Source organism: Poecilia reticulata, chromosome 3, assembly GCF_904066995.2.
Source record: "Poecilia reticulata chromosome 3, P_reticulata-male-v2, whole genome shotgun sequence".
In the NCBI taxonomy this organism is placed as follows: Eukaryota; Metazoa; Chordata; class Actinopteri; order Cyprinodontiformes; family Poeciliidae; genus Poecilia; species Poecilia reticulata.
The window spans coordinates 21,952,979-22,097,157 of record NC_088832.1 but is presented as its reverse complement, the minus strand read 5'-3'; the positions used below and the strand labels follow the sequence as shown (position 1 = coordinate 22,097,157).

The 144,179-nt window shown below is 37.9% G+C and overlaps 4 protein-coding genes across 5 annotated transcripts in view; 3 read left to right on the top strand and 1 right to left on the bottom strand.

Annotated features, from left to right (window-relative positions):
- csmd1b (CUB and Sushi multiple domains 1b) overlaps positions 1 to 45,346 on the top strand; it is a 433,675-nt gene extending 388,329 nt beyond the window's left edge. The window contains exons 58-75 of one of the 2 annotated variants that reach the window (XM_081605247.1): positions 193 to 381; positions 4,727 to 4,903; positions 8,338 to 8,523; positions 12,702 to 12,878; positions 13,821 to 14,000; positions 18,718 to 18,891; positions 19,022 to 19,088; positions 19,364 to 19,470; positions 19,936 to 20,009; positions 22,279 to 22,390; positions 22,498 to 22,677; positions 23,442 to 23,504; positions 24,074 to 24,235; positions 26,143 to 26,255; positions 30,477 to 30,564; positions 30,783 to 30,909; positions 32,391 to 32,453; positions 37,452 to 45,346. In XM_081605247.1, coding sequence (XP_081461373.1) covers positions 193 to 381; positions 4,727 to 4,903; positions 8,338 to 8,523; positions 12,702 to 12,878; positions 13,821 to 14,000; positions 18,718 to 18,891; positions 19,022 to 19,088; positions 19,364 to 19,470; positions 19,936 to 20,009; positions 22,279 to 22,390; positions 22,498 to 22,677; positions 23,442 to 23,504; positions 24,074 to 24,235; positions 26,143 to 26,255; positions 30,477 to 30,564; positions 30,783 to 30,909; positions 32,391 to 32,453; positions 37,452 to 37,611 — 2,399 coding nt within the window. In that variant the 3' untranslated portion in view covers positions 37,612 to 45,346. The remainder of the gene's footprint in view (positions 1 to 192; positions 382 to 4,726; positions 4,904 to 8,337; positions 8,524 to 12,701; positions 12,879 to 13,820; positions 14,001 to 18,717; positions 18,892 to 19,021; positions 19,089 to 19,363; positions 19,471 to 19,935; positions 20,010 to 22,278; positions 22,391 to 22,497; positions 22,678 to 23,441; positions 23,505 to 24,073; positions 24,236 to 26,142; positions 26,256 to 30,476; positions 30,565 to 30,782; positions 30,910 to 32,390; positions 32,454 to 37,451) is intronic. The other variant, XM_081605248.1, reaches the window with a different exon arrangement.
- A 27,379-nt stretch (positions 45,347 to 72,725) lies between these two features.
- Positions 72,726 to 101,654, bottom strand: myom2b (myomesin 2b). Its single transcript, XM_008405863.2, has 39 exons — positions 101,522 to 101,654; positions 98,705 to 98,805; positions 97,365 to 97,422; positions 96,999 to 97,153; positions 96,767 to 96,853; positions 94,633 to 94,721; positions 93,990 to 94,040; positions 93,661 to 93,825; positions 93,167 to 93,328; positions 92,901 to 93,042; positions 92,462 to 92,661; positions 92,003 to 92,056; positions 91,784 to 91,911; positions 91,307 to 91,490; positions 91,037 to 91,211; positions 90,647 to 90,768; positions 90,342 to 90,529; positions 89,789 to 89,915; positions 89,477 to 89,655; positions 88,152 to 88,266; positions 87,587 to 87,749; positions 87,366 to 87,472; positions 86,458 to 86,502; positions 86,031 to 86,167; positions 85,661 to 85,805; positions 84,600 to 84,662; positions 84,284 to 84,351; positions 82,624 to 82,737; positions 81,662 to 81,749; positions 81,026 to 81,064; positions 80,108 to 80,213; positions 79,468 to 79,534; positions 78,428 to 78,524; positions 77,809 to 77,845; positions 75,960 to 75,982; positions 75,806 to 75,861; positions 75,645 to 75,734; positions 73,521 to 73,646; positions 72,726 to 73,266 (listed from the first exon to the last, which is right to left on the bottom strand). The coding sequence occupies exons 2-39, from the start codon at positions 98,782 to 98,784 to the stop codon at positions 73,057 to 73,059; spliced, it is 4,242 nt and encodes a 1,413-aa protein (XP_008404085.1). The 5' UTR covers positions 98,785 to 98,805; positions 101,522 to 101,654; the 3' UTR covers positions 72,726 to 73,056.
- Positions 101,655 to 103,211: 1,557 nt separating this feature from the next.
- rnaset2 (ribonuclease T2) lies at positions 103,212 to 110,873 on the top strand. Its single transcript, XM_008405864.3, has 10 exons — positions 103,212 to 103,367; positions 105,009 to 105,086; positions 105,247 to 105,301; positions 106,540 to 106,589; positions 106,890 to 106,947; positions 107,166 to 107,230; positions 108,800 to 108,913; positions 109,140 to 109,185; positions 109,263 to 109,337; positions 109,460 to 110,873. The coding sequence occupies exons 1-10, from the start codon at positions 103,354 to 103,356 to the stop codon at positions 109,640 to 109,642; spliced, it is 738 nt and encodes a 245-aa protein (XP_008404086.1). The 5' UTR covers positions 103,212 to 103,353; the 3' UTR covers positions 109,643 to 110,873.
- Positions 110,874 to 111,846: 973 nt separating this feature from the next.
- LOC103462855 (ribosomal protein S6 kinase alpha-2) lies at positions 111,847 to 130,629 on the top strand. Its single transcript, XM_008405865.3, has 22 exons — positions 111,847 to 112,487; positions 116,616 to 116,732; positions 117,713 to 117,794; positions 118,988 to 119,068; positions 119,770 to 119,849; positions 120,235 to 120,341; positions 120,425 to 120,462; positions 120,563 to 120,705; positions 122,204 to 122,274; positions 122,553 to 122,641; positions 122,767 to 122,831; positions 125,151 to 125,253; positions 125,424 to 125,566; positions 125,698 to 125,820; positions 126,195 to 126,284; positions 126,425 to 126,583; positions 126,968 to 127,129; positions 127,231 to 127,307; positions 127,686 to 127,803; positions 127,923 to 127,979; positions 128,214 to 128,294; positions 128,732 to 130,629. Exons 1-22 carry the CDS (start codon positions 112,245 to 112,247, stop codon positions 128,879 to 128,881), a joined length of 2,379 nt encoding a protein of 792 aa, XP_008404087.2. The 5' UTR covers positions 111,847 to 112,244; the 3' UTR covers positions 128,882 to 130,629.
- Positions 130,630 to 144,179: the final 13,550 nt, after the last annotated feature.

Below are 144,179 nucleotides of genomic sequence, written 5' to 3'. Positions count from 1 at the left end.
GTTTCAAACCAATTTAAATATTAGTCAAAGCCAAGACAAGTAAACATAAATGCATTTTTTAAACGGAACTGCTTCTTAGGAAGCGAGAAACAAATTCAAACCTACATTGCCCTTTGAAAAAGTGATGACTCCCTAGTTTCAGGTATTAACATGTAATTGTGATCTGAATGAGAACCGTTTTGTCTCGTGCAGTGGTGAACTGTTCGGACCCTGGCCACGTGGAGAACGGCGTGCGCCAGTCCGGTCTGCGTTACCCAGAAGTTTTCAGCTATGGTGTAACCGTGGCGATCCACTGCAAGAGAGGCTATTACCTTCTGGGCTCTGCGATCCTCACGTGTCAACACAACGGGCTGTGGGACAGACCAACACCTCGTTGCTTAGGTATGACCAAAAAAAAAAACTGGTGACTGCTGAATCAGTTGGAAGTTGTAAAAAGTGTTGATTATGTGACCAAATGAGATGGTGTAATTTTTTGAATCTGTAGATAATGTTTCACTTTTAAAAGTGAATACAAGTTTCATAAACATTGTGTTTAGACCACAATACATATTAAATTTGACCATATATCTGTTGCGCTGTGTGAGCTACAACATGAGATCATAAACTGAATATAAAAGTGTAGCATTTTAACTGTGGGTGCAAATAAAGTTGAAATGGTAGCTTTGGGGTAAGTTGAGCCACTGACACGCTACAGAGTCTCAGCTTGCAAAGGACTCAGTTTTACTACTTCCTTTCCAAATGTTAGCTTCCCAAGCCCACTAAAAAGTGAGTTTTTTTGTTTTACTAAGCAGTTGCTTAATTGTAGCAACAACAAAGTTATTGTGTCTTGTAAGGACACTCAGAGGGGGCCCGGAAATTCAACCACACACAGGAGTATACGAAAGAAAAAAAAAAGTTATTTTCAGATGCTGGTTTCTGCTCAGGGAGAGGTCATCAAACGCAGCACTGAGGAGAGAGGGGAGAAGACTGGTGATGCACAGATAGAGGGGTACCTTAGAAATGTTCAGCTTAACTGACCTGTAGAGCAGTGGACGGGTGGAGCAGAGGGTCTGACAGGGTGATGCAGGAAACCAGTGGAACAGGCTTCTGTGGAAGCAATGAAGATCCAAAACAACACCACCCAGGGACTTTGCCAATAATCAGGCAGAGGTCATACACAGGAGGACAGAGAAAGCAAACTTAGCGTTGAGGGGCAGGCGGTAACTGGTGGTCGTGAGGCAGAGCTTGGGTCAGGGTCCAGAAATCCAGAATAGAAGGGATCCGTGAAGGGCTTGGCAGGAGGGGTAAATCCGTAGACAGAAAGTGGTCATAGAAACACTGAAGACTTGGAAGGAAACACTGGCTCTCTACTGGCTCGTGGCAGTCGATAATCTGGCAAGGAAGCAGAGGCTGAGGGGTGTTTAAGTAGGGCAAGGCCCAGGTGGAACAGGTAAGCAATCAGGCGTGGCAGGTGAGCTGAATGAGTGCTTAACACAGCATGGGCAGGACATGAATCATAACAGTGTCTGATGAATTGTGGATAGCAAATAGAGTGAACTGGATGGGAAAAAATGACTTTCATTTAGGGTAGGAAGAGGTGAGAGAGGGATAGGGTTAAAGGGATGGGACAGAGCGTGGGTGAGTATTTTTCTGTGATTTGTTTCTGTTTGGTAACTCATTGAATTCAGACGTTTACAGATATTTGGCTTTTAAACAGTTTGACTTGGGTCAAATTTTTGGGGGGTTTGTAAATATAAAATATTTTCAAAAGCTAGTCTGAATTTTCTTTTGACAGGTTTAATCACAATTTTCACTGATGTTTTTTTTTTTTTTTACTTTGGGAACTAGGTTATTTAGGTAAATATTGTTTTTAAAGTTATTTTCATTAATGGAATTTAAAAAATGGCTATAACAGATGTAAAAGTAATTGCAATATATACACACATGAAGCACTGTGGTGTCTGGTCAGCTTGGTTTTGATTTTGTGCGTTAATATAATCTGTTTTGTTTGAGATAAACATCGGACAGTTGTTTATGCCAAAACGCTTCCATCTTCACAAAAGATGTGCCTAATTGCTGCAGTTTTCTGGGCTTGTATGAACGTATTGAGACATTCAGTCCTGGGTTGACTGAACCAAAATATGCTTTCTTCTAGTTAATATTTTTGCATGTTGTTAAATGATCTGGTCATGAAAACATTACAAGTTTTCCTCCTGGTGTTTTTGCTCACATCTTTTAGTCTATATGTGTAAAGCTGTTCTAACCTGTCTCTTTTAATTTATATTACATATATGGGCATTCGTATTTATGTTTCAAAATATCCAAGTAATACAGGATTCCTAGATTATGCCTTGCTCACATATATATTAGAATAAGAGTTCTGCAAAGTTATAACCATTTTTTTATTTATTTTTTTGCTGATATTGGTAGGGTCAGCAAACGGCATGTAAAAGTAGTGCATTATGGCAAAGTATGGCCATTCTGGATACCATAAACACCCACATAGCTACAAATGGAAAAGTTGTATTAAGGCTGCTACAAATAGTTCAGTCACACTAAGAAGTGGATAGTTTGTGCTGTGCTTTGCTGATTCAGCAAAACCTTCTTCCAGATGTAGGAAGCAAAAGTAAAGCATTTTTAAGATGCAAAAAATTTTCCCTAATGGCTTCAATGAATGAGTTCTCAATACAATCTCTTCAAAATACTTATTCTTAATGTAGATTTAGGAAAAGGTTGAAGTCACAAAATGTTCAAAAACTTCATATTCTGGTGGGTAATTAAGGTTGCGTGTATAAAATGCCTCAGTCCTAGTTTTTAATTAGCTTTTGTTTGTCTTTTTGTTTTGCTTTGAATACTGTGTTGTATAATTAAGTCCTTTGGTTCACAAAATTAGAGGTTTTTTTTAATCTTCTTATAGATATATAAATTTCTTACTACAGTCAAACACATTTGTGACAGAAACTTAAACAAAACAACTTTTCCCCCCCTGAATCTCGAGAGAAATGCCTTTTTGTAAACCAGGACTGGTGTCTTTTCTTCTTCTTCTCGGGTGGATCAGTGACACATGTGACTATAACAAGCCTCAATGTGATTGTCTGTACAATACCTTAGCCTGAAACGCCCCAACAGTCCATTTGAACTGAAAAGGGTTTCAGAAAGGAGATAAAACAAATAAAGAATCAAAGAAAAAAGCCAAGTTGCCTTGCTTTCAAGCACTTCAATCATCTGCACTATTGCATTTGAGGAGCACTTACTTCTTTCAGTGGAAGCAATAAGATCATGGTGTGTTAGAGCTTTTCACACACTGTTTCTCTGCCTTGCTTAGCACTTTAGATTTTTACTTGCATAAATCATGGCATGACACATCAGACCAGTCCATAAAAAAAACACACACAGTGCATAAAATGCATTGTTGCACATTAAAGCCGTGTCATTTATAATTACATCTTTATGAAGTAAATATGAGAGGAAAATATTAAGGAATTCTTCGAAAACATGTTTTAAAAATACCATCACAGCCAGGTGAATCTTTTATTATATATATATATATATATATATATATATAGTGTGTGTGTGTGTCAAAAAAGTAATACAAGGAGAGAAATGGCTTGAAGAGTCACCAAGATGACTTCAAGGAGCGAATGAGAAACCGAGAGGAAAAAAGAAGGTTCAAGTGAGAAAGGGAAGCAATCATAAAAAGGCAATAGAAGAAAAAGGCTTAAAGGTTTTTGCATAACTGTGTGTATGAGTGTGTATGTGTGTACATAAAAAAAACTGAGCATGTTTCTCTTAAGGCAATAGATGTTCTTGTTAGGAACCTACTCTGGCTGATAGAAACATCAAGATTAAACCAGAGAGGGATAGCAGCAGACTGATTCAAAGATGAAGGGAGAAGCACAAAGAGGTGAGCAGAAGCACAGGAGAAGACGACGTCAACAGAGAGGTAGAGATGAGGAATCTGGCAGAAATGGGAAAAAAGTTGGGGACGTATCTGTGAATCGAGCATCACATTTGAGAAAGGAGGTCTTATCGGAAAATTACTGGCCGATTGGAGATCAGCGGGGGCCGAGAAAAAGAGACGAGTAGAGAAGGGCGAGAAATGTTCTTAAGTTCTTGTGTCTGTCTGTATGCTCAAAGATTTCTTTAAAAAATTTGCAAAAGTATATTTATAGATTAGGAAATATCTGATCATTTAAAACTGTGAGCTAAATTCTATTGGGTTTTACCATTGAGGGGATGGAAAATAGTTTTCATTTAATTTGAGAGGACGAGGTGGTTTTTACTTTTTTGAACTATTAATATGAGCTCCTCACTGTGACTCAAACACCAGTGACTTTGCCAGTAATGGGAGGTTTTCTATCCATCACATCACAATGTATCGTGTCATCTCAAGGAGGCTTTTTGAGCACAAACCTACCTGTGGGGAGACACACTGCAGACTTACCTCGTCACTGCACTCTTTCTAGCCGATTTTCGTTTCGTATCAGTTTTCAGCTCAAGACAAATGTCTGCCTTTCTGTTGCCGTCTGTATGCTTTCACACATAAACACATACATTATCAACAAACACCTGAGGTAATGCTTCACTTTTTCTTCCTGTCACCCTCTCTCCTTCGCCGTCTGCAGAACCCCAGCTGCACTGCCTATTGTAGTTATGTATCTGGAATCTACAACTGGATTTACTCACAAACTCTAACCCCACCCCTGGTCTGTCTCCTTTCTCCTCCGATGTCTCGTTGTCTCTGTAGCTATTTCCTGTGGCGATCCCGGCGTGCCACCTAATGCAGCAGTCTCGGGAAGCCACAGTTGGACATACGGTTCTGTTCTGCAGTACTCCTGTCTGCCTGGCGGAGTTCTAGTGGGCAATTCTACTCGCAACTGCCAAGAAGATGGCACATGGAGCGGGGCGCCGCCCTACTGCACAGGTAGGCAAACTAATGTTTAAGGCTGTAAACTGTCACAGCTTAAAATGTACACATTTGCACAACTTAACGTTTGGAAATTGTTCACTGAAATCAGATATGCGAGTTAAAATGGTCAACAATAAATGTGCTGTATCTAATTAAAGTATTCTACGTAAGAATGTAGTTTCTTTTCTTACAGATGCCAAAACCTACATAGATGGTTAATTAAACACTACATGTGCTGCACCTTCAATAGCTTTTTGCATTTCTGGTGAAAATGTACAAAAACATAAAATGAAGTTGTAGTTTTAATGTAAATAAGTAGGAAACAATGCAACATTAAGGATTTAAAAAAAAAGATTGCCATACTTATTAGTACCCCTTACAGATGCAAATTGAATGCATACAACTACAGCTTTTATTATTTTTAATTTATTTGTTTTAGATTAGACCTAACTTTTTTAGGTTAATAAAAAAAAAGTTAGGGTCAGGATCTTTTAATTTAATTATACCTTTCTACAATTTATTTTTTTTTCTTAAATTTAAATATGATGTTACAAAGATGTATATTTATTTTTGGTTAACTTGGGCAAGAGAACATGCCATTCAAGTAAAGTACGTATATGTTGTTCTTCATTATCCAGAAGATGGCAACACTAGGACAAAAGCTACTCAGCTAAACTTTCCATATCTGGAATCAGAGAAATATTTTTAAGAAGTAAAGCAACTTGAAATGTGATAAATGTGTGGTTGGTGTTGGGCATAGACATGCAGATTTTGCTAAATGTCTAATCATTTTCTTTGTTTTGTTTTAGATCACGCAACAGCAGTACAGATTTCATATAGAGTTTATTTTTACCAGGGTTCTTAGTCACCTTAGATCTAAACCAGTCCAAATAGTATTAACGGAGCAGAGTCACGCTGGTTTTCTTTCATTTCAGAAACGGTCCCCTTTCAGGTGCAAGCAGGGGCTGTGGTTAAACCGGCAGAGTGGAAATAATGGCAGAATCACATGCAAAGTGGTTTGCACTTCATTTTGAACAGTAGATATTAAAGAAACTTAGTTAAATTTTTGTTTGCTTCTGCAAAGAGAGAGAGAGTCACTGAGGAGGGATTTGCGGCTTCCAGCCAACTATCATGAGAGACCCTTTTTCCCCCCCCATAATCATGAAAATGTCTGCAGTTATCTTGCTCAGTTGTGTGGTAGTCATCAGATATTTCTACTTGTACTGAAGTGGGACTTCACTTGTTAGGGAGTGCTTTTAAACTGCAGTGTTGTCACTTTTTTGACTGAGCTAAAGAGCCGTAAATCCTTCTACCACAGGTTGGCTCGCTTTATCAAAAGCGATGATGATGAAATTAGATTACCTTTACTTCTACACTAATCACTGCTCATTATGGCTAAACATTAGTCTTTCCCCTGCAGATTAATAGCAGTGAGCACTAACTCGAAGCGCATGAGTGTGTCCCAGGAGAAGATTTAGAATTTTCCACAATTTGGGACATAAATTGCACACCTGAGGAGACATCATAATTTGAAATCAGTTAATCAGTTTAATAGCTGAAAAACTGCATCAAGCTGTTTATAACCTTGATTATAATTACCTACCCCTTGCTTATCAAAAACAAACCACCCCATGACCACACTGCCCTTTCTCGCACATATTTACTTCCCAACTGTATAAAACAGACTCAAAGTGAAGTCATTATTCAAGATCTTTGCTAAATAACATTATTCCAGTCATTTTGAGGTGACGTGTGGAATCCATCTTAAGAAGGTGGTTTACGCTGAACATTCACTTTAGCTCAGTTGCTGGAGCTACAGGATACTGTGACTACAACAGCCGTAGTCTCACCTCAAATGTTTGATACCTTGATATTTTATTTTAATATGTAACACAGAATCAAGGCAGTTCTGAAGAGAAAATGGGGTCTAACCGAGTACTTACAAGGTCTACATAATAGACTTAAAGTGGTTGCTGAGTGTGTCCGCAAAATGTGACCTTGCACTGAGCAGCTGTCTCTGTGACAGTCTGCTTGTGTCTTCTAAAAATTCTCCCCACTTGTGATGAGATTCTCGCTGGTTAGAAAAGACAGCAGCATGAACTCTGAGAGTCTTCTTTTTCTCCGGGTGACTGTCTCTGGTGCTATTCTTGACTGGGTGCTGCTTGGCTAATATTGCGCATCTGAGAATAAGTCTGTGAAGTTATCCTTGTCTCCTGTGCAGGATGTAAGTGATGCTTTGCGGTAGGCTTCCACAGATCCCCACGTTAACGCAAAATGATCGTTTTGAAACTCTGCTATTGTCTCAGTAGTTGAAATGCAACGAGCCTCCTGTGATGGCCTCAAAGCAGAGCACTAAGCAGGGAAGATTTCAACCTGCAGCTAAAATGTTTATTGAGATTCAAGACTCTGCATTCAGAGGTGCACACTGTTAAATGCACAATTCCTACCGAGTTTGAGCTGCTGAAGTCGTGACGCGTTAAACGGATCTTTAGAAACGTTTATGATGGCATAAAAACAGTTGCAGTTGTTTGCATGTCTGGGTACATATGCATGCATTTGTGTGTCCTTACATCAAACATAGAAGAAAACTGTTTAGGAACTAAACAGGCTAACAAACGTGAACATTTTTGATACATAATGGGTTTTAAGTGAAAAGCATTTTGTCTTCATATTCAAACTGTTTTCATAGTTTGGCTGGTCTTGTGACTCGTACTCAGGTGTGACATATGTTTTTTTCATCTTCATGAATTTTAATTCATACTACAATCATGAACCAAGAATTGAGTATTGGCGTTTGCCTTGGAATTTGCTTCTAGGAGAGGCAGGATTACGTTTCCATGCCCTGGTAGTTGCCAAAAAAATGAATGAAAATGACTTTGGAGGCGGGCTTTCTTTTCGTTACCGCTTCATGCAATGCAACCGCTTCCATCACCCAATATTTGCACTGCATGCGTCTCCGCTCCTCTCCACCGGCGAAGTACAGATGCGGATACGAGTCGTTCCCAACTTTGATTTAGAGCAGGGACATCGGTGTGTCAGAAACTGCCAGCAGACTTCCAACCCATGGTGGTCAGTTTCTGTGAGTTTGTTGTAAAGCAGGAAACTGAACATGTGTCACCGGATCATATTATTAACATGGACAAGATTCCCCAGACTTTAGATAATCTCTAAATAAATGCTAGTTATACTCTGGTGAGACTTACAGTCAGGAATATACAGCATTAAGCTTTTTAAAATTTCTAATTCCATCAAACAATGTACATCATGTTACTCTTGGTCTTTCCTCACATGAAATGTATTAAGTAAATTTAAATTGTGTAAGTGAACTGATAGTGTTTTGTTGGTTGTATCTTATAGTTCCACTGCAAAGGAGGGCTACATTTCTTCACCTAAACGTAAACATTGCTATGCTTTCTAAATGTAATTGACCATTTCTCACTTCCCTATAGGAGCTAGTCCTGGATTGTGCGGAGACCCTGGGATCCCGCCACATGGCACCAGACTGGGAGGGGAAGAATTTAAGACCAAGAGCCTTCTGCGTTTTAGCTGCGAGGCCGGGTATAATCTGATTGGCTCAGCTGAGAGGACCTGTCTTCACAACAGCAGCTGGAGCGGAACGCAGCCTGTGTGTCAAGGTAGGAAGTGGAGCACTGACCATTTGTTTGAATTCTGTTATCTAATAATCTGGTTCTGTAACGATCAGGAAGCCGTCATGAAGCTGCACTGCACCTCAAAGATCATACAGCTTACAGAATACCTGCATGATTCTGGGTTTTATTTCTACTGAAAATCGAAGAAGTGATTCTTCTGTGGAACAAATCAGATATTTATGTACCTTTTGTAAACAATAATCTACATGTGCAAAGCCTTTTTAAGTTTGTTTTATTGTAAAATCCAGCTGCCTGATTTATGCCAGGCCCTGTGATGTGACAACATAGCATATTGAGAACTGTCTGTCTTGTTGAGACATTTCGATAGCAACCTATTCCTGGCTCATTACCTTTGGGTCCCAACCCAGTTTCTTTAAAACATTACAGCTGAAATGAAATATGCTATAAAATGAGTCTTTCCACATTTTTGCGAAAACCTATAATGCATTTGTGGATGTGGACTTTTCACCATGCACTGGAAAAATATAAATCAGCTGAGGCCCAGGAGTTGATGAGCATAGGCTCTTTTTCTGCACATAAAGCAGCATCAGGCACACAACTGACAGTAAGAAACTGATCCTTTATCAAACAAACAGGTTTTGCGCTATACATACTATACATTTTCTATAATGTGAAGAAGCTTGCTCATTGTTCATTTCTGCAAGCCGTGACAGAGATGGAGTATTCATGAAATGAAGCCCAGTAGACATGAGTTATGAATGGGTTGAATCTGAGCTTCTCCAATTTTCTCCCCAGTTCAGGATCACATTTTCTCTGCAGATACATATCACTAAATTAGAATAACATTGAAAAGTAAATCTATCTGAATGATTAAATTCAAAAAGTGAAAATGATATAGATTCATTACACAGAGAGTGATGTATTTAAAGGTTTTTATATAGTTAATTTTAATAATTATGACTTGCAGCTAATTCAAATATTACATTTCTCACTGGTTTGAAATACAGAAGAGATATGTCTATGTACTGCACAGTATGTACAGTCGATACTTGGCCCCCGGCTCCTTTTACATGTATTACCATCCACTTTATAGAGTCAAACATGGAGAACCAACATCTAGTTTTATCAGATCATGAATCCAGACAAACCCCAACTAGGCTATAAATTCATGTTCTTACTCAACATTTTGAACCAATATGTATTTCTGTACTTTTACCTTTTTGTAAACTGTTTATGCTTTTATTTTTCTCTTGCTTTTCTTTTGTTTGTATTTCCTCTGATTGGTGTAAAGCAGTTTGAATTGTCTTGTTGCTGAAAATGTGCTATATAAATTACCTTACCTTATCAGTGCATGATAAGCAATTAACTTGGCCTTCGGGTCGCCTGCATTGTTGTCTCTCATCTTCCTCTTGACAGTATCCCACAGAGTCAAAAATTGATAGCCAGCTCTCTCTCTCTGTGTTTTTTATTGTGGGCGATGCTGTTCACAATAAAAAAGAAAGTGCTGAAAGATTAACAGGAAGTGCTGGTTATAAAATTGTGAATATTCCCCAAAACCTGGCACCCATTAAGTCTCATTGACTTTGGAGTTGTGTGCACTGAAATATTTCTTTGAATGTCTCATAGATTCTCGTTTGGGTTTAGTTCAGGGGAATTTGGTAGCTAATCTAACACAGTGATACAAGCTGGGTGTTTGGACTCTTGGCAGTGTGGGTAGGTGCCAAGTCAGAGTGGAAAATAAAGGTTTTGTCTGTAAAGGAAAGGATAAAATGCCTTGGTAAATGACTGCAGTGACATTGGACTTGATAAAACACAATTGACTAATACCAGCAGATGACGGATGTTAGCTGTGTTTCACATCATAATCCCCAAATCATCACCGACTGTGGAAATTTCACACTGCACTTCATGCCACTTGGCTTCTGTGCCTTCTCACTCTTTTTCCAAACCACAGGACAAGTCTTTCTTCTTCGTTGTCATATATCTTCTTTTCTTGATCTTATTTGTTTCCAATTGTCCAAGTAACACACAGTTAAGTCTTTCTGTTGTTCAGGAGAGATTTAAGATGAGTAATGCAACAGTTGTATATCCCAAACACATCTGTGTGTTGTAGCACGTTAAGCACTGACTCCTGCTGCAGTCGATGTCCTCTGATTCTCTCTTTTGAGTGGGATTTGCTTCACAGGCTTTACAAGACTACAAGTGCTCCTCTTTGTCTGCTGTTGATCATGATGCACTTGGAAATATAGTCAAAGAAGCTGTTAAACATTTTCCCTAAATAAATTGTATTTATAAATTTAAAGTCAAAGTAGCTTCTACAAAGCGGAAGGAAAAATAAAAAAAAATGTTGATGTGGCATGGTGTTCTCGAAAGCTCAACAAACAGAACTGAGTGGAAGAATTCATTAAGTTTGTGAAATTTGATACAATATTGAGATATAAAATCTATTATATCAGTCTCTCTGAAATGAATCTTGTGCGTCATTCTTCTAATAAAGCTCAGAGTCTTTATAGTAGTAGTTTTTGAAGGCACTCTGTGGGCAGATGGGAATTTACGGGAAATTAAAGAAGCTCTCTGTAAGCACTATAGACTCACTGGAAACCTCACACCGTTCCCCAAAATACTTCAGCTGAACGAAGCACATAATCTCCAGTGTGTCTGAGTGCTGGTGTTAGATTATGGGGGGTTTTTGGAAGGGTGAGTCATACAGGATCAGTGTCCACTTGAGCATTGTTAAAGGTCTGTAAAAAAATAATTACCAGAATGCTAAAAGTCGGCTTTAACAACTTAAAGGAAAAATACTGATATAACTGAGCAAACACAACAATTTGCTCTGATATAAACATCAGTTTAGTTTAGAAAGTAGTAGCTTTTGTCTACTGTGTTTATCACAATGCTTGACTTCATAAAGGTCAATATTGTTCACCTGTTGATTAATTGCCCTCCAAAAAGAGTCTTGTCAACCCTGAAATTATTGCTGCTTTGAAAATCCAAACTTTAATGCAGAAATGTAATGTAATTTTTCTTCATGTCAGAAATCAATATGTTTGGGTTGTAGTTTCTTATGGCAAGGAAAAAAGCTATAAGGCACAAACTGTGCATGCAACTCTTGTTTTTTTCTTTTTTTGTCAGAAAGTCAGAACTCTCTATTAAATTGATTACACATACTAAAAACCCAACAGAAACATGCACACACCCCGGAGATGCACGTCTGTTTGCCTTTGCCAGGCCCGTGTTTGCTTAAGGCTAATTATTTATGTCTGTCTACATTTGTTTTTCATTAGGCTAATAGTGGTTAAAAGTTGATTCAGAAAGGGTGAGATTTCCATCACCGGGACACGAGTAAACAAAAATCCATGGACACAAATGCGTACACATCCACAGACTGCTGCTACGGCACACAGTCTTCACACTCCTAGCTGAAAACAGCAAAAATGTACTATTGGACCAAGCTTTTAAAAGGGTCCTAACAAATGAATCCAATCAATAGGTGCCTGATTGTTAAGGGCTGTCAGCTGTCATGATCTTATTAGTGAAATGCGCTGTGGGTGGTTGCTAATTCCTCCTGGCTCAGTTAATGTGCTTTGCCAGCAAACTAAAGTTCAATGAATCAGTAGTTCAGACCTTTCCTGTCTGCTTTTAGTGCCCTTCCTGACAGTTTTGTAATGCAATCCGTAGACCAGTTGTGATCAAAAATTAAAAAGGCCCTTGCCATATCCCCCTCTGTCCACAAGTTCTAAATAATGAACCAACTCTACAACCCGGCAGCGTGAGCAACGCTTCCTTTTGTTTTTTTATTTGTGTATCGTGAATCTTTTACCCGACAGAGTCTGATTTTCTTCAAGCAGACGGAACCAGGCAACACTTGGCCTTGGTGTTTTTTAATGCTTTAAGCAGCAGCCCTTTGGTAGATGATGCTGATTTATTCGAAGCTTCCAGTTAGTCTTAAGTGCACAAATGTAACCCAGCGCATCTGCCACTCAGTGTTGGGAATTAGGCCAACGACCTTTATTCATCAATCAGCCTCACTAACTAAAGGATGCATTTTAGGTTATTTCCAGCTGTCTCCAGTGATAATCTCATTATTGCAGCCCAGAGCTGATCAGCACTGATTGACAGGAAGACGCTAACAGCTCGCTTTGCAGTTATTTCCTCCATTAATCAGCGCTGACGGCTATGTTTTTTTTCTCATCAATCCTCAGCTGTTTCTTGCGGTAACCCTGGCACCCCTGCCCATGGAAGAATCGTGTTCAGCGACGGCATCACCTTTGGCAGCTCAGTGGCTTACGCGTGTTGGGAAGGGTTTAAAACATCTGGACTGACCACCAGACACTGCACAACAAATGGCACATGGACTGGTCAGCCCCCAGATTGCACTGGTAGGAAAGCTTTTGCATGATTACCATCTATGCAGTTTGTATTTTGAACACTGTTAGTGTAGCAGGGTTGCAGTCATAATAGGATAAGAAATTTAGTTTAGACTGGTATCCATCACCAGTTCAGGATGCTATATGTAGGTAAGTCTAAGTATGTTGCATCAAAATACTTTAATTTGGCTAGCTTAACAGAAAACAGACAAACATTTAGGAAACGGGAGTAAAAATGTAAGTTTAAAAAAAAAAAAGCAGGATTTCTGCACCAGGGAACTAAAGGATTCTGCATGGTCGGGCCAAATTGCTGAAGTCTGTTTTCACTGTCGCAGTTGTGTGACAAAATACATGTCCACCTCATGTCATCTTCCCGTTCTTATTACAGCCCCTCTGAGGAACTTTTTGCCTCACTCTGTATGCAAAACTGTTATGTGATTATGTGATCTGTTATGTGACTACTCAACTTCCAGAGGTTGGTTTTTCAGGTAGAAGGATGGATAGTCTTGAGGAGCTGTTGTCCGAGGCTAAGAGGAAGTACATATTGTATGTACTTTTTCTCCTCTGAACTTGTAAGTTGTCATGATTGCTGTGTTTACTATATTGTTGCAAACCACACCTATGTCAAAACAACATGATGCATACTGCAGTGGGAGGGATTTCACTGGACGTTGGTTCGGTGTGTCTTGTGGACCTTGAAGGTTGTGTGAAAACGATTCGACTTCGGTCTGACCATGCTGGGCCCTTTAAAGAACGGTGACTAAGAAACCTTTGTTTTTTTTTAACTGTGACAGAGAGCTCTGTAAATAAACCTGTACCTCTTTTAAAGAGAATTGAATAAATCAACATGTCTAAAAAAAAAAAAACAGATAAAACTCCTTCCACATTGCTGTAGCTCAGAATATATATTTTTTCTGGCTTGAGGATAACTTTTTCTCTTATTCTCCTTTTCAGTGATCAGTTGTGGCGACCCTGGGCCCATCGCCAACGGCATCTATTTGGGAAGAGAATTTACCTTCAACCATACTGTGGCCTACCGCTGTAACCCTGGCCACCTGATGGAACCAGCTGGATGCAATGTTCTGAGCTGCACTAAAGATGGAACCTGGAACAAAACCAAGCCCAGTTGCAAAGGTATCAGAAAGCAACATAAGTGGCAGATTTACTATCCGTAGGCAGTTCACCATCTGGTCGTGGTTCAGAAATGGCACCTCTGGGAGTGTCCAGCTTTTTGCATGAGACACCGCAACTGTTCTGATCTGCAAGTGCAAGCATAATTGGCTCATTTCAAGAATGAGTCAAAAGTCTATGAGGGGCAGCACAGATTAGTGCAGTCGCAAACAGGTAGGCCTGTTGATCCCCACAATCCAGTCATTTGCACTACATTAGTTAGACAGCAAAGCTGCATCTCCTGGAGCACAAGACGGGCACAGCAAAAACTTTAGGACCTCAAAGTTTTTCCATCACACAGCAAGATTGCATATATAGTGAGATTAGGATTGAATAACTAAATAAAAGAATGTTTTTATAAATTTAAAAATAATAATCTCTACGATCACCACTGAGATGACACGGCTGCTTTTAAGTACTTTGTACATCACAAAGTATAAAAATGAAAAATTGCAATAAATGTGTTGCATAAGTGCAAACTCTTAAGCAGATCCTTTGTTGAAGCACTTTTTGACTTTTTAAACCTGCATTGAAGTATAGCAAACTATATTCTATATTATCCTGACATAAATTTTTGTTGTTCTGGTAGGAATTTACTCACATTCTCATTTTTAATTATACAGCTAAATACATAGTCTATAGAGAAGCTACACAGGATCCATATTGCCTTTTATGCACACTAGTATAAATACATTTTGGCTCAATGAAGACAGCCGTCCATCATCTAAACCCGCTTGTCAAACCCGCTTGGCCTAGCAGTGTTGTGTGTGTGTGTGTGCGTGCGCGCGTGTGTGTGTGTCGCGTGTGTGTGTGTGTCTTGTATTCTCCAAATTATTTTCTTTCAAAGTACTGGCCAACATCTTACAGACATTACGGTAGAATGTGTAATGGTTTGATAAAACCACTTGAAATTACGATGTTCTTAATTTTTACTAATTTAACGACACTTATGATAGTGGGTTAATGTTGCCGAATCGGAGTGTGCGACAGAGACGCATGCCTTCCTCAGAAGACTGGCTGCTCAAATCACATTAAAACGTGGTTTCACAAAGTCTTAGTCTAATTGGATGTATTTGTTAAATATGTAATATTTGTCAACATTTCTCAAACATTTTAGAGCGTTATAAAAACTGAAACAGTATCAGATAACATGTTTTTTGCTCCTTTCAATTCCATCAGTTTATTTGCTACATTAAAGCTCTGCTGGCTTAATAAAAAATTACACAGTATTTTCTACTAACATGCATTGTGGATCATAAAGAGGAGTGTGGGAAGATAACATGGCTCTGCTATTGAAGCTAGTATAAAAAAGTTCTGGTTTCACAAATAAATGATATTTAAATCTGAGTTGATTTGCCAAAATAAAAGACTGGGGATGAACAACACTTCTGCCGGAAAATCGGGACACAAGAACATTACCTGTCAAAACAACATTGTGAGTTTTTAAGGCAAAAAATACCCCTTCTGTTCTCTAAAACATGCAAAAGAAAAGTTAAAAGAAAGCATACAGTGTTTGAGAGTGGTACAGTAAAACAACCTAGTTTAGACTATTATGCTCAACAAATCTAACAGGGAAATGATTCCTGCGATCCTCTCTACCACCTCTTCCCATAAACAGAAAATATCCTGCAGGCTTTCTCAGTAGCTGAGGCTTTGAACTAGGATGGAAAAAAAAGAGAAAACTGGGAGAGAGGATGCTGAAAAAGAACCAAGCAAAGGAATTGGAGAGGTTGAACAGAACAGAAAAGAAAAAAAAACGATACTGCTGGTGATGGAGGTTGACGAGGAAATTGAAAAGTGGAAATTATAGGTGTTAGGGATGAATAAGAACTGGGGATGGGAATGGGCTTCAAGCTCTCTCCCATTTGTTTGTCCACTTTCTTTTCATCTTCTGTTCCCTTTAGTGCTCACCTTTCTCCTGCTCTTTAGAGTCTTCCTCTCATATCATGAGTTGTGTTTACTCCTCCCATTTCCATCACCTTTGTGTAGATCCAATCCCATTTTGATGCAAAACCATTTATTTTTCTTAAATATGTAAACAAATAAATAGAACTTGGGAGAATTCAAGGCTGTAGTTTGACAGATTTTGTAATCACAGTAATAACAAAGGGTGATGGGTATGGGGTGGAAGGTAAAGAGGCCTAGCAGTGACGAGGGAGGAGAGAGAATCAAAGCGGTAAAGAGGTGCATTTGGAAAAAAATGGGATTAGAACGGAGGGTGGTGCAAACAAAACCAACAATGGCACACATTGAGCAACAGAGAGATTAAGTGAATAAGCATTGGGATGTCAAGAAAAAGAGATTTAAGAAAGTGAATGGAAATGGAAAAGGGAGGTGTTTTGATGAGGCATCACAGTGGCGGCAAAGAGGAAGCAAAAGAGAAACAAGTGAGAGAGGAAAGGAGCGATGAGAAAACCGAGAAGCAAATCAATAGCTGCCCCCGAACCTGTAAACACACCGTGAGAAAAGGAATTAGGCTCATAAAATGTGTTGGCTGGCTGAATTGTGCCAAGAGAGAAATGCCTAAAAGGAAAATAAAGGCAGAGGGGAAGTGGTCCAAAAAGGCGTGAGAGGGGAGACGATGGGGTTGAGGGGTGAGGAATGAGAGAGAGCTGGAGCTGGGGACTAAGAGAGGTGAGGAAAGGGGAGATTTGCAAGGAAAGAAGGTGGGTAGGTGGAAGGAGTCAGCAATACTAATTAGGTAATAAAGAGTTGAGATACATGAGCAAGTTTATGCCTCTTCCTCCAGGTTTTGACGTCACCGCAGTCTATACAGAATAGGACGCAAAGAGGAAGTGAAAGAATTCAAAATCCTTCATTTCCAAACACAAGTTTCCTTTAGGCACTGGAGACTTGTGGAAATACAAGCCTTGAATATTAAGAAAACCAAAGTCAATAAAAGTGTTTTCTTTCATTATTAGACAGCTGGAGTCTCTTGGATAATAACAAAGTTGTTTATATGAAGGAGAAAACACTCATACGGTGATTAATTTGGATCCCCGTTAGCTTCTGGCCAGCCACCAGCTATTGTTCCTGGAGTCACAAAGCAATAAAATGATGAACTGCATGCTGAACAAAACTGGCAGTGACTTGTGTGCAGGTGTATAGATTATTCCTTTGGATGGGGGGGCGGACCAGCCAAACGCATTGTAGGAATATGAAATGAGCAATACTGAATGATGAGACACTTTCTGTTTTTTGTCTCGGAGAGTGACTTTGGGGACATGGGAGGCTTCTTCAGGACGCCCGCGACTCTCAAAGACAGAAATGTGTCGCTTAAGATGCTGCAATCAGACGTAGTTGGCTCAAACTCATTGCATAAACACTGACATGATAGAAAAAGCCAAATAGCTATAATTTCATACTTAGAGAAATGTATAGCTATATTTTCCACATACTCCTCTCAGTACTTCATCTAGACCTTTGATGGGTTCATGCATCTACATTTTTTAAACTTTTTTTTTTTTGGTTTCCAGGCAACCACATCTGCTTGCAACAAGCTAATCAACTTACTAATTTTGGCTTTGAATGTCACAAGCATTCTGGGGGAAAAAAAAAACAGCCTTGTGTTTGGATCCATGTGTGCACCCTGTATCACCAGAGCAGTGCGAATGGAGCATGACACCATCTGTCTCCTAGTTAGACAGAAATTACACTGACTTTATGAGACGTTTGAAGCCTTGCAGATGGTTATCATTATCTCAGGGAGTTGGTTACATGCACACACAGAGATGTTTATCGTGTCATGAAGTTATCCGCACGCACATCAGTGCACGTGAACAGCTCCGCAAGTGTGCGCGCGTCATCTTTAATAACTTTGTCATGCATAAACAGCGCATTGCCTAATGATCAAATGATAACGGATTCCTCCTTTAATGCACAATAATCTTCAGACAGCCGCAGACAATCTGATATCATCGGCGAACACTGGCAGTTTCAAAATTAAGCTTTAAAATAGTCATGGGTTTTTGTGAATCATTACCAGAAATAGCACTGCCGCTCGAAATGTGTATCAGAGGGAAGAATTAGGGGATATCATCTAAATCTTCATTCAAAACACATTTGAAAGAAAACCCAATTTTTTGCTGAATAAAAGTAGACAGATTACGGCCTTATTCAACGCTGATGGTTTGGTTTGAGTCATGAAGCCTGACGTCTAGATTAAAAGTAGTAAAAGCTTCTTGGGGTAAAGGGTCATTGCAGGAATGTTTGACACATTGCACTCACAAATCCTTCAAACAAATGGTTGTTATGGTGACTTGGTGGTGCCAAGAAGCAACATTTCTTGTTGTTTTCTGTCTACCAGTGAAATTTGCTCACAGTCCTCTTAGCTGTGCATAGTGGCAACACATACCCAGGTCCTTTAACAGGTTTTTCACAGTTGTAGTGTTTTTAAAACTTTTAATTATTCTCTGACTGTAAATATGGGAAAGATTTAGTGAAAATTTATTGCCTTATCTGCAATTTCCTACTTAAGAGGATCGACATACATCTCTTACAAGAATGAAAGGCTCTCTTGTCTTTTCATTTTAAAAGAGGCACTAAGTGAAACAGGTCTCTGTGTTAAATTAAGGATGAAATATTGTGTATATCCTCCTGGAGCTGCATGCACAAAGTTTCATAGAATAAGCAGAGATCCTGACAATTTTTCTGGACTTTGATTTGTGTGCGTTTGCCTCAGTTATCCAGTGTGGACATCCCCCCCAAGTGCTCAATGGAAAGGTCGAAGGTACTGATCATTCCTGGGGAGCCAGTGTGAGCTACAGTTGTTTTCAGGGTTACCAGATGTCCATCCCTGCCGTCTTAACCTGCGAGGGAAATGGGACTTGGACTGGAGACATTCCACAGTGTTTGCGTGAGTTCATATTCTCCTTTATATCCGGCAAACTGCAGCACACTCCGTTTGAGCCGAAGCAAAGGATTGTCAGCGATGCTAAAAGTTCAGAGCAGTCGAAGTGTTGACTGTCACTATTTTGTCTTTCAAGCTGTCCTGTGTGGGGATCCTGGCTCTCCTGGAGAAGGATTCAGAGAGGGGAACATCTTCTCATACGGGTCAGCTGATAAACCCGAGACATTTCTACATGAGACAAAATGCGTTGTCATTAGGGGTGCAACGACTGCAGTGTTCTGGCCGGTCGCCGATTACAGACTTTTTTTTCCTTTTGCCTGAATTGTTGCTAAATATAGAAAGAAAGTTTGAGATGACTATTGTTAACTGTCATAGTATTTGCTGTGTGGCACGTTTATATGTCCAGATATCGTCCTGATTTTAAACACTGGGGCTCCTGTCATGTTTGTGTGATTTGATGTTTATTTTTCCATTACAGGTCAGAGGTCAGGTTTTACTGCCATTCCCCCTATCTGCTGGTGGGCTCTGCCACCAGACTCTGTCAAGCCGATGGGATTTGGAGTGGGCATCAACCAACCTGTATAGGTAACTAAAAGAAACAAAACATGGTTGCTTTCTGATTAGTTAGGATGCATCCGAAAGTAAATTTTTTGACGAATCACTACTTGAACATACCTGATTAAATTTAATGAGTACAGCAATTGGCAGGTTGGAACATAAAGATGTGTTGAAGAGAAAATTCAACTGTTTGATTTTGATGTGTTGAAGCAAGGGGTGCATCTTTAACAAGCAGGACAAGCTGCTCCTACTTAACACCATCTCCTACCCCATCTCATAATTTAATAGGTTTACTTTATTACCAGTTTTGTAGATGTTCATTCATTTTTTTTATTTTGGCCTGATTACCTGTATTTTTATGTCCTTGTAGAATAAATGAAAAAAAAAATCTTCATAAAATTGTTTTTATTATTTGGAAGGCACGGTTGGTAATGTGATCATAGGAGCATAATGAAATACAATGTTTACTTTTTTTAATGTTTGTGTATGTAGACCCAGCCTTCAACAGCTGTCGTGATCCAGGAACTCCAGCCTACGGTATTCCGATCTTGGCCCAGGGCTTTCAGGTGAGCACTTGATGGCGGGGAAGTTAAAAAAAATAATAAAATAAAATAAAAATAAAAAAATATATATATATATATATATATATATATATATATATATATATATATATATATATATATATATATATATTTTCACAGCTTTTATGCAACTGGAATTAGAGATAAGCACACGTATGAAATCTGCTTATTATTATTGGATTGCAGGACAGCAGTCAGCAATGTTGACCATGGTATATTACTGTAAACCAAACCATGATCTGATGGTTTTACTAAGATCAGTAAAACCAAAACTATACCTTATTGCAAGAACTATGTTAAAGTTATTGTGACTCTTTATGTACAAATCAAATATGCATTTCTGGTGAGAAGTTTATATACTGTATATCAGCACAGACATGAATATCATTATTGAATATCATTAAATCTGATAAAAATAATTACAAAACAAATAAATGCAAGGATTTTTAAAACAATAATTGTATGCATAAGGTTACCCAAGATAGGCTCAAATATGTACTTGCAGCCTTCATAATGTGGATTTAAGTAACCCTACGCACTTATTGGAGATTTGACCACTATTCTTGGTAAATGTGGTAGACATAGCTTAACTTAAATATTTCACAAACTTTAATTTGTGTTGAGACTTTCCAGAAACTTGATGCTAACCCTATTTTATGGTTTCAAAACTTTTTTATATACATTTAGAATCAATGACTTGTTGAGACACACAACAGTCATCTTTCTTCATTATTCCACCTACTTTGTGTACAGTTACTCCAACAGCCACAAAACTAACACGTGACGCTGCACTCGTGTTTTACGGTTTATACAGCATAGTTATGTGTGAAAGCCTAATTTCAACTCTTCCAAACGAATATTTTGTTACTGTGGCCAAGAAATGTAATCTTTGTCTATTCTGGTCATAAAACGTTTCTCCAGGAGCCGTTTTGTTTGTCACTGTAAGAACATTTTAGTTGCACTTGAAGGGTCTTCTTCTTGATTAAAATATATTTGCAACGTAAAGTGGTCTTTATCTTAGATATTGACACTCGCGTTCCTCGAGTTTTAACTTTTTAAATTAGTTAAGATTTTATAAACATTTCACTACACTTACAAAAACACTTGAAAGCAAGTAGTTTAAACCGGAGACAGACGAGCAACAAAAATATACAAACGTCCATGAATTATGTAGGAAAATGTTCTATTCAAAGAAAGAGATAATTGTAAATGATTATACTAATTAGTAACTGTAAAAAAGATTCTTTAAAGAAAATCATCCAAAGTCATTTCTGTCTAACTCAACTGTAGAAATAATCTGATATGCACTTCATTTAATGCTTCTTCAGCTGTAGCTTTCTTCCGTGCAGTTAATGCGTTTTAAAATATTAAAAAGCCACCACGAATCAAAATGTCACCTGCAGTCACTCCGCTCGTGTTGGTGGCGGAGCAGCCGGGTTAACAGATGGCTGCCGGAGACTTTAACCAAGGCTCTGAAGGCAACTGGGATGAGCTGGGGGTGAAAAGCAGAGGAGCTTCTGACAATCTGAACGGCAGAATTGTAGACTAGCAATGTATTCTTAAGAAAGGGGATTAGGCGCTGATTGGTTCTGGAAGTCCGAGTTAAAAGATCAGTGAGCAGTTAACAAACCCAGTTGAGTTTGAGGTGACAGCGTGAGAACCGCAAGAACAGCACACACCCGCTAGAACGAAGGCGGCAGCGTCCATAAATAAACCAGTAGAAAACTTTGAGATGGTACATAAATAGTACGACTGTGGCATGGGTTTGAATATTAATAACTCTAATGTAAATCTAAAGGCTAGAACTCAGATAAGTTCTAGCAGGTAATAAAGAGATTATTTTCAGTCGTCTTTCAAGTCTGTGTAGCTGAATTCTGAAGTAGAGAAGAGTTCTGTTTTTGACACCAGAGTTCAAGTTTATATTGATTGTCGATGCAATTCTTCATCTTCAGTCCCCCAACAAGATTAAAACACTCCTTTAAGAAAGTCATCGCAGTGAATTTCAGTCATGTGATGTACATATTCATCGGAGATGAGTCAGAAAACTGAAGGGCTTTTTTTTTTTTTTCATTCGCACAGTCATGATTTCTTTTCAAATGTGCCTTAAAAGCTTTTTCTCAGCACCCCCTCAACTTGTTTACCTGCCGAGTGCGTTGTGAATTGAAGGTTATTTTCTGTTGAATGTGACGTGGTTTTCGAATAGAACAGGCTAACCTGAATAGTCTTTCTGTCATTATATTTCAACGATACGTAGGTGGGCAGTAAGATTTCTTTCAAGTGCCGCAAAAACTATCACATTCTCGGTTCGACAACAAGAACATGCCTGGAAAACCTAACGTGGAGCGGAACTCAACCTGAATGCATAGGTAAGGATTAACTCGGGATATATAACTATTACTTGTTCATATCAGGCTGTTAAGAAATTACTTGTCAGATTTTAGTGTCACACATGTTTCTGCTTCTCATCACTCAGCTCATTCATGCCGACAGCCAGAAACCCCCAGTAACGTGGATGTTCGAGCTATGGACCTGCCGACTTTAGGATACACGCTGATATACACGTGTCAAGAAGGTTTTTATCTGTCTGGTGGATCAGAGCACAGAACCTGCAGAAGTGATGGGAGATGGACAGGGAAACCGCCGCTCTGTAAAGGTATTCAGACATTCTCTGCTTTTAAAATGGTTTTATCCTGGGTTTAAAATCAGATCTATAGATGGAGCCTAAGTGGTGCACCCTTTTTCGACAGGATAATGAAAAGGAATGATGAAACTCAAGATGGTTTTAATTTGTGACTAATGTCAAAGCTTGATTTGATGGTAACATCGTATGTGCCAATTATTTTATCAATCAAATCACAGAAGTTTTATTTGTGTTCTGCCAAATTACATCAAGGTGAAAATATGCTTCATATTTATTTTCACGAAGTCCTCATTGAGACAGCTGTTTAGCAGCACATTTCACTCAACCAACCCTTTAAAGACCTTCTGGATCTTAATGTGACCAAAAAAGAAGATGATTCGAACACCAACATTTCCGCACGAAAAAAAATTTATTTGATAAAACATGAAAAAAAAGAATTTTTCATATCACTGTGGTTTCAAGCCACAGTGATTGAGGAAACATTTATAAATACAGCACTATAGTATGTAATGGATCTGTATAATATGAGTCTGACTTTGTGAATTGAATTACTGAAATAAATGATCATCAATTATATTTTAAGATATTGAGAGATACACTTACCCACTCTTATCAGATTGTTTCCTGTTATAACACAAAATGATTTTCTTTGCTCACAGCAACAAGCAACTTTCTATGTTTCTTCTATTTTTTTTCCTTTCTCTTTACATGTAATTTGTATAATATTTTGAACGCAATTCAAGCCGAACTGAATTTTAAACTGTCTTTCATTTCAGTTGGAGTGAAAGTAAATCCCAAAGGCAGAGGGGAGTCAGACATACAGAAGAATAAGATCCGTGGTATGCAGAACGGACTACAAACAGCACATTAATATTAATTGAAGAGTTTTTGCTCCATTGCTGATTGTTTTTTTTTTTTCAACTTTTTTTGTTGTTGAATTAATTACATTATTTCTCAGTAAGCATGAGTGTTTCAAAAAGAATTTCCCACGGAGGAGAAGATGCTGACACTGTAGCGATGAACGTTACTTATATGGGTCACAGATCAGTAGAAGCCGTCTTTACCGAACAGTTCTTCAAAGTGCAAGAGTGTAAGAGTTAAATACATCAGTTCACATATGATGAAACACATTTTAAATTAAATAAATTATTTCAGAGTCAATCTGTAGTTTGAAGGAGACGGTAAGAAGAGAAAAACACCACAGGAAAAGACCCTGTTTTGAGATTCTTGCAAGGAATTCAGCAGCATCTTTGTTTGACGTGAGTCATGTCTGAGGCATAGACTGACCCCTCAGTCGTGATGGAAGAAGAGGCTCAATATATTGTGTCAGGATATTTTAGCAGCTGTCAAAGATTGCTTCTCCTGTTCTGTTAAGCTTTTGTTATTTGTCCATGTATTTCTTTCCAAGTTCCAGCAGATGTCTTCTCTCCAAACTCTGAGTGGAGCGGTTTCTACGAGTATTTAGGGAAGAGGCAGACCACCACCTTTGCAGTTACTGGGTTCAACGCTACCAGCAGCCGAGTGAACGTCACATTACTGGAGACCAGCGGCGTGTCGATCAGACTGTCAGGTAAAAGAGTAGCATTTTGGGTTTTCAGATTATATTATTTAAGTCTATGCTTTTAATTTCACTCTTAAAATTCTTGGTAGGAGGACAGAAACTGAGCTAAAAGACTAATTAGCATGAGCTAGATGGCTATGCTTAGAGTTATAGAACCCTATTGCAAGCATTATATCTCATAATGTATAAATGAAAATAACGTTACCGTAATCCCAAAGAACCAAGTAAAATATTCAAAGATGGTCAGTGTGTGGAAAAATTATTTTAATGCAGTGACACCTATTTTATTATTGGTGAGTTAAAATGAGTTAGACCCCAGAAGTTAAACATGTAAGGACTTTAAATCTAGTTCAAACATGTGAGCATTTCCATGAAGGTGAAGAAAAGTAAGTAAATAAAAATCCATGTTCAATACTTTATGTTCTTAAACTTTTACAACCTCCTTTATTGTACCAAACATTTACAGTTTCACTGGTATTTAGTTATTTATTTTACAATGTGTGCGAGTAAAAAAAACAATAGAAAGTATGGCTATATATTTTTAAAGGCAGAAACTAGAGTTGAAACACAGACAAAACTAGAGCAAAGATGAAACTAAACCTCTAACTTAATAATTTTAGGTGTATAGAAATCAAATTTTGATGATTGCAAATGACAATGTAGATGATGAGTAGTAACCCAGGAGTTAAGTCTGTTGAAATGTGGTGTATCCCTAAATATACTTTTTTTTTGTTGAAAAGTTAAAACAAAGCCGTTGCTTTGATGCGAATGTATTTTGGCTTTTTAAAGAGTCTTTTCTATGGTTTTTTTTGTTTTACTCATTTCCTGTTCTGCACTTGAACATTTTCAGGGTTTTTTTTAACTATAAATCCTTCAAACTAACTTCATGGGATTAACCAATGTTTTGTCAACAAGTAACAAAGAACTTCTTTAAATTTAGGGAAACTGTTTTAGTTGCATCCTCCCACAGAGAGGCTGAACAGATTTGAATTTTCAGTCGGAAATTGGCAAAGAAAAAAAGAGCAGCTGTGGGTCACATTTACCGGCTGTGTGAAGGTACCTATGTGATGCTATTGATGGTTTTAGCCCTGACAACTTTTTTTTTTTTTTAAAGATTACAAGACAGTCTGAAAGGAAAACACAAAGAAATCAATGGCGGTTTTACACTTTTTCAGTGTAGAGTGTTAATGTAGGCCAACAAAGACATGAAAAGTAACAAGACAAAATAAATAGGTCAAAAGCAAACAAACTGTAGGAATCTGTTCGATTAATAAATCCCAACCCTTTTCACATTACTATCCAACCTTGGAATGCAGCTCACAACAAAATTAGCTAAAATTTCACTTGTGATGAATGTTGGTACATAAATAGTGTCCTTGGGTTTGAGACTTTTCGCTGAAATGATATGAAAGAGGTTCTAATTCAGTTTATAGCCAACGAGAACTCGCCGTCTGATAAAATAAATAAATGCATAATGTAACAAGCCCATAAAAGAAATCAAAAGAGAAAATTATCTTTTGGGTGTTTGTTTGCAAGTCTTTTCTTAGAAATTGCTTGCGTGTCTGCTGTCATATTGACAATCAGCTGCTTTTGTGTTTGCACTGTATTTACACAGAGGCATGTTGCTAAAGGCTAAATGTCATGTTTTCCTCCCATATCGTGTTATATGCTTTTTGAAAGAAAGAGAGGATGATCATTCGAAATGTCAAGGTGGCTCCTTTTCTCTGCCTGTCACAAACAAATCTGTTTGCTTACCACCTGCCTGCCTAGCCGTGTTTGTCTCTTCTGGCAAAGTCCTCGACTTTGACAAGTTCCAACACAAATCAGGAGATAATGTGCCATTGATTTATGCAAGATTTAAGCACTAGTCAAACTGTTTGCATATGCAGACTGAATCTCTGCCTCCGTCTTTCTAGGTACCTACAAGTCGGAGGAAAACCAGCTGCTGTTGAAGGTGTACCAAGTGAAGGGGCCGACAGAGTACTACTACAGCAAGTTTAAAAACGACAACTGGGCTATGGATGGATATGTAAGCAAAAGCTTCTTTAATTAAAGGCACTTGCAATCAAATATGGCGAAATAATATATGTTTTAAAAGTAAGCACTTGTTTCAAAAGCGAGACCCCTTTGGTAAAGATGGACCCAAATTTCCAGCTTTCAGTTTGTTGCAGGGGTTTCGAGATTCAGAGATTGGTTAAAGTTATATGTCATCCAGGGGGTTGTTCTGTTTGTTGTGACTTTTTACTTAATAACTCTTACCAAAGCTAATGCTGCATTGCATATCTGGGTATAAGTGTTTGAGTTTGCTTATTCTGCTTGACGTTGATGCTCCTAATTGCCCCATGCTTTGCATTTCCATCACAGGAAGACTTTGCAGGTACAATGTTGCTGTCTGAGGGCGTCCTTTGACCCCTGTTACTTACACTCCAGGAACCAGGACCAAAGAAGAACACCCAGAAAATGGCTCCATTAAGGAGCAATTACTTGCTCACCTAGACAGTGCTACATTGTAGTGTGAATGAAGTTTTCTGATGGGATGTTGCTTTCTCTGTGGAGGAGTATTTACAGTATTTTGATTTGCTCATCTCTTCCTTTAAACTCCACTACGACTCATATTTGCTGTAACTTGTAAATTTCACAGCTGAAGTTTAAGTATTTGTTTACAAACGACACCTAAACCCAGTTACTTATGTCAATTGTTGTGCATTGCAGTAATAAAATCTGCTTACCTTTGTGGGAAATAATGAAATAAAATATGGATTTCTTCTTTTAGGCGTTTTTGGAAGACAGGAAAAACTCACATCAAAGCATGTTATTGAAGGATTTGTCTGGACATATTAAAACAATGTAATCCCTCAGGATTGTTCAACATTAACAAATTATTAGTTTAAAACAAACAAGGCACATGCTGTTTGGTACGTGACTGTGGAAACACATCCAGCAGACACCATTAAAACATCACATTGTGCATAGTGGAAACATGCCTATAGATGATCAATCCTTCACTTCTTACTCTGTCAAACAATATTGCACAATAATGTCTTTTCCCAGAGAATCCATGACCTGAGGAGATGCTGCTCTGCATTTCATTCAGTTGTTGTTCACTTTCTTCCTTTAATAACCTCTCACGCCTTCTCTCCTCACACTGCAGTGTGTAGTGTGTCTGGATGGATTGTTCTTAAGGTGAACCTGAACCTAGATGAAGGTATTTTTAGATGTGATATCTGTCGGCATGAGTGATTCTGATTCGGCTTCTCTCACCAGTTGGAAAACGATAACATATTGGGTTCTGCTCATGCTCTTGTTCACCTCTTTGCGACTGTGACGTGACCTTAAACGCTTCTGCCATCAGCTGTGATTACTGTGAGCTAGCCAACGTCAAAGTGGGAAAGCGAATCAGTCCTGCATGACTACAGAACCCAACACATGAACCTTAAAGCAATCAGTGTGTTCTAGTTAGGTGATCCTGTGAAGAAAGCGAATTAAACACATTCCAGTTCAATTCAGATCTCCTAGATTGAGATTAATTTCTCCCTGTGTGTCCGGACACATTGCTTGGCTCCGTCTCAGAACTGTTCACTACCGTATTACCCATAGTGCCACTTTGGAAAGGAGGTAAAGCTTATCTGGTAATAAAATTGTACCATAAATTGATTGTTTTTCATTTAAATTTACTTCATAGGACACCCACTTACCCATGACAGACTTTAAAAAGGGCTCTGGCTTTAAAGTATCTTTAGCTCTCTAAAAATGTTTTTAGAGTTCCTGTCAAACAAATGCAACAAGTATTTTCAACCAATTCTGATAATCTTATTAGTTTGATGATACATAAATTGATTTTACTTGATAGTATGATAAGTAATCATACTTATCATACTATAAGTATGATGAGTCTTGGACAACCACACAACTCTAACACCATCCTCCATTTTTTTCCAAACATGGCAGCTTTAAGGGGCTTCTGCATGGTTATGCCTAACCAAGGAGTGATAGCAAAGTTTTACGTAATCTGTGGTGCCGTTTATGCATTTCGATCACATTTACGAGTTTGTTTGTACATGATCACAGCGCTTTCAACCGACTTTGTGTTTATTCAATGCATCCGTAAGAGGGGACTTAACGAGGGAAAAATGGATTAACTTTGGTGCTAGCAATTAGATGCCTGTTTTTAAATAACTGTGTGGCACCTAAAGTTAAGGGCTTTGATCAGCTCATCGTACCATGCACAGTCCTTTTTTAGTTTGCTTGAGTGTTGCAGCGCTAAAAATTTAATTAGGAGCTACGCATGATAGGTTACTAAAAAAATAAACAAAAACTCCACCATCAGAATAAAAAAGCGTGCGCTTTCATTTTATTCAGACAATGCATTACATTTCTTGATGTAATATAACTACTGAGTTGTGTTGCAGCTCTTTGTAATGACAAAAATGGGGGTGATTCTGAATTCTCACTTTACTGGTTGCTGTAGAGTGAGCAATTGCCTTTCTGTCATTGAGGCCCCAGTTAATGGCTGACTGTACCTTTTTTGTCACCATGAGTGGCCCAGGCATGCAGCTGGGACTTCCAGGAACTTCATCTTCTCACCAAGCAATTGTTGCAGCATGTAACGCTCTGCAGGGCTCAGGCGTGGGACTCGGTCCTTATTGAGCTATTGTGACATTTAACTTTTGTGCCTTCATAAATTTCCTGTGGCATGGATAGATTATATTTTCTGTATTTACACTTTGGATATTATCAGTCATTTAAATTAACTTTCTATTTAGGGGATGCCAAGGAGAGAAAGTCAGGCAGTCGGTTACATTTTTTTGGGGTGATATTTGAAGCTGAGTAAAAATCCTGGATGCTTCAGAGACCCTGTAAGGGGTGAAAGAGCAGGAACGTTTAAGAGAATAGCTAAGTGACGTTGAAAGCATACTATGACTGCATTTTCTGGATAACAACAGTTTTTAATGTATGATATTAATGCATTTGTTTTTTTCAGTTTTTATTTAAAACGATGGAAAGACGGGACTCATAAGCAGTTTTTAAGTTCAAGCAAAAAAAAAAAATCAGCAGCTCAATCTAATTCATAATTTATAACATACAAAAAATAGATTTCTTCTTTTAGGTCACTTGGGATTAACAACATTTACATTTGCTATACACTAGAATGAGGGTCAGGGCTGGTCAGAATTTCACATGCATCTTTTGCATTTGGTAAATTTGCTTTTTTGTGACCGAGATTAAACATTCTGGCTTTTCTTCAACAGTAACTGTTGGATTTTTCCTGATTATTTAGCTTTCAGAGTAAAACCTTCTTCCTATCTCAGTATCCTTACTATGTCCTTATCCGCCCTCATAGGTGCAGCCCTTGTTTCGCTGTAAATAATGACACTTTCCCTCCAGCTCCGCCAGCATCTTAGAAGATCCTTTGCTTTTGTTCACTGCACACCACAACGCGATCATCTGGGGAGCACAGAATCCGTCTCTTTCCAGAACAGTATAATGGCCGGACAGACCCGTATTGTTTGTAATTCTTTCAACAGATCAACATGGCACCTTCAGGCATCTGGAAATTATAACTAAGAATAGGTCATAATTTCCCTACCTGAAATCTGTCTGATGTTTTTACGTTTTTTGATCCTGTCACAGAAGAAGGCAGTATGCATGATTTGTGCCTTAGAATGCATCCAAAGCTCAAAAATGGTGAATTAATTTATCAGAAGTTTACATCCTCATTACTCAACCTAAAGGTACAGCATTGTTAGCTTATGTAAATTTCTGAATTTGAAGAAAGCCATAAGAATTTACCTCATTCCATCTCCGAAGCAGGTAATTTAGTTGGTTATCCTAAATTACCTATAATGGGAAAAGTTTAGTTAGTTTAGGATAAGATGCAGAGTGAAAATATGTGTATTTGTTCTTTAGTGGGTTTTAATTTCTGGCTGCAACTTCAGTAAAATAGAAAAACAAAACCCCCCACAGATATTTCATGCAAATTTGGTCTATAGACTGCATTAAGACACTGATGGTTTTTAATACTTTCTTGTACAAATATTTTCAAATTAATTTAAACAATATCTACCCTATATGTTTCTTTAAAACAAATCCCTCGAGGTGCATTCCTGTAAAACTGAACACACGTGGAGTTTTGTCAAGTTAGAAAAAAGAAATATTCAACTATTCTAATCTAAAAACAAACTAAGCTCGTACTTGTTTACACATGTTTTTTTTCTTTTTCTAAAACGTGAAACCCTCTCTTGTGTTTCAGGTCACTGCGGAGTCCGACCAGAAGACTTTCGTTTACCAGGGACATATTCACAGTAAAGACTTTGGCAAGTTTTCTCTGACGAGACAAGGTGGGTCCGCTGGGCGGCACCAACACGCTGCTTTCACAACGTCATGCAACTAACGTAGCATTTAAAATGATGCATTTCAAATGTATCGCTTGGGATTACTTTATTTCAGAACAAACCCTCCAAGGGTACGCTGAATAGAAATGTGAAGCAAACTGGATCAAGTGTTTGAGTTCAAGAGTTTGTGTGCACATGTTTGGTTTATCTCTCCGTGACTCCAGGTCCTGTAACCACGGCGATGAATCCGTCAAACCCATACACGAACAGCAGCTCGGTGGCAGCAGCCATTTTAGTTCCCTTCTTTGCTCTCATCCTCTCTGGGTTTGCCTTCTACCTCTACAAGCACAGGTAAGCTATAGTCTCAATGGCAATCCTTCAGAAACAGAAACAGCAGAGCAGAATACAAAACAGCTGTTTGTCCTCCGTTTCTGTAAACACGCTACCAGAAGGTGCTGGATGTGATACCTGAGCCTGTTTCTATCAAAATATCTTAGTTTTAGTTTGTAATTCATTCTTGGGATCAGTCTTCATTTTATGTACAGCTACACTTTGCTTTTCTTTTCTACACATTAGTTTTGGGTTTTTATTTATTTATTTCATAGTTCAGAACATTTAAAACACAAAGACTGAATATAGTAAAAATTCCTTTTAAGGTCTCCTGCAAAGTTCGAGAGCAGGAAGGCTTCTAGAGCGACGTATAAAGTCTTTTTCAGAAGAAGCATTCAATCTAAAAGATAATTGATTACTAAACTAAACGGTCTATACATGTACAGGAATGTTTAAGCGATTCTTTGTTTAGGTAGAAACTATACCATTATTTACATAACCATCAACAGAGAGGTGCAGTTGACACAAATTAAAACATAATCAAACATTTCATCTATTTTAGTTATTCAATTCCAGAAGTGAAACTTAGATTAATTCCAAACAGCAAAATGTTTCAATTTGATCTTTTCAATGAAGTTTTGGTGAAATCAGTTCATAAAATCTGAACAGGAAGTCTCCCTACACCATCCTTTTCAAAAACAGCTCTTGGAGAGAAACTCGGGGCAGTGTTCCTGCTGTTGCCAAATGCATCAGATTTAAATGATCTATCTCACCTCCCAACCGTTGTTGTCTGAATTGATTGCCGAGTCTTGTTCATGCCTTTAGATCCCTGCGGCCGGCCGGTCGCACAAACCAAATGTCACCCCGACGTCGTTCTCTCAACCTGACAAGATCACATGCGCTTATGTACATCAGCCGAAGCAGTAATGAGACGGGCTGACTTTTACCCCCCCTTGCCACACCTGTCCTTTTACAAAACACATGTAGACAGTTAAATGGGCCTTTTATCTGCCACGAGGTGTTTTGTGAAAGGCTCTTTTGACTCGTTAATCTCTCCCAAAGTCTTTAATGAGCGCTGCCTCATTGTTCTCCCACGGCTGTTGTTATACCTGGTCTTAAGCATCTTTTTCAAATACAATTTCCTTCCTCTTAACTCTTCGTAAAATCCTAGTGTGCAGCACTTTGAGCAAACGACTTTTTTAGGGATGTCCTTTTTATGGCTCACATTCTTTGTGGGAAACGTCAGCAACTGTGCTGGACAACATAGTCATGACATTTCTGCTTCGAATATATTTTTTTTAATTTGTTTTAAGTAATATTCTAATTAAAATATAGGAGTTTCACTTTTTTAATTGAAATGCTGAAATAAGTTAAATCTTTGACGATATATCTCAGTTGCACATTCACACACGATTGAAACTACCAGGTCTTGTTTAACAACCGTTGCAAGTTGCAGTCTGCGGTTCGAATCGATGTGCATTAAAGCTGCTGGTTGTATGCAGGACATTGTCTGCTGACACAGATGACAATGAGAGACCAAAAAACACCTGGGGGCCTGGCGGCAGGTAAGACTGGCACCTGTCATCCACCTGGTTCTAACAACCAGACCTCCGCCCGCCGCCACATCCTCCGTCAAATTTCCCATCTCTTGTTTTTAGTTTGCAAACTGTTTATTCATGCTGTTTAGTAAGGCTGCACAATATTACGTGGACCTAAATTAAAGCTTAAAACACAATTTTGGGACAACTTGCATCGGCAAAGAGCAATTGGGGTGATGTTTGTACTCAGAAGAGAACAAATAGCATGAAGTTTTTTCTGAAGCAGTGCAGCCCTACTGTGTCCAAACAGCAATCATTAAAAGCTTTATGAGGGCATTTTACTTTGTCTTTGATCTCATTGTCATCTCCCTGTCAGCATGATGTCATGAAGACCAATCTTTAAATTGTAAATGAGTGAAGTTACTCACTTGCTTTGATACACTATTGCATTAATAAGTTTGTTCACACTGTATCCAGTATGAGGCCTTGCATTCATTATACTCTATATAGTTAAATCTCTGCAGGCATGCTTCAACATCGACACCACTACAATGGCAGGCCGGCGGAAATATAAATTAATTCCTCACATGTTGATGTAAAGTAGTTGCTTAATGAGAAACTGAAGGGTTTGCATGCATGCGTGTGTGTGTGTGTGTGTGTGCGCGTGTGTGTGCTCTGCAGTTTTTTTTTGTCTGCTGTGACCCATTTGTCTATATAGTATCTACAATACTGTCAGAGCAATTGTGTGCTGTTTTTCATTTTCCTGATAGAAGGAAAGTTTTGCACCTACCAGCCATGGCCGGTCCCATGATTTAAGCTTCTTCCATGCAGGGAGGTCCACACCATGTGTTGGTGTGCGCAGTTTTGTAAAGTAATGGCTTGAACATGTAGGGTAGGCTTAGTGGCTCCCCAGGGTTGAATTTCCACCATTGCTCACACACGCACGCACACACTCACACTCGCACGCACTCTTAATGAGGTCAGAATCAAACAGCGGCAGCTCTCCTCGCTGCAAATAGTTCCACAGGGTGTAGAAGTAAGTGATTAAATCTAACAGGATTAAAGGAACTGATTATCTAAAATGTAATCTGCAACAAACAGACAAATTAGGAAAGTGTATTTGTCAGTCTTAAGTGTTCGGTTAGACCACTGTTTAAAATCTTAATAAAAAAAAAAGCATGCTGTGAACATGTATGTGTATTAAAAATACATGTGTATGCAACCATGGGAATTCCAGCTTATTTAAAATGTTTGGATACTCTATATTTTGTCACTGCTTTTACAATTTTCCCCCCTGCCATCTTTTTCATTTTTACTTATAACTTCCTCACTTTAAAACTGTTCAGTCATCGCCGCAAATCAGCTCGTTTAAAAATAGACCTAAAGGGAATAATGTTAATTAAATTTAACTTTCCATTTGTGAGATCCATAGATTTGGTTTTGAGGGACAAAGTTATGAGTCATACCTATAAACTTCTTAAATTACTCCTCCCGTTTGTGAGCGGATATGAGGCGTTAAACTGTCTAGTTATTCCTGAACTAATGTATCTCCCTGTGAACTCCTGTGAAATTAAAGGAGCTCAAGGGATCATGCATTGCAAATCAACACAGTAAAGCATGGAAATGTTACTACAACCCTGGCTAATGTGAGCTAATGACTAAAACATGACCTGGTTTCTTATACAGGTCCTTCTCAAAAAATTAGCATATTGTGATAAAGTTCATTATTTTCCATAATGTATGATACAAATTAAACTGTCATATATTTTAGATAAGTGGTTCTTAACCTTTTTTGAGGTACCGAACCCTCCAGTTTCATATGCGCATTCACCGAACCCTTCTTATTCCTACCCCCCCCCCCCCCCCCCATCCACCCCCACCGACACACAGAAAACTTTGCGGTATTCTGATTAATTATTTGCTGTTACCACCCCCACGCCACTAGAGGCAGTAGCAACCCCGAAAAGATGCGACTAAGGAGCAGATTTTGACTATAGAATTTGGTAAAAACAGTGAGTTTTGCTGAAGTAATTAAAGACACAAGTTCAAATCCATGCTGAGTGGAACTCCTTCAATCAGTGCTCCTCCGCAGCACTGATTAGTTAAGCAATGTAACGTGATCCTCTGCAGCAAGTGATGGCAAAGCAGGGCGTCATCACGACTTTACACAAGTGTGTCTATCTCCGCGGCAGAGGCTCCGCTGAACCCCGGAGACTGACTCACCGAACCCCTGGGGTTCGATCGAACCTAGGTTAAGAACCACTGTTTTAGATTCATTGCACACCATCTGAAATATTTCTGGTCTTTTACTGTTTTAATACTGATGATTTTGGCAAACAGCTCATGAAAACCCAAAATCCCTGTCTCAAAAAATTAGCATATCATGAAAAGGTTCTCTGAACGAGCAGTTAACCTCATCATCTGAATCAACAAAGAAACTTTAAACACCTGCAAAAGATTCCTGAGGCTTTTAAAAACTCCCAGCCTGGTTCATTACTCAAAACCGCAATCATGGGTCAGACTGCTGACCTGACTGCTGTCCAGAAGGCCATCATTGACGCCCTCAAGCAAGAGGGTAAGACACAGAAAGAAATTTCTGAATGAATAGGCTGTTCCCAGAGTGCTGCATCAAGGCACCTCAGTGGGAAGGAAAAAGTGTGGCAGAAAACACTGCACAATGAGAAGAGGTGACCGGAACCTGAGGAAGATGGTGGAGAAGAGCCGATTCCAGACCTTGGGGGACCTGCAGAAGCCGAGGTCTGAGTCTGGAGTAGAAACATCCAGAGCCACCGTGCACAGGCGTGTGCAGGAAATGGGCTACAGGTGCTGCATTCCCCAGGTCAAAGGTCAAGCCACTTTTGAACCAGAAACAGTGGCAGAAGCGCCTGACCTGGGCTACAGAGAAGCAGCACTGGACTGTTGCTCAGTGGTCCAAAGTACTTTTTTCGAATGAAAGCAAATTGTGCATGACATTCAGAAATCAAGCTGCCAGAGTCTGGAGGAAGACTGGGGAGAAGGAAATGCCAAAAGGTCAGAAGTCCAGTGTCAAGTACCCACAGTCAGTGATGGTCTGAGGAGCTGCTGGTGTTGGTCCACTGTGTTTTGTCAAGGGCAGGGTCAATGCAGCAGCTATCAGGAGATTTTGGAGCACTTCATGCTCCATCTGCTGAAAAGCTTTATAGAGATGAAGATTTCATTTTTCAGCACGACCTGACACCTGCTCACAGTGCCAAAACCACTGGTATTACTGACCATGGTATTACTGTGCTCAATTGGCCTGCCAACACTCCTGACCTGAACCCCATACAGAATCTGTGGAATATTGTGAAGAGAAAGTTGAGAGACGCAAGACCCAAAACTCTGGATGAGCTTAAGGCCATCGAAGCATCCTGGGCTCCATAACACCTCAGCAGAGCCACAGGCTGATTGCCTCATTGAAGGCTGAAAAAGGATTCCTGACCAAGTATTAAGTGCATAACTGAACATAATTATTTGAAGGTTGACTTTGTTGGTATTAAAACACTTTTCTTTTATTGGTCGGATGAAATATGCAAATATTTTGAGACGGGGATTTTGGGTTTTCATGAGCTGTATGCCAAAATCATCCGTATTAAAACAATAAAAGACCTGAAATATATCAGTTGGTGTGCAATGAATCTAAAATATGACAGTTTAATTTTTATCATTACATTATGGAAAATAATGAACTTTATCACAATATGCTAATTTTTTGAGAAGGACCTGTAGATTATTAGCAGTAGAACTCCCCCGCCCCATTTGTTTACACTTTACTGCCAAAGATTAGAGTAAAAAGTATCACTATTAACATCACAAAAATACTGATTCTTTTATCCAACTGAAGTCTCTTTTGATTTTTAAAGTAAAAATTATCTAAGCCTTGCTTTGAAAATTGCTCACATACCTAGTGGGCAATGGACTTAATTTCAATGTCAAGACTCCTTGTGGAGCTCGTTTAGATAGAAGTCAATGTTACTTCTATCTATGGCCCTGGTTTAGGCCAACTGTAATATCTGCAAGTATTAGTTACACATAAAGATAATTATCCAAAAATGTCAAAGTAAAAAAAAAATACAAATTTTACAGATTGTGTCATTTGATTCAGTCCTTTTTGTCAGTTGTGATATTGTCGTTGTAATTTGCAGACAAATAATCTTTATTTACACTCATTTGAAAACCAAACATTGTGGTATAATGGTAAATATTACGGGATATCTACTATACCAAGTATGGTTTTCACAATACAGAAATGTCAAACTCAATGCGTTTACTAAGAAAACGCTCAATAGCAAATGCAACATTTTTTAAGAGACAATATTCTTGTTAGGAGTAAAAAAAATACTATTAATCATGGCACGACAGATTAACAGTCACTGGTGTCCATGAAGCTAATATGTTATCCAGCATTAGCACAACTAGCATGTGAGATTGTTCAGCATTTCTAAAGAGGGTTGCATATGTTTTGTTTTTTTTGTAGTTTTTTTTATGTGCCTGCCTGTTGATCAGGTGATCAGAGGGGAGGGCTGAGTGTTTCTGACTGAGTGCAACAATGTAGGCAAATGATTGGGATTCTTCATATTGATTTTGATGTAAATTTGTATTTTTGAAAAAATCTTCTTTAGCACTGATTATATCAAAATATTGTTTTGACAACTCGACCACTGACAAGTTGAAGCAACACATTTCAATCTAAAATGTTGGAACAATTATGATAACACTAAATACAGACACATACTTACCTTGACATCTATGAACCATTTAGAAATTGTTTTGAAGCATTTCCTGCCACTAAGCCTTTAAAAGTAGGCTTTATAAAAAGGAATCAAAACAGCAAAGCAATTCCTCATCATTAAAACTCTTCACATGACCGATTGTGTGGTTTGTTTAGGATTTTGCGTTTGAAATGCTTGTTAAAACTGGCTTTGCTTTTATATATATTTTACATGGTTTACGTTAGCAGATAAAGTTGTACTGGTTATGAAGTGTTGCTTCTCTGTTTTTTTTCAGGACCCGTCCAAAGGTCCAATTCAACGGCTATGTCGGACATGAGAGCTCCAATGGGCAGGCGTCGTTTGAAAATCCAATGTATGACACCAACATGAAGCCCACGGAGGCTAAGGCGGTTCGATTTGATACCACCCTGAACACAGTCTGCACTGTGGTATAGTTGGGCAAACCTGTCTCTGCCCATAAGGTGGTTCAGACCACCTTCATGCGGCGGTCTGCTGAGTGGTGTAACCAAAATAGAAAGAAAACAAACCTAATATCTGGACTTGTCACCATGAGCAGCCTTTGTGTAACATGCTGGTGCCCTGCCAGCAAAATCTTCACAATAATGCAGCTCTGCTCCACTTCCTTCCACTCTGACGGCATTTTTTCGCTCTGGTTTGAGGGAGAAAGACAGAAAAGATGGTTGATACTGACAAAAAAACACAAAGGTAGTAAATCACGACCTCATCAAATATCACAAAGTCTGATTTCAGGAGATTACTCCTTCAGCTACAGTTGTTTTAATTTTTTTTTTGTTTTGACACTGTTGATTTTCAAGCATGTATACAGACGGTGTAGCTAGTTGAACTGCTGCTAAGAGCATGCTCATCAAGTTTGAAGAAGTCTCCCTTACTTCTCTTGGATAAAAGCTCTGCAGTAAGAGTCACATAACTAAATCAGCAGCCGTTAATTCCAACATCATCCCACACTCCCATGCCAAGTTTGCACAGTGGCACAGGCTTATGAACTTCCCCGCTGCAGGCCAGATATGGGTTTGACCAACACGAGGTTTTACCCTCAGGGGAAGCACATACACCTAGTCTACCTTTCATACAGATATAAGATGGACCCCGTATAAAACCTTAGATAATAACTGGTGCCGGACCAAAATCATCCCACTGACTTTCCATCCTTCTGGATTTGACAGAACCGAACTATCGGACACTATGAACCTTTTACAGTCTTTCTTGTGTTAGAGCCTCTTGTGGGTTCCACAGATATGCGTACGTTTAAAAACCAAATGCAGTGATATGATTAGTTTAATGGGTTAATTTAGGATTAACCTGGCTGACATTTGGTGAACAAAAATCAGGGTTAGATGGGAGTTGAGTCAAGTTTGAAAATGTTTTAGCCTATTTAGAGAGCTGAGCGACAAGCAGGACAATCACAGAGTTAGGTACGTTTAGTGGACAGATATTACAACAATTTGTTTCATGGATTCTTGTAATTTTCATTAATTTATGCCACTTTTATGCCTTTTATGACAGCACCGTAGTAAACTGCAGCTAAATAGGTTAAAACATAGCAAATCAAGCCTCTCTAAACTATGTTTTCCAAAGGGTTTTGCGCCAAAACCAAGAGTCATCCCAGGCTAGGTGTAGTTTTCAACACGTTCAAACATTACAAGATGATGGTAAACACCAATAAGTCCTGCACAGAATCCAGTTGTCGAAACATAAAACCAGTCGATTGCGTCGTAATGCCTTTGCAGACTATGGACTGGTTTCCAGAAGCTTGTCAAACACAATCAAACATTTGTTTTTCCTGGACTCGCCACAATTCTGCGCTCGGTGGCTTAACAAGTGGAAACCTGGAGGCAATAAGCTGTCAGGATTGTCAACTGCTGCAATCAACTGTGCCCAAATCCAGGAAATGATTTGTTCTCTTGTAACTCTGGTCTGGACTATCAGCCGCAAGATGACTGATTCCTTTTCTACACTGTACTCTCCAGCCACAAAATCCGAAGTAAGATAAACTGATTTGCTGACAGACCGGCTGACTGACAGCAACTGGACAAATGGACGCAGACAAAAGAAAAAAAAAAAGTGCAGTTAGTCACTGTTGTCAGTCACACTAACTGTAAAAAGAGACATGGACATGTTAGTGGAAACAGAGACATCAAGATGTCTCTATGTGTCTCTTCTGGTATTTTTCTTCAGTGAAGATATCGATGAACAGACTCGTATGTTCAAAAGCCCAGCGGCTCATTGGGACTTCCCAAACTACGGCTGCTGGGGACTCTAAAATATAAAGTTTATATAAATCGCACAAATTTTGCACTAGTGTTATTATGTTATTATTTTTTTGTTTAGTTTTGTTTTTGTTCTTTTTTTTTTTTTGACCCAATTGGGACGAGGGAACGAAGAGAAGATTTGGGAACAGAAATGGGTTTTCTAAAGGAGTCATTCAAAAACTAATTTTAATTCAAAAGCTTCTGTCTTTAAAAAGACAACATGACTAAATACAGGGTTACAGTGTGTTTGTATATACACATTTCTATTTCTCGCTCCCTGTTAGCGGTTGTTTTTGTTGCCATACATGCTAGCTAATCAGAAGTGTGGGAGTTCCCATGTGAAAGAGACAGACAGGAAATGTCAGTTTCTTGCTCTTTCTGAAAGCTTTTACTTGGTAGAAGAAACAAAAGGAGAACATCGCGTTCATTAAAAACTACTTACAATAACTTGCAAAATGCTTATCCAAAAAAAAAATAGTAATTTGCACAGAATAAATTAGCAGCTTTTTTTATTTGAAAATGGGACGATTTCAAGTATTAGCTTTCAGAAAAGCCCCGCAACCATTTCTCTAACCATCTTTAAAAGGCACATGTTCCTTTCCACCACTGTTATTGTGCATCCTTTCATCACATCGCATACCTGATGCACACAGACTTGTTACAACAGCCTTTTCAAAGAGCACAGAGAGTTTGCGATTGGTTTGAGAAGCGGTCAGCAGTCAAACAAGTTCATAAGGAAGGCAACATGCACATTTAGGGTTGTCGGCAATTACATCCCCGTATTATTTAAGAAATACCTCATCAGCAGAAAGTGTGTCAAATCCTTTGTTATGAATGCTGGATCATCGCTGCAGCAAATGTACAAGCTTACAGGACAAACTTATCCCGCTGATTTCCTGGAAATTTAAAAAAATGTTGCTCTGACATCCACAAATCTGTAGGACTTGAGAAAATCCACTAGTTTCAAACACTAAGCTTGTTATTTTCCGCAGTGTTTTCTCAAAATGCTGTTATTTTTTTTCAAAAGTTGCTGCACTTGGTTTATGTAACAGATTTAATTGCTTTCACTGTGTCTCCTTTGTTGTGTCCAGGGTCTGTTTCATGCTTCACACACACAACATTCTGAGAATATTTTTATACATCCGGCATTTGCGTTCAGCCTCATGTTTTTTTTGTATGTTTTCCATGTCTTGTTTTTTTTTTTTTTTTTTGTATGTTTTCCATGTCTTGTTTTGTTTTTTGTTTTGTTTTTTTCTCATCCGCCCCAACCACAAAACCATTCTCTAAAATTTAATTCATGCGCTAGTAGATTAGGGACATGTAAAGAGAAGAGCTTTCAACAGACAAAACAATGACATCTTCTAAATAATGTGTCGTATTAAAAGTAGATGATTATTCTGAAGAACTCAAAAAGTGTGCATGAGAAGATTGTCAAAACTCTGCGGCTTTCACCTCGTTTACTGGGAAACGACTTCGCCCCAGATCTCAGTTCCGCAAACGAAATGCCGTTAAACAATCCTGATTGAGTCTGGATGGTCATTGTTTTGTGTAAAACAACCGTTGTGATGCAAAGAAAGAGAAAATCGATGAACAGAGCAGCTCTTGAAAAATATTTCAGCAAAGACGGATAACATATTCAGTATCTCCGTATAGGAATAAACAAGACATCTGTAAACAACAGTGGAGCGTCTGCTCACAGTCACGAGCCACATCTCTTCCGCCTTTCTTTTTTTTTAATTGCGAGAGAGCTTTCTGTGCTTCTGGTTTTTAATTGATTTGATTAATTCAGCGTAGATTTCCTATGGAGTCAGGAGTGCATAATAGAGCCTGAAAATTAGAGGCTGGTTTCCAAAACCGTATTAAAAGGTCTAGTTTCATAATTTCTGAGCGATATCTGATCTCCTAGTGTGCCTGAAAGAGAGAATTTGGACCGTTTTGTTTGTTCAGGCATGCCACAATGTGACTGCGCTGCCGCGGTTCGATCTGACATCCTCCAGGCCCCATGAAAATACGGCATAATGCAGAAAGTCATTTTGTGCAGATACAGAGTCTCCTGCACAACTGTCAAGTCTTTGTAAAAATTTCTATAAGCACACTTCAACGCACGCTGAGCTCAGAACAGGATTTTCCACCCACTAATGTTTCAATATTTCCCCTGATAACCAGGTCTGTAGTGACAGATGTCAGGCGCTATTTGACTTCATTTTGGTATAAAAACAGATATCCCTCACAGATTGTTCTGTGGAAGGTGGGCCCAGTCGCATCTCTAAAATGTGCTGTAGAAATATAAGCCCATGGCAGGAAATGCTGAATTAGTAACCTATTCTTAGGTAATTGTTACATGTGAGGAACTGTCTGTGTAACATGACAGAAACCACTATCCATTTATGTTATTTATATGGTCCGTAATCATGTCTATTTTTACGTCTGATCCTGACAGTCGGTGTATTTTTAACCTGCTAGCCTTATCCGAGTGAGAGGGAGAAATGTCGAGGGCGATGCGAGTGAGACCAGCACAGACGTGAAGAGGTTGTGGAAACCCATCTGTGGGGATAACGTTAAGAATCATTTTGATACTTTTCATCTTTACAGAAATGTGGGCTCAAAATTATCATCCAACTGCCTGATGGGCTCAGAGTTCAAGTTATTTTTCATTTAATCAAGAAGTTTATTTCTGACTGGAACTAAAACTGGTGTTACCGAAAATGCAACAAAAAATAAAGTACAAAAGGTACATTCTATTATTTTTATATTGCTTGTGGAAAATAAACATTTACACCCTTTTCCATCATTTATAAGAATGCCTTTTTTCCATTATATCAGTGAAACCATTCTCACTTCTAATACTGAAAATATTTGTGGATGCTTCCATAGATTTAAGTCAAAACTGGCTGGGCCAAACTGAGCTATTAACATTACTTCCAAGCAGAAGAAACATAAAATTAAGAGGTTACCTCACATCCTAAATGGCTCGAGTTGACCCAGTGTGAGCTTGTTACCCTGCATGTTTTTTTTTTTTTTACAAGTGTTTAATTGTTTTATCAATTTTGGAAACTGATAAGTGTCAAATTAGGACTGTGGGAGGCTTAAGTCTTATTGTATGTAAGTCAACAAGTCATCTGCCTACAGATTTAACTGGTAAAACTGATTTAGACCCTGGAAAGATTTATGTTTTCCACAATTTTGAGGCAATTTTTACTGTTGTTCATATAAATTACCTAATATATACTCAAATGTTTAAAATACACAGTTTTAATTGTTAAAGTGAATAAAACTTTAATCTTCCAAAATATGGATACGAATGCAACATAGAGTTGACGGTTCTGATGCCATATGGACTAAAATATCATACAGTGCCTTGGCAAAATATTCACATCCCTTATTTCTGTTACATTACAGCCACAAATACCAACTTATTTAATTTGGTTTTATGTCGTAGAGTACAAAGTGGAGCATACAGCAATTACAAAGTGGAAGAAAACTGATAGAACATTTAAACATTCATGCATTCAGTTCCTCTGAGATGGAAAAAAAAATAATCATTTTCCTGCTATTACAGTCTTTTAAGGTACGTTTCTTTCAGCTCTCCACGTTCAGGCAGATTTTGGCCCATTCTCCTTTGCAGAGCAGCTCAGGCTCTTTGAAAAAGGATGGAGAGAATCCTTGGACCGTGATTCTCAAGTCTTGCCACAGATTCTCAATGGGATTCAGGTCTACACTTTCAGTTTGCCATTTTAGCACATGAATATGCTTTGATCTGACCGTTTGATCTAATCATTATGGCTCTGACTGTATATTCAGAGCCACTGACCTGCTGGAAAATGAACCTCACTCCCATTCTGCAATCCAACAGGTTTTCTTTCAGAAAAGCCTGTTTTTAGTCCCATACAGCTTCCTGTGAACTCTGACCAGCTTTCTGCCAGGTTCAGGGTCACTTCTAGTGCTACAAAATTTAACATTAATTTTTTTTTATATTATGTATTTAATTAAAATATTTCCATGTTTTCTGAGTTCCTTGCATTTCTGGTGAAAAGTATTACCCATTACCTTGAAATAGTTTTTGCAAGACAAACTATTCCACCGCCTTTTTTTTTTTTTTTTTTTTTTTGCATTTGTTCATTTAATGTTGAAATGTTATTTTAACATTAGTGAACTAACAAAGGCCTTCCTGGAGCAGCTTTTTCAATTAACTTTTCATAGTTTGGCTCTGAAAGCAAAGGCTTGTGCTGAATTTTATTTACCAAGGGAGTCCGATTAAAGTGGACAGAATGCATGCCATTCCTTTCAGATACATTTGTAAAAGATTATGAAAACCACATCATTTCCCTTCCACTTTGTAGCTGCACACTGCTTTGATTTTGATTTTTTATTATTTTATTTTTTTTTGTAAAAAAGACAAAATGTGAAATGAATTTATGGGTTTAAAATACATTTGCAAGGCACTCGCACTTGTAGGAACTCTGGTTCTGTTTGCATAATTTCATCCCCAACATTTTGAGTTGGACAGTGTTACTATGGAAACTAAACTTTATTATTTCAGGATTGAGAATCTTATCTGCGGTCCCGTTTTCTTCATTAGAAACACGAATAACTATCATTTGAGCACATGACTGCTTTTCAATTGAGATGCAAAACAAAATTATTTAGTTAAACTGAAGAGATGTGTTCTCATTAACTCGTTAACATGCAGGAAGTGGCTGGTGCTTTTAAAAATATGCTGAAATATATATATATATATATATATTTGTTTTTGTTTGATTATTTTGACGTCCCCTGTGGCACAGAGATGAGTTGGGAAGCGATGCGTCTTTAACCGACAGTCGCCGTCATCTAAAATGTTTGTTTCTAGCTTTGTGATGCCTCCATTTTCACCGCTGTCATCTCTCACCACCATTATCATGTGCTGCTGAACTTGAAGTAGGTGCAAAAGAAGAAGAAAAAAAAACAAAAAAACATTTTTGTACAAAAATCTATTTTTTATGAAGAGATTTGTAAAAAAGAAAAAATATCAAAACAAATTATTAAACATGCTGTAATTTTTATGAATAACAATGTAGGTTCAAATAAAATCTTGTTCATTGAAATCAATGTTTTTACTGTTATACACCATGTAAAAGATCTATGGTTGAGACTGAGTATCGAATATGATCTTATTTGCCCGTCATGGCTGCTTTTACACAGGAACACGGAGCTTGAGAGCCGAAGCTAAATTAAACTTTTCTCCAGGTAATAAATGTGAAAGAAAATGTCGAGTCAAAAACGGTTTCTGCAGCAAGGTGGGATTAGTTTCATGTTTCATTTTTTTTAACCTTAAAGCTTTTATGATGTAGTTTGAATTTCTGATTTTTTTTGTGCTCATTGATGCTTGAGTCATTTTTAAAATCTTTGAGATATTAACATTACATGTACATGTGTAGTACGTCAAATGGGTTGAAAATCATTCCAACTTTAAAATGCATTGTTCCTGTGTAACAGCAGCTCTGTATGGCTACTCCTCACACTTATATCTTAGAGAGAATGGCTTTTAGAGGCAGAAATAAAAATTAATTTGGATGAATTCTTTTTTTTTTTTACATTTCAAATTTGTTTAAATTAAAAAAAGAGCAAACTCTCACTTTTAGCTTAATAGATCTGTTTGGATCATTGAGCTGTGATACAAATTTTGATGTAGCATCATGAATATTTGGCAGCAAATTTGAAGGTATAAAACTACAGTGGTACTTGAGGCGAATGACCCAGTCCTCCTCCTCCGACGTGATCACGAGGGAAACGCGCAGTGGAGTGTTACCAAGACTTGCATAACAGTTTGTGCATTCAGCCTCACGGCCTGCAAGACTCGCCGTTTATCTATCAGATATTTTGGAGATATTATTTGAGAATAAAGTTTTTTATACCATAACCCAAGTTGTCTTCTGTAGTTTTCTTTGTCGATGAGTCCGAATTCCTAACTGTTAGTAATCCAGTTAGAGTAATCCATTCTCTAACTGGATTACTAATGAGATCAAAGTTGATCAATATATTGATCAAGGCGTTGCCCCCTGGAAGACCAGTTAAATTATCCATGTTCACAGGACTGATGTTACGTCATGAACAGACTGGCGATTACTGCTTACAGCTGCTTCTGGTATAAGATGTGCGCAATACATGAAAACTACAAAGACTACAAAATTGTGAAACTTTTTGTACCTTGCTGGTCTTTTTATTTAGGGGCAAAGTAAAAAGCTGTCATCAGTGTTACTTTATTACGGAGCCAGTTTGGTGACAAGGGGAAAAATGTGTGGGATCGACTTGCCTCAGAACAACTTGCTTAATTCAGGGGGATTACCTGTTTGCGTTGGAGCCGCTAGTTTTTGAGCAGTGTGTGAATTACTCTGTGCCCAACCGCAGTTGACTGAAGAATATGATCACAGCGAATTAATTCTCAGATAAAAATAAAACAAAAGGAGATCAGATTTGTTTGTAAACGGCTGATGCTGCAGCTCCCAGCCAATGAACAGAATCTCATTTTTGGAATCAGTTTTACTCCCATGTCACCAGGCTTTCTTTTGCTTTCTGTATATTTTATGGCGGTATGCACTATAAATTTCATCTTTACAAAAATGTGCAACCAACAAATTCTACCCAAGAAATTATTATTCACAAAAGCCTGCATAAAAACTACTGAACAAGATAATGACTTTTAGCTGTAACTGGCCAACATCATAAAATACAAGGTCACAAACTAAGCTACTGGAAAACTCCTGAGTAAACAACAAACACAAATACTAAACAGGATTTAAAGCTGGGAAAATTAATTTTAAAAAGCTACTTGAAACAAACTCATAAATACAAATAAGACGAATGCTATAAGTTAAGTTTTTGGGGGGTGTTTCTAAACTTACCCACAGAAATCTGTTTCTCCATTTCTAGCATGGAATCTCAAAAAAAAAAAAAAACTATTACAAATAAAAACTGAGTATTTAATGAAAGAGAAAAGTGGCTGGATGCTTCGTATTTACTGACAAGATAACAGGAATCAAGTTTTCAGAACCATGCAATCTTTTTTTTTTTTACTTTGTAATAAGTCCTAACTTTGTTACTGACATCTAAAAAAATATTTCTCGAAGAAAACCGAAAGGCATAAATTACTATTATTTTAAAGCTGGAAACGTGAACCATGCAGCAATATTTTCACTGCCGTATCTGACATAAAAAGGAGAAAAGAAAAGCGAAAATCTGTCAACTAGCACTCTATAAAACTACAATAGGATTTTATTTGGTTCTTGACCCAACAATCCTTCTCGGGTTGATAAAATGTTAGCATGAGAAGAATACTGGCAGAGCATAAAATGTCCAAAAACAAACATTATTTTGATCCCTGCCACTCCCAAAATAAATAAACGAATAAACCTTTTTGTAAGAGGATCTCTGGCTCTGATTTGCAGACTTTGGAAGGCATTGAGTCGACTTTGCATTTTATTTTGTAAGAAATAAAACCTTCCCGTATTTTCAACACTGACATTTCAATCCTGACTGATGCACAAGCGCCGTCTGTAGTCACAGAAATTCTTATTTGTTAATGTATCCCATAACCAGATTACCAAAGAAATCCTAAACCATTTCATCAGGCAAATCTGGTTAAAATATGTTTGAAATTTTTTGTGTTATTAATCATCTAGAGAAGAAGAGTGTATAGAAACGTTAAACTAGATACAGCAATCATCCCAAAACGGAGCCTCTTGGAGCTTCACATCAATTTTAGAAATAAAAAAAGGTAATTATTATAAACCATCATTTATAAGAAGTCATCAGAATAATTACCAGCAGCTATTAATATCATATGAAACATTAGAGATAGATCATACTCAGATTAAATGAAATGAAAGAACTGTATTGGCAGAACTAGTAGAGAAAACCAAAGAACACAAAAATGACAAAACCCAAAACCGAACTCAAACAATCCCAGATCCTAACACTGTCAAAACAAACAAACAAAAAATATATATACATGCATATTTATGTGCTGCAGTGCATAGAAGTGTACATGCACTAAGACATCAACACATGATATTCCAAAATATATAATCTTCATAAATCTAAGCTTTTTTTTATTTAATCAGAGGGATAAATTCTGAAACTTGCACGTCTTTCTTTACTACCACGTTGTACTCAACGCTGTTGTCATTCCTGTCTATTTTGCATACATAATACAAGATTCCTGCCTTTGAAATGCTGATGGGAGAGGCTCTGCAGTTACATCAGTGCATCTGCCTGAATTTATGGGTCACACTGCAGCTTTATCAAGGCTTCATGTTGAAAATACACGACTGGGTAGTTGAATTGGTTTTTCTATCACACTGTGGAAAGCGGTGAGAGCAGTAGAACACTTGTTCCTTTTTTTTTGTCAATTTAGGAGATTACTTTTGTGAAAAATGTATTTTTGCCATGTCAGCAGGTGATTTCTTATCTAATGCTCATCAAAAGCTAATGATTGTTGAGCTCCACAGGAGCCCAAATCTCTAATCTTTACTTTGAAGCAATAGTTCAAAGATTCCAGCAAGAAAGAAAGTAATAAATAGACATGGATGTATGAATTGTCTTTCAGAACTGAATACTGTTACAAAGCCTGGAATGACTACATGATGTCTGAGAAAACTATAGTGAAATTAGCAATTTTAATAGAATCTGGGACCAGAGAAACATGTTTGTAGTTTTTTTTTCTTTTTTTCTTACAGTTCCATAATTTTCATTTATTTTCTTGTCTCTCTGTGAATCTTCTGACTTGTGAAGACATATTTTTTCCAATCTATTGCGTTATTTAACTGGCAATTAAACATTACCTTAGATAATAAAATAGACAAAAACATTTAAAAAATGGTCATATTCGCATTTTTTCTTGGTGGTTCAAATGTGTGCAGTAAGCAGAACTATTGATTGCATGTCTGTTTGCAAAATATGCCCTTAAAGCTAACAAACTGCTTCAGATGTTAAACATCTTCAGTAATAATTTTACTTCAGTTACTATAAATGTCTCTCATTCACCAACTCCTGCTTTTTATACATGTACTTTCACTAATTAAAGTTCAGGTTTAAGTGATCGTCAACACTTTTCACCAACGTACCAACTTAAAACCTTGATAGGAAATAAATTACATTGCAAGAAATACATGACCTTGTAGAAAACCAAACATGATTTTAACATATTGGCAAATGTAAACAAAGGTAGCACAGAAATCAATCCTAATGTTTCCCCTAAATTGGTAAGAGTTGAACTATGTTCTTTGACTTCAGGGATTCTTTAGTTGTTTAACAGACTCTGAACAAAGTATTGTATATTTCACAGTAAAAGTGGTCACATATTTCCAATCAAACAAGGAAGAAAGGATTTGTTGCACTTAAGATACACTATGTCATCCCTACAAATACACAAATTCAGGGGTCCCAACCATTCTGCTGTCTACATGTGTTTGAAATCCACTGTCTATGTAATTTACTTCTACAAATGTTTGTCAAGGAATGAGTTTCTCACAGAAGTTCAGTAAATGTCAGTATGATAAAATGCCATCCATGCAATAAATCCTTACAATGTCTTCAGTACTGGACATATTCCATAGCAAAAAAAAAAAAAAAGAAGCAACTGAATGACATTAAGATTTGTCAAAATATAACAATCATGTATGATATGTTATGATTTCTCTCGCTATGGTGCAGAGATCTTTAGAAGGACAGGAGGTTCCTCTAGCAAAGAAACTTTAATTTGAAACAAGTGTTATGAAACAGCAAGCTGTGGTAATTTGGTGTAAAACCACTGAAAAGGGCAAGAAAATAACATTGAAATGTTAAGTGGGCAAGAGATTTCAACACATATGTTTTTTTGGTTTTTTTGTTTTGTTTCTTTTTCCAGGTACTTCTTCGATATCATTTTGTGACGGTTGTCCATCACACAACATGACAGATGGTTCTTTCAATTCCCAGCTAAGAGTGAACCAGAAATAGCTGCCCGGTTTAAAAACACGCTCTGCAGCTGATTTCCCTGGTGGTTCTTGGAAACAAACCATCTGCTAAGACAGTTGTGTCATCGTGGTCTCTAATTTAAACTGTACCATCAACATCTAACGGGGCATTAAACGTTCCTTTTTGCAGGTGAAACGTTGTCATTGGACGTCTTCAGTGATTGACATTGATGTTTCAAACACATATATACATATATATTTGTATCTATTTATTTTTTTCCTGTATAATTTGATTTTTTATATATTCTTGGCAGTGGCGTTTTTAATGTTCCCGCGGTTTGTCCCCCTCTAATTGGCAGGCTGGGAATTTTTTTTCACATGGAGCATTAATTCTCTGTAGAAATGACTTTCTGTTAAGATTTAAAGACTGAGATTTAAAGAAGGTATGCCATGGCAGCTGTCAGCAATATTTCCTGCTTATGCCCTTTAACAGAACCCTACGTTCAATAAATGAAGAAAATAAAAATCCCCATTACATTAAACCCTAGTTACAAGCTTTTTACGCCTTATTTTCAACATGTGCATCTCAACTGAACACGATTTTGTTCAGCTATCGTCATAATGTAGATTACATCATTTTAGTAAGTAGATCAGTAACTGGAAAGGTGGGGAAGATGTTGACTGAGGACAATGAGTCAGGAATTACAACGTTCATCATCAACCTGTCCAGTATTTTCTCAGTTTCCAGCTGTGAGATCAAAAATAGCTGGAAAAATAAGAAAATTGCTTTACCTCGATAAATAATGTGACTCAAACTAAATAAGCTAAACTTCTTTTTTATAAAATATTGTCTCTTAAGTACTACACAAACAATTACAATTTAATGATTGTTGAGGAAAACCAAAAAAAGGCAACATAAAACCATAAATCCATTGTGGGTGCAGGATCAGAAATAAATAAAACACTAAGAAAACAATAAAACACCTTTCCTAAACGGAGTCAGAGTCTCAGACTTTCAACACGGACCTGCTGATCCTCATACGTATCCCGCAGGCAGTTTTGGCAGTCCACTAATAACATGGAATAAGTGGAAGTCATCAGCCATGACGCTCATGCTCCCTCAGGTCTATCAGCTCAGGCCATTATCAGGATAATATCATGTGGTCTTGGGAGGCTTTAAGTGACTGTGAAAAACCATAAACAAGACTGAACCAGTCTGTAACTCATTATCAGGAAAGAGGCTCCAGCATCTGTCCCCTGATAGTATCACAGATTAGAGCCCTCGCTGCTCTGGGTTTAATCTTTGGCAGAAAGTTGTTGATTTAGCAGGAGAACCGTGTCCCTGTGCGGTTTGCTGTCACTGAATTTCATTATTATTGGTTTCAGCGGGAAGCTTTTTCGTATCGCGTCTAAATGCAGTTTCAAGTGGGCCTTTTTTTTTTCTTTTTTTTTTTTACATTGCCAAAATTATATATCTTGGGAGAACTCTGAAATGCTATTATGTACTTATTGTATTGGCCAAATGCCGAAAATGGGAAATGGCTATGGATTTTGGCACCTTTGCAGAAGTTCAGTCATGATGATCAGTTGGCAACATCACCGGTTGGCAGCAGGAGTGAAATATTTTCCCTCCTTTGCACCTCTTTCCCTTCCTGCATGTACTTGTGTACAGTGTGTGGATTAGTGGTAAGAAACAAACAAATGTCATGGATTCTGGGTAAATGCCTTCCTACTTCACTTCACTCCAACTTACATGCTAGTCTCTTTTTTTTGCCAATATTTCTGCACCTTTCTGGTGCGTTCTTCTTTCACTGGTACATGCTTAACAGACATTCATCCAGCATAATACTAAGATTGATATGTGCACTATAACTGGGCGTAACCAATGACAATTCTCCAACTATGAGAGAGCTATAATATAGTACTTGTCTAAAGAATCTGACCATACAGACCCCGTTGCTCCCCCTGTGCAACAATGAGCCTCATCTCGCCGTAACGCAGACACCAGTTCCTACTGGTGAATCTCCCGCTCCTTTAATTAATCACAAAGTTAAATAATGTAGTACTGTGAATGTAGACCAGGTTATTTTTATTTATTGGTTGCCATGCCACCTGTTGACAGAAGATACAGTTTATTTTTATGATTATTCAAAGACATTTTAGTTTTTAATGATGTTGCTTCCATTTACAGAAAAGTATCCAGCTGAAGCTCGTGTCAAATACACACATTAGGTCATTTGTAAAAAATCTTTACATGATAGGTTTAGTCAACACAAAACATCCAAAATCCATAAAATAATATTCACATGAAATGTAGTTTCAGTATTTTACTCTATGTTGTGACAATATTTAGGAATTCAAACTGAAATTTCTAAAAATTGGAAGTTTCAGGTATGATTAAACTGAATATTTTAAACTCAAAATAAAATCATGTTCCAGGCCTGAGTCATTGGAGGGTTTTTGAGGCCAAACACACAGTTTACTTACTGTGGAACCAACTCTACATGAAAGGTTTATGTTCACAAAGGTAGCGGTTCCTTACTGGTCGGGGTTTGGGACGCAGAGTTCAGGTCCTAAACTTGTATTTACAAATGATGGAGGAAACTGAGCTCATTAGGACCTTCAAAGCAGTAGATTTTTTTCTTTATCCTTCCCCAGACTCGTGGCCAATCCGGTCTCGGGAAATCTACAGACGATTCCTTTGATTTCATGCTTCGTGTTTGCGCTCGGACACACACAGGTCACCTAAATAGACAGATGTGTGTCTGTCCCAATCAACTCCAATCAGCTGAGTTTACGACAGGTGGAGCCCATTTAAGCTGCAGAAACATCCATCTATTCATTATCTTACATCTCAGGGATAATCAGTGGAAACAGCACAATTTTGAGCTATAAGGCAAAGGCTGAGTAAATGTGATTTGTTGGTTTTCTATTTTTAATAATTGTTCAAAACACTCAGACATTTCATATTGTCATAGTGGGGTATTTGTGTGTAGTATTTTGATTAAAGAGGATAATTTGGAGTAAGGCTGTAGCATAACAAAGTGTGGAAAGTGAAGAATGCACTGTGCGAACTTATGCTGAAACAAAGGCATTTACATCATTGATAATTCACAAGTTGTTGGCAACTTTTGCTGTGCACCTTGTAAATATTGGAGCCAAACATCTAATCCAGCTGAGAAGAAACCGTTTAGAGAAACACTGTCTGGATGAAGTAAAATCTAAGAAAAATAACTTCTGAAATGTATTGATGAATACATTTACAAGGAACTTGCGGGGCAGAGCCACGCGGAAGTGATGCGGAAACTGAGCACCGACTTTGCCTCGAAGACCAAACTCGGTGAAAGCTGAATGAGCGGACCTCCTGAAAACGCTTTACCTCATTCGATGTAAAGCATTCATCAATACAAATGTATTGATGAATGCAGTAGCACAGACCTGAGCTGTCACAACCATGTACAGCTAGACTGACGCGTTCTAGAGCGAAGGGGAGAATATCGTCAGTGAGTTTAGAATTATTTTTGAATGGCACTTGAATTTGTGAAGCAAATTCCTTGGTACGCTATATTTCGAAGACATGAAACTATATTACGTCAATAGATTAATAGTCAGGAGCATGAACAATAAAACATGCATCCTAATTTTTTTGTGAAAAATCTCAGACTTTTGTATTTATCTGCTTATTAGGTTGTCTCTGTGGTTGCCTGACAGAAATGATATTATGTAAAGGAGGATGATAGAATAACAAAGTTAGAGAAGGGAGAGAGAGAGGGGTGGGAGACGTATTAATAAGAAAAGAGACGGTAAAGGAACAATGAAGCAAAAGTCGAATCTGAGCTGACTGGAGCGCAGAAACACACACAGACTTCTCAGCCAGGTGAGCAGGGCATTAGAAGCTGGCAGCTCTAATAAGTAACTCTGGATTGCAGTGTTCTGTGTAAAATAGATTCCTTTCAGAAATGTGTGTGGGTGTGTGTGCGTGCGTGTGCGTGTGTGTGTGTGTGCGTGCGTGTGCGTGTGTGTGTGTGTGTGTGTGTGTGTGTGTGTGTGTGTGCGTGTGTGTGTGTGTGTGTGTGTGTGTGTGTGTCTGTGTGTGTGCATGACTGCGTGAGCACACCATGAGGGTGTCAGGTGTTATACTCAGGAATCTGCTTCAGAGGTTACATTGACCTACACACACACACTCACACACAAAAGTTCAGCTATCGTGGATTTTCTGATTGTGTGTAAGTCCGCTGTAATAGAATCTGAAGATACACAGACATACAGAGATTTATAAGCATATATCCTGTTCCTGACATTTTTGTTTTGGTGCTTTATAGCATCAAACAACTATATGTTTGGAATTACATTGTACTTCAAGGCAGAGCTATTAAAAAAAAAAAAAAGTTAACTATGTCACAGACTCTTCTTTAGCTTGTTAAGTTCTGTTTTAAACCCCAGTGGTAATTAGCAGCACTATAGCCTTAGCACCTATCTGCCCCATATGTGCTCCTTGTTGCTGGCATCAAGGATATTTTTGTGCTAATTATCTGCCCAGTTACCACTTTACAAAACAGAGCCTCTGAAACTGTTTTTACCCCCTTTGGATTTTATTCTGTTTTCCAGTTGGACTTTCTGGAAAGTATTAGTGTAGTGTAGGGAGTGGGAGGATCAATTGATCAGTGTAACACTCCTGCCACTTTAGAGAGCAAACTTAAACACTGAAACACGACAAAAAAAAAGGCTGTAAACCTATGTGTACATATATTTTTTTTTCAATCCTTGAGCCCAAGGTCAATACATAGTGGAGAACCATTTTGCTGCAATTACAAGTGCAGGTCTCTTGAGATACAGGGCTGCAAGATTGGCAATTTGATTATCGTCCATTACCCAAGGCTGAGCTGCTGCAGCTGTAAGCCTGAGTAGTTAAACTTGAGTACAGCAGGAATAAAGTAAACGCATTCTAAGATGGATTCATGTCGAGATTTTTCTAAGCTGTTGAAAGAAACCTTAAAGCAGGGGTGTTATGGGTTTTTTTTAAAGCTTAAAATCATGTTATATTTTATTACCTCATCACCCAGACTAAGAGCATTGCTTTGATTCTTTCATGCATGTTTGCAAATCTTCAAATTTCCCACTGCAGCCATTCAGAGAGGCCTTAAACCACAGCCGAGCTTCAGCACCTCCCTCACTCAGCTACATCAGACTAGTGGCAGCAGCAATTAGTGAACACCTGGTAGAACTTGTGAGCTAATCATACAAACTGTTTCTCAGTCCGGCGCTGTTAAGAACGACCGTAAAGAACGACCGTAAAGAACCCACCGAAACATTGTTGTGATGATGTGTGTCTGAAAGAGAGCTTCTTAAAGAGACAGAGGCCATTTTAAAATCATTAAATTTTAAAGCCAAATTTCTTTTAGGTTTGAAATTTACAGTGTTGTTTATTTTTTTTTTATAACAACTGAACTTGATTGTGCCATGAAATGGCTCCATGTGCCTGGAAAACACATGATGCAACCTCTTTAACATACCTTTTTATACCACCGGTTCAGCATGCTGGGGGTCAATTTCACCCTAACAGAGAAAACACCATGCCTGTCTAATTTGTTCTTCTAAGAATGAGATTTATTCTAACCAATATTTTAAACCTGTGCAACACAAAACAGCTGTTTGAATTCAGAAACAGGTGTAATTGGAAATAGGGTTTTTGTAAAGTTTTATTTTTACAAATTACCAGAGTAATTTTTTCAGTATTTCTAAGCAGCTAGTTGAGATTAAAGCAAAAGGGTAAAATAAAAGGAAATGAAAAAAAGATAACATAATTGCCTTCATTCTGCAAGACATGTGTTTATTTTATGGATTTTAATCAACCTGTTCATGGTAAACTTGGACCAATCGAACTTTCCTGTCAATGATTGTTTTTTTTAAATATTATTGTGTAATAATGCTACATAAATAAATGTAAATAAATGGAACAGAACTGTAAGTAATTGTGTAATTATAAGCTATATCGATGGTGACACACAATATCAAAAATTTGAATTTGTAATTTTACATAAGAAAATGATCTTAAACAGAACAAGCATTTGAAATTGAAACAAAAAACCCACAGATTTATGTAGAAGTTCATACCTGTGTACAGCGGTGTGTTGATGATTCTGCTTTTGATTTGAAGGCTACAAAATGTCACCTATAATAACTAAGCACAAAATGTTAATTGTATCTGCTACGGAAAAGTGATTTTGGTTTAGGACCATTCCTCTGTTGCTGTTATCCAAAAATATCACGCATGAACATTGGTGTCCTTTTATCACAAAGAAACAAAAGTTAAGCTCTTGTGAAATTACAGCCTACATCCTGGTACTGTGCAGATTGTTGCTCTTTCATAGTTTTCTGCTCTCTACTGATGCAAGGTTTTCAGATACAAAAAAAAACCCCATTATGCTTACAGAAATATATGTGCCTATTGTGCCATGGACCAGCAGATTGCATTTCTTTTCTAATGCATGCTGCAATACACTTTGCAGCCCAGCAACAAAAAGCACTGGGGGGTGGAAAATAAATAGATGGATTTACTGAGACCAGAGCTGCTTTAATCTATCCTGCATCTGTTTGACAGTGATGAGATAGGGAGAGGGGGGGTGTATCGTGATTCTGAAGTGTTTTTTCATTTGATCCCTTTCTGCTCCGTTTGACAGCAGGACAGTTTTGGCACTTATGGTTGTGAATCGTGAACCTGACAGCTGGAGGTGGGTGGAAAAGGATGAATTATTATCTTATGTGGTTCACGGACTTATATTCACCTTTGCAGGAGTCCGGGAGCTTCGCAGAGCATTGCGATTTCAGGGGGCAAACCCTTGATCAAAGATGTATTGTAACATAAAAGTACCTATGCTTTGTAGAAAAAAAATTGTGATCTTAAGTATATATGTTTTAAAAATGGATATTAGTTTTAAATTGTGTAGAAATCATGTAATATCAAATTTGATGCTGGACGCTTGTCTGGATTGTGGATGCTGCTGCACAAAATGATTTAAAAAGTCCACACACACAAAAAAAAAACACACTGAAGACATTCACAATATTTGATAATTTTGTTAATTAGAAAAGTGATGCATTTTTGTGCACACTAAATCCTCTTTGAAGATAAGAAACTTCAGGCATGTGAACAGTGGGAATAAAGGTAGAACTGAGATCTACTGTCACACATTTAAATTACACTTTAAGGATTAGGACTATTGCTTTTAATCCCTCAATAAATCCAAATAACGTTATTCCTGTTTCCACTGTTGTGATTTGTTTTTCAAAAGGCAGTAGTGTGGCCGCCACATTAAGTAGGTTGTTTTCTTCATTGCTTTAAATATTATCTTCTTTAATTCTTCTCAGCTGTTGCAGCGTATTGTGCAGATTAAATCTTCACAGCATCCAAAATCCCAGGACACCAGCAGCAGAACATCCAAATAGCTTCACAAGACTAATAACACAACAGGATCAAAGCAAATATTTAATTATTATTACAGCTTAATATAATCTGTGCAGAACTCTTTGTTTCCCTAAACTGCTTCTTCACCTATTTCCATATAATGTTTCAAAAATAGACGACATAGACAATGTGGCTGCATCACTGTAGCACTGGACCTGGATAACAGATATCCCCTCCATGGGTTTTTGAGTAGTGGCTAAAGAACCGAATGCCTTCTCAGTCTAGATGTAGGAATCAAAAAATTTCAAATGTTGAGTGGAAAAGAGCTTAAGCAAGTACAAACAGCCCAAAAAGCTCCATGTAGCTCCTGAAACCATAGTGGAAATTCCAGCTGATCTTCCTGATGCTCACCCTCTGCATAGAGAGTCTGCTCTGACCCTTCCTGTGAAGAGCATCTGTGTCGGTGGCTCACACCTGTAATTGGACAGGGATGGCGTGGTTCAGGCTGGTCGGTCTCTCCAGTACTACCCAGTTCAGCACACAGATTTCAGAGCTGTGCTGTAGGGATTGTAAATTGGCTGATGATTCAGTCGTCATCATGGGCTGGAAGGTCTTGGTGATCCTTGAAAACAGGTTTCCTCCTGATTTCCCCAACATCTTCCATCAGCACCAATGATTTTAGATGTTGACAAGATTGCAGCATACGGCCACATGCTAACAGCTGTCAGTTCAGTGTCTTTTTGATGGTTAAATGTCCAGAGTTACTCCGTCTACCATCCACAAGCACAGCCACCTCTTACTGCTCTCGATTCTGTTGGCACAGAGTAAATGAAAACCGTTTGTGTTAATATGTGCGCTGGCACAGTTAGCACTGTCTCAATCAGGCAGATGAGGCTGGTTTTCTGGTAGCTCTTTTGATGGCCTTTGTTGGGAAAAGATCCCACATGTCCCATGACGATGGACAGGATGGTGGGACGGCATCTTCCTCTCCAACTGCGGCGCCTGACTCTCAGTTCACTGGGTTGCTCCATGGGAGCTGGAGCAGCAGCGATACCGACAGATAGTCGCTGGTCCAGGGAGCCAACAAAAGGAGTGTTTTCACTCAAGCACTGTGCAAATATAAAAATGATAAATAAAGAAAATGAAAACAAAGCTGTATACAGAAATGTCAACTTCACGGTATGTGGAAAAGAGTAGGACACAGAAACACACACACCATGTTTAAAACAATGAATAAAAAAAGGGTCACAGCTTTCTTTCCAGTCTTACAAGTTTTTCGTTGTCTTTTAATCATAATGTTGTAAACACCAGTCATGAATCCTGCAAGCCGTCCAGTCAGCCAATCTCTTCTGCTTATTCAGAACTTGGGCTAATGGGCAAACAGATTCATACTTCCCTCCAGTGATGCTGTCCAGCTCTTTCCTTGGGGATCACAAGATGTTCCATGGTCAGACAGTAGAAAAACTGTTGACAAGGTTTTGGATCTGCATCGGGTTTACAAACGTGAAACTTGAACCAATCATGTTTATCTTTTTAAATCAAGAACGTTACTACAAAAAATTCTTCTTTTTTTTAAATCTTCATTTATTACTTTTACCATCTTTACATTTTGCTTATGTTTAATATGATACTTATGCAAAAATCTTGAAAGTTTATGAAGCTTCAAAAAAGCCCCACAATTCTCTGTTGCAACAGGACATGAGGAAGCAGTTTCCTGAATTATGTTATTATATTTTATGTGTCCAGCTTGATTATGCTAATAAAATATAATTATGTTGAGTTATTGACCATACCGTCACTCTGCTCTGAACTGCTGCTGCCAAACTGCAGCCGCTGCAGTCCCTTCAAATATATAGATTTTGTATTGAAAGTAAAGCCCTTTTCCAGTTTCTCTCTGTCCTGTTTCACAACTCGTTCTACACAAAAAAAGTGCGACAAGAGTCCTTAACTTCCAAGCGTACAATGCAGCATTTTCAGCTGCTAATCTAGCTTGAAAATAGGAGAGAAAATATGTTTTTTACTGAAGCGTAAATTCAGTTCATGCTCTTGAACATATTCAAATTATGTTCAGGACCTGTGAGCTTGCAGCTTTTTCTCCCGAGGGTGGAATAACCAAACATAGCTGAAGATTTTTAGTATATGATTTTACTCCACCTTGTCTGTGTTGCCCATTCTGTGTTTACTGGGAAGCAAAGAGAGAAGCAAGCATGGATGACTGCATAGCTGACCCCTATGTTATCAGAGTAAGTAAAACCACGCATGTGTGTGTGCGTGCATGCGTGCGTGTGTGTGTGTGTGTGCGTGCGTGCGTGCGTGCGTGTTTGTGTGTGTGTGTGTGTGTGTGCGTGCATGCGTGCGTGTGTGTGTGTGTGTGTGTGCGCGTGTGTGGAAGCCCTGGTCTGCTTGAAAATGATTGGTTGTGACAGGAGAAGTGTACGGACCTGATGCCAGAAGCAAAAGTTACCTGCAAACATACACAGAAAGACCAGATGCACACAAATGTAAGCATAACGTCTTTTTTTTCCCCCGATTCATTAACTGACTGAAGTTTTAATTTTAATGCTTTCAAAATAAATTTCTCATTCTTTTTATCTAATCATAATATTGTCAAAAAAAAATGTCCAGTTTAATTGCAATACTCTACACTAATGTTTCCAGATTGAAAATGTTCAGAATTTTAACAATTCTTGAATGACTTCTGGTAAATATATTATCTAGTATGAAATGGTATCCTGCTTTGATCGTCATGAAAAAAAAATGAATGAATTTTTTGAACCAACAAAATGTGGTTCAACATAAAAAAAAAAACTACATCACAAGCAGTAGCAAAAATAATAATAATAATAATAAAAAATATATATTCCTAAAAAGAATCCTGGCAAAAAGTCACAGAGACATTTTTGCTCATTACAGAAGTGTTCCTGCTCCTTCATTGTTTTTTATTTCCATTTAGTTTGTCAAGCATCTGCAATAGTTTCCCTGAGGATGTTGGTAACTGCTGTGGTAAGCCAACAACATCCTGACACCTGACATCTCGTGATTAATTAATGGAGCGCACTAAGAGAATTACAGCAGTTCATAAATGTTCTATGTTTTTTATTATCCTGGCTGAGGAGGTTTTTGTTTCACACAATGTGGCTTGGCTCGCAATAAAATAGCCCGGGGAACGCTTCTTTCCTCCACAGCAAAAGTGCTTTGTGTAGTATTTTAATTAATAGGGAGCACAAATTAGGTTGCCAGTGGAGATTACTATCCTTTATACTTTTATATTTGTGGCAAAGATACATAATATCCAGAGGTCATTTATTTGACAATAATGGCTTGTGTGCTTACAGTCTGATGGATATAGGTTCATCAAAGTATATATATATATATATATATATATATATATATATATATATATATATATATATAATTTTTTTTTTATTTTAAAAGAAAAAAATGTGGCTCTTGACTTTAATTATTGAGTAGGATTTGGTAAATTGTGCTACATTCTATATAAAGAAAAGTAAATAATGGGATTGAAAAGTACACTCACTTATATAAATTTGAAGCATTCCATCATAATCTTTATATAGTGATTCTTATCAGACTCTGCTAATGGTGTTTAGACCTGAAGGTGTGTACAATAAGATTGATGGACTGTATGCAGAATCCAATGTCTGGGGGACAAGAGATTAAATCTACAACTATAAAATGCGGCAAAGCAAATGGCACCCAAAATGATTTTCACGTCAAAGTAAGTCAATGATGATCCACAGTTTCTAAATTAAATATGACACCTTATAAAGTAACCTAAACATCGGTGAAAATCCATTTTGCTATTACCAAAACATAAAAAAAAGCGTGTGATCATTGAAACGTTTCTGCAAAGGCCTTCTGTAATGAATCAAGAATGTAGCTCTCTCCTAATTATGCATGATAGAGTGTGAGGGTCCCCTGAATGAGAAGGCAAAAAGAAAAACAAGAAAAAGCGCTTGTTGAAAGGCCATGTTAGTTTATTTTATGGTGGTAGTTTGTGGAGGACTGTGGTTGCAGCAGTGGCTTGTCATGACATGTGGTCATCATGCAACAGTTCAGCTTTGCTGTCAGAGAAATGCATCGTCCTATTCCCAGTGGAAAAATCTCATTTCACTCACAGCATTACAATGTCACTAGGTGACAATGAGCACATTCAAGCACTGATTAGATGCATAGAACAAATCAGTGCATTCATGTGCACTATATTTTTTCAGCAGAATACAAGCAAAACTTTAGAAATTGCTTTTGGACCTAAAGAGGAACGATGATGTGTCGGCATCAACCTTCAGTTATTACAGACAGAGACTAGTGATCAGACCCAAAACGTGGGCACAGTGATGAGCTCAGACCTGAACCAAAGACACATGAAGAAAATTAGAAAGTTTGCATTTTATCATCTGAAGAACATTTCCAGGATTAAGTGACCAATGTCCCAGCAAGATATTGAGACCCTCATCCATGTTTTTTTTTTTTTTTTGGTGTCCTCACAGGTCTTCCTAAGATGTCAATCCGACAGCTGCATTTGATCCAGTTCACTTTTGGTCATTTGTTTTTTACATGAAGTACCTTCAGTTGCCTTTTGCTGAAATGCGCTATAAACCTGCTTTGACCTTAACACCTAGCATTACTCTGAAGATCTAATCAACTCACATATTTAGATGGAAAAGACCGTCTATAAAAGGTGCCCTTCATCAGTTCAGATATTTCTGAAGGACTTGGACCTCATAAGCACACCATCTACTTTTAATGCCATCTTGAAGCAAATTAGATTCAGATCAGTGAAGAAATTGTGCTCAGCAACCCTTTGATATGTAGAAACCCTTTTTCAGTTGCTACAAACCAACATTCAACACTCTTTACCGTTTTCAGTCTTAGCCAAACATAGACACTTCCTTCTCAGGAGTACAACAAATTCAAAGAAATTCACAGAAGCATTGCTATATCGCTACATGTGTCTTCCTATATGCAATGTCGGATGGTTTTAATAGCAAAAAGTACAAAACCATGTGGAGCTGAGCTCTAGATATTCATACACACGAGTGTAGGTAAAAAAAAAAATGTAGAAAAATGTAACAAAAATATATAGATCTGTAAAGATGTCTTCAAAGAAAATAATTTTTTCTAATTCAGGTAGGAAAAGCAGATCAAAGAGGGAAAAAAAAGACAGTATGATATCATAATTTCTTTTCTCTTTGTGTGTGTAATGTGCTGCAAGATCTCAAAAAGGACTTGATTAGCTTTGAGAATAAAGCAGCCGTTACCTTGGTTAGCATGTTTTGTTTGTTATGATGTGCATGCTATCGATAGGACATATATTGTGCTCAGTTAAAATGGCATTGAGCACAGCAGCCTTACATTATAATGCATGCACTGACAGTTTTGAATGTTTCTCATTAGATTGCAGAGGGTGAATTTGAGCCTCGTGACCTTGGAAGTCAGAGTTGTCTCCTCTGATTGTCGGGTCGCGACCGATGCACTCATGTTCATGAATGCAAAACAACCGCACTTTTTCCTAGCAGCAATACGCATTTGCTGAACTTGAGGAGGTTGTTTGGTTCTTTTGAAGTTGGTCCGCATCGGGGACAGTAAGTAAATTCTCATTTAGGGGTAAACACTGCAGGATTCAAGAGCATGCAGATTTTCCCATTTCTATTCATTTGACATAGTTTAGACAATATAGAAAACGACTTACTTCCTGTAAACTATTTCATAGGTCAAACTCGTTGGACATTTTGAGTTTGATTTGTTAAGATTTATGGAAATCTATTTTTGAATTGGACCTACTCAGCATTTTTATTACTTTTATTACTAAGTGAGAAATCTTTTGTAATGAGCCCAAAAAAAGTTTTGAAAATGTGCTCACAGTCAAAGAAAAATATGTAAAAAAAAACTCATTTTCAACAGTAACACCTTTGATTTAGAGTTTTATGAAACAGCATAAAACACTTGAGATAAATATTGGGTGAAAAGTAAAAAAATTAACTACTTTGAGTTGTGGATTGCTCTTAGAGCAGCTTTTATTCAGTTTTTGTCAATATGAAAACCTGATATTTTTCATTAAAAAAATATGTTTTTTTTGTCACACTGCAAAGAATATAGCAATTAAACCTCACTATCATGATGCAGTGATGGAGAAGGTCAACACGATTGATTAATCTCTACTACTCTACAGATGTTACCTGAATAAAAGGCTTTTTTTTTTTAAATTACCGTTAAAAATATATTATGATTGGAATGGAATATTCCATCACAGAAATTTCCTGGAACTACGGCGTTCACAAATATAAAGGCGTTTTATTTTATTTTCAGTAAATATATCTGTAAAGTTATGTCTTCTATGACAAGTGCATTCATTATTCTGAGAAGGCTCCATGTCACACAACCATAAAGACAAAAAAATGTCTCCTCCATGTGATTGGGCAAATAGTAGTAAATTTTCCAGCAATAACCAGGTGACGCATCCTGTCTGCGTTATGAGTTGCATTGTAAACAAAAGATGATCAAACCGTCAGACCCGAGTTTGAAACACAATATTAAAGTGAGGGGGGAGAAAAACAAAGGAGAGAATGTGCTAACTACTTCTGGCGGTTGGCTGTGATCCATGCAGCTCATGGTTTCCTAAGGCAAAAAGAAAAGTTGAATTTGAATTGGCTGATTATAATGTAGCTCCTTCCACAGATTTTGACCCTTAGTCTGAGGGGGTGCAGACACCTGTTCACTGTAAAAGTCAGAGAAAAACATCTGATGCACAGAGAGAGCGAGAGACAGGTGAGACAAATGATGTTCACAGGGAGACAGCTGGCTTCTCCATATCGAAAAAAATGGTTCCTTTTGTCTGTGAGCCAACAAACCGATATGCATCATGAATCGTTTTCAGGAAGCTAGGAGTGTATGCTGAGATTGGGAGCAGGAATGTTAGACCAGAGTATTTCCACAGGTGCATTTTACAATGTACTACCGTGAAGATAAACTAACTCTCTCTCTCACACACACACACACACACACACACACACACACACACACACACACACACACACACACACACACACACACACACCTATCTCTGCTGCCTTATTTTCTACCTTGCCCCAACAGCATTCGCTCCTCTTCCATTTTATTCTGGCAGTAACTGTAACTGAATAACAGTTTGAGCTCCAACTTGTTAAATCTGTAACGCTTTTAGGAATAAGTAGGGCTTTGAAAACAAAAACACACACACACATAAAATAGTGAGAGTTAAATAAAAGAGATCGTGCAGACAGGTTGGAGAAATTGCAAAGCAAAACCGTGAGTCAGTTTGTCGGGGTGGGTGTGCCCGAGAAGCTGGAAAATAATTTAAATTGGGAAACAAATGAAGGAATGTTCACCAGTGATTCTTATCCGAGTCACAATTCTTTGTCACAAAAGAAGCAAAGTAGCAGCCTTGCAATTTCACAGTGATTGGACAAGGAAAGACGGAGAAGTAGGGAGGGCGACTGAAAGAGAGAATACAAAGAAGACAGACCGGTAGAAGACATGAATAGAGGGTAAAGAGATCAGAGTTGGAAGAAAAAAGAGCAGACTGAAGAGAGCATGGTAATACAGACTTCATTATTATAAGTACTTCAGCTATGCAGAGAGAATAAGTGCACTGTCAGATAAGAGATGCACATCTTTGACATATAAACTTTTCAGGAATAAGTAGTTGAGGTCAAAAACAAAACTCACGTCAATCTTATTGTCTCTTAAAAAAAATAAATAAATAAAAACGGCAACAAAACCATCTTAAAAACAACTTTATTTTGTTCAGTGCGACACAAAGGAATTTCATTTTCTCTGCAAACTGTTACTCCACCACTTACACGGAGGGCAGGGTGACCTGTGCCAAGACAGATCCTGAGTCATTCATGAATGTGAGCAATTTAAACAGCTCAGTCAAACTAAGGCCACTTTGTTCGGAAGCCAAAGAAACCAATTTAAAAGACACGGGCTCATCAGAAGCAAAAATACACCAAAAACGATTTTCGAAGAAATTATTTTTTACAACCCCTCTCTCAATAATGATTCAAATTTATCACAGCGATGAGATTCCAACAAGCTCCTCTTTCCCCATCGACTAATAGATTCCTGAAAGAATTCAAGAGGATTTTAAAGTGTGGAACATTTTTCTTGTGGTCACATTTATCTGGGGTTTTTAAATAGTTTTCAAATTTTCATTCCTATTTGCCCGGTTAGAATATCCCCTGCTGCACAACCTAAGCCCTTTTAGGAAACGATTTAGGTTTAATTTCTGCCAAAAGAAAATTATCAGGATCAAATAGGAATAGTTGTATTTTAAGTGGGAAATAAACTAAAGGCCAAAACAAACTATTGAAGTTATTTTTGGACCTTTGTCATGGTGAGGGAAGACTTTGCCAAAGTGCTTAAAAAAAAAGAAAACGAAAAAAAAAGAAAAACTCAGACTGCCTCATTATTTTTGTATTTTTACATTTTGTATTAATACCACCACACTTTCAGGCATTTCATTAGAATTTTAGGTGACAGGATAGAACAAATGCAATTGTAAAATGTCAGGAAATATAAATCTGAGAAGTATGGTGTGTGTGATATATATATATATATATATATATATATATATATATATATTTCAGAATAAACAGTTATTTGCAACAACAACTGCAGATTAAGAGGTAGTTACATGTGATAATTTCTTTGTTTTCAAGCTTGGTGAGATTAAGTAAATCTATGAAGAGCAATGTTCAAGTTCTTCCACAGATTCTCAATTCAGTTCAGATCTGAACTTTGAATTGGCCATTCAACACTATGCAGATGCTTTGACCTAAGCATTGTAATTAGCTCTGCCTGTGTGTTTATGAATAGTGTCCTGCTGGAATATCAACTTCAGCTCTGTTCTCGAGTCTTTTACACCTTTTGACATATTTTCTTCCAGAATTCTTCCTGTTTAAACGCCACCTATCATCCCACCAATGAAATCTAAATACATTTTTCTCCATCTGCTAAAGAAAACAATCCTCCCATCATGATGCTGCCACCACCACGTTAGATTGCGGTCACGCATGACATTACAGGATCAACTTTGAACTCATCTGACCAAACCACCTTCTTTCATATTCCTCATCTCCCCTGTTTTTGACTCATTTTAAACTGAAGCTTTCCAGTGTCATGAAATGCACAACCAGCAGTTCTCATGTCAATAAATTCTCCCACATGACCTGTAAATCTCTGCATGCTTACCAAAAGGCCTCCGAGTTGCTTCTCTGATTAAAACTCTCCTTCCCCAGAGTGCGAGTCAGTGGCCCACCGTGCTAGTATTTCAGCTGGACCAACAACACCTTTTAAGTTTGATGTTTGGTTGAATGATTCTCTCGAGGTTTGGTGTTTTCAGAGGCGAGTTTGTTGGAGAGCGAGCAGGCAGAGGGGGGCAGTGGAGCTTTGCTGGATGAATTCAGGAATAAACTGTGGTGACTTAGTTCTGGTGAGGAAATCGGAGAGAAACACGAAGCGCTGGAGAAATCAACAGAGCTCAGAAAGTTCAAACCGGAGAGCGGGTTTGTGGCTTGACTCTACCGGTGTCCGTTAATCACCAGGTGTCGACTGGACGTCCGGCAGCTCTTTAGGAACCTCAGCGAGTCTCAGTTGATTACCCTCCTCAGGTGCGACGTGGCAGCAGCAGCAGCAGCTGCACTGCATACTCAATCAGCGATCCTCAGGAGCAAAGACCTCAAACTCGCTCACCACAGACGAGCACAAACAAATCCAGAACCCCAACACTGAGGCCTTCACAGAGCAGCTGTATTTATATTGCGGTTAATCGCAACCAGTTGGTTCCAGTTGATCCTTCAAAGTTGAATTTTCTACAAGGAAAGTGGGAGCAACTCTGACTGTTTTTTAAAAAAGTTTTTCCTTTCTTGTAAATATGTATATCTTCACTGATTATCGATGGCATGTTTACCAGTAGCACAGGGTGGGGTGGTTGTCAATACCATCTTTCTGGATGTTACTTATAAGTTACAATAAAAACTGATACACATTTAAAGTGCAACTATAAATATAGTCATTTACCATATGGAGAAAAGAGATTAATGTTACGCACCGTTTTTTTATAACCCAAGCAAGGTGAAGAGGGGACTGTGTGGGCTCTATCTCCTAAACTTTGGTTGTCAAGACAAGTGCTTGCATGATTTCTGGGAGATGTTTGGAATACCAACATAGCTATTCTAGGAACTGCACTTGTCATTGTTGTTGTTCCACTCCACACAAAATAATTTATTGAACAGTGCTGACAGTGTGTCTCATTTAGTGTGCATACGGATCCACAGGTGCAGAAAAATGGCATTAAAACTGCAGTCCGGAATGCCAAGTGGGTGTGCTGTCTGTGGACCAGAAATCCAGCGTTTAAACCCCAATGCTGACAGATGTCTGCACCACTGAAGCATCCAGCGTTCACACTGAGTCATGGTGAGCTGCAGGGTTGCTGGTGAGTAGCTGATCTACCCATCGTCCCTGCAGAAGAAGCATGTTGTCCTCCCACAGAAAATAAAGCAGATGCGAACACTGAACTTGCCTCCTTGTTTAGATGATTCATTTTCCACCTGATGCACATCCAGCCTCCCAGTTAACGTTTGCTCTGAGCAGGAGACCAAATGGGTTTTGACAAATAACATGCCTACAGAAAAATACTATTATTAAACTTGCACAATTATTTTCATCATCTTTTGATTTCTTTGTAAAACTGTAACGAATGACCGAAGGAAGCACAGCAATGCAGCTGCAGTGGCTATAATAAAAATCTACCTGCTGAATCGTAAAATGTTCCCTGCTTCTTTTTGGAAAAAAAAAAAAGATGAATTAAGAGATAAAAGATTACATACATGATTATATTGTATCTGATTATATTGCACCCTTTAGGATGTTATCAGAAGATAGTTGATGTCTGCAAAGTCAAAATTGATTGATTATTGTTTGAGAACCAGCATGTTGATGGATTAAATATTAAACTAGACCATTGTAAATTAAATGGTTGCCATATGACTCTTCACATACAGGTTGGTTACATTTTCACGTTTTGTCACTAGATGTCTCTAAATCCTACATATTACAACATAAATGCAAACTTCCACCAGTAGTGTTGTATTGTGGCAAGGATGATATAAAAAATATCCAACTATTGAAACATTTTAATGCCATGTTGTCTTAAAATCCAGAATGATTCCTCTGCTTCTGCCTGTTCAAACTATTCGCTTTCATGGTCATTACTTCCTGCCTCTCTCCTATTGGTGCCCTTTTTATGCCATGTAGAAAAAAGAGGAAAAAAATTATAAGAACACAACTTTATAGGATAAAATGCTTCTTCTGTCTGGTTTTCCTCTTTCTTATTGTGTTATTAGGTACCTCATTCTTCTCTCTTGTTGAGGTAAAAAATATATATATACAAGTATGAATATCAACACTTGATTGCTTGTCATCACACCCACAATGCATGTTGAGATATACAAAAAAACAAAAACTTATATGTACGCGAGTTTGAGTTTGTGCCAGTGTATGTGTGTGTGGAGATAACAGTGATATTCTAACATCAGTGGGTATTGTACACACTCTCAAAATATTTCTGCCCCCCGTTTATCTCATTGTTTAAACAGACTAGCTTTAATTAGGAAAGTCCTGTCTGTCTATAAGCGTGCGTGTGTGTATATGAGTGTGTGTTTGAATGTGTATCTGTGCTCCAATAGTGCCCCCATGTGGTGAATTCTAGTGAGACATATATTCTGTGGTCTGGTTTTGTGACACACACACAGACAACACGCACACAGACCCACACACACTCCAATGACACGGTGTTATATTTGGAAACACAATTTCATGCTATCAGTACTGGCTAGCTATTCCATTTAGATAACACTCATCTACAGTATATAAGTGAATGTGTGTGTGGGTATGCATGTGTGCAGCGTAATCGAGAAACAGTGTGCGTGTGTGTGTGTGTGTGTGTTTACGTTGGTGTGTTTGTATGCATGCATGTTCTCATGAACCGGATGTGTATTTCATGGTCATTACCCGACTTCAGTGAATTAAAAAGTTTGTTGCCATGGCAACGTGTGGATTGGCCTCAATTATGTTGATTAAAAATGTGAAAATAATTAAAAAGTCAGGGAAAAGATCTCACAGCAGATGATCAGCAAAACATCATAATGATTCAGATCCTTGTGTGTCTTTCCCTCCCACCAGCTCTTGCAAACAAACACCGTTTTCCGTCTTCCTCTGTTGCGCCTCCTAACTCTTTCGCCACCACACAACAGCACTGTACTGTCTGCATTCAGTTCTCAAGGTCCGCCTGCTTTTCTTTCACACATTTGCTAAGACGTGCTTATGTTTTCTGGTCAAAGAACATAAATGGTACAAAACCCCCCCCCCACAAATGCCATCACAACTTTCCAATTTACCAAATCTCCCTCTTTCCTCTCAGCTCATTCTCAAGTTGTTAACAAGCACGCCAAGGCATGTCTCATACTGACAGAGCAGACACATCAGCTACTCGGCAGCAGAAGTAACACTAAACGCCATAAACCTCAACCTCGCAATCGTCTCCTTCGATCCCGACATTATTCACCCAACTTGTCTCTTGTTCTCAATCTCGTCTCCTCTGACAGAATGAGTAAACAGGCTGAGCAAAGTGTAATCTCTGTCTTTTATTAGCAACAGCAAACACAGAAACAATCACTTTACCCTCTACCTACTCCTGTTCTCCCCTCTGTTTGCTCTTCTCATCAGCTTTAATGAACCACAAATCTCATCAACTATCTCTTTCATCAGCGCTGCCATCACCTCCTCCTGCTCTCCAGCACAAGTCCTCTAAACCCGACTACTTATGTTGTGTCAATGCCTCCGTTTATGTGAAGACCATGAGGGTGGCACATAATTCATGTTAACTAAAGACCGCACAGTATTGTGTATCTTAGTATATCACTAGTACTATTTTTGTTGTTATTGTTAATCATGGTTGTTTTTACAACATTTCTTGGACTTTTTGTGTGAATCTACGGTATATATCTGAGGCTGCTGTTACACCCGAATGTCCCCTCTGAGTGACAATGAAGGCGATTTCTGTTTCTAACTGTAAAGTAAAATGCACGCAGGCAATGCAGAATTAACATTAATTTGGTTATGACGGGTTTTAGTGGCCGCACTGTCAGTCCCACTCTGAAGCTCAGCATGGTTCATCATTGGCAGCGGATTTTTGGCGCGTTCAGCATCTCACTGTGGTGGTGTTAAATAGGACATTGGCATATATTTGCAGCCATAAAATCAGAAGGAGGAAGTTTGCTGACCGCTTCCTACAACCCAGCTTACTTCTGTTTCAACCGCACAGCAATTTTGTTTGAGACAGTGGCTGAGAACCTGTTAATCCTCGTCTTGTCTTTTGCGCCGGGGCAGTGGTGGCGACGGTGGTGGGAGCTCATCCTGGAACTGGTGCAAGACACTTCATCCACTACGCCTGCTGGCGGTGGTCAGAGGACTCTGTGGTGTCTGTGTAAAGCAGCCTCTGATAGCCACAGGGCAGCTGTGGCCACAATGTGGTAACTTGTCACAATCAGCATGTGAATGGGTGAAAGAATATTAGGTAAAGCACTTTGGAGGCCTCTTAAGAAAAGGCCATTTACCATTTGTACATCAGCATTAGAAGAGAGAGAGAGATGTAAAAAAAATTACATTTGTCATGAAAATCATTTGTCCCACCAAGTGGAGGCCAGTTGGGTTGGGGAGCTAACCCAAAAAGACTAGCACCATGGCTCCCACACCTTCATCCTTAACATAATGCAACACAACAAGTTAGTGGGGTCTTGGAATGTGTGATGATGGGCTTTGGAGGCCTTGGGTGGGACACCAAGCAGAGGCCACCCGCCAACTTTGACCCCATCCTGAACTTCACTTTTATTGCATTATAGACACATAGGGCTTTGGGGTTGGAAACACTATGCTGTCAGCAAGCAGTGGAGTCTTGTACACTCCAGCCACAACCCCAATTTTAATAGACCTTACCAGGGGTGTCAAACTCCAGTCCTCAAGGGCCGCTGTCCTGCAGTTTTTATATTTGCCACAGGTACAGAACACTGGAATGAAATGGCTTAATTACCTCCTTCTTGTGTAGATACGTTTTCCAGAGCCTTGCTAATGACCTAATTACTCTATTCAGGTGTGGCGCAGCAGAGGCAGATCTAAAAGTTGCAGGGCAGCGGCCCTCCAGGACTGGAGTTTGACACCTGTGCCTTAGACATGTGCACCAGCTTCCATATCAACATTTAGCACTACCACAGACACATACAGACGCTGTGGGGTAAAGGAGTTGGACTTGGAGAGATCAGTGTTGTCCTCTACTGCCCAAAGGGCTTAAGCTAGTTTCATGTTGCCTGGGAGTGTGGGGATGGCCTAAGGGTCTCTGATGGTGGTGTGGGGATTTATCATGTGCCCTTGTTGGATTAACATACCATCAAGCTCTTTGCAATCATGTGATATAGGCAAAATCTGCCTTGTTCTGAATTGTAAAACAAAATATTGGTTCCTTTGAAGTTCAAAATCAACATCTGTTAATTTTTCCTCCTTCACCACTTTTCTTCTTTCTGAAATTAAATAACTTTTAGAGTATAAAAGAAAGAAGATGCTTCTCTCTCTGTCAGGTCTCAGGTAAAACAGCAGAAATTGAAGTTGAAGCATTTTTTCCCCCCTTTTGAATCAAGTATTTTTTCTTTCTTTTGAGGCTAAGTGACTTGGGACTGTAAATCTTCTTAACACAATCTAGCACTAAACTTTTAACTCTTCATTGTTGAATTGTAGCGTTGGATGATCTGATTTGTCGGTATGAAGATCAAACCAATGGAATCATAATTTAGGAGGCGATTCTTGGCCTTTTCCCTTCAGACCTGGAGAAAAGCATTCAAACATCACACTTTGGATGCAGATGTGTTGACCATTTAATTAGTCGACTACACTGTTGACCATGTCATTGAACTGGATTTAGCTTTGCTTTTGGTTATATTTGAGTTACCATCAATGTTTTATAATGAATTTATTTTGACACAGTCTCAAGCTTCTAGCACAGGCAGAAGTACTCACAGAGTCATCTTCAATCAGTTTGAAGAAAGAACCAACTGTCCTCTTCTTGGTGGTTTCTGCTCATAATGCAACCAGTATTATTTGGAATCTGTCTCCTTTTTCATATTTCTTCCATTATAAAGTAAAATCACATGGAAATGCTCTTTATTGATTTCCCATCTGTTCAGCATAACCTCAATGGCTTGACAATGTGCCCTGTACTATAAGAACAGCACTGCTTTGCATGTAGCAGAGCTTGCATGTGATCAATACAGAATCCATCCAGTCTACTGAGGCTAAGAGTGACAACCCTCAAACATTTGTGGCTTCAAATGTTTCTGCTTTTAACTTGTTATGTACAGCGTCCTTGTGTGTCGTTAAAGACACTTAAAAAAGCATTAATATAATTGTTTTATTATTAGAAAACTCAAGTGGTGCTGTTGAAAGGGAAAGATGAAATGGGATTCGGTGAGGGTTTGGTCGTGAAGAGTGAAGTGATGCAGACTTAAAACTTTCTGAGCGTCATTCAACAAATAGGGTAAGAATATAGCAAAGTCCTGACAAAGACTCTGGATTGTTTCATTGTAAAATGTAACAGGTCAAATGTTCTGCAGAAAACTCTTCAGGAATAAAATTGGTGGAAGTAAATGAGATGTTCTCTTATGTGGTGTTTAATACGTTTGAGGTATGTGAGTTTTATTCATCATAAACAATTTCTCTATTAATATTTTGCACTTAACTGTGTATATCCATGGATGTTTTCCACTTTGTTTGATTGGATGTATAGATGGAACGTCACTGAACTGTAGAAAGATCGACGCCAATAAAACACATTTTACTCTTGAACTTCTAGCTTTATTTAAATTCATTTACTTTCAGTTTCCAAATATAACTTTTCCAGATATGAACAAATTCTTTATCCCTCTTTGTTCATCTATCCATATTTTAGTTGTTTTCATAAAATCTCCTTTAAAAGAGACAAATTGTTTTACATGCTTTTGCAGTCAAAAGACTTGTTTTACTCATCAGGGTTTTCTGACCTCTTAATGCTAATGCTTTAGCTCCATCCCATACCAGATAAGACCAATAAAAGTTTCTATTTGTGGTCTATATGTGCAGCGGCGTGTGAATACGCTGCCTTCTCATTTGTGGCTCTCATGCTTTTTATTTCCTCCGGGAAGGAGTGGGGCTCTTCACCCCTCTCCCCGGAGCTGCCTTTGGAGCAGCAGGGGAGGGGGCAGGACTGGGTGCAGAGGGGGCAGGCTGGGTCTTGGGCTGAGGGATCTCGATGGGAAGTTTAGGAGGGATGATCGTTTTAGGGGTCAGAGTTGGTTTTGCCTCAGGGATTTTCTCCCCATGGCGGTACACACTGACCTGGAGAGAGGAGCGCAAAACCTTTAAATTTATGCACTTCCTAACAGAAACCACAGTGTCAGACGGAAACAGCTTTTAAGCATAATCTAATAAAAAGCAGTCGTTTTTAGTCTTTGGAGTTTCTGTCAAAGAATTAATGCTAAACAGAGATTGTATATGTATATATATCACATTCAGGCATTAAAATGGTCACAGATGGTAGAAGAAATGCCACAGCTTTGAATAAATCCAATCATTACAGCAGAGACACTCACCACTATATCCACAGATTCCCCTCCATATTTGTTCTGGACAATCATTGTATATCTGCCAGAATCCTCCATGGAAACACCTTTGATCGTCAGACTAGCAAACTTACCCTGGTCTAGAGAGACCACATACTGCAAAAGAAAAAAGGCAAGAAAAACAAACAGGTTCAAACAGCGAGATGGGTCGCTCACAACGAGAAGCATAATTTATCACTCAGAATAGGTAATATTTCACATTAGATTTAAACATTACTTACTTTTGAACTAATAGCACAATGATGAGCTTTAATTTGTATCTTTTCTACTACTCCTGATAGATGGATGGACACTATATCAAATCAAATCAAATTGTATTTGTGCAGCATATTTCAGCAGTGAGCCATTTCAAAGTGCTATAAAAAGAATTATTTCTGTATTTTCACTGTTTTACTAATTACCTCATTTCACCTCTATTCACGCTTTTCTTCTAATTTAGCTCTGAGGTTCTCAGTAATATTCTCTTCCTCTGCATACAGGTCTGTTTGTTTTTCTGTCCATTTTAATACCTTCTGCACCATCAGAGCTAACAAGTTACGTGAGAGGCATCCCTTTGGATTTGAGAAACATATCACCAAGGATTGCAGTTCTTGTGATAGACAGATTATTAGCAGGGGCGGGCATGAATAAAGAGAAGGAAAAACTTGCAGAGGAATTCCTCCTGGACTACGGATGCTCAAACTTAAATCTTCAAAGCTGTCAAGAGCTGCAGGATGCTGTTCAAAGAGAGTATACCAACCCAGGACAGACTGTATAGACCTATATTGGTTGGCAAGCATGGCTATAAAGTATGGTGGATGGAGTTCATATTGTTGATGAAGGACTTTGTTCTTAATATGGGCCTAACCCTAAAGTCCACTAAAATACTTTGTATCGAAAATGCATCCAGCTACAGCATTTAGATAAACAACAATATATCAAATTTTAGAACTAATAGCTAAAATACTTAAAGCATGAAGCATAAGAAAAAAAAATCACAATTAGGCTTTCATTTCAAAACAGACAATTTTAAAGGATTCTTTTCTGATGGCAAAAAGTCTTTAATCGCAGATCTTAAAAATGGGAAGTGAGTAGCATTTAGCTGATCTGTGGCATCTGGAATTTCTCCCGTTGAGCCGAGTTTCTCCGGTTGAATTTCAACAGGTTCAGTCAGCAAACAGAGGGAGGAGTTATGAATAACGATGTTGATTTTCTGCGCTGTTTTTGAAACTTACTCTGCCTGCGTAGAGTTTTAGCTTGGTAATGGCAGTGGAGGAAGTGAAAGAAGGCTAAATATTCTAAATGTTGAACAACTAAAGGCAGAACTAGAGGAAGGCATACGACCTCTTATTGCTGGCAAAGATGTCGTGATCCTACTCCACACAGGTCGTTTGCACTGAACGCAATTTCCGGTAAGTTTTGTCGAGTTAGTGCATTACTAATGTCACGGCCAAACCTTAGTGATTGGATAAAATCGGATCCATTCTTTTAAAACTTCAAAAGAGTCTGTACCTCCAGCAAGCAATCACTTCTCAATAACTGAGGGTCCCAGACCCTCTGGACAAAGCAATGCATAGAACACGGGGCTGGTTTTCACCAGGCTAAGGTGAAACTATTGTTTTGTTTTGTTCTCATATTTCAGAGAGAAGTTGCTTGTGCTTACTTTGTGTGTGTGTGTGTGTGTGTGTGTGTGTGTGTGTGTGTGTGTGTGTTCAACCCTTCACCCACTGCTCTGTAATGCCTCCACCTTAGGGTGGCATTTTTAGAACAGCACCTGACAAGAGACTGAATGTTGTTTGGATAATGATTCCTAATAATCAGGTTGGGCCCAGACTTGTTAGTTTAACTAAAATAATTTCTAACTTTATGAATAATTTGTCAATAATAAATTATTCATTATAACTATTAAAAATTACACAAGCCAAATAACGTCGCTAATCCGTGTTGCACAACAGTGCATTATTTGGCTTTTAGGAGTCAGATAAAAGCACAAGTGGTGGTTGACTGGGCTTACACAGAGTATTTCATTAAGTGCTTCAGTCAAGCACACTAAATTAAAGTCAAGCTGTGAAGCATAATTAGATATTTTTGTTTGTTGAGTATCAGGTAATTTACCTGGTCATCAGGTTCAACTTCTGTGCCGTTCTTCAGCCATGATACTTGAGGTTTGGGGTCTCCGCAAACCGTACATGTTAAACTCAGGGTCTGTTCAAGGAAAAGAGGTGATGCATTAGATTGAAAAGTGTACATGCAGCGTCTAAACGCATAACACCCACCTTCTTTTCCATAATGGTGACAACGTCAGGCAGACCTCCCACAACCTTACCACGGTCTGAAATATATCATTATTAACATCATCACTCTATTTTATAAGTGCAAAAGAACTGAATTAAAAATCAGCAGCAGCAGCAGTAAGAGGGTTAAACTCACTCTTTTCAGCATATGCCTCAGCCCTGGAATACAAATAAAGTTGGTTATTTTTTTAAAAGGAAAAAACATTTCTAAAATGCAAACCATTCTAAAAAAAAATATATATATATTATTTTGATGTAGCAAAATAACATGAAAATATAACCACCAAGTGTTTGTGTCTCCATTTCTGCTTCTGTTTTGGAGTCAGACACGATCTTTTCTATTTCTGATTAACTCGCAGTGGTCAGATGGTTTGTCAGAAGGAACTCTGGGTGCGCTGCCAAATCCTATTACACTGTTTAGAGGATTTCTTTTTTTTTCACTTGGAAAAAAAAAGAAAAAAAAAGATATGTTTGGTATTGGGGCTGTCTGAGCAGCATGGCGGGACCAGAGGTCAGCGAACGGACCAGATGGCAAGAGGAACTCTTTTCTCCTCTTGGCGTGTTGATACTCAATCAAAAGGGCAGCAGGGTGTCACTTGTTTCAATGTGTTTGTAAAATCTTGTGCTTTAATGTCTCTCTCTGAATGTTAATTAGACAGAGGATGTGGATGGTCTATGCTCTGCATGCAGGGGAGTGCTTGGGTTTTTCATTTTTTCTCACTTATTCTTTTTCTAGTGGATGTTCAGAAATGTGTGTTTGTGTGGCCAAATTAGATTGCTTCTATTTATACTCTTGATTCTTATTTTGGCAAAAACGGTATAAGACTGAACCAATTCCCAGAAAGGGGGTGAACTTTTCCAAATCACAAATGTATTACTATTTTTATTTCATATATTAATATCAGTAGTAGTAATAGTAGTTTTAGTTTCCTATGTTTAAATGATAAGTAAGTCTTGTTCAGATGATTTTTTTTACAGGTCATGAATATATTATGCTGTATTGTTTCAGGGGTGGACTGCTATTTCTGGACAGAATGTTATGCATTATCCTTGTCAATGCATCAGTTCATGGACAGCATCTTATTAAGGTGTATTTGTGAAGAAGAAGGTGCCTAATTTGGGAACCTCATGGTTTTTGTTTCCTTCAAACCACAACATACTCTATTCAAAGTATTCATACGCAATTCAAACGCAAGTATGAGGCATCCGGCATCAGAGTCAATGCCTCCAAATATCAGGTGCAGGTGATATAAATCACTAATTAGGGTGCTGCTCCTGTTTGTGATGGAGGAGAAAGATCTGAGTTGTTAAGTGAAGCTCTTGATTTACTGGCTTGTCTCACTGAATCGTGACCAAAAGACTGAGTTCCCAGATGAAACTTGTCCACAAGCGTTTCTTCCACTGGGTGGTTGAACTTAGGCTTAGAGATTGTTTAAGAAGCTAAATGACCCACAGGAAGAATGGACGGACAAATGGAAAATAGATGCAACGAAGGTATCCTAAAAGCATTGTCATAAAATAATAAATGTTTAGATTTATGCACAATAAATACATATACTCAGGGTCGTGGTACTTCTACAAGGCATTTTGAAAGGCCTCTATTTAAGAAGAAAGCTGTATAAGTGAAAGCTCAGTTTTGCTATCCACTTTCATTTACCATTACCTCATAGTCCAACTCACAAATTGAATCCAGAAACAAAAATGTAAATTAGCAAATGTATGGAAGATATTATGCCAAGTAGGTAAATCATATTAAACGTTTCAGTGAAAGTAACAGGTGAACTCTCAGCATTTCAACTATTAAAAAAAATAATAATACAAATCAAAGCTTGTTTCAGAGTTTTTCTGTGTTTGAATGTAAATCATCTGGGGAATTCATTAGTTTGAATGTGAAACCCTACACTTGCAAGCCAAAGTTAGGAAACTCTTACTAAATATACACATTAAGGCAAAAGTAAAGAACAGCCATAAGTGCGTCGTCTTACTTGAGTTTCTGGAACTCTGCATACGCCTTCTCATACGCTGCAAAAGAGCAAGAACTGACAGTCAGTGCCACTGATCACAACATCGATGCCTCCTGAGTATTATTTTAGTGCAATATGCTGCAAAATATCCATCTTCATAAAATCAAAACACTCAGCACTACATTTTAAACTGCAGGAGTAAGGACAGGAGGAGAGGAATAACGCAACATGGGAGTAATACTTTTGTCCAGCATCTGTCAAAATATAACTGTATAGGAAGATAATGAGAACCTTGAAAGACAGATGTCAGACAGAGTGCGAGTAAACATATAGGATTGCATTGCAGATGTCATGAATTTAAGCTGCTGCCATTCTGTGTGAAGGAGCAAAGAACAACCTTTTCTTCATTTTTCGCAGCGAGTTTAGAGTCCTGAGGGGGGTTGAAATTGTTCTCATGGGTTCCTGTATCTGATTGGAATGGGACTTCAAAGTTCAAGGATACAAAATGATGAGGCATACACATAAAGTTATTGTGTTATTTTTATTGTTTTGGCTACTGAGCTGATAAAGTTATTGTGTTATTTTTATTGTTTTGGCTACTGAGCTGATAAAAATTAAAGGCAAGAGGGAAGACACTGACCTTCACCGCTGAGATCCAGTGTTCGTTTATGGGAGTTTTCGGAGTTGGTGATTACAATGGAGTACGCTCCTTTATCCTTCTCCGTGGGCTCAATTACCTATGAATCAAGTAATCTGCTCAACAGTGTGATCAACAGTCTCATCTGCATGGTGTTACAACCTCACAGCATCAAGAGTGCTCTAGACTTTACTGACAAAAAGGAGGAAGCTGTAGCTTTGTTAATCTGATTTTGTTAACTTTTAACATTTACATTGCCTCGTTAAAGTATTCAAACCCCTTTCAATTTCTTTTCCCCATTTTGTCATGTTACACCAACAAATGTGTGTTTTAATGCACACAATGAACACAAAGTTGTGCATAGTGATAGACCAACACAAAGTAGTGCATAAATGTGACAAGAAAGGAAAATAATATATAGTTTTTCTTTTTTTTTTTTAGAAGTAAAAGTCTAAAAAGTGTGGCATGCTTTTGTATGCAGCCTCTTCATCTCCGAATCAGCACTCTGTCAAGCTATGTTTCACATAGTACAGTTGCAGATTTCCTTACTAGTTTTACGTATCTAGAAACTTGAATCTTTGCTAATTCTTCTGTGCCAGCTCAAACTCAATCAGAACGGATACAGAACAACAATACTTCAGTCTTACAAATAAGTCTTAAAAACTTACAAATGGAGTTCTAAAGGAAATGGGTTGGAAATTATTTTTTAGAGGCATTAGAGTGAAGACATAGGACACAAATGCATGTCCCAGTTTTCTACTTTTCACTTTTTTTGTGTAACAAACATCAAAATACCAAGTAATTTTTCTTCCACCTCACAGCACTGCTTCGTGTTGGTTTATCAAAAGAGAAAATGTGAAAAGACAAAGAGCATTTTTACAAGGACCTGCAAATGGTAAAGGTCCTTCATGTGTCCTTCTGTCTCTTGCTCTTTCAAGACTTTTAACGTGAGTGAAACCTCCTGTGGTGATCAGTGTCCTAAAATTATCCACATATGATCCGCCTTATAATTACATGAGACTCAGCAGAGGATACAATCATACCTCCATTGTTGCCATAGCAGGTGTTCCTCCAATCACAGTCTTGTCATTGTGGGTAAGTTTACGCTCACTGAGCACAAAGAGTGGAGAGGATAAGTTAGTGTAGATGTGTGTAGCGTTTTTAGATACATCTTCAAATGTAGTGGCCAAAGCATGTCTTAATTTTTCAGATTCACAACAGAATGCTGTAAAAAGTTAATCTTATTATTTTTCATATTTTCATTAATCTTCAGCACTTCCATTAGTTGTCTTTTCACGTCCTACTTGGTTCTGACTGCTTTTGTGCAGAATTCTCTCTCTGCATTTTATAATCTCTGGGGTAAAACACAATGCTTTTAACCACAGGGAGCTCTGCAGTTTTTCAAAAATAATAGGGGTGTGATGTCTGTCACAAAACAGGAAAATAAATTCCTGTGAAATAACCACAGTAATGAAAGATTTTGCTAATGGGCAATGAAAAGATTTATTTGGTTTGCCGTTTCTTGTCATTGCTAACAGTTTAACTCGAGAGAAAAACTAAACCGCGACCTTTCTCGTCAGCGTGTTGATGAAATTCTGCTTCATTATTCTCTTCCTTGAACCTCTGGCATGCCTTATTGCAGATCCTTGCATTGTTAATAATTCTGCAAATCAAATTTCTCACCTGTGGTACCAGCTGATGTTCATCTCGGAGGTGTAATACTTCATGTGGCACTGAAGCTGAATGCCTGTTGCAGTGCACTTAATGACCAGTTCTGCAGCGCTGGCTCCTAAAGGTGGTTGTGCAGATTTGTAATCAGTATCACGTTTTACCAACAGCTGCTGAACAGCGTGGCCTTTGAAAGTCACATCATTCATGCCATCTATTTATCCGTCATGTAGAAAATGTTATTTGTATTAACTTGAAGTGTTTCCTTTTCTGTTTTACCTTTGTCCAGCTCAGAGAGTGAAATTGCACTAATGAGGCATGGGGCACATTCATGGAAGCAGACTATGCAGCATCGAGGGAACCACTGCAGCCATGAGAGGTTTTATTCGCCTGTTTTTTTTTTTAAAGCCATTACACGCATAAAGGCTCTTTCATACTACACCATGTCTGTGTGCAACTTTGCTGGCTGCACTTCACAAGTGGACAAGTGTGTCATCCACCTGGTCACATCACTATGGTTTCCTATTATCACAGTAATGAACCCTCCTCTCCTCTGCAACCGCCGCTGTAACAGTTGTTGCAGAGCTGTCAAGTGAATGTTGCTTAAAATAGGAGTAAGATGCTCCTCTACAGTGTCACTGTGACAGTGCAGAGGAATTTTAAAGTGATTTCATCACATGACGACATGACGGCCAGTGCTTCCTGCATGGCAACTTCTGCAACATGCCGATAAGTGTGAGCATATGTGTTTTCAGGAGTGTGCAGAATTTAAAAGCAGAAAAAAATACATCTCACTGCTGATGGATCTACTTAATCTGTTATCCGTTTTCTGTAAATTTAGCATGACGAATGATCCAACTGATGTTTACCACTTCTTTTTACGTGCGCTTGTGAGGTGAGTAATCTGTGAGTAAACAAGGTTCAGATACCTACCAGCCAGTTGGCTCAGCTTGTTTATGGCTTCGTCAAAAGCTAAAAGAGAAGCAGATGCACAAACATGGAATAAGGCAAAACGGGACAGCAAAAAGACACATTGCTGCCCTCTTGAGGATCCTGAAAAACTCAACTGAAAATGTCAGTTCCTTAGGAAACGGTGTGTTAAAAAGCTGCTACAAGTTTCATAGTATTAGCACTAAAATATACATCCTTCCTTCAGCAGGTGAAGGAGCTGAGTACTTTGGCTCTTCGTGTTGCATATTAAAACATAACATCCCAGCAGCATCAATAAATAATGAATAACATTTGAAACAGGAGGTGTGAGGGATCATCGTAGGTTCACAGAAGCCTAGCTCTCTGTATGTAAGATTCTAACAGGAGCCAAAACATGAACAACAAGAGAACAGCAGCTTAAATTTATCTAAAATAACCTTGAACAGAAAAAAATTACTAATAGATTATTTGGATTTTTGAAGCTGGCAGCTCAGTAAGATTTTTTTTTTTGTGTGCGTTTTAACACCAAGTTTTGTTTTCCTCCAAGCTATCTGCTGGGTTGTACTTTCTGTAGACCTATTTATTTGCAATAATTACTGTGCAAATTTAGGATAGAATGAAACCTAAACATTTCCATACTTTTTCCAGAGATGTCAATTTGGCTCATATCTTTTCCTCTGTCATCACTGATGGTGGCCTTGTACACTCCTGTTGTTTTCAGTGAGAACTAGAAGAGAAAATAAAAACATGGAGTAAGTTTAGTTTGCACAGGTTTGATAGTATATCATATTCATACTGTAAAATGTATTCCTGTATTTTGTAAGTACTTATGGCTTTAGAGCAGTGGTCCCCAAACTTTTTCCTGTGAGGGCCACATAACTTTTACTTTTACCCAGAAAGCACATGGGCAAAAACCGTTAGTGAAACAGTCACTGGGACTGACTAGTATATATTCCATTGAGGGAAAGTAACTTTAACATATGAATTCCTCATATGTTAACATAAAAGCTCGTTTTGAAGTATAAGCTGCTACTTACAGGCATTGCTTCGAAGAACTCGACCTGGAATGCGAACTCGACCTGGAATGCGGCGTTCATAACAAACACGTGTGTTCTTCTTCTCTACCGCTAGCAAACAACCGTACTGATTAAATAACATAAAAGTCAAGCAGTTCCCTAAAAGTCCAAAACCCTCCACAGTTTACAGGACACACTTCCTGCTAAAGAGCCCCCTGGTGGTTGAAGAAAAATCCACATATAAACCGGAAAATACAATATATGAAAAAAAATCTGAATGCTCTTTGGTATTGTTCAGGGGAGCCCGCCAAATGTGGAGGCGGGCTGGATCCGGCCCGCGGGCCGTAGGTTGGGGACTACTGCTTTAGAGTATACATAGTTTTCCACAATTTTGGCTTACTGATCAATAAATAGAGACTATATCTATACTGTCTGATTTTGCAGACTCATTTATTTCACCATGTCCATATTTATATAATCCAGCTCAAACTTTCACAAACTCATGGACATCTATTTAGATAACTACAGTTCACTTAAATTTAAATAAGCAGGACACTAAAAGAAACACTTTTTTCTTCTTCTCACCTCTTTAATTGGCAGTTTGCAGATTCCTGAGCTCAGGTCAGGCTTCACATCGGGGATAACCTCTGCATCGTCCTTATACCAGTGGAACTCGGATTCCTTCTTTAGATTAGCAACCTACAAAAAAAGTCACATTAAATTTGTTAAACATTCATCCAATGGCAAAAAAGATATTTTTGGTCTTGTGAATTTCCTTAAACACAGCTTCAAATTTGTTGATGCAACCTGAAAGATTTTTTAGATGTGTCATTTGCCTTAATTGGAATCAGTTTATGCCATTTGGATTTATTTGCTAAGTAACTCATTAAAACATTAACATCTGTCAAGTCAGTGTTGCATTTTGTGTTTTTATCCCCACAAAATATCAGTTATATTCTATTCTTCATTCAAAGATAGTCTCAAACATATTCTTTTTTTTTTTTGAGAACCACACGTCTAATTTCTGGCGACTAGTTTTTGATGAAACATATCGCAGGGATGCAAAAATATATTTATAAATAATGCAAACGATTGAAGTTCAAAACATTTTTTTTCAGCATTGATTCAGCCACTCATAACTTATCAAGAATTTAAATCGATAAACTTCAACTCACTATCTTAGAGAATTCAAATAGACAATTCGGAATCGAATAAATCTGCACCATGATCCTCTTTCTAAGAGATATGCTGAGCTTCTTTCAGGTTTCTACAGCGCAGGCTGCTTTTCAGTCCGGTAGCTGCTGTCAAAGAAATCCTTTTCATGTCGGCACAGGCAGCCCACCGACTTAAGCTAGTCATGATCAGTGAAGCTGAGGATTAAAAGGATTTGGGCAGTATATGTTGCTTTTAAAATAAATGTAAATATTTTCTAATTGGGTATGTATACTGTCTTGAGTATGTATGTACAATTGTGGAGTTTGAAATTTGCGAAAGAAATTAAATATAAGCAACACCCTGTTTTTTCTTCAGATTAGAATCAGATCAGTTCATAGAAATCACTGCATGTAAATGATGTCATGACATTTCAGGAATGGTTGTTTTAGGGTCAGTCATGCAGATATTAAGTAGGCTCCAAATGTTTACGTGTTTTACCTTGTCTACACTTAGAAATATTATTTTAACTCTTAATAAAATAAACACCATCAGTGCTTTTTACCATCAGTGCCTGGTACAAGAACAAGTGTTTGGTCATTAAATCAGATGCTCTGATCAGTAACTCAGTACTTGAGGCGATAGTACTGAAGTGCTATTTTGCTCTATGATATTATTCCTTAGTTTCATTTGAGTAAAAATATGTTGAATTGCTATTCCTACTTCAGAACAATTTTTGGGTACTGTTTTTTTTTTTTTTTTGGAACAACCTGTTATTTGATATAAACTGCTTTCTGAATTTACTCATATCTTTGTGTTCTTTTAAAATCAGTTTGATAATAAGAAAAAAACTGTAATAGAGGAAAAGAGCTAGGGGGGGGAGATACTTTTTCACAGCCCTGTAGTTGTTCCCAACACAGCTGCAGTATCCAATTATAGCACAATATGTGCTTATTTCCTGTGTCCATCTTCTTTCTACAAAACACTGTTGTAACTTGCATTGCACAGAATGGCCAAACAGCTAACCACAGGGAAGCTGCCCATTTGTTTTGAGTGGAAATATTGAGTAATTATTGAGAGCTTTTCTGTTTACCTTGCAGACCAAAGTTACAGAGCAATCATCTCCAACCTGAAGTGAAAGAAACTCACTGAAGTGGGGGCCTGTGGTGGACAAAAATAAGATCAACCTTACAAAAATCTGCATCCTGCAGAAGCATATTTTTAGACAAAATTATATTTTTTCTTTACTTTGAGTTTAAGTAGTTCAGCCACTTAAAGAGGCAGTTCACTTCTATCCTTTGTGTTACATTCATTTTCACTTACCTGCTCTCATATAACATGAAAAAGTGGCAAAAAGCTATGAAATACAAAGCTAAAAAAAAAAAAAGATGATATTCCTTTTTTCTTACCCTCTTTCACTCTAATGTACTCCCTTCTCTGGAAGTCAGCCTCAGCCAAAGCAGCCTTGAAAGCTGTGGGCGCAGAAATGTACATACAATGAAATGTATTAAAGGATCAAAATAATGCCGTTACCTGCTATCACTGCAATTACTTTTGAGAAATATCTCTTACACATAGATACGCCATACATGTGGAACAATATCACTGAAACGTTTTCAAATTTGAGTAATTTAACTGACAATGTGAAACCGACGTATAATAATTGATAAACATGGTGATGGACGTGTTCTGGAGTTTTTGATGATGATAGTTTGCAATCGAGGAAACCATGTCACTCTACTGAGAAATATTATCTTTTACTGTATCATATATATTCCACAACTGGTCAGACACTCCTGGTACATTAATTATTAAAAAAAAGCATTGAATGGAGGTGGTTAGTCTGGGTTCAGGAAACTGTATTTTTTACTTTTTTACACTGAGGACGGGGAAGAAGTCTTGCTGAAAAATGAAACCAAATTCTCTATAAAGTTTGTCAGCAGAGACAAGCATGAAGCACATGTAGCGCTTCTGATGCTGTTCAGACTAGACGGAGCGGCAATTAGAAAACACCTGTTGCTCTTTACATAAAAAGTACTTCTCAGTGCAACGCTCCTGACAGTCGCAGACAGCATAATAAGAAGCATTGTTGTGATGACATGCTAAAGGCAAAGTGTTAAAGCAGGAGCTTCTTAAAGAGACAGAGACCAATTTCAAGTTGATTATATGCTATAAAATGGCACTGGGTGGATGGAAAATACATAAAACTGTTTACTATGCTGTATGCAACGCTGCACAGCCAGCTTTTTTTTTAGCAAAGTGGCTTACACTCATTGTGGAGACTGTCAAGGACTACCTGCTGCACAAATGTATATTTAGCAGTATTCACCAATGTTTAAATAGACTGTAGTCATTTGGGCTAAGTCACTTTGGTTCCTACCACCTGTCATTTGCTAAGCATTCTTCCAGTGGTAGATTCATCCCTTTCCATTAGAAATAGTGATGTGGCGGTGAGATCAGCCTTGCTTACCATCTCCAATCAGAACCAGTGAGCTTTGTGCTTTGCCGCCACCATCTGTAATCTGGCAGGTAAATGTCCCTTCATTCTCCTCTGTGAAATGGTCCATGATGAACTCGATGATACCTGTAGAAACGTCGTGTCCCATCTTATTAGGCTGCAGAAAAACACAGCTGTATTGTAAGAGAAGCCACACATGGTTGATGACAGACTTTGTGAATATATATATTTTGGCTTTGATTAAGCCTTTCATGTTGCAACAAACCAACACTCGAGACAGTACGGGGCTGTTAGACATTGACGCTGTTCACCTTGAAGCCAGACAGTACATTTTTCCATCTTTTCTATCCTTTTCATTTTGTAAAAGCAGAGTGTCTCTTACATCAGCTCCTGATAGTTCCTTGTTATTTGCAAAGAATTTGTAGGTGACTTTGGAGGAAATCTCTTCAGCCTGCAGCCAAAATCTCATTCTGCCTCTCTCCAAAATCTTATAGGCCAACTCAGACTTCAGTGGGATGACTTGGGGAGAGGATAGAGGAGAAAAGGAAAGGAGAGTGAAGAAGAGGACAGAGTCAGGCAGGTGATGCAAAAGCAGGTAAGAGTTTTTTTATGGATCAAATAAAATGAGAAATGCGCCCCTAAAATAATGAAGAAATGAGAAAGCTTCAAAGCAATTGGAAGAAAGCAAATATAACAAGGAGACAGGGAGAAAAAGAAATGGAGGAAGTGGGTGAGGCAGATGGAAAGCAGAAGCCAGAGAGGATATATTAAAAGAGACACAAAAAAAAGAGATTATTGAAAATACGTACTTGGGTGCCTGATATCATAACTGAGCGCCAGCATCTTTTCCAACTCTGAAAAAGAAAGGCAGTTTATTACTTTTATGATGCCACAAAAAACAAACAAGCAATCTGTTTCAATTAACAGGGGGAAAGCTGAAATATTAGGAGACATTAAGAGGCTAACTCATCGCTGAATTTAGTCTGTGTGCGTTACATGGGAAGTTACTCAGGCCGTACTCAAAAAGATCAAAACTCTATTCAGCCTTACGGTGAAATATCCGTGGACCAAATGGGAGAGAATCAGTGGAAGGTGCACTGAATAACACATTACAGCCGAGTAGGATAATGGTGCAATAGAGGGAAAAATACAGCAAAACTTTTGACAGAAGGTCTTTTGCAGTGAAAATGTGGCAATAAAATGCACACTCTGCCTAAGGCTTGGAGAAGTGTGCTCAGATGGTATTCATCAGAGGAGTAATGAAATTTTTCATTGCCTACATGCCAGTGAAATCATCCCTAAGTACAATCTCATTGCTTTCATCTTAGCTACATCCTACACAGCGCCTCAGTTCTTCGATACGCACTTCCTTTTGATTTATTTTTTTTTTATTTTCCGCCAGTCTTTACTTTTTGATTTATCGTTCTGAGCAGAAACACACATCTTTTCAAATTTTTATGATTCTGATATTTTCATGCAATATTTTGACTAAAAGCAAAAAGAAAAATAAATAAAGTGGTTTAAGAAGTAACTAACATACAGACAAAACCAATGACTTATTTGTGTGTAAAGCAAAGGATTTTGAGTCTGAAAAACTAATTTAAACGCAAATTTTGTGTATTCCCTTTCCTGTTTTAAAAAAATGCATTTTAAACAGGATTTGGTCCAGTGTTGACACACCAGAGCCTTGCTGGCACAATAATGATTAAATCAGTACCTTCAGTTGAGATTGTGTAACTGGATGAAACTCCGCTTGTGCTGGTTACAGAAACAGAGTATGTTCCAGCATCTTCCTTATCTGGGTTCTTAAAGATCAGCTTAGATCTGTGACAAAGGGAAGGGAAAAGACAAAGGCACCCGTGCTGTAAATGAAGACGTTGAACATGAGAGGTGAAATCTAAGCCGTGGAACCGTGCTTGTGCGGGTCTGTGATCTTACTGGCTGCCTTCAGTTTTAATCACCACTCCTTTGGAGAAATCTGTGATTTCTTTGTAGTCTTTTTTCCAGATAAACTGCGAGTCCTCATTCATTTGGCAGGACTCAAAGGACAGAACAATGTCACCGGATTTCTCGTCCACCGAGCAGGAGACTTCCTGGGAACCTTTCAACAATAGAAATGAAAATTTTCTTCATTAAGACGCTACGGGAATCTCATCAGATTCTGCGTCTGTGAGGTTTTTAATTGCTCTAACAGCTATTCCTGCAAAATGTAGATTGCTACCTGTAGAGGAATATGTATATATCACAGTTTACTGATGTGTAAATATTGTGCCCCTTGTGATGTCATCGCTCCAAATACAAGCAAAGAAGAAGTCATCATAAAGTTTTCTACTGTGCGCTTTTTAAACATTTGACATTTTTCTAAACCCTATCGTGGAAATCCACCGTACATTTTCAGCAGTATTTTTATTGTCAGAACTTGTAAATTGGTAAAAAATTATTTTTAAAATACGCCCACAGGATTTTAAAATTGAATCACGACCTTTTTCTCTTGGTTTGTTACCTTCCACTGCCTTCGCAATGACAGGATCAGAGGGCATTGAAGCCATACCCACACCTGCAGCGTTGACTGCACGAACTCTGAACACATAGCACGCGCCAACCTCCAGGCCTGTTACCTAGAAAATACAGGCACAATAAAACCATAGTTCTGAAAGGAAGAACACAGCAACAAATTTCAAACCTATAATGGAATCCTAAAAATAAATATACAGCTTGCAATACTTTGCAAACAATTAAAAACCTGTTTTAAGTAGGAAGTGAAGATGAAAACAACTCATTTAAAACTAAGTACAGATTTCTCATTATTTGTTTTCAGGAAATGTGTTCAATTTCAATTTGCTGACAAAAAGGTATTTTAAATTAGGAGGGACAAAATGCAAGTCTTCCTATAGTAACAATGCACAAAACGTTTCTTTCAGACTGGCTTATTACAACAGCTTGTTAACCCCTGTAGTTTTTAGTAATTAGTGTCATACAGATGGTGGCTGTTGTGATTTAGCAAAATAGTCTGGAAAACATTGGGTGACATTTTAAACATGATTAACACAATTTCTTTTGATTTATCAATCTGTGGGATAGCGTTGCACTTTGTTTCAGTTCATCACTATCCTCCTGAAATGTTTTCTCCTCAAATAAGCTAGACTGTCTATTAGACTGTCTAATTTCACAGTATTTATTTATTTGGGTCAATTTTAACCTTTCCATACACAAGTCAAAAATCATGCTAAAAATACAAATAAAAAAATAGTAAAAATAAAAACAATAAAAATAATAAGCTGCTATGTTTAAATTAGTATTATGTAACCTCATTAGTCTTTCACTGACATGATGGCAGGGAAGCAATCAAGGAGGTTAAATGGTTTGGAAATAATTCTAAAAAAATACTTTTTATTTAATATTTGGCATTTATGTTTACAAAATTAAATAAGCTTAACATTTACTGTATCTACTTGCATTTACATTTTCTATTCTTTAGTTATTTAACCTGATCATGCAGACTGATTCCACTACATTTTCCAGCTGCATTTTACATATTTAATATTAAATTACGGTCATTTAAATAAGTCATAGTGACTACTTATGGAATTTCCTCCATCTCATAAAGGTTAAATCACTCACTTGTGTTTACATTTTAGCAAATATCTTCCCATTTTAGAATCACGCTCCACACTTAGGTCTGGTAGTCACACTACATCCACTAGATGTCAGTATTATACAGTTTTTAGCTACTGAACTGCTATAAAGAGACTTTGCTTTGTTAGGTTATGATATTAATCGACATTTATGCAGCCATTAAAAAGAACATGCATTTAAAGATTCCCTTACCTTAAGGAAGAGGTGACTGACGGCTTTGTCATTGGCTGTCTTCCACTCACAGGTTCCCTTCTTTGCGTACTCAACATGATAGCCTGTGATTGGTCCAGAACCAGAATAGATAGGCTTTTGCCACTCAACCACCAATGAATTATCTCTCACTTCACAAAACGTCAGGTCGTAAGCAGGGCCTAAACACACATTGACAAGGAGAAGAACAATTTACAATACAGCCTTAGCATGATTAAATTATGAAGACATTTATTTGTTTTTTTTTCAGAGCTTCTTCAGGACCATGTCAGATAGAAGGTGAGATATACTGACCAGGCTCTGGCATAGTCAAGGCCACACACTTGAAGTCATCTGAATGTTTTGAAGCTGGTCCAAGTCCAGCCAGGTTGGCTGCATAGACATGGAACTGATAGACTGCTCCCTCGGTCAAGCCCTCCACCTGCCAGTAAAATGTTTTAGTAGTTAATGTTCAAGTGGCACAACAAACACTGAGTTTTTGAGATCTACATGAGCCATTTCTGCAGTTCCACATTGAAGAACTAATTTGAGATAAAGTTTGGGGCCCTTTTCATGTTGAAGATATGCAGATCTCTTTTCTACAAAAATCTGACTTTCTCAGATGCTTTATTAAGACAGTATGCATTATGTTATTCCTAAGCAGGGAAAAACATCACAAAACAAAAACTCAGTAGCACACAAAAGATTTTAACTTAAGCTTGGACACTGTTGGTGCAGAAGCTGGAAAGTTGGCAAACATCAAAAAAAATTTGTTTTTGTTGGAAGCCACAAAACAGTGATATTGAGTTAATTTTGCTAATTGGCCATTGTTTAGTATCTAATAAACATTGAGAGATTTTTTTGGTACCTTATAAAGTCTCTCTGGGACTGGTGGAATATGAACCTCCCTCCACATGCTGGTTCCACTGCGTCTTTTATCCACATAATACTCCTTGATCTCAGCACCTCCAGAGTGGAGAGGCTTCTTCCAGTTCAGAACCATTGAACGGCCATCACAGTTAAGCAGTGCAACGTCATATGGGGAAGATGGGTTTGCTACAAAACAATCGCAAGGATTGGTCATAATTTTACCTTGTTCATCTTTCATGCATAATTATTGAGGAAATCTTTATATTTTTATCAGCGTTAGAGACTGAATATAGCTTTACTGACTAAGTGCAGCTCTGACAGTCAGAGGTGCAGATTCCTGGGATTCATCACTCAGACCCAACTCATTGATCGCCTGGACACGGAACACATACGTTTCTCCAGTTTTCAGGCCACTAACCACAAATCTGCAAAAAAAAATAAAATAAAAAAAAAAGTAAGGAAAAAATAATAATAAAACGCTTTTACAATGTTGGTATCATTTCCAAAGAAAACATAAATCTATTTACTTTTTAACCCCTTTACACTTTTAGGACCTGTTCCAGATATAAATGTGCAAACAGTGGAGCACAGCCACAACAGGCTACCACTCCACACAAGGCCTTCATTGACTCACAACTGTGGTACATTTATAATCACTTGTAACTGCAACACAGCAGTTAGTTTGAAACATACTTGGTGTTCCTATGAGGTTTGTGATTGGCTGAAGTCCAGTCTTTGGACCCCTTCACACACTGGTCAATATAATAGCCAATCAGATTGTTGGGTTCCTTTGGAGGAGCCCATTGGATGAGCACAGAGGTATCTGTTTCCCTTGTAGCAATCACCTGACCAGGAGCCGATGGGACACCTTATAAACAACAACAAAACAAAGCAAAAGCCAGAATAAATCATAAAAACTAAATTAATATTATGTATTAGCAAATGGAAAAAGCTGAGAAAAACCTTTAAGCTGCAGAGTCTCAATGAGACTTGTTGGTTTTGACGGCTCGCTGGTTCCATAGATGTTGGCAGACAACACTCTGAACTTATATTCTTTTCCCTCTGCCAGGTCAAAGACAGCATAACGTGGAGATCGAATAGGAACCTTAGTATTAACACGCTGCCAGGCTTCAGTGTTGGCCATGGCCTGTGAAGACCCAAAACGTAAAAGTTTCCAGAAAATGAAATGAGAGCTTTTTACCAAAACCAACCAAAAGAAATGTAGCTTTTTTTCCCCTTCATAATTGTTGCAACCTGTCCTCTTTATAATTCTATACAATTCTTCCACCTTTCAGAGCTAATTATTCCCCGACACAATAAATTCAGCCAGATTCACCGAACTGTTTGCCTAACCTGATGGGTCAGTACATGTGGAAAAAAAACTCTTTTTCAACGGAGTTGTACCAAAGAAACTGTTTGCAGTATGACATTTAGTGTTACCTTTTCAATGTAGTACCACATGGGGGCCTTGCCGAAATATTCTGGGGCTTTCCAGCTCAAAACTACATATGTCCTGTCGGTTTCAGAGGCATAAACACCAGATGGAGCACCTGGGGGCTTTCCCTCAGCTTAAAACAAATACAAACAAATAGGTGTGTAAATATTAGGGCAAATATGAAAAAAAAGTAAAGGATATGCACAATTTGAATGAACTTTCACCTTCCTCTTCATCATGGTAAGACACAATCTCCAATTTTCCTCCAAGCTTCTTGGCTGAAAGGCATATAAAGATACATATTGGTTTGAGAGTAACAAATGTTTCCTCATGGACTTTCAAAACTAATCTGAGTAAATCTGGCAAATCAGTAACTTTCAAGCAGTTTCAGAAAAAAAATTTTTTTTAAAGCGGTTTGTCACAGAAATACAAATTAAATAGTAATTCCAACGAGGCGAGGATCTAGATTCTTAGTTTGATTTTTTTTTCTCTTTTTTGATTATAAATAATAAATATTTATATTGCAAAAGACTTAGTGACTAAACTTAGTACAGATGAAGCTCAGTAAACAAATTTTTCATTTAGTCCTATCAAAAATACCTAAAAACAAGCATAAATCAAATTTTTGGCATCCTAAAAGCAACGCAGTGACAGGGTGACATTTTCTCTGCAGACACACCCACCATGAAGCCTTTCAAACTCAGTGGGGTCCAGAGCAGCGATGGGATCAGACATGCGGGAGGGTTTACTGATTCCACGGGAGTTGACAGCTCGAACTCTGAAATAGTAAGAGTGTCCCTCAAACAGCCCAGACACCGGGTATTTACAGATCTTGATGGGGTGATCGTTGCACTGGGTCCAGTTTTCTGTGCCAACCTCACATCTGAGATTTTGAAAAAGAAATAAAGAGGGAGGAGATTGAAAGAAGTAAATTGGCTTGAGTAATTCAGTTGCCCGCTTTTAGACTTCTACTTACTTCATTGTGAAGATGCAAGGTCAAGAGCAAAAGGAATGATTTAAAAGGTGTAAAACAACCTCACAAACATGGCATCAATCAAACAAATTTGACCAGTTTATCGATCAGCAGTTACATGCTTAAACCATGCAAACCAAAACTCCTACTTGTCCACAAAGTATCCAATGATTGGACCCTCTGTAGTGGTATTTGGAGGCTTCCAAGAAACAATGACATAATCTCTGTTGGCATCATGGATTTTGATGTCCATTGGAGCTCCAGGTGCACTGGGAACAGGGGGAGGACCATCTAAACAGACAAGAACAGCAGGAGGGTCTTTGTTAAGATAAGGTCCTTTGAAGTCTAGTAAAAATATCTTGATAATTTATTTAATGAAATTGTCTCTTTTTTTTTGTCTGATCAACCACCCTACCAGCGACAGAGACAAAGGCGCTATGCTCTGCGATGCCTCCCTTAGTGACCATCCGAAGCGTGTAAAGGCCTTCATCATCTTTAAAGAGGTTTGGAAGAGTCAGGGTGGTGTATCCTCTTCCTGTTTCAATCTTCACCCATCTGGAGTCAAACAGACGAGTGTCTGAAACGAGGAACCATTCACAAGTTAATCCATGATCCTCATAACCGTCTGTCCAATGTACTCGATTTTAATAAAGGGATTTTTATGTAAAAATGTAAACTGTAACAATTTATATACACATATTATTATTCGAGTTTTAATTAAGTGGAGATAGTTAAATTTACTCTAAATAATGTGTAATAAATATTGTCTTTGTGAAATTTTCTGATTTTCCACTACTGTATATGATGCTGCCTGGAGACTGGCTTATACCAGAACATATTAATACAGAATACTATTAATACCAAATATAGCGCATAATTTCTCATAAAACACCACATTGTGAGAATTACCATCTCTATACCACTGTGCCTCAGGCTGTAGGTTGGCCAGGTTAGGGTTCAGGCTCATGCGGGCAGAAAGAGTGGCTGATTGTCCCTCAGTCGCAAATACTGGGCCAAACTTCTCCTCAAAAGTTATGTGGATTTTAGTGTAATGGATTTTGGGAAGCATAGCAGCTGGGAAAAAAGAAAACACAGGATAATGAATATAATGAGACAAAGAAAGAGAAGAGGTTTTGTGTGAAAGTTTTTCTTTATATGTAGCATTATTGTTGTAAAAACATCAAACTATTGGTTTATGGTGAAAGCAATTAGACAAAACCTAACCTTAAAATACCTACCAGTAAAAGGTAACCATGCGTATGGACTGGATTCATCCTCATCTTTATATCCTGCAAAAAATACAAATAAAAACTATTATGAGTAACATCTCTGGAATTTTAGATGGAAGACTAAAATACTGAGCAAAAATATTGAGCAAGGGGGTTAAAACAAGTTCAATTCACCACGGTACATACATATATTTAGACATTTAAATTCTTCATATGCACAGAAAATTTTCAATGTTAATACAGGAGTGCCTTCAGAAAGTTTCTGAAGAGTGGCCAGAAGGTGGGTAGTAAAAACAAGGAACTTCAACAACACTTCAGAGTTTTATCATGCAGTCCTTATATCTAGTGTGACGGTGGGGATCAGTGGTGACTACCATCTAAAAGGGGTGCACTGTGCAAAAAAATATGAGTGGCATAAATAAAGCTTTTCTTATTTTAATTGGCATTCAAAAACATATATCTTGCATATGTTTTCCAAACACATTGCCCTTTCATTTCCTCTTGCAACCACTACAGACATCCCCTAAATTAACTCCCACAGTGGTGGCACCACTACACAATTACTGGAATGGTGATCTTTAAAAAGAACGGTAATGCCAGAATGTGGCTCCATATTGGCCAGGTCAAAATCCTTTGAGCCTGAAGAACTTACGCTTGACAATGACTGATGCCTGGCTAGAAGCCTGTCCATGGATGTTACCAGCTACAGCAGTAAACTGTGCTGTATCTTCAGTTGTACATCTATAAAACAAAGTGAAAGCAATCAGTTGGTAAATCAACATACCCCTTAACATCTCAATGAGGGGTTTCAGCAGCTTATTCTTTCATAATAAACTGTGCAAATATAAAGCATTGACACTGAATGTACCTCAAAGGCTTATGAAATAGATAATGGAAATCATCCAGTAATCGTTTTTTGTGTTGAAAGCTATCCCAAAATAGCAAATGATGCATTAATGCGTAATTTTATCTACTACGGAATACGTTCCACAGGAGCTATCGCTTCACTGTATGAAACCCATGTACGACTAACTGCCCTCCATTTTTATTGCCAGGTACTTTGCTTGCTTCTCCTTTCAAACTGATGTCCATAATTTATGAGTTAGGATATTTTAAAACTCGTACACTCTTGCAAGTCTTTTATAACAACTAACTTTTTTCATCATTTTCTGTGTTACCAAAAAAAATCTTTCTGCCAGTCTAATTGGATCCCATCATCACCGGGGGGTGATGGGAACCATTCAGAGAGCAATGACCTAAAGAATCCTGGCGTGTCATATAGCACTGAGGTCAGCATTTGAACAGCTGAGCTTCCAGGCTGGAGTGAGGTACGCTCCACTCCGTCTGCAGCCACACTGCAGCCACACACTCAGCTGTTTCCGACCTCTAATCTCAAACAGTTTGAGGCTCGTAAAGCAAGGATTTTAGTAATCATTTATGACCCCAGTCAGCAAGCTCAAGGTCATGTAGTCTGAGAAATACTGCATTTCTAGAAACATGTCACAGAAGTTGGATGCATTAACAGCTGCAGAAAAAAAGAGAACTGTGTTAAGAAAAATGCCAGAAGACCATGTAAAGGAGGATCATATTAGGTTTCAAATGTGTCTTTTTATTTTGAAAAAGTGACATTTGAAACCTCCCTAAATGCTCCCTAAATTCAATAAGTGGTTATGCCATCTTTAGCAGCAACAACTGCCTTCAAATGTTTGCACCATCTGGCAATGAGTCTTCTGCACAACTGTGGATTAATTTTGGCTTCTGGCAGTGTGTTGTTTTTCTTAAATACTTTCTTATTCACCAGAAGTTAGATGACGCAAAACTTTTCCAAAACTTTTGTCTCATCAGTCTACAGATTATTTTCCAAAAAGCCAAGATGTGCTTTGGCAATGTTAGATGGTCATAGTGTTATTTTTGGTCAGCATGGACTTTAGCCTATAGATGAATGCTGTCTAGTTCCTTTCTTTTTGCTGGATCATGAACACTGAATTGAATTGAGGCAAGTGAGACATGCAATACTTTAAACACTGTTCTGGATCATTTTGTGACCTTCTTTGTTCTGCTGGTTGAATCTATAATGGGCTCTTGGCGTAATCTTGGTAAGTTGGCTTTCCTGGGAAAATTCACAAGTCAATGTTTTATTCACTTTTGGATAATGGCTCTTACTGTGGTTCACTAAACTACAAATCCTTAATTGTTGTGTCACCCTTTCCATTCTTAAAAGAAGTCATTAGAATTTTTTTTCCTCATCTGCTCTTGGATTTATTCACATGGGCATAAGCTATTTGATATGTTTCTTCTCTACTTCATGATGCTAAACATGTTCTATTAAAATTGATTTATTGAATACATTTGTGTGGCAGAGATTAGGTATGGATGTACATAGTTTGCTATGTACAAACATGGCAAACTATGTTTGCTATGTACATCCATACATAGCAAACTATGTATGGACAGACTCAATAATTAATTATTGAATCTGTATAGTGACTATGATGCACTGACATGTTATTTTCATCGCTGCGAAAATAAAATGTGGTTAATCCTAGTTCAATACTGATTTATCAAGTGGGGTGATTACATTCTCACATAGGGGTAGATTTTAAGGCTCCAGGAAATTACGTTCAGAAGAAAAATGCTTGGAAACTCATATGAAATGAGCTTACGTAGACATCTAAGACATAAGGCAATAATAAAACTCATCAGGACAACCATGGAAAATAAAATTTCAGGAGAGAAAAAACTGATGACCAAATAGACAGATAGCTATTTTGTTGAACTTACTATACCTTGGGATCAACAGAGAGTGGCTCCCACCTCTAGCTTCAACCAGATACTTTCCAGAGGACAAGTCCAGGATCACGCCATCTTTATACCTTAAGTGGAGAAAAGATATGTAGCTACAGTGAGGCCTGTACATGTTTATTGATTAATACCTTGAAGTATGTTTTTGCAAATGGATTTGTAAAGGATTATAGTGATATTGATTAAGACAAAAAAAACAACATAATAATTTATTACCATTTCACTACTGGCATGGGGTAGCCTTCTACAGTACAGAAGAGTTTGATTGGAGTGTTTTCAAACACAGTATGGGATCTGAGTCTGACGAGGAACTGTGGTCCCCTGATCATAGGTTCTTCGCGCACATATTTTTCTCCCAACTTTGTTTTTACCTAAACAAAAAACATAGAATCCTAATGAATACACAGGGGAGGAATACACACCTCCTTGTCTTGCTCTTGTAATTAATTATTGAATCTGTATCCTGACTATGATGCACTGACATTTATAAAGTTACAGCGTGTTGATAAGAGGTTAAGCAGTTTATTAGCTAGTTTACTGTATGTGTTTAAGGGGAAATGAAATTGATACAATAAATCTTACCACTTCCTGAATGCGAGCTTGTGTTTTGTACTCATATCTTTCTTCAGAGGCCTTGGAGCTGAACATAAACAATAGGCAAGTTTTATTAATATACATTTAGAATTACATTGATTTTGTCACAATACTATTTTTAAAATCAATTGATTCTTTTCGGGACACTGGACATTGTGGACATTCACAACAGGTCTGTTTGCATTAGTATTAGTCAAAACCCCAAAATATTAAAAGCTTCAAAAGGATCTGCATAGTGCAGAGTAACCCTTCATTCTTTTATTAAAAAAAATAAATATATATATATATATATATATATATATATATATATATATATATATATATATACTGCTCAAAAAAACAAAGGGAACACTTAAGTGTTCACTTAAGTGTTTAAGTGTTCAATTTATTTTTATTTTTTTGAGCAGTGTATATATATACACTGCTCAAAAAAAATAAAGGGAACACTTAAACAACACAATATAACTCCAAGTAAATCAAACTTCTGTGAAATCAAACTGTCCACTTAGGAAGCAACACTGATTGACCCGACGAGGGTCCCCGTTGTGTGTATATATATATATATATATATATATATATATATATATATATACAGAGTACTTCTATTTTATTTTTTAAACTAAGACACATTGATTCCTCAGCTTTAGGTAAATTATTCTGAATCTTACAAACCTTTGCACCTTTGCATACAGTCATGTCTGAATCATAAACTACTTACCTCTAGCCAAGCTTCTCAGAAGACTTGCATCAGCAAATTACTTAATGATTATGTGACTGATTTAATGCCTGAATAGTCTTTCTAAATGAGTTTTTCTGTCAGTGCTGTTTTAACAGTGTTGTGTGTTTTGTGGTTGATGGACAGTTAATTCTGTGTTTATGAGAATAGGGTGTAAAACTCTGATGCCATAATGTATTTTCATTGAAAAATAATGTGTTGTTAAAATAGTTAAAAAATTGTTTCTGTCTTTCTATTTTTCTATGGAGCCAATTTTTGCCTTACTTGAACTTTGCTCTATAGCATAGGTCAATGTACGCACAAAAAGGAGTTACATCAAAAAATACTTTATTATTAAGACAATGGTTACTTAGAAATTTGAGAACTATACATTCAACAGAAAAAGTTGTTGAAACTCAAATCAACTTGCCAGTTGTTAATCTGACATTTATGTTATTATATTTAGCCAGATAACATCAAACATAACTGAGTCAGTACGTTATGTTAAAGTAAAGTCAAAAAGATGCTGCTTTAGTTATAATAATATTCAGATTAAAAAGCAGGATAGATATATTAAGACCTGTTCATGATTGTTAGCATGTGTCAGCTGTACCTGCTGTATTCTTTGACCACATATTGGCTCTCTTTGTGGTGGTATTGGTGGTCATATATTCGTTTCAGACGTGCTGACATGGTGGCACTGAAGACACTGACCTGTTAGGTGAGTAATGAAATGTCGAGAGAGATCAAAACAAAGAACAACAGCATAATGTGACCACCTCACAGATACAGCTATGAACTTTCAAAGATAATTGATGAGGTTCTATAATATCAGACGATAAAAAATTTTATTACATGGAGTACAACTTCAAGGAAAAAAAATAGGGAGAGCATGCTTAGAATTTTTTTTGTGTTATAGTTTTTCCAAAGGAAATTTCCCCAAATTCAGCATTTTTCAGTGGCAAGTCATGTTGAGCCCCAAAACCATACAGATAAATCACTTTTTAAATATGTTGAAGAGACTATACTCATCCACTCAAAGAGCAATACAGTGGTTAATGATGCACTTTATTGTTATTAGAAATCAGAACTTTCAAACAACAAGAAAACAAACTGGAAATCAAAATGGCCCCTCAAGAAATGTGGACGTTTATGACAAGCCTGAGAGCATAATCCAGTATGATCACTTAACATATAAAAGAATCTTAATGATCTTTGAAAAAATAAATTAGCAAGTTCCAAGGGTTTTATGATCCAAACATAAAACACAGGTTGATATCAACTGCAAAAGCAAAATAGTTTCTGTTAAAATGGATTTATACACATGCTTAACTTTTTGCTCTTTGAATTCCAGACAAAAAGGTCAACTTAAGTTGGTTGTTGTTTTCTCTAAAGTTGTATTTACCTGAATTTGAAAGAAATGACCCAAAATTGTGAAGATTGAAACCTGTCAGGGACTAAAATTATCATTTTCCACCTGCACAATAATTGCATCTATGCTTTTTACGGTATGGCTATTTTTCACTTTTAACTAAAACTTCAAAGGAATTATCAATTGTGAGGAGGAATTTCACTTTCTTACAAAAAGGGGGAAAAAATCAAGCCAGCAACAGCTGAATAGCAAACAGTTCACAGTGATGGCTCTGTATCGGTAAAGCTTATCGTTTATACACATACCAAATTATTTATTATCCTTCTACAAATAGAAAAGCCTTTGAAGAATCTGAACACATGGACTTTGAAACAATCCAGCACATCTCAACACACACACTCACAAACACTATCAGCTTCTTGGATACTGTTAGAAGTGACACTAGGATTTAGACACAGGCAATAAAAGACACACGTGTAAAGAGATACCGTAAACAAAAGGCATGACCTTGAGCCACTGTTAGACAACAGAATGCACCAAATGTTGTCTAATCAAAACATAGCTTTAATTTTAGTTCTTCCACTGATAATAAATTTACTCTCCTGTTCGGAATCCTAATAATAATTTAATGAAGCTGAAAGTTGGAAAGAGATGAATATTGTCATACGTTATAAATCATGCATGTGATGTGAAAAATAATGTTTTTACTGACCAGTAAAATAAGTCAACACTAGCTTTCCAAACTAATTGTTCTTGTTTTTCATTTATTTTAGTACAACCATCAAAACAGAAGCATCAGTTCACTTCGTGTTTGGTTCACATCCCCTTACTGACCACAGCGACCAGAGAGAAGTTCAGAGGAAATCTGAAGCAATTCCTTCCCCGTTCCTTAACCTTAGGCTGACGGGGAATGAAACATGTTGCACCATAACCCTGTTCCCATATCTTTGGGATGCACTCGGCAGCTTCAGTGTCATCTCTCATATCAATAAACCCAAATTCAGCTTACTGCTAATGCCTCAAATCTGCCAGTCAAGCATACAAAGTTACCATATCATTCCCAAGCTGTTTGTCTGTAACTTTAAACACAGGTTGATATCAACTGCAAAAGCAAAATAGTTTCTGTTAAAATGGATTTATACACATGTTTAACTTTTTGCTCTTTGAATTCCAGACAAAAAGGTCAGAATCAGGACTGGTAAAAAAATATTTGGTGACATTGGGGAGACTCAGCAAATTCCCAAAATAAATGTATTCACAGCAGGACATTTAGACCATCCTTCCCAGCAGCAATTTGAAGCAGCACCAATAAAATCCAGGCAAACATGACTAATTCCTTGTGTGCAAATAACAGCTGTTTGCATTACATAGCAGATTTTAGGCAAGCAACAGTTTTTGTGTCTGAAGGCAAAGGAAACATGAGCATTAAGTTTTCTTTGCAAGATACTCTCTTGTTCCATAAATTCTGCACCTCTGTAAGTCCAGCCTATACTGTAACAGCCAAAAAAATCCATCTGTAACTGTAAACCTCCAGTACTCTCAGCCATAACCATACAAAGCAACATGATGCAATTCCACTGCAAAATCTTATGAACTGAGGTGCAATTATCAAAGCAAAATGCCTATTTTTTGTCATTTTAGATATTTGACATTCCCACGAAGAACATATCTAGTTCATAAACAGCTCTTGATGGCTAATATAGCTGTCCATATTGTGTTTACCTTAACTAATCTGGGTACCAACAATAAATGCAAAGACGTTCTGTACATCTCAGATGACCAAACATACCATCTGTCCAATAAATGAAAGACAGAGTGTCTACATTAGCCCTCCATTGCTCATTTATTCCACTTGTAAAACCCATATTCTTTCATTCATCACTTTGAAGTATCATTAGCAGCAGTAAAGGATCATGAAACATCTTCTGGCTGTGCTCTCTTTAGTCCCACCTCACTGATCCCACCTGCTGCTAATGGGTTTGAAATGAAGATGGGTTATAAAGCTAACAATACAGAAGAGGTAAGAGCTGAAGCATAGTTTAAAAATGTTTTTCTTACCGCTTAAGATTTTCTTTTCAGCGACTTCGGTTATCAGCCTGAATCCACAGGGAGTCAGCCTAAACCAAGTTCTGCACAAGGCCAAGAGAACCACCACCCGACTCCAGCTGCCCCCCACCAGCCTCTCCCCGAGGCCTTATAAGGAGAGAGAACTGCCTATATATAACTAGTATCCTTTGAGACATAGCCACTAAAATCAGTAAGCTGTTTGATTAGCAGAAAGTATTCATTTTTATTTCTGCAATAATGCTATTCAAGATGTAATGAGATTCAAGTTGGGCTACCAAGCATAACAGTTACATCAGATAAAGCATAAAATTTCATCACTTTATGGGAAACGAACATAAAACATTTGCAAATTATTCAAATTAAAGTTGACATCTCTTTAATGTAGAGCTTTAAATCTAGCTGCACACTGCATCAAGCTCTTGCGCTTAGAATTTTCTCCATCTGCAGTAAAGAACATCTTGAGAAGCTGCGTCGCATGCTGAACTTTGGTCACGGCCTATTTATAAAACTAGCTACAGTTACAACCTGACTATTCCTGACATCGAGAAGGAGCTGTTAAACAGATTGCACGTCTGAGACAAAATCATGTGAGGGGACAACATGGGATAACATTCGGCAGCTTTAGAAGGAGTGTGTGATGTCTGAATGACGTGTGCCCAACAGGAAACCAATTTAGCTGATAACAGGCCAGAGTTTTACAATTATAGCAAAGTATTGACTTTTCCAGTAAAGAAATTACAGGAAACTTAAAATACAGATGGATGTTTATTTAACAAATTTAAATGATCTTACCCATGGCATCTAATCTTTGCTATTTAAAATATAGGGCAGCAAAAATAAAACACTTAACTGTTGTGTTACACACTAAAGTTGGACTTACTTGAAAGGGCTTTGCAAAATTATGCCCACTACAATCATTAAGAAATATCAAAAGCTACTTATTATTTTTATTCTATTTTCACCCAAATACATTTTTCCATTTAAAGAATAATACATAATTGTGTAATTAATCTCATTACAACTTAATTTGTAATTAATTATGAATTTAATGATGGCACTTGACTTAATGTAATGTATTTGATTGTTGATTCAATGTTGCATGACAGTGTTTTTGTGATGATGTAGAAGCCTTGCTGCTGAAATGTGATATACAAATAAAATTTGATTTGATACAAAATAGTAGTTTTTAAAATTATTTTATAGTTTGTAAACATGCTTTTTTGGGTTGATGTCTGCTAGACCTCTGTTGATCCAAATTTGTTAATATCAAAATATAAGTTTAGAGCATACTATACCCAAAATATTATATATATTTCTTTTTTTACTTTATATTTTTAATAGATTATTTTTTTATGGAAACGTAGCTTGTTTTCAACTTCACTTAATTGGGGTTTTCTCATATTGTCATAGGGTGAGAGTCACATCTGCCATAATACATACGTGCACTATGTATCCATATTTATGATGGTAAATTTGTTATTTAAACAAATATTCTACAAAGATTTTTTTTTTAATTAATTCAGCGAATCTATCCAGACCTGGATTGAAAACGTCGTTGGTAGGCGCTGTTCGGAGGAGCAAACGGGTCACGGCTTATACTAAACCAAGCAGCCCAAGAATCGGCTCTACGCAGAGACGTAATGACGCAAGATGTGTTTACGACACGATGCTTATGATTGGCTGATCCAACAAAGCCGGTAGTTCAGTGCTGTTCGACGTAAACAAAACTGTTCGCTGGTAAACCACTATACAAAACGTGACCTAGTTAAGCCGAGATATCAAGAAGGAAGGGCTGATTCAAGTGTTATACTGTCTGATGTTCCATGTCTGCAACAAGGTCAGTGAAGTTAGTCAAAATTATTTTTCTCTTCTAAAATAAGCACTTTAGATTTCAGCATTTTGTTCCGTACTATTGAGGTAGTGTCTTTTAGAATGATTAAGAGATCGTCGTGTTGTTTTTGAGTTGGTCTGGAATAAATGCATTTAGTTGATATTTCTTTACAGCCCTTGTGCTCATTGCGTCAGTCTGGTCCAATCATTTTTACAAAGATCCCCCAGACAGTTTCATGAACAGTCATTGTTTATGCAGTGTTAAAAACTATATAACGCACAGTGTGTAGGAGGTTTAAATTTGAGTATATTTTTATTTTGCGTTTAGTGCAAAATCAAAAAGGGCGTCTTCCTCATTGGTGTCCTTAGCCAGTGATGTCGTAAGTTTATGGGTATTTCATGTCTTTGTCAACTAAACTGAAAAAAGGAGCCGCAAGTTCTCTTTAGATTTCCGTGAGTTGACGGACAGGTTTGAGACATTTACTGCTTAGCTAAGCAGAGAGACCTACAGCTACTGTTGGTACGTTGAGATTGAGGAGCCCACTGGCTCTGACTTAATCCTTATAACCTTAAGTTGTCCAGTTCAGCTCTTTCATTTTAATTTGTGTGTGATTTTGTGTCTATGTAGTGTTTCTGCATTATTTTATGGAGAATAATTGTCAAAAACTTATGAAATAATGACAAACATGGACATTTCATTGTAATAGGATGTACAGTTTTACACGTCATACCTTTTGCCTTATTAGATTTGTACTGAATTAGTGTTCCTGGAGATTTAATATATTTATCATTGAATGCCATGTAACTCAAGCTGTGCTCTCACAATAATATATTTTAGTCACACTGGTCCAGCTTCCTCACTACACATATTGTTGCCACCTCCAAGGTGGCAACAATACCACTTATACTAATTTTACATGACTTTGCCTGCACTTGATGATGCATCTCAATTGAATCACAATGTGCTTCTCTGTTCATGAAACTTTTGAAAGTCCTATTTTTGTGCAGTTTGTACACTTAAATTTGTGAAATAAATAAATTAGGCTGTGTTGTTATCATATTTTATCACGATAATGTATCTCAGCACCTTCCACTTACCAAAGCTGTTAGGTTGTCATACTGAATTATAGGGTTACCTTAAGAAAAGCATTTTCCTTACTGTTAGAGACAACCTCATACAAGCGTTTGAAGATGTTGAACCCATGCAATCTCTATGGGTGATATTATTAAATAGCCTAAAAATATTGATGTGAGTTAGCGTTTACATGGTTTTATCTTTACAAGATTTTAAGTTAGAAAATCTGAACACAAGATCATTACGTAATTCTAACTTTTGTTCAATCTTTGTAAAAAACGGTTATGCCAGAAAAAGAGAACTGAGATGAATCCCACTTACGTAAACAAGATGGGCTAAGTTCCTGTTTATAAGTGTATTCTAGTTATGCTCTGACCTTTCAGCTAGGATTTGTGTTATACGTATATCTAAGGAGACAGTTTCTTCTAAGGAAATTGTCTAATGAGACTCAAAGTTATTTCTACAGAGACTAAATGGAATATTTTTGAAAAGTTTATAACTTTTTGTGTGTTGGTGTGGTTTTAATTTTGCATGACTCATATTGATTGAGTTTAATTTCCCATTTTGTTGTAGGTCAGCCATGAGACTCCACTTCCCTCTTCTGGTCTGCCTGGCAGCAGCTATGTCCTCTGCTGTTGTTACTTCACCAATGTAGGAACAAACAGATAAGAAATGATTAATTGTGCTCATCTGTCAATATTTTTTGTTACTTTCTGTTCACATTTGCAGTAACTGTTTCTCAATAAATGTGAGCTGTGATCATTTGAACTAAATAATATTGGAAAGAAGCTTAGAACTGTCTGCATTTCAGCAAATTATGGACCAAAGTGATCCTGACACAGCAGTGGCCCAAAACCTTCTGTTCTGTGAGTTCCTGTCTGTCTTTATCTATTGACTTGGTTTGTTAGCACTTGTCATTTTAAATATAGGATGACAGAGTATGTTCAGTAGTTTTATCATTTATTGACTATGTACAGCATTTGTTTTCTTACTCGTCAACGAGATAATTCTTTATGACTTTAGGGAAAATGTGTGTCAAATGCAAGACTTGCTCTCACTAAAAAGACAAATAATATAAAATTAAGACATTTTATTTTTGACTTGGGTGTTTATCTGCTGTAAATTTCAACTATTTACAACAAATGTCATCTCAAGACACCTTATAAGACATACATGACTCATATAGATTTTGACACCACTAAGTGATTTGGAGGACCAGAAAAATATGTTTAGACAGAGCAAAACTCCAGTGTGTGAGATATTAATGGAGTTGTCAACAATACTTAATTTTAAATTGATCATAATTCTGTATTGCATGTTCTATATCTCCAACTACAATAAAATAAATATTGTGTGTAAGTTGCTTGTATGCTGACCTTTCAATCTAGGATTCATCTCAGCCATTTATTTAGTTTGAAGAGGATTTCATTCACTGTCACTTAAAGAGGAGTATGATCAATAAACTAAAGTCATGGGTAGAGTTAATGCTGTTTTCTAGCGAGTCTTGGGCATCGTCGTGTTAAACAATGGTGCCCACTTATCCGTTTGGGGAAATCTAATCCAGGTGTTTTCCTTATAACACCATGTGATACAAAACCACAAGACTACTTGTCAGCAGTGCGGTTTAACATCGTTCACATGCAAGTTACAGCATGACTGGCACGTCTCGTTTTTAGGCTTATTGACGGCACTTTTTCTGCTTATTGTGCAGTTAGGTTTTCTATTATGTTGTGATTGAGTCTAGTGATAAAATCAGACACAAACCTAAGCAAATTTGATATGTCAGCAGCGGTGTACTTGTGGTGTAATCTGAAACTTGATCAGTTTCAGATTGTGCTTTGGCTCGTGGGGTGCTTTTGAGTTCAAGAGGAAGGATGTTTAGTGCCGTTTAGCTGGGCCTCTCAGAGATTTATGTTGCTGCACTGGCATAGGATGACATTTGTTGATAAATATACATCACACAGGAATACGTGCAATCGAGTTTAATTTCTTATTCTTGATTCAGTGAAAATGATTAGTTACATATACAGTATAATGATTTAGCTCTTACCGGAGTACACATTAAAAAAACATAAAATATTAATATTTGTTTATCACATTTCAGACGGAGCATTGCCAACTCAATGTTAGTTACTGGACACTGCATGGACTGTGGTAAGTGTCTGGGTTTTAGTCTTCAATATCTCCTTCATGTGTTCTTGACAAGTCCTTTTACCTTTGGGAGATGAGATGTAAACAATCATGCAGCCTGTGTTTTCCACTCTAACAAAGCAACCCAGTTTGAAACAATATCTCATACAAGCAATAGGGATGTAAAGGTATATGTTTTTTGTATAGAACTGTATAGATTTAAATTCATAGATTCAGTGTCATCAAAAGGAAACCCCTGAAAAAGATCTCTTCATTTTGCTAAGTTTGTATGTAATTTTTCTCTGTATTCTCTCTGTGTTCCAGGCCTGATAAAGGGGAATTCTGTAATTCTTCCTGGCATTTCAACGCTACTGAAATAGAGGTATAGCACTTCTCCTAACAGTTTTTATAACACTGCAAACGTACAGAGCTAGGATAACCCAGGAATAAAACATTTCCTTTGACTATTAAGATATTGGTTGTGTAATACTGAAGCTATTTCGAAAAGGTGAATTAATTAATATTTTACTCCCTTTGCGACTCAAAATGAACATTGTTTTAATGTATAAAGTAAATCTTTTTTGGTGTGTTTTTCCTCAGGACCTGATCCCAGACATGAAGAAGGTTTGGCCAGACCTGCTCAGCCCTTCTTCTTTTCACTTCTGGTATGTCTGAAACATGCTGACTTTAAGTCAGCATGTTTTTAATGAAAAAAGTTGTTTTTTGGGGCCTAGTTTTGGTTATAACTTATCAAACTATCATTATGCTAATTTAACACATTTATTCTTTTTATTACTACTATTAGATCATTACTCCTAGAAGTCATTCAAAAATAATAAAAGGGAACATTTCACTGCATTTGTTAACATCTAGATACTTTCAGTTGCTGATTTTAAATCAAACCCTAGGTTCTTGAGGTTGTGTTCATTTAATATTGCTTTAATATATAATATTATTGATTTTACATTTGTAAAACTGGGTTATTGGCAGTGGAGTTCCATATCGTCTCATTTATGGTAATACCGGTGAATCTTTTTGACACCGGTGGAAAAAATTTATACATCAAATGATGACGTCATTTAACTTGGCCCGACCTGTACAGTGCGAGGCGCTATGTACTACTGCTTCTTGTAGTCGTTTGACAACCGCTATTAAAATAAAAAGGAAGCTGATCAGCTGGTTCACAGTGTGGGCTGAACTGAATTTCACAGAATTGGCTGATATATGCAAGAAGGGAGAAATATACCGTAGTGTTTTGGTCGCTGCAGCTCCCGTATCCGCCATTACCTTGTTCCGCGGAGCTCCTCGCCACACAAACAGAATGAACCGGTCACTGTCAGCCATGGCGAAAAAACTTTCTGAAACACTGAAGTCTTCCTAAATTAATAACTCGAAGCTCAGCACAAGGCACAGGACCATGATATACATGAAACAGAATATTTCCTGTCTGTGTTGACCCGGTTGCGTGCACGCGCAAGGATACCACGGCTGCTCTGGAACATAGAGAAGAAGCTAGCTAGCTTTAGCTAGTCACATCCGCCAAGTATTGAACATTTAAATAAATCAGTGGAAGCGAGAGTTGAATGTGCTTATCGCTCTGTGTCCCGAGCCACAATTCTTATAGGAAAAAAATAATAATATTTGCTCATTGTTGGTAAAGCAAACCAAACGGCGCTGCGGGAGGGGTAGAGAGAGGGGTGGGGGGAGCTGTAGTTGCGGAACAAAAAAGTTAAAACCCAACACACTGACAGGAAGTTATTACTGCAATGGAGATGTCCTAGACAGGCGGAATAAATGAAATTTCCGTGCCGAATCATTAGGAAGTGAGCACAAGCTTTTAGTTTTTGCATGGATTTTTTTACGAGACATATTTTGGTGTCTAACATTTGTAAAAAGAAGGTTTTATTTATGTAACAAGATTATTAGTTTTGCACATATTCGAATGCTTAAAAAGTATGATGGGGGACACTTTAAAATCTTGTAAAACCGTTTTGTTGATCAACAGCAGTTTGTTTCATTTTTGTATTTACTGCAATCTGGAGTTAGATTTAGTTTTATGAGATGAAACCAAATTGATTAGAAAAGTGTTTTGTTCTTAAAATGTCCGTATTATTGTCAAAACTGAAGAAAGAGAGATAAATAATGTCTGGAAAAATTTTATAGAATTAACTTTCAGTTGATCTGCATGTTTTAGTTTTTAGTTTATCAGTTAAATGAATTTCCTTTTGCAACAGGAAGTACGAGTGGTCTAAACATGGAACATGTGCAGCAGAAGCTGATTCGCTGAACAGTCAACACAAGTATTTCAGCAAGGCACTGGAATTGTATCAGAAGGTGGATTTGAACAGGTAATGTTGGTTACACATTCTTTCACACACACCTGCATAGACATACCTGCCTCACACGCAGGCTTTGTCATTTTGAACATTTCTGTATCTAGATCTTTGTACTGTGGTGAGTTATAGGAATTATGTTTACTCTCCATGTTTGTTGCCCGGCGTTTCACCTATTTCATGTTTCTTTCGGTAAAACCCAACATCAGTTTAAGTGAAGATCTGTAATGTTTTATTGCAGCATGCTGCAGAAGGCTAACATTATCCCCTCTGACGAATACTACACTGTAAGTTTATCTATTGCACTGGATTTATGAAACTACATTCTGTCACAGCAGTAATAATATTTCTGTGACTTTTGCAGTTTTCAGATATTGAGCAAGCAATGGAAAACTTCTATGGCGTGAAACCCAAGATCCAATGTTTGCATCCATCAACGGTATAAACAGCTTTTGTTCTTAAAACAGTTCAACTTATTTATATTTCCTTGTTTGTAAAGTTTATGGAACTTGTATTAGACAATAATTATGTTTACTGTTTTTTCTTTTTGTTTGTTGACAGAACTCTGAGCCCCAGACTTTGGGACAGATTGAGATCTGTTTTGATGCTGACTTCACTCTGCATGACTGTGAGAAACACTTTGCCACTAATACTCTTTCAAGAGGACAGTGGGACCAAAACAAATCATCTGGACTCAGTGTGTGTTCTCCTGACATACCAGTTTATTACCCACCTAATTCTTAAATGCAAACATGTTCAAACTGGGGAGCTGTTGCTCACTAAAAATCTCCTTTTACCTTTTTATGGACAAAAATAGTTCGTTTTTGTTTGTAAATGGATCGTAATTTAGCATGTACACTAATAAGCAACCCATTTCACCCTGTTTAGTATCCCATTTAACAATTTTGAGTTTCTGTCAGGTTTACAAATATAATTAGTAGCACATTTTGAGCAATGCTTGAATTCAAGTTGGCTTAAACCACAATGCTGTTTGCATATACAGCAAAAAATGAAAAACACTCGTGGAAACTAAAATGTTCAGTTTAGTACAGTCAGTTTTTGTGTCCTATTTACAGAGGAAATCCCTTATACTGAACATGTTTTTAAGGATTTATTAGGTTTACTTGATGATGGACTTTATTTGTTTATGAGAATTCAGGTCTGATCCCATGAAGACACTGATAATTACACAAAAATATAAAGTTGTGTTTTACTAGCCGCTTTATATTGCAGGATACTGTGGGAAATATAACACTCCATAGACTGAGCTAATGGGATCATATAGATGTTGAAGAAAAATAGCCCAAGCTTAGAGCCTTGAGGTACTCCACATGGGATTTTTGCTTGCCCTGATTTATTATCACCAAATGTCACAAAGTAGTTCAAGTCTGCCGAAGAGGATCACACTTGTTTTGCACTGTAACAGACAATCTTGCTCTCTTTGCCATTCTGTCAGTGAGAATTTTATGATCCCTTGTTTTGAACACCTACATCCAGTAAAACCAAAACAGAGGCTTTGTGATTTGTCGTTGTTAAAACGCGTCCCATTCAAATTCTGTTGTGTATTTTTTCTTATTTTGTTAACTGGAATCGTCTTGATCCAGGGCAATTTGCAAGGTTTTACTTTGTCCTGGGGGGATGGAAATGGCCTTTACTTTAAAGTGCCTTACTTTGTTAACTTCTTTGTCATTTATTTGACCTTTCTGATAATTGTTCTGCCTCTTTTTGAATTTTTGCCAAGTATATGAAATGATACTCTAGAATGTTAAATAAACATGGAGCGCCTGTGATGAGATTTATTCATGAACAGTGATTATTTTTAATCACCTGTTACCTCAGGTTATGTTTATGTGTAGCAAACTGATTGCTTGATGTTAAATAATATCTTCTGCTGTCAAATGTCCTAAAATTAGCAATTGCACAATGCTGTACGTTCTTATTTTTAATATGAATAAATCTATCCTTTTGATTCTCACTGGTGTCATCAACTCTTTTGTTTTATACAATGTTTTTTTTTTAAAATGCAGAATGAATAGGAATGCAATTTACTGGGATCACAATGTAAGACAATTTGACAAAATTATGTAACGGTGTTAACAGTTTTTTTTTTTTCTTTCAGCAGCGTGATCCAGCATAGATGCACTGGTATATTTGAGGCTGTCTGTCTCACAGTCTGGCTGTGGGGTATAAATATTAATGTTGTGATCTCCTTACAGAGCCTTAATCCCACTAGGACAAAGACATCAGTCCATAATCCTGAATCTCCGCCCACAGCAGAGCACAGCAGATTGACTGAACACATTTGATTACATTTTCCAATAGTCCTAAAATGCCCCCAAAAGACTGTGTACCTGATGTGATCAAAGCCTGACCCAGATTCAGCCAAACATGTGAAAACCGCACTGTGACTTCTGTGTCCTGGACTTTGAAGTGTTTGCCGCCCTGTCCGAGAGTTTGAGGTGAACTTTAGAGAAATTTAACCTTAACTCAGCTGCAGACAGTTAACCCCAGATGCAGTCCTCATTTACCCCCGCCAGCTCCCATCAACGTGGACTCACTGCCATGTATCACTGCTTCTTTCTGAGGTTATGTAACACTGCAGCCCTGCAAAAGCTGCTGATGTGACAGATTCAAATTCCAACACAAACGCACACATGCTTAGTGATCAGAACAGATCATGCTGTTCCCCTTGTGACTGCTGGCCTCATTTGTGTCATCATTATTGGCTGCTGTGCTCGGCATTTTATGTTGAATTCTAACGCCGCCGTATTTTCGCATTTTGACATGTTGCCGTCTTCGTTACAAAAACGCGCTTTCTAAATCTGTGAGTGCGGATGCTGCAAAGGAGAAAAGGCAGCCAGGGAGAGGTTGCAGGTTTGCACCATGTGACCTCACCAGCTGTTGCTGTGTGCTGTTGGGAAAGACACGAGGTGAAAGGGAGGGGAGACAAATGGGGAGGGGTCGGTGAGCTTCCCTGTGGCGCACAATGTGACTGGTGACAATCCCTTGTTTCGCAAAAAGGGTGGGAGAGAGAGAGAGAGGGGAGAGCGGAAGATGAACACAAACATGCACAGGTAGAGATGTGAGAAGGGAGCTGCACGCACTCCTCTCCTGATTCAGCGGAACGGATTTATTCGTCACCTCTACCCCCTGCAGCCTTTTACGCAGCGAGCCTGCTGCAAAACACGGAGGGCAATCCTAAACCAAGCAGCAGTCATCAATCCGCTGCGTGGATTAACAGCTCCGTTACAACTCGCTTTCAGTTGCTGGGTTCCCGCCGAAGCCGAGATCCACCAGCGGAGAGCGCAGAGGATGGAGACGCCACAGAGCGACCGCTGCATTGAGGATGCGCCAACAGGGAAACTGCGGGACAAATAGAGAAAGAAGAGCCGTGTGTTACTGCGCGTCTTTCTCGGGGAGCCCCCCTCCTCCTACGGGGAGATGTTCATCATTATGGGATAGATGCGCGGGTCTGATCGTTGCCATGGATACAAGCACGCGTAAATTTACAGTGCGGAGATGGTTTTCCATCTACCTGAAGAACAAAGCAGCGCGGAACAAGAACAGCGCCGGGTTCTGTCAGCTGGAGGTTAGTCGTGATGTCAGCTGGGTGTTTTTTTTTTGTTTTTTTTTTTATACGTCTGATCAGACACGAGAGGCATGCACGTGTTAAAGCAGCTGCATCACTATTGGGATGTGTGTTGGGTGTGTGTGTGTGTGTTTGTGTGTATGTGTGGAGCTGGACAGGCAATATCCCAAAACATAAACACAGACAGCTGACTCACAGCTCACTGGTGTGAGAAATGTTGCAGAATTATCCAGAAAGCAGTGCTAGTTTTTGCCCTTCTCTCTGTCTGCCAAGAACCAAAGCCTGAGGCCCACAGGAGATGTGTTTTTGGCAGAGAGAGGGTGTGTGAGGCCGGGTGTAGGACACACTGTCATACAGGGAAACACAAAGCAGAGGCAGGCAGGTTGGTCAATACATGGATCTAGACAGATTGATTCAGTTGACAGCCTCAGCAGTGGAGTTCTATTTATAACCCAAACACACCAGCAGGGTCACAGTGTGAGATGTCCAGCTCACCTGCCTACACGCCTGAGCTATAAACGCAGTAAAACATTCTCCAAGACCTCCTGTTGTGAATGCTGCTAGATCAGCTCGAGTGACCATTTGATTATTGTTTGAGTGGCTGTCTAGCTCTCTGGATGATAGTAGCTGCCCTCCATAGTGACAAATATTCACAAACATTAAACTTTACATTTTGTCACAAACTGAAAGTATTTTATTGAGGGTTTTTTTTTAGCGATCAACTGTTCAATTACATGAGATCAAAACTGAACTTTGAAGTTTCCATGCAAAATGCGTGTGTGAATGCTTTTCTTTAGCAAGCAAAGGGGAACTTGATCAGAGTTTATGGAAAGACGGAGAGAGTCCTGAATGGAAATCTGTTGAACGCTGCAAAACACTTGAGATTGCCACAGAGGTTTGCATTGTACACCACTGTCCTCCTTTATTCGGAATACTCCTAAACATGATACAGTTAAACAGCTTTCTTACAGAAGTCATCTGTTACTATGTGATGGAAAACTAACACTACACATCACTACTGAAACACCTTTCTCCCAACATAGGGGTGGGAGTATCTGCTGCAACTACAAGCTATAATGCTGCAAGTAAAGCAAGTAAACTTGTTAGAGACTGCTAAATATTTATAACTGAGGTGGAAGGAGGTTCATCACCTAGGAGACACCAAACACACAGGTTCAATGAAATGGTTTAAATCGCAGCATCTTTGAATATTAAAATGGAATTGAATAATGAAGCTAGTTTAGAATCTGTGCCAAAGTAGTTGCTTCTCTCTGACTGCTTTCTAGCCAAACTATTGAATTATTATGGCATAGTCTGGTAGACGTTTACATGCGCTGAATGACTTTTATATAAACTTATTTGAGACAGAGGTGTTATTAGTGCTTCCTGTTGCTTTTTTGTTATAGGGTATGGTGTTGGAGTATAGGGAAAATCTGCATAGGCTTCATGTTCAATCTGGTATTTTTTTTCCGTTGACTCATGCCTTAAAACTAATATGATGAAAATCTTCATGTATCACAGAAGCACTGCATGTCAAACTTAATGAATGCTAGTTGAGAATAAATAGCAAGCTGAACACCAAGCTAACATTAGGCGGCCTTCCTGTTTTCTTTGTGCTGACAAATATCCCAATGGAGATATAAAGAATTAAAAAAAATAGTCATACTCAAAATTGCCTTAAATCTACATTCTACATTTTGAGCTGCATGTTACCCTTCCTATGCATTTCAGGGGAATCCAAAAGGAAATCCATTTGGATTTACCAACTGCTACCTCAGTAAATATTTTTCTGATGAATGTTTGGTCTCAGATTTAATATATTGTAAAATGAGAGTGAAGTTTAGTTTATAGTGAAGATCTATAAAGAGATCTGTGTATTACAGATCTCTTTATAGAGAACTAGAGAACAATGCTAGATTGCTTTGGGGCAAGACTACCATTAACAAAACGCTAGAAGCATTTTTAGTGTCCAGAATCAAATTCATTCCCTGTTTGTGCTTGTCCAGTTTCAATAAATCAATTGACTAAGAGCTGGATGTTTGGCTTAAAAGCTGCTGTGCCTCCTGGGTAATCGCGCACTCTAACGCTTACATGAATATTCTTTTTGGAAACACGTCTGTTTCCCTTTTAAAAACTGTGCAGCTTATAGACGTTAAATATGGTTTTCTATTTTTTCTGTCAGAAGATATTCTTATGAATTTGACACAGATGTGTCTCATTGAAACACCTGGCTTGACCTCTTGTATTGGTCTGCTAAAAATGTGAATTAAGTTTAACGATCGAATATAAAACATGTTAAGGAGCTGTTTAACCAAATTCATTTCATGCAAGATTTATTACGTCCCTGACAAAGTCCTTATGGTGATTTATTGAACTTGCAACAAGTTTACTGTTGCAAGCTTGTGAGTTACAACAGAAGTAATTTATTGTAATGTATTATCACGCAAGCAACAAACAAACACATTTTTTAAATGAGTTTTTAAATGAGTGCTTACTTGAGTTCATAATCCTATCTGGAACAAATAGCTTTATCTTAAAATTAATATGATCTGTCATTAGCAAAGTATACTTAAATTTCAGCAAATGTCTGGAAAGATGCAATTTTTTTAAGTCAGTAGCGAAGAAATAAGTCTTAAAACCTACTGAAACAGTAAGTTTTAAGACTTAATTTTAAAAAAATGTCCCATGTTTTTTAAAATTAATTAAAAAACATGGGACATTTGTAATAATTTCTTAAGTGATTGCATTTATTTGTATTTTGTATTTGTATGTAACATGATGCATAGTTTTGGTTACTGGAGATTATTACAGTAAATGATGTTTGTTCTGTCAGAGCATAACTAAACCCAGCACAAAGATAGCACTAGAGTAATTTGCTGTCCTGGCAGAAACTGATCTCACAGTTTTATTTTCTGCTTCATTGGAGATTTAAGCATTACTCTTGTTAGTAATTAGCATGAGAATGGTTATTATTCCTGTAGTAAACTGCAGTATGTTTATTGCAGCACATTATTCGACCTCAGATGACAATAGAAAATTGGTTGTCTCAGCAACAGATGTGTAAAATGTTGCCGAGCCCCTGGCAGTCAAGCCTTGGCTACTGGGGATTAGCAGGGCAGAGACCCAAAGAGCCAACAGAAGGCATCCTCGAAGTTGGCCCACCACCAGCAGGGAAAAGAGTTGATGTTGTGTTCAATGTAAGCTAGTTGGCAGGCAAAATTTTATTACAATTAGGTATTTGGGAGAGAAAAGTGCTGAGAAAACCATATTTGCTCCTCATAGATTTCTTCTGGCTTTGCTTGATTGCCACTCCTAAATGTTTCATATCATCAAACAAATTGTAATATTGGGCAAAGATAACCAGAGTAAATATAAAAAGTAGTTTTAAAATTATTAATTCATTCATAAAGTTAAATAGGCTATCTAAACCCATCTGGGCCTTTGTGAAAAAAGTAATTGTCCCAATTTTAAATAAGGATTTAACTATAATTGATTTTTTTTTTTAGAAAGCTGAGCTCAGTTTCCCATTTCAGACCCAGGCGTGTTTGTTACCTGATCAGCAGATATAATAAATCATTTAAATAGACCCCTTCTGACTGCTGAAAAAAAAGGAAAAGTAGGGGAACAAGGGCTGAGCCTTTCCAAGAGAGGCTGGTCAACCAAAATGATTCTAAGAGCGCAGTGACGATTAGTGCAGAAGGTCAACACAACCCAGAACAACATCTAAACCTCTGCAGACCTCACTTGTCCCAGTTACTTTTGAAGTGTGTCATGTCACATCTTACCTAAAACCAACATGGCATTTTAGACACAGACCAACGTCAAACCTGTGAGGGTTCAGAATGCTTTGCATATGAATCATCTCCAGGCATCAGTACCTGATCTAAAGCTCATTTAGACTTTGATTCTGCAGGATGACAATGATCTACTTCACAGAAGCAAGGGCGAGAAGCCTCAGAATAATGAAAAAAATTGAAATGATAATTAATAACTTGGGCCTTTTCTGTATCCATTTAGTTTAGAGTTTTCCCTCTTTCTGTCTTGTCAAGCGTCAATCAGGTTGTACAAACACAACTTTTGAATGAATAAGCAAAGTGCAAATGATGATATCTGCATGTCTTTTCTCAGGACGACAGTGTACTTAAAGAGATTGACATCAGCCACCATGTTAAGGAAGGCTGTGAAAAAGCAGACCCGTCTCAGTTCCAGTTATTGAAGGTCCTCGGACAAGGATCCTACGGAAAGGTACCAAAACACAATACAGTAGCTGCTGCCTGGAAACAGGAAAAATGTGAAGTTCTAGGAAGAGAAAGTGATTTTGCCTAATGTATCATGATCCCTGGATCATGATACATTAGACAAAATCACTTTGTCTAAGGCATTTTGAAGGTAATTAATAAAAGTAGCTTAATGTGTGTCAAATGTTCATATTTGGAGTGTGATGCTCACTGCAGTGGAATTGCCACCATATGGACAAAAAAGTGGACAATTGAAAAAGAACTACCATTAGAGAAACTATGAACATTAATTTTGAAAAAGATTACAAAGTGGGTTAGATTAAAATAAAACATTCTTTCTCTTTCCATGTCAAAACATGAAAAATTAATTAAACAAAACACATGCAACAGAGAGAAAAAGGGGTTATGATCTTACTTTTGACTGGAGTGTGAGTGTGCTTGTACGTGTTTGTTTATTCACCAGCAAGTCATCTGCTAATGATAAGCCTCCCATTTCCAATTATCTGTAGATTAGCTCCCTTGACAACAGCTTCATAGACCACTAAGCTTATCTAAATGAATAGAAGAACACAGACTCACTTGATTAGAGGTCTGCATTAGCCAAACATTCAACCCTGGCAGTCATTGGCAGGCGGATGCTGTTTACAAAGCTGTGAGCAGACAATTGAGGTCGAGTCTCAGTGTGGCCTGGATTGCCTGCTTACATGGCTCAGTGTACTGCTGTCCTTTGACAGACCTTGTTTAAATCATAGCTGTTGCGGCTCCAAGACAGCAATTTGCATTTCTGTTTGCAAAACGCGATGGAAGCAAATGACCTTCAGGTTTGTAACCTACAACTTTTAGGCTAATGTAGATTATATTTCAATTAACTTTCTGGCAGCAGCTTTGATTTTTATGATAAATAATTGCTATATTCATCTTTTATGAACTGTTAGAAACAGTATGACTACCACAAGGTAACTTGTAACATGTGCTGCTTATTTCTAGGTGTTCCTGGTTAGAAAGATCAGAGGAGTGGACAGAGGACAGCTCTACGCCATGAAGGTCCTGAAAAAAGCCACTCTAAAAGGTGATACACTGAAACTCAATGAGTGAACACACATATAAGCTGTATAGAAACATCAGCTCTTAAAGGTCTTGGTTTGTCTATTCACATATAATTTAAAATAACAACTTACATATTTATTTTGTCGCATGGCTAGGGCATTATATGTACTGCATTACAAAGAGTCTCTATTATGGAGGTGCTAATATACCAAGATTAAAAGAGGTTTTTGGTGTAAATTATTTTATTTATATGGCTGTTTGATTTCTAAATTTACATGCCCTACATTCAAGGGATTTGGTGTAAAACAGGTTAGTTTGTACTCTTACTGAGAAAAACATTTTTTAACATCTGCTGGGATTAACATGAACCAGAGTGAAGCAGGTTCAGATGTCATGTGCTAATCTAGAGTTTCCGCACAAGATTTAATCCTCTTTACCCACACCCTGGAACTGGAAGAATCACAATCTCATCCTGTCAAACGACAGAGATGCTGGAGTATGGAGGTTTTCTTAATTTGCACAGGAGCAAGTTCACTTTACAGTTTCCAGTTAGGAAGATTCTTGGTTTTTGTACCATGTTCAACTACATACAGAAATCTGTCAACTATGTAAAAAGTTATCAGGACACGGATGTAAATATTTAGAACTATTTGCTGCATGTTGAAGAGTAAAATGAGTTTCTGTTGTTTCTGATTTTAGTTCTGCAACTCCGTAGCAATATGGAAGCTCCGTCATTGTATTTTGTGCTACTTCAGTATTCAGAAGCTTTTTACTAGGCTTTTGGAGCAGAATGTCTGCTTTAGCACCGGGGACTTTTTCTTTCATCACAGAGGCATTCTGTAAATTGAATTATGTGCCTCAGCGTTCATTTGATGTACAAGACCTCCCCAGATTTTTTTGCTTTTTTATCTCTTTGGGAGAATGTCTCAGCAACTTGAGCATAATGATATTGATAGAAAACAAACACATTTTTCAGTCTTTATTGTGAGTTTTCAGTTTTGTTTCGCTGTCTTTAAGTAATCCATATTTTCTGATTTAAAACTTAAACATTTTTTCATCCCAATTATGTCATGTTAACATTCTGTTTTTGTGATTTTGAAAATCAGCCAACATTTTTGTGACATTAAATGCCATTGAATCAATTAAGTATTTAGTAATATTAAAGAATTTATAGATGTTTACAAGTCAATTAATGGCATTATTTGCTGTTTTTAGTGCGGGATCGAGTCCGATCAAAGATGGAAAGAGACATTCTGGCAGAAGTTAATCACCCTTTTATTGTTAAACTCCACTATGGTAAGTTGAATATTGTACTTCTGCAGCTTTACTTTTTTGCATTTGCTAGAGAAATAATTTAAAACCTAAATATTATGCATAGTGGGAAGAAAATGTGTCTATCATAGTTTTGCACAGGGGCAAATACTTAATACACACTTTCATTTAGGAGGGACATACAGTGGCATCTCAATAAGTCAGAATAATCAAAACACTTTGCTAATTTAGCGACTCAATTTAAAAACAGTAAATCATATGATGTATAGATAGATATGTATTTCTACTAATCTACCTAATCCTCAAAATTAAGTAGAATTCTATCTTAATACCAAAATGTCAGTGTACTGAGAAGAATATCAATGTATTGTATAGTACATGCACACAATATTTGTCAGGAAACCTGAGATTATTCCATCTGACTCACATATGTTTTCAAACTCTAATTTTGGCTGCTGTGAGATCTCAGTGGATAATTTGAGTCATCAGGGATGCTAAAAGTAAAATAATTCAGAAAATATTCGGATTCATATTCATTCTCTTCATGAGAAAACAAAGTTGTCTTTTATCCATTAAACACTTTAGCACAGTACAACATTCAGAGAACTATACACTACAATCATTTCTTAAGACCACATCCTCAAAATGAAAGAGAGTGTAATAAATTTACAATAACACAAGCTCAATGTGTGTTGTAAAACTTGTACATCTGTGTTTGTGTTTAGCCTTTCAGACAGAAGGGAAGCTCTATTTGATCCTGGACTTCCTTAGAGGCGGAGATCTTTTCACTCGCCTATCCAAGGAGGTGGGTTTGCAATCAGTTTCCTGAAATGGACAAACAAAAATTACCAATAAACATAACATCTATTTGAAATTACTTAGGTTTAATTTTGGGAGTGTTTTCAGATAACACCTTCAGTTTTTGAGGTCAAAAACTTTTCACTTTTCTTGCTGCAGTTATAAACCATTTTGGGTTAAATATGCGGCTTTTATAACCTAAAACCAGGAGCAATTATCGGAGTGTGATAAAAGAACAAATAAGTGTATTAAAATGTTACAAAGTCAACCTAATGGCACTGGAGCAATTCACTTTTCTTGCCACTTTAGGTCATTATTTAACACGTCTAATTTATTTATTTTTTACTTCTACCCCAATGAACTGTTACTATATATTCTTTATTTGCTTACAGGTAATGTTTACAGAGGAGGATGTGAAGTTTTACCTTGCTGAGTTGGCCCTGGCCCTGGACCACCTACACAGTCTGGGGATAATCTACAGAGACCTTAAGCCTGAAAAGTACGTAACATGCACTATAAAAGCTTAATTTCAGATGGATGTTTATTTAACTAAATCTTAGTGTTGTTTGTCTTTTTCATCAGTATTCTCCTGGATGAGGAGGGACACATAAAGATCACAGGTCAGAATATATACAGCTGCAAACAATCTTTAATCTTTGAATGTTTTTTTCTTTCTTTTCTTTCCATATTTGTCTTATATTTGTCTATGTTTCCGCTCAGACTTTGGACTGAGTAAGGAAGCCATTGACCATGATAAACGAGCATACTCTTTCTGTGGGACCATTGAGTACATGGCTCCTGAGGTGGTAAACAGGAGAGGACACACACAAAGTGCTGACTGGTGGTCCTTTGGAGTCCTGATGGTGAGAATTATTCATTTCAACATACGAATATGAGTAACGAGAGTATATGTTTGGTTTCACTACCTCAGATTGAAGTACATTTGTTGCTTGTGTGGAATGATAATAGACTTCAAACAACTTGCATACAGTAGGACAGACTTTCGTCAGTAGTAATGTAGAACTGGTCTGACTTCCTCATTTCAGTTTCCTGCTACAGTGAAAGTGCTCGGTTCCAAAAGTGTTGCAAAAGGATTCACACTTTTCATCGTGTTTTGGGGACATTGTAAACACAAATATTTACTTTATTAGGATTTTTATTTGATAGACCAACACAAAGGTTTTCACAATTAAAATTCAGTAAAATGCATTTTAAACATGCATTGTATTTGTGACCCCCCCCTCAACCAATTGCCTTATAGGTGGAATGTTATGCAAAAGTGACTTTTGTTTTGAGTAACTGTTAAATCTAGTCAACCAGTGTGTAAGTCACTTTTAAAATAAATAGTTGTTTTGTGATGTTTTATTAAAGAACATTGCCAAACAGAATCTTGAAGCCCAAGGAGCAGACCAAGCAAGACACAAGGTGACAGACGAGGTTCAACTTGGAGTGGGAAAATGACACCTAACATGCAGCCAGAACTAAAATTGAATAGTTTAGATTAAAACATAATTGTGTGTGAGAATGATCTGGACAAAGCAGCACTCAAAAGCTGGTTTTCACAGACATCCTCAGTTAAAAACGAGCCCGTCTATCCATCCGTCCATCCTTTCGTCCATCCTCCCCAGCTGCCTACTTAACCATTTTCACGCAGAACAAAGAAGTGTTTTCAGACATATCATCCATCACTCATGTGTTTAATTTGGGTTAAAGTGTTTGCAGACTGTTTGGTTAGCGACGGATAACTTGCGACCATAATTAAGGGCTGTGAACTGTAGCTCAACAGAGAAATTGACAGACTTGCCTTTTGGCTGAACTCTCTCTTCACAACACAGAGTCGAAACGTTTCTACGCCCCAAACCCCCCTGTCAATCTCCCACTCGTATGCCCTCATGAATCTGAAAAATACTTTGAGGTCTCTTCCATTTTGAGACAGAAGTTTGCTTCTAACCTGGAGTTGACAGTCTATTCTTTTCCAGAGAAGAACAACAGCCTCAGACAAAGAATTGTTGTTGTTTTCCAACTATTTCAGGTTCTTGTGAAAGTGTCTCTGGAATGTCTTTGCTTGATGAACCCAAGAGGACATATTAAAAAAAATATTATGATCTTATTTATCTAGTGGTTCTTTTCGTTAAACATTCTTCCAGGAAATCCGTAGTAAAACATTTTGTGGAGCTGGTTCTGTGGATCTTGATTTCATACAGTAACAGTGGGTCATTTTCAAGGTTTAATAAATGTCAAATTCAGTTTAACATTTAACAATAGCAACCACACTTACAATGAACCCCCAGAAAGCCGCATGCAGTCTTCGTTTTTATTAGATGAGTTACATGTTCTGACAGTTTTTGTTCTGTTTTCCAGTTTGAAATGTTGACTGGATCTTTGCCGTTCCAAGGAAAAGATCGGAAGGAAACAATGGCGCTAATTTTAAAGTAAGAACAAAATCTTTTCACATCTTCTGTCTCTTAAACTTGCTTAAACCTTTTTATTGAATAATTTTCAATTAACCTTGGGCAAAATTAATTCTATTCTAAAACAATTCAGTGTTTATTGACATTTAGTTGGTTTCTTCCTCACTGGGTCCTGTAATTGGATGTTAGGCCCTGTTCTTATATTTAATGCTTAGCATTTTCTCTGTCATCTGTATGTTGCTGTATTGATTCTGCTTGTTAATATGCTAACCGTTTACATTTGTGTCTTGTCTCTTCAGGGCAAAGCTTGGAATGCCACAGTTCCTCAGCCCTGAAGTGCAGAGTTTATTGAGAGCACTCTTCAAGAGGAATCCTGCCAATCGTCTAGGTCTGGCTGTTCAAAAGCTTTGTGCATAATTGATCTGTTAACACTAACGTGATGCATTAGTTTTGATTGTGTTTCAACCTATTTAAAAGATTAAATATCTGTTTGTCAATCTGTGTGGCTGACAGGAGCCGGACCAGAAGGAGTGGAAGAAATTAAAAGACACCGCTTCTTTGCATCGATTGACTGGAATGTAAGTAAATTAGATTTACCACATTTTTATGCGATACAATACATGCCAACAACAAAGATGTTCTGTTATGTTCAAATGGTGTGAACGTAGTCAAAATGAAGTAAAAATTAGTAAGTGAGAACTCTCTACCAGCAACTTTTTTGTGACTCGTACTACAAAGCCTTGCGCTCAGAGAGTTTGCTCGTGTCCATATGATCTTGTCTTGAAAATTACCTGTGCTGTCAACATGAGGCGTTGACATCCTTTGCTTTGATCTGCACTGCTTGAAAAGGATCGTTCTCTCCTTGCTCTGACCGAGATTCTCTTCAAGTAGTCTAATTAACCATGCTGCATCAAAACCAGAGATGCGGCACGGATAAGATTGTCTTTGGACTATTTTGCATCTACTAGGGAGTAACATCAGAGCTGAAACTCACCGAGTAGCTTTACAATTTTGCATATAAGAAATGCAAAGCACTTTTTAACCGCACAGGTACTGTGCTGTGAATCAGTACCAGTCCTCTTACAGATTTTAAATCATAAAGTAAATTCTAATATCACAAATTAATATAGCAACTAATCACCCCTTGTTAAATCAGGAATTAACTGTGATTAACTACAGTTTATTTGTAAATTTCACTATCCACAACCAGTCCTGATTTATAATTGAATCAAGAAATAACTTAATCTGAACCTAACTTTTAACGTCAAGTAGGTCAAATTGTAAAAATAGCAACACATTATGTTCCAATTAAAAAAAAAAAATAAAGAAAAATAAAGAAGAGCCAAACATTGTCATGGATATATGTTAATGGATCTATTTTTAAAATTGGAGCTGGTACCAAATAACTACTGCTTGTTGAGTTATTGTCTCAACAAGCAGTAAATTGTGTCTAAATATCCTCTGATTTATAATGAAAGCCGTTTTCTTACCTTAGCAAAATAAATCTGTCTTGTTTTTGTCCTACTACATTAAAATCATTTAACTAACTTGTGCAATGGAAATCCACCATTACAGACATGAGTTCTTATCCATCTAGCTTTGGCAATTGTGATGCTGCATTTTCTACACAATCCACAATATTCTGCTTCCAGCATTTACTAATCTCTCTTCTTGTTATTCCTTTCTGGTCATTACCCTCACTACCTTTCAGCCACATTTCCCCCCTGTTTTCAGACAGTTTTGGCCAAAATATGAGACTTTTATTTTTTTCTCCACACCATTCAAATAAATCATCACTATCAGAGAGAGTGGTGTACCTGTTATTGTTTGTGATTATTAAATCTGTCTTAAAATTTTCATTTTTTTTTAGACTTACTTCCATAACTCTATAAAGCAGATACAGCCTGTAGCCTGAAGAATATGAAATGCAGTGAGCTGCATCCCCACCTTAATACAGCTTTGTAGTATTAGTGGGATGTGTCAGGTATCTATTTTTACCCCAATGAGCCCAGACATGTAGACTCAACAGATGTTGCACTAGTGACACCTAAAGGCCATAATCCGTAATAACAGTGTGCAGTTTTCAACAGGCAGGATAATAAATGTGGGCTCTCTTTTTGTAGTATTAGATATTTAGAGTTTTGTAGATTACTTTAATGTATAATGCTCCAATTACATTTCAACATCACTGTGTTTCTGTTAAGTTAGTTCATGTTCTTCTTGACGATTGTTCTGTGGTTTACCCCATCTATCTTTACATCAACTCAGACCCTGTTGAAAGAAAACCAGCCCATGGGGGAAACCCACCACTATGTTTCCCCTCTCTCTTTGGTAACTGTGTGGAGTTACCAAAGACACATTGAATTAATGTTATCTTTACCCAGGCTGAGCTTAGGTGGATGAGCGCGTCTTGGTTGGTGTGCAGCTGTACCTCTTTTCATTTTCAGATGGAGGATTCAGTATTACTCTGTGGAAGGTTCTAAGCTTTGGACATTGTTTTATAACCTGTCTCTTCTCTTTAGTCATCATAATGCTGTTTGTAATGTAACCCAAGAAATGTCTGAGGCCTGTGTAGAGCCGTTGAATTCATAAAGATTAAATTAAACACAGTCTGTTTACAAATTGACATTTGAAAGCAGTTTGTTCCCCTGGATTTTATTTAGGAAAATCAAAGAAAAGGACGGTTTACAAAGAAGTTGAAGGGATGTAAATACTTCAGTGTGCAGGACACTGTGAGACAGTTATGAACAACTTAGCATAAAGGTGGAATATAATTTATTTTCTTCCAAAACAGCTCCATCTGCTTACAGTAATGAGCTGCAGTCATAGTACGTCACATCGTTATGTTTCTGTCTTTAGTAAAGCTGACGTAACGTTGCTGTTGTCTGGCTCTATAGAAGCTGTACAGGAAAGAGATGAGGCCTCCATTCAAACCGACTGTCGGAAGACCTGAAGACACTTTCCATTTTGATCCCGAGTTCACCTCCAGAACACCGACAGGTAACTCAGACCCACGCATGAACACGCAGAGGCGGCAACATACTCAAAACAAAACAATTCCACTTTCATTTTGATTCAGCTCTTGTCACACGCATATATACAACGATAAAATAGACATACAGATAGATTTAGCACAGCTTGGGAATCACTGTGTTTTGTCCTATCTCCAGATTCTCCAGGGATTCCTCCAAGTGCAAACACACATCAGCTGTTTCGTGGTTTCAGCTTTGTGGCCACTAATCAAACTCAAGAGGCCACTGTTGCTCCTGTCGTTCCTTCCCGGCAAGAAGTGAACATTAACCCCATAGCGCAAGTATGCAACGTGTAGCAAAGCGGTTTATACTTAATTTTACATATATGATTATATGTGATGGTAACGGACAGGTTGTCTGATATTTTTTACTTAAAATGAATAATAATAAATGACATGATGATCTCCAACAGCACATCCGCAGCGACGTGGCTTTCAAAGATACGTATGAACTGAAGGAAGAAGTCGAACAGTCAGGACCCTTTCTCCGCAAAAGATGCCTGCACAGAATTACTGCTGTGGAGTATTCAGTGAAGGTAGGAGAAATTGTTCATGTGAACTTTTCACTGGGCTTTAGGAATGCGGAGGATAGTTTGTTTTGGCTAAAAACAGGAAAACTAGCTCAAAATGTCCTGTTTTCATGTTCTAAAAAAAAAAAAACACACAACTGCTTGCCGCAATGTAATTTATGAAAACATTACTTTTAGAAAAGTGTCTTTTATTCAGTCCTCGGTTCATCGATGAAACATGTCATGAAAATGTTGAAACCACTTACAAAATCTCTGGCATTTCCATTCCATCCGTTTGATGCATTTTTAAAAGTACCAAATAAAATATATCCCCATTATATTAAATAGCCGTATGTTTGTGCAGTTTATAACAAACTCTGTGTTTCTGTTTATTAAATCAGATTATTGACAGAGCCAAAAAAGATCCATCAGAGGAGATTGAAATCCTTTTACGATATGGACAGCATCCAAATATAATTACCCTGAGAGATGTAAGTAAAAACAAAAACATGCTGAAAAGATAAAACGACAAGCTGAGCTGCAGATTCTTTAAATTTTCTGAATATTAATCTGACCTGTTTTTTTGTTGTTTTCATCTTAAATACGAATGTCCTCTCCCCCCCACATGTAGGTCTTTGACGATGGCCAATGTGTTTTCTTGGTTCTTGACGTAATGCGAGGAAATGAGCTCCTGGACAAAGTTCTGAGGCTGCCAGATTTCACAGAGAGGGATGCATCAGACATTATCTGCACACTGACCAAGACTGTAGAGTATCTACACTCCCAGGGGGTAAAGATGGCCTGTTGTGAAACAATTATCAAAATTATTACTGTGCAAATTACAGTACCTCCCACAGTTATTGGCATGACTGGTGAAGATTTTCACAAAAAAAGAAATTGCTCTTTCACTGTGTTAGCAAATCACACTCTAAAACATTTATAAAATCCACCTTTTTTTTTCATTCAATTGTAGTATCAGACTTTTAATTTCAAATTTTTTACTTTCTTTTTCCCTGGGGTATAAAAATGTCTCTCGTCTCAATTCATCAGGCTTGCTGATAATTGTGGAAAGTGCTGTGCTTATACCATAAAGTTATTGCATCATCAGAAATATTAGTATCTCCAAGCACACCAAAAGAGCACGCAGGCTTGTTGATGATCAGCTTTGTTCCAGGTTGTTCACCGAGACCTGAAGCCCAGCAACATTCGCTATGCCGATGAGGCTGGACTCCCAGAATCCATCAGGATATGCGACTTTGGTTTTGCCAAACAGCTCCGTGCTGAAAATGGCTTACTGATGACTCCATGCTACACAGCCACGTTCATGGCTCCTGAGGTACCGCTGCTACTGATCGGCGCTGTAAAACGTCTGCCATTTCCCAGACATTCAAACACACGAGAAAACAAAAGTGCTTAATGTGTATTTTGTGTGTTTAGGTTTTAAGGAAACAGGGTTACGATGCAGCCTGTGACATCTGGAGCCTGGGTATCCTCCTGTACACAATGATAGCTGGGTAAGTGTAAAGTTTAAAAACAAGAAAACTGCTGTCAGCGTCTAAAAATACAATTTATTGGTCTATTGTCAACGCAGCATTAAGCTTGTGCAATGTCATGTTTCCTTGCCCATAATCCCTCTGCTGCAGTCCTATAAATAACCTCCCCTGGAACAAAAGCAGTACAGACAATAAGGGAGAAGGTCAACCTGAGGACGATTCTCATTTCATCCCTTTTCCCGTTGACCTTCGATGTTCTCTGTTAGAGCTTTATAGCGTCTACAAACTGTATATATATATTTACATATTTTCCAAAGTGCTATAAATAGTTTACTGCTTTTTTTTTTTTACTGATTTACCACATTATTGAGTAACTATGGAATCCTCAATCTTGTTCAGTTTCAGCCCATTTGCCAGCAGCCCTAATGACACCGCAGAGGAGATCCTGGCTCAGATTGGAAGTGGGAAAGTTGTCATCACAGGAGGGAACTGGGACTTGGTGTCTGAAGCTGCCAAGGTTACATCTTAATGTTCTCTGACATGTATTTAAAAAAAAGAAGTCTTTCTTTTGTTAAGATACTGATGCTGTCAAGCTGTTCTAATATAACCTGTGTGTTATCTGTTCATGTTTAACAGGACATTGTGATAAAGATGCTCCATGTGGATCCTCACCAGCGTCTTACTGCCCCACAGGTAGGATGCTTTGTTAAAATAAACTCACCAACAATGAACTGTTAAAAAAATGCATAATACTTTTATTTATTTACTACAATTTTAATAAGTTTATTTTACTTGCAATCAGAGCAGTATGCTGCACTTACTGCGCGTTGCCAGTGGTTTATGATGTTCTTTCTCAATGTTGTCATTCTAATTGTTATTAAATAAGGATCGAATGTGGATTATGGGTTTTACTGCGATGCTCTTTAGGTTCTTCGGCACCCGTGGATTGTAGAGAAAGAGCAGCTTTCTGACAGACCTCTCGCCAGGCAGGATGCTCTCACTGTCAAGGTCAGACCCTTTCTGCATGTCATTCTGTATCTATATGTAACTGCCTCATTATAAGCTAACCACCAACATTTAATTCTCCTGCATGTGTGACTAGAAAAGACTAATATTTAGTAAAATGTAAGTGTTATTAGATCAAAAAGATGCTGAACTGATAAGCCAGTCTGAGCTTTTTGTTTGTTAGCTGTTAGCTGGCAATTAAAGAAAATTGATTTTGAGAAGGAAATACTATAATACTACAATTATTGTTGTATGTGCGTGTGTGCGTGTGTGTGTGTATGTGCGTGTGTGCGTGTGTGTGTGTGTCCTTTATTATATTATCATCACACACCTCATGACATACAACAATTTGACTCCAGAATCCACTAGATGGCACTTTTCCCACTTACTTGGATTGTTGGACAGACCATCTAATTGCATTGTCCTTTATGTCCCGCCAGGGGGCGCTGTTTGCCACATATTCTGCTCTGAAGCGATGCGCTCCTGCTCCAGTCCTGGAACCAGTGCAGTCCTCCAGTCTGGCTCAGCGAAGGGGGTTGAAGAAGCTGGGCAGTTCAAGTGTCACTTCGGAACCTAAAGAAAAGGAATAACTTTAATACTGGAAACGAAAGGCTGAAGGGGAACTTAATGAAGACCTGCATCGAAAAGAGACTCACTCACTTTCTGACAAGCACAAAATGATGCCTAATTAACACTAAAGTGGCATCAAGATTAACTTGGTTCTCAGTGCAATTTCCAAACTGTATCAAAATGAGCTAATTTTACACTGTGACATAACACTTATTATGCATGTCTTCATACAGAACTTTTCTCTATGATCGCAATAAAGTGGCTTTAGTGGAGAATTAAATTTTAACATGCAGATGCCTTCATAGATCCTTTGGATCTTTCTGACCTGTCTTGTAGCCATTTCATACATAATTCAGAAAAACAGCCCCTTTCATGGAGTAAGCCCCCCATTCAATTACAATATACATGTACTCATTTGAGTCCGAGCAAACCTAAAGGAGAGGTTGTCAAGGAGGGAATACTTTTGTGCAATAAACACTGTGCAATACACCCAGCTTAACTGGAACTGCCTTGGGTTACACGTAACTTCAAATAAGAAGAATAGACTGGGAAATAAAAATGAAAATCACTTTTTGGTGCCACAAAAAACACAGAGTAGACAATTCTTTCAAGATTTTTTTTTTTAGCTTATATTTTGACTCAATGTGGCACTCATTATAGCAATACTTTTCTTCCATTCTTTTGGGAGTTTTGCATGAAAATGTAAAAAAACCCAAAAAAAACCCGACTTGTGAATATCCTTAGAGAAGTAGTTCTGAGGTAACTATGGCACTGACTTTTATTTTCATAATGTATGCTTCATAGTTGTGTTAGTGCATATATACGTATATATATTGATGTCTCCATAATTTTGGCATTTGACTCTTTGAGATGTTTTGCCGTTAAATGTATCCCAGATCTATTTTATTGAGCCAGCAGAGAGTAGGTATAAGAATGAGTGGGTCAAAGTTACTGTGCCACACTGTAAACCCATTTCTGTCTGCAAACACTTCGGTTAAAAACAACACATTGTTCAATTAACACTGATTATGAGAATACATTGTCCTGTTTGACCTCTGCCAAGGCTAGCAATAGGCTTGTTTTTTCATTACACTGTCAGAGCCGTAATATTTGAGAACACTTGTCCTAAATGTTTTGTTTATTCTGTTTATTGCTGCAGTCCTGGTTGCATCTGTTAAGATGAGGAGCAGAAGACATAAGGCGAGACCATAAAACGGCTTATAAAATGCAGACGTTAGTGGCACTTTTTGCCAGCGGAAATGAAAACTATAATTTTTCACAAACATTATTAGACGCTAAAACCTAGAAAAGCAAATATGGTAAATAAAATCAATGGTAGCACATTGTGTTAATCCTACTGTATGTTCTCAAATGCATAAGCTATTGCTTTACATGTCTGTAACAAATTTAGGTGGGACCGATGCAATACTTTAGGTTGTACAATAGCTGCTTTAGATTTTGTGCAATATGCCCCATGTTGGAGGTGAAGCTGTACATATTGTTTGCTAATCCGGTTGTACATACTGTCATGCAAATTCAATACCGAAGAGGTTAAAGTGGGTGTATGTATGCCAAGCTGTACTACGACATGCAGCCAGAAGGACTGTAAATTTTGTGTTTGCATTTCTAAGGAAACTGTAAATATAATGAGATGTTGTTCATCCGTTGCTATAGACTGCACTGACTGTCTACACTTGGTCAGACATTGAGATGACTGGCTAAAAAGGCCAAAGTTTTTCCAAATAAACTATACGAATAACAATGTAAATAGTTAAATGAAAAGTCTGTTCATTTACATAGACAGTCCACTGTTTCATTTCTTAGTGCTGCACAGAAAAAAAAAAAAAACAGGCTTAGTTCAATTTTATCTGAAGGTAAAAAGCTTAGAAGATGCATTCAAGCTTGTTGCAGTGAAACTGAGAGATCAGTTATAGCTATGTTTTACAGGGTTATATCACCATTAAAATGTGAATACAATATGTCAACCAAAAATAAAAATAAAAACAAGTACACAATAATTGTAATCCATTTAAGCACAAGGAATGGATTGCTTAGGGTTCTCGTGGTATAACCTTGAGTATAAAGATCTCAGTTTCACAACTAAAACTACAATGCATCCGTCATTTCTGTCTGATTTAAAACAGACAGAAATGCAGTAATCGTTCCCACTGCTTGTAAAATATAACGCACTGCATCAAGGGTCCTGAATGCCTGCACATTTTAGATGTCCCTGCTTCAACACACTTGAGGCGATTCACCCATTTGATTCAGTGTCGGACTGGGGACGAATTTAAAAGTTGAAGGACACCTGCCCTCGCAGCATGTAGTCACCATTAGATCCAGTTAAACATAGACTTAAAGTCAAAATAAATTGTGATATAGTACATTCAGTTCAGTTCATTCAGTCGATCATTAAGTGTCAGTCAAAATGGATCTGCTTAAGAAAGCCTGACAAAATGCAAGGAATCCATTATTCTTGGCAAGCATGAGGCGACGATACAAACAGACCAATCTCTAATTACAGGAAGTAATCTCAGAACCAAACTTAGTTGGAGGGAACATGACTTAGATGGGAGGAAAATACAGAAGTAGTGGTCTGAATAAGAATAACAGAGAACACAGAGTTAATCGCAACAAGATTAACTCTGTGGCTGCATCACGTAAAGAGGCAGAGCAAAAAAAAAAAAAAAAGGACAGGATCACAGGATCAGGAGTACTTCATATGAGAAAGAAAAACAAAAGAGTAGGTCTTCTTATAGGAAATTAATTCGGGAATGAGGAAGTGTTCATAAATCCAATCTTCAGTTCATTTTTTTGCCTGTGGATTATTCCCCTTCTTGTAACACGGCCTATAGAGACATTTCATCTGGTGGAGTGCAGCTCTACTCATCCAAGGTTTTAAAAAAAGAGACAATATTAACAAGAAAAACTACAGATGCAGACTTAGACTTTCTAGTTTCCAAAGTGGGCTTGTACTAATAATTAAGCGTAAAGGAAGTTGATATCGCCTGTTCAATATTCAGTAAATGAATATCTTAGTCTGTCAAATGTCTCTTCCCAGCTTTGATTTGTATTAGAGCCACTAGATGGCAACCAGTCACAGCGAATGCTCTCAGTTTGCCTCACTCTCCATCTCTATCGACCCTCCCCTGAGAAGAAGTTGTCTGTTTTCAAGCCATACACCCCACACCTCTAACCCTCACCCACTAAAAGAAAAAAGAAGAACAAGATGAAACTCTTTAATTTATATCAACCACCAGGCCCTCACTCCATAAAAGCTTTTAGCAGGCGCTGAGCTGATGTGTCAAGTGGGTGTGGCAGTCTCATCAGCCCTGACATTTAAGTGCAGTAGTGCTCAGCGCAGAAGGGATTGTAGGATATGAGTAGATACAGATGACAAGCCCCCCTGCGAGGATGATTGCAGTGGAGTGACAAGAGGAGACCAAACAACAGAAAGAGCAAAGAGAAGGTGTCGGGAGGGGAGAGATGAAAGGCGAAAAAGAGGAGAAATAAGAGCTTTGAGAAGCAATAACTCAACCTGACAATTACATCTTTGTCAGAGTTTATATCGGAGCTCACAAAAAGGGAGAACTTTGAAAAATATATGGGGGTGAAATCTTAAATTTAAATGAGGCTTTCCACGTTTGTAAGTATTCTCATTGCAGTTATGGCGACAGCTGTTTCATCTTCAGCGTTCGGCTTTTTAATTTCTAGGTATCCAATAACATCGTTATTTGTAATAACAATGGCCAACTGAACTTCCTTCAAAACTAATGCAGGAGAAATTTCTGAGCTCTAATTGTAGCTTTTTTTCCCCCTGATATTTGGATTATGTTTCACCCAAACACAAAAAAATTCCACATTTGTGTATAATGAGTTCTGTTATACTGCTGACTATTCATGTCCAAGTAAATTGACTTAAAAACTGCTCTCATTTCGGAAGTTTTATATCAAGAATTTGATATTACAATGGGAGGAAAAAAAATACCGATAAAGTTTACTTTACAAAAATGTTTGTTGGAATGTCTTGCACACACCCCAGTCAGATCAGATCTTTTGCAGAGGGACTTGAAAGTTTCTTGGGCGAAAGGCAGGCTGCAGTTCATCGACCTCTGAGCGGATGACGTCTTCTAACTTCTCACTCATCAAGTTCTCTGCAATTGGGATCTCAGCCACAGCTGATTGGGGGTTGTGTCCTTTTCACAAGCCAGTCTTTGACTGATCTGTGAGTAGACTAACCACTAATTGAGGTTTATATTCACTGTTAGTCCAAAGGTAAAGGACTTTAATGCTGTTCTGTTAAGCGTTTATTTTTCACACTTCACGTTGTCATTGCAACATTCCTCCCACAATTTGCACAGCATGAGTTTCCTTAATGTCTTGAGGATAAATCTGGTTTCTCCAGCTCCATTGAATTTACACAGCCTAGCACAACCTAAAGGATAAACGTACCACAAGGGGTTCATTTTTTCCCATAACCATAGTAGGAACATACTGTATTGGAGCGCTTATGAACATTATTTCACAACACAGATAGTGTGTAATCAGAGCATGTTGATGATTGGCGAACAGCTCAAGAAAATTAGCTGGAAATGATTTTGTTAAATGAATGACTAACTTAACTGCCTTTACTTATGGAAACATATGTTGCTCTATGAAGGTATACTGCCCTCAGACAAAAGGCATCTGTTTCTGTTAGTAAAATGCACCGTCTACAAAATGTGAGTCACTCCTGATTACAAAAATGTGATCGAGAGAATTTTTCTAAATTAGAAGGCTTAATGCTTATTTTTTCACTTTAAGATACTTATTAGTGGCATAGCTTTTTTTCCTTCTGAGAAATGTACACTGCCAAACAAAAAGACAGGAGAGTTATGTTGTATGGATGGCATAACTCTAGCTAGCTCTGGGATGATATATATATGTTTTGGGCACTCTAAATTTTGGTTAATTACTTCACAAAAGGCATGCCACCTGGCATTAGTAAATATACTGTCAGACTAGCTGTTCTAAAAAAACTTTAGTTACATTTGGGCTCAAGGATTTCAAACAAGAGGACAGTAGGCAAACATCTGCAGAACTTTTTAATAGCACAAATCTGTTTACCCGTTTTAATAACCCACTTTTTTTATGTGCATATTTTCAATCGGTTGAAAATATACACCGAGCTATCAGTTTTTGATACTGATATCTTGTCAATTTAGTCCGCCCTCATGGCGGCCCTGCAAAATGTAAGTAAACACCCATGAATGAGGAAAAAACATCAAGAGAAATATGTGGATGTTCTTCAAACCTCTTTAATTAGTTAAAATAAATGTATCAATAAGGACATAAACGTGAGCATAAAAAGCATCTCATTTAAGATGCAGAGCGGATAACATGCTGTCGTGTAGATGAGAGAGGACAAGGACGAGTGCAGGCAGACTGAACAAGTATCAGTACACGTGTTATTAAATTCAAATTACGCCGTTGTCTGACGCAAATATAGCTGTTTTTCACCGTGTTCAACATTCCTCCTACTTCACAAAATAGAGTGATGAAGACAAGCGACATACAGACTCTGACAGCAGCAGAGAGTCCACCACCTATGAAACTATAAGCACACACACTCACACACACACATAGTGACAGACAGCCTTGGACACCCTGTGGCACTACAGCACGACCTGCCATTCGGACATTCACCGAATGAGACGGACAAATCTCCAACAGACGGCTCCTGACAAAGAGATTATCACCAGGACAAGAGAAGGGTGTGCAGCTGTGGGTGGAGGAGTGCGGAGATGTGCGAGTTTGTGCTGGTGTGAGTGTTTAGTGGCGTGTCCCTTGAACATTCACACATTTGGACTTTTCTCATCACACTATCGAGTACACATTCCGAGGCGCATTTACTTTCCTCCGTGTGCGAGTTTTATTTGCACGTCTGTCACCTCACTACGATCAGTGCCAAAGTAACCAACCTCCCACTAAACTGCAAACACAGAGCAAATTCCTTCACTTTTGTTTGTCCATCGAAAAAATAAATAAATAACTGAGACGTCTATGTATAAAAGTCGTTTGGCATGAAAAAGTGAGACATTTCTCACAGACACTGACAAACAAACTTAATCCTGATTCAGAAATGCTGTCAGGACCTGAACATTTTTAAGGTTTGTTTTTAACAGTGAATTAATTATTTTCAGTACTTTTCGTCAATGTTTGAAGCAGGATTGATTTTCATTTGACACCTATTTATGCATTGTACGTACTATGACTAGGTGGTATTTCATTGCCAACTTATACAGTGTGACTAACTTCACCTTTATTCTACGCCCTTTGCATTACAATCTCATTATCTCTCAGTTAGTCCTTTTAAAACACCGCCACACTTCTTATTAAAGCTGCAGCACAATACACTACTGTTGATTGAGACTGAAATGATGATATCCACTGTGGTTAACTCTTTTTTCTTTGTTCCTTACCTTTACACAAAGCCCACCATGCCTCTTCCTGAGTTCTTGTAAATCAACACCTAAAAACATACATAAAGTGGGAGACCTGGGGCAGTTAGAGTCCGTTTGGTCCGTAAGTAGAGATGCGACAATTAATATGACAAAAAATATTGATAGACTTTGACGTTTGCTTGGATACGGGAATTGAAATCATCTTGTAATTAATTTTCAGCTGGACTCAGAATCTCAACCTTTTTCAAAGAAACTATAAAAATCACGTATTAATGTTCATGTAAATACATAATTATCAAAAGGCTGTTGTGTAAATGCAAATTCTATCTGATCTTTTTCAACTTTTCATTTACTTGCGTTTATAAAGCTTCTCGTTTTGGAACTTAGTTGGCCATAGCAGTGACATCAGTAACCTGAAACTGTTGTGCATTTATTTCATAAATTTAATTTAGCCACAAATGCAATTTTCCGATTTACTTTATTCCAAATTGCCCGTAATTGTACTATTCGTTTGTAAAAAACATATTCATATTTTGACCAAGTTTGACACCAAGATTTGAGCTTTTTGCATAAAAGTCCAAGGTAGTCGCAGTAGCCGAAATGCTTGATGGGACACAGCTTGACGTGTCCTGACACAGTCTCAAGCCAACCACGAATTGCAACAATAATTGTGATATAATCATGTAATCCAAACACAAATACACTCACGAGTCAAAGGTGCCAGCGGAGGATAAGTGAAGCTCCACAGAAAGTCAATTAATCTTTTCAGCAGTCCCCCTTCCCTCCTCCCTGCTTAAAAGCTTCATTTACCTCCTATGGAGAAGAGATAGAAACACCATTAGTGAGATGATGGCAGGACTGGAAAGGGGAAAGGAGAATCACACAGTTGGATGAGCTGAAACAGTATAGGCCCCCGTCTACACAAAAAAGGTGTGTGCGTTAAAAAAAAAAAAGGCTACCGCATCTTCAGCATGGGTGAGCTCAATTAGGTTCTTCCTTGATTATCAAGGGAAGAGGTGTACAACTTTTTAAGGCGGAAGTGCGCCTCGGATCCTGGGAATGGCAAAGGATGGGCGAACCTGCAGAGATGGAGTGAGGACAGTGGGGATGTGGCTGAGAGGCTCCTTTCGCTGCGCGGAGGTGCTTCGCAAAGCGTGCATTAGCGAATCCGACCCCAAACACCATTTCCATATCTCAGTGGATGTCTGTGGGTGCGTGTGTGTCACACAGGACCCCAGCTGGATAATGGCCGCTCGTGTGTGTTTACATGCACGTATTCGAGTGCGTGAAATGCCAGTGAGCATATCGGCTCCGCTTCACCGAGCTCGGCTGGCTACTGGAGCACATTTGGGGGTCTCACTGTGTGACAGAGGTCAAAATAGACACACACAACCACACACACACACACACACACACACACACACACACACACACACACACACACACACACACACACACACACACACACACACACACACACACACAATCAAATACGAATAAGGAAGTCTGGCTAAGGACTCAAGACAATCAAACAAAATTCAAATCAGTTTTTCTTTCCGACATTCTTGAAATTTCCATTTGCAAGTCTTTGAGTCATGATAAAACATACATACCTGTATATATGCCAGTAGATTTCTGTGCTTTTCATTTTTCTTTCCATTTAAATGTAAGCTCTAAAAACTATGTCAGTTAAGCAGCAAGATATTCTAATGCAATGGTACACGTCTGATAGCAGGACAGCCGGGTTTAGATTGGGATCATACCGCAGCTGAATAAACGAAGAAGCCAAAGGAGAGCAGGTCCATATCAAGTGAAACTCACCCACAAATCCACTTTTTATTTATTTATTTTTTTTACAAAAACATTTTTTTTGACATTTTTGTGCAACTCTTTTAGGTATGCTGTTGAATGGATGACTGTATGCGACCGGCTGCAGTGCTGAGGAAGCGGGAAAACATCATGGCAGCTAACGGCTGCTCTCGCTGCTCGTTCAGGTCAGGCAGACTGCTGCCTATAGCCGCAGGACGTTGTTGCAATAAACATCTCCAACGCTACAGAAAAGGAGTTGCTAGACTTTTCACTAGTTGTTTTGAAAAAAAAAAGTCATTAGAGGAGTCTGGAAAATCAATAGAGTCGACAGTTCTGATCACACTCCCCCAAACTCAGCTGTGTCTCTTGGCCCACTCTCGCCCATTTTGCAGGAATTTTTCAACATTTGCCAGGGTGGGGTTTATCTTTCTGAGGGTCTTAGTTAGACATTAATCACTGGAAGTAGCCTATGTTTACTCAGGGAACTGTAAAGTTCATTTCTAGCCAGCTCAATCAATCAATAACAAATTTAAATTCAGGATTCTCCATGTTTACAGTGATCATATTTTTCTGTCTGTTTTTTAGTTGGAGCATAGTATCCTCAAATGTATTTTTTGTGTAACCTATACGTGTCTGTTTGCTTACCAGCAAGTCTGGTGTGCAAACAAATGTTTTGTCCTACTTAACTAGGTCCCAGTCAGACCAAATGTATTTGGCATTGGTTCGTTGATGCCGGTGTTGCCATGCGTTTGGGCTGCAGTGGCATGTATGCCTGCATATGTGTGCATTGTGAATGTAGCAGCCAGCGGGGATAGCATGCTGCCACTGCTGACTCTGGGCCTGTCTGCCTGGTGTGCCCATTTCTGCACCAGTAGAGCTGGCACTGGCTCCTGCCTCTGCCCAGCCGTTTCACAGTGTGCCAGCTGGGCGCTACCAGGAGAGGCCCCGCAGAGAGAAGGCACAGGGTCAGCTGTGACAGAAGGACAAAGAGAAAAGGGGCGGGGGTGAGATCAACATCCCTTTTCTGTTCGGAAACAGAAAAGGGATGTTGATGTATCTTTGAGAGAAAAGTTAAACGGGGACCGAACTGACTGTCGGCTTTAATTAATGGATATATTCTTTACTCAGTACAGTAACTTGCCAATGGGTTTTCTACAAGAATTTAACCGACTTGAAGGGATGTTTTTTTTTGTTTTTTGTTTTTTTCTTTGCCAAAATTGACTGTTTTTGCCGAAATCATCTTAGGGCAATAGAAAGGGGATGATTTCTTTCTTTTTTTTTTTTTTTTAGGAAGGTGATGATGTGTGACCAATAAATGAAAAGAAACATTGGTCTAATTGGGTGTCAGAGACACAATCACCTAAAATAAATGCAATATTCAATTCAACTTATTCCTTCTATTAAGATTTTTTTTCTTCTGATTCTCAAACCCCTTGCAGAATAAGCTAAGGTCACGATTTGACTCAGGACCTTCTTACTGCAGGGCCGGCGGTGCTAACCACTTATCCACTGTGCAGCTCCAGGCGAGTGTCACATCCATACAATGTTTGGAAGGACTTATTTTCCACTGTTTTTGCAGTTCAAATTGCTATTAATTGATTAAAAATGACACTTTGTTCTGTTTTCCAGTTCTGTAAAATTATTGAAGAGGAGTGGCAACCGTGTGAAGATGAACAAAAACAAGCAAACGGATATAGACAAATTGTGAAGACCACATATTTTCAATAAATCTCCAAAAAGTTAATGTTTTTATTTATGCACATTAGACCTATATTAAACCGGTAATCCAGGAAACTTTTTAAAGACCTGCAGCCATAAGGTGAAGATGGAATAGAAGCCTTGAGGAAAAGTTAATGGCCAAAGTTAGGAGATAATGACTGACGTAAGCATAATAATAATAATAATAATAATAATAATAATAATAATAATAATAATAATAATAATAATAATAATAAAATGTTTAATGAAGCTATTTAAACACAAGCATGAAAAGGAGAAACTAGTTCAAGATTCCAACATTAGTGGCTTCAAGGTTCAGTTTACACACAACTAAATTAATGATGAGATGTATAAAACTGGAGTGCAGTCAACGCATGCAATTTCCTGTTAATTTGAGTGAATACTAATGATCTGTATGTCATTTTGGAAGATCCACTTAATTGTCTGTCTTTAATCAAGGAGCTAAGAGCAGATGGCCATATCAGTAATATCCAAAGCGCCATGCATCATAACTTCCTGCACATTTCTCTAAGAGATGGAGCCACATGTAAATCATGTTATTTACAGAGATCGCCGCTATGCATTGTGAAACAAATGTGTAAACTGTTGTTGTAGCTGTTTTTAGTATTTGACTTATCACTTTTGATGAAGATTTGGACAAAGATCACTAAAAGTTTCTCCTCAAATTAGTCAGTACAGCCACTGTTTCTGTGAATGCTTTTTTAGATTTGTTGGTAGTATAACTTAAGATTTCCTCACACAAATTGTTAGCATGCTTTCACATTTCGCAAACATTACCCTGAGTAATCTTATTTGTTGCTCAGTTATTTTCAGAGACAAGACTCACTGAATTTTCTCGTAAGTCAACCACCTAAATGTAATCACTCTTTAAGGACTATACTTTTAGAACTTATACTACTGCAATACTAAATTATCTTCACGAAGCAAATTAGTGTTTTGGTCGTTGGTTTTAGTTTGTGTCATTTCTAAATAATCATGTAAAACTGCCCTTAAAACATTAACTCTACAACTTGTGTACAACAGGTGGGAGGTGTTCGCATGGTTAAAGAAATCGTTTTAAAACTGTAAATCGTATTTGAAAAATCAATCTTTCAGATAATAGTGAGGAATTGGTGAAAGACACCAAACCCAAGAGCAACACCTCCAGATACTTTCATAAAACTCATTCTCTTCGATATGTTTTATGTCATTGAGTCCTAAATGTCCAGATTAATGAGATCCACGCTTCCTGCCCATCCTGCACTTACCATGGACACCCCACCTTATTCCACGCCTCTCTCCCGCCCTCTTCTCCGTAGGCCCTGGGTCTCTGGCTGGGGCAGGCTGGCGCAGCTGCGCCAGGGGCTGCGTTGTCACAAGCAGTTAGGGTGACAGCCACTCACACTTCATAATGTCCCTCTCACAGGTCACCGAGCGACAAGCTGGGTCACCTCGCTCCAGCAGGCCGCCCCAGGGGAAGCAGAGCCCCCCACCACCACCACTATCTCCAAATCCCGCCCCCCCCTCACCCACTACTTCTCCTTCAACCCCTGCCCACCCCCTATATGGCCCAGGAAAATGCAGGGACAGGAGGGGCAGGTGGGGGGAAGAGGTGCTCTATTCTACCTTCATGCCGGAGTCCATCCCAGGGTCACTGTTGAGGTGGGCATGCCACTGCTAGTTCCTCTGATACAGATGATGCTGACAAAGCGGGTTAGGGTCAGTTTGAGAAGCTGAGATGGTAATCATAGACTTTAGAGGAACATTACGATGTGCTACTATTCCTGATGCTGTATGTCTCGAGGTAATTGTGTGGAACTCTTAAGAAACTACAGCTGTCATGCATTCAGGTAGCAACGTCTTCAAAGTTAAGTCATCATAAATCAAATAAAAAGTGACAGTATTGATTTATTGCCTCAACAGGGGTGTGACCCATATGTCTCTAATATGATTATTTGAGATCTCAATGTCGTTCAGCAATTCACAGCTAAACGGGAAATGTTCAAATTCATGCACGCAATAAGTCTTTCCAATAAATCTGTTTTTTTTTCCTTTTTCTGTTTGCAAGTTCATGGATTTTAACATCAATACCATCAAGTTAAACTCTCTGAAGAAGCAAAACATTCCAATTAAGTGGACGAAAAGTAAAGAGTGGGACACGTTACCTAAAAGTAAAGTGCTTCTTGTCTGTATGGAGGGAAATAAAAGTTTAGAGAAAAAAAATAGATTAAAAACTATGTAGAAAGTCAAAGTATACAAAAAAAAAGCGTAATGTTTTGTTCACAGAAAATTGTTTTCCATCTTTACGCACTATCAAACGACAAGTTAAGCATGTGAATTCGGGGGCAGATCAGCTAATTGAATGCAACGCCTGAAGTTGGCTTCAGCTGTGAGTGAGAGGCTTCATACCTAATTCCTGTTATTCAAACAGTCACGCCCTCAGAGCGGCTAATTTACTGGAGGTGAGCACACACCCACTGAACAATGTGTGGCAATTAATTTCGCTCTCCCTCCCACATCTGGCGCTTCACTGCGACCGTGTCTCCGCTGTACTGTGTCACGAAGGCTAGGCCGGCCTCTGCAATTTCACACCTAAAGGACCCCAATGAAACGTGAAAAGAATATGTGGGATTGTTAAATTGCATTAAAGAGTTTAAAACACTGGATATGCCTTCTACACACGCACACACACGCGCACACACTTATTCCTTGTTCAAAATAACACTAAGCAGCAAATGTGATCAAATGCTCAGTGACAAGATGTGACATAGTGTAATGCGCACAGAGGATGCACGTTCGCAAAGGGCGGAAAATCTTCTCATGAGGACCCATCTGATTATGACGAACACCTCTGAGGAGAAACAGGAAGTTGATTCTGAGAAATAAATCCTATTCAAATGACTGTCTGGCTGCTCTTGGTCATGCAAGAAGAGATTCAAAGGCCTAAAGTTTTGACATTGACGTAAATGTTTCTCAAATGTTGCAGCTTCAGATTCCTAACGCATTACGTTCAAAACAGCAGTTTCTCAGCTCAACGAGAACTTCAGCGGCGGGGGTTCAGTTGGGGTACTGAAGGTCTCACGATGGTCAAAGGCTTCCAGCAGGAGCTGTGTCAGTGTATTTGATAAGTTTGTTTGGGTATTCTAGATTAAAAAAAAAAAAGTATAGATGAGCAGTACTATGACTCTTGTCAGGAGTGAACTATTCAAACCTGCTTCTTTCAGAACAGAGTAAACTTACTTGCTTTCTCTCTTTCAGGATTTCAACAACCTGCTGTCATTCTGTTTCAAAGAGCCAACCACAGCTTAGCCAGGCCATTACCTTCCAGCACAGTTCAGCTTAATTTTGTTCTCTGTTCACTCCTCTTTTCTGGGATTTCTCCAATTGAAGACAGATGAGAAACAAAGAGGCAGGCCTGTCTCGCTTTTCCCTTATGAATTATCCCCACCACTTTTGGGAGAATGTTCTGTGGACTGATGAGATGAAAGAAACTCTTTGAAAGGTGTGCATCTCATTACGTCTGGCTTTAATCTAACTCTGTGTTTTGTTTTTGTTTGGTTTTTTTTATATCATGTGTACAGTCAAACATGATAGATGGTCTGGGGCTGCTTTGCTGCTTCAGGACCTTGATGGCTTTCTGTAATTGATGGAGCAATAAATTCTGCTCTCTACCAGAAAATACAGCAGCAGAATGACCAGACATCATTTCACAACATTAAGCTCCGGTATACTTGGGATACGCAGTAGGAAGTAAGGTAAAACTCAACCCAAAATCAACCTTTTTGGCATTATTTTGCCTAAAATCGTCTAACTAAGAATGCGTAGATATAAGGGAGGTATGTAAACTAGAGTTACAAAGAATAACTAGACCCAAGAAATAAACATAATAATCTAAAATCACTAAGAAAGAACTGAACTAATGTAAAAACTGAAAAAAAAATGTTATAGTGAAAGAACACAGTATAATAATGAAACTAAAATCAATATATTGAACCCAAAAACAATTCAAACAAATCATTTGAGAAGAACCAATTTAAAGTTAAAATTTGTCTTTTATTGGAGGGACTCAATTTGTTTAATTGTATTTAGAAATAAAGGTTGCATTGCTTCAATGCAATATTAACAGCATATTTAATAGTAAGTGATGACACAGACTCTCATGGTTATTTTTTTTCTTTGCTTTATTAGGAAAAAAAAACTTTACCATAACTTTTCTCACTGCTTCTGGAGTTTGACTTTTAAATCCCTTTGAAGTTTAATAATGCACCAAAATAAAATCAAAGCAAAGTCGGTATAAATCAATTATCAGCTCCAGTATCTTTCACTTCCAACCAAAAAAACACACCACTTATTCAACATTCTGCAATGTCTTTTTTTTTTAAATATTATTATTACATTTACTACTTTTTTCTTACCCTAAACAAGCCGTCTCCCCTCTGCTCCCCTGCTGCACTGCCTTCTCTGTCTCTCTCCCTTCTCCACGCCACTGTGCCAGTCACCCTGCTCCAGGGCTCTGGAGATATTTCAAACATATCTGGGAAATCAATCTTACAGCAAACTGAAGGAAAACATCGAATGTCATTGAGCAATAAGTATGAAGCCTGTCAGAGGTGGAGCTGAGAGCCGGGCCTGCGGCGAGCCGGGCCTGCCAGTGTCCCAGCGAGAGGCTTCGTCAGCTGGGCCCCCTGCGTCTTCACGCACACACACACAAACTCACACACACATCTGACAAAGACCATTACAATGCAATTTATGCTGGTATGTTGTGTTTGGTTCACTTGGCTATCACCTTTGCTTTTTAGCATACAGCTATCATTTCAAAGTCTCAGCTCTAGACAAATATATCGATGATAAATGATCATTGTTACCTCTTAAAAAAAAACAAAAAACAATAAATGGTAGACATGCAAAGTGCTGTCAGTTATTTTATGGGGATTTCTTTGGGAACATTTTTCCCTTATGCATTTTCTTTTTCCGTTCTCAACATCTATCGGATTGTCCACAACTTGCAGCGACCGCAGAAATTTCACGTGCAATTTAGTTTTGGCCAAGTTTTTTTTCTGGTAAAGTTAATCTTTTGTAGATGTTGGGTTGGACTTGGTGTGATGCTGAAAAATAAGAAATTCCTCCTTTCAGCTTCCAGACAGTTCAAGGCTTTTGGCCAAAACTGACAAACTTGGAATGACTCATAATTCTTCATCTTGGGAAAAAAAATTCCAATCAGAGGAAAAGTAACTCCGGATCATAATGCTGCCACCACCATGCTTCACTGTGTTCATTGGATGATGTGCAGTTTTGTTTCTGTGCCAGACGTTAAAGTACCTTGGTCAAAATTTCTGTCTCGTCT

Bases quoted from the DNA above. Each gene is read 5' to 3' on its own strand.
- LOC103462855 (XM_008405865.3), top strand. From the start codon at position 112,245: ATGCGCCAACAGGGAAACTGCGGGACAAATAGAGAAAGAAGAGCCGTG. The intron at 122,832-125,150 runs GTAAGTAAATTA...CTGGCTCTATAG, and splicing joins TTGCATCGATTGACTGGAAT to AAGCTGTACAGGAAAGAGAT. The intron at 126,584-126,967 runs GTAAAGATGGCC...GCTTTGTTCCAG, and splicing joins AGTATCTACACTCCCAGGGG to GTTGTTCACCGAGACCTGAA.
- myom2b (XM_008405863.2), bottom strand. From the start codon at position 98,784: ATGTCAGCACGTCTGAAACGAATATATGACCACCAATACCACCACAAA. The intron at 89,916-90,341 runs GTACCAAAAAAA...TTTTACTGGCAG, and splicing joins TCCCAGAGAGACTTTATAAG to GTGGAGGGCTTGACCGAGGG. The intron at 89,656-89,788 runs GTCAGTATATCT...ATGTGTGTTTAG, and splicing joins CTTGACTATGCCAGAGCCTG to GCCCTGCTTACGACCTGACG.
- rnaset2 (XM_008405864.3), top strand. The intron at 106,590-106,889 runs GTAAGTGTCTGG...TCTGTGTTCCAG, and splicing joins TGGACACTGCATGGACTGTG to GCCTGATAAAGGGGAATTCT. The intron at 107,231-108,799 runs GTATGTCTGAAA...CTTTTGCAACAG, and splicing joins CCTTCTTCTTTTCACTTCTG to GAAGTACGAGTGGTCTAAAC.